Genomic DNA, 130,892 nt, shown 5'->3' with positions numbered 1-130,892 from the left:
TTTCTCACTAAATAGATGACTTGTGTATGTGTGAAGGTTATGTTGAATCGTATGTTAGGATTGTAGACACACTGCCATTAAGGTGATGTTTTTTCCTGGGAAGTCCATGGTTATTTCAGCAGAAATACAACAGTATGGCTTTGTAGTGTTTGTGCTTGACTTGTCTGTCAACAGACTACATCTGTCTCCTGTTCATAATATGGGATTTACCATGAAGAAGAGGATCAGACAACAGCAATGATGGACTGTTGAGAAGCTGAAGTCTCGTATCAGGCAAGAACAGACAGGAACTGCACATACAAACCTGCAACAATGTGTATCCTCTGTTCCAAAAGACTGAGAAATCTAACGAAGCAAGAGTGATGTAACTCAGTGGTAAAAAATAATTCTATCTCAACATTTTGAAGTGGGTTGCAGGAATCAAATGTTTTTGTTTGGTCAGATAAATGACCAATGACATTTTACAGTGCCTCAAATATCTAAAAATGGTATTCTTGTAAAAATACATTTTAAACAGCCACTTCTTTTGTTTTCTGTGACTAGCAGTTTATCATAAGTTTGCATTTGCAAGGATTGATTATATGTTCAGTGTTTGAACCTGTGTTACAGTCAAAGCTGTTAACTGGCATTATAAAAGCATTCAAACCTAGGTGCATTTGTTAAGTTTACACCGCTGCAACTTCTCAAATTCTCAATTCTCAAAAGGAAAAGAGTTGAACCTCCTTTTTGAGGCAGGCCTCTGTTCCAGAAGGTTCTTGTTTGTGTGTTACCAGTTTCGAATTCTAATGGTCCAACAATGTAGGCCTTCAGTTCTAGGCCTGCATTAACCTGAATTAGCCATGGAAACATAAACAAGGCCTAGATTCCACCTGAGAAAAACAGGACCCATTTCCTGCTGTACCCTCCTCTTCTTAATTTATTAATAACTGTGAATTATTCAAGTACTCAGTGTGTGTGTGTGTGTGTGTGTGTGTGTGTGTGTGAGAACCACAGAGAAGCCAGCAGCTGGTGCTCATGTGAGGGTAACAAGATCTGTTCAGGCTTCTGTCCCACTGTCCTTCATGTGATATCTCAGTGACAAAATTTGTCCAAAGCACATTCAGACAAACATCCAGACATTGTAGTAGGCGTGTAAACAAAACGATGAGCCCCAGTTTCTACAGGCTCTATTAATACAAATGTGTCCATTCCAAAACACAGAGAGACTACTGAATTATCTTTGTAAATGGCAGTTGTTTGGGTTGAAACCTCTGAGGGTTGTCAGACAGAGTAAGACTAGCCGTTAACTAAACCTAATATTGAATCTCCATTAGATACATGTTCAGTCCCACATTCTGTCCAGGAAAACAAATTGGATCTAATAATAGACTTGTACTGACCCCCCCCAAACCCATAAATTTGCCCAAGGATCATACCATATGTAACTCCAAGACCTAGCTGGAGCCATACCTCCAAAACCACCCCCATGACTGTACATTATCAGGACCACTAGCCCCATATCCAGGCCTCACCGTAAGCTTTTGTGCCACAGGTCGAAACATGGGACAGCATGCAGCCGTACGTACTTCTGTCCACCAGAGGAGCACTCCAGACAGCCATAGACTGTCTCTCGGCGCTGGTGACCCATGCCACAGAGGACACAGGGACCTTTGGGGATGTTATGATTGAGTAGGTTGACCCTAGTGTGTTTGTCCTCCCGTAGGTAAGAGGTGGACAGGTCAGTCATGCTGGCAGCTTTCTCATAGTAATCCGTCACATCGTCCATGTACATGTCCGAGTGCGTGAGCTCCTCAAAGGTTCGGTCATCTGCAGAGGGGAGAAAAGTCAGTCAATATCAACATCACGGTCATTCGATCTGACACCTGTTGAGACAGTGAGAGCATTAGTGAGGTCAGTTACTGATGTTGGATGATTAGTTTTAGCCCAAAAGCAACACTCAAACTGGATTGTGCTCCATCACTAGCTTTATACCGCTCTAGCAAACACTTGGCATTGAGTATAGTGACCTTTGGCTCATGTACAGCTACTTTAGAGTTTCATATTGTTTTATGGTCTTCTGGAGATTACACAAGCCATATTAGCATTTGTGGCCACAATGGGTGCACAGTAAATGTGCTGAATTCATTTATTATAATGGGTTTTTACAAACTGTTTGACATGTACTGAACAATAACTTCATAACTGCTATGTACAGGATAGTACTTTTTAGTAGCACACTATTATGGCTAAGGTACCCTCTATTAAACCACTATGAGGGGACTCTGTTGTGTCACCTGCTCTGAAGGGGTTCCCATAAATGATCCCTGATAGGAACCTTCTCAGTCTGCCCACAGAAAACCTTCCAATGAATCCTCCAAGCTGCTCACGGATCTGTTCTCTCTCAAATCCTCCTATTGACTCTGGTGCAACACATATGTCTGATCAGAGAAGGAGAAAGAAGTGATGAGGTCAGTTTGAAGGACACACAGGGCCTTATGTGAACATGTCTGCTAACTGTTTGTTAATTTACAGTGTACCTTTTTATTTTTATAAGGTAATTCAAGGTTTAAGTTAAGTTTAAGGTTAAGCTTAAGACACAAGAGAAAACAAAATATAAAATGTGTATTAACTCTTGCCCAAACCACATTCTGCTCTGTTATATATTTGCTGCATCTCAGAAACTTTAAATTAATCACCACATTTTTTAAAACTAACATTAGCATATCACTGGACTACCTGCCTATTTCTGTTAAGCTGGCTCTCAGACATCTGCATTGGCTAACACTGGGCTGTGTGATGACCATCCCGAGGCTTCCTGTGCTAAGATGGTTGAGGCATTACCTAACTAGGGATAGAACAGGGCCAACATTTAGGAGCCCCCTTTTTTCAACTTATTTCCAGTTAGAAACACTGGGCATGTTATTTGACCGGGTGTGTATCAATAATAATTATAAATAAAAACAATCTATTTGTCGCTATTTCATTAGTACTCATTCAGACTGGAGAACAACCATAGTAGTTCAAGACTTGAAACACCATCTAAAGAATAAATGATGGGAATGCACTCATTATTGTTGTAATTAGCAATGGTCAGTTTGAGCTACCAGTGATACTTACCTAAACGTCCATCTAGACGCACATAAAGCTCAAATACAGTATAAGCTATGGTGGTGTGAGCTGGAATAACGATAGATTTGTCACGGCCTTTGGGGTTCCTGCCATCGTCGATCTGAAACTGTAGGAGAAATGAATTCAAGAAATGTGCCTTGAAGGATGATACATTTCTGTGAATTCAACACATCTGGTCAACCCTAATTACATTTGGAATTACATTTGGTTGGTTTTCAGAGGACACACTTCTGCACAGTTTAATTCACAAGTATTATTTATATATCTTTACACAGTTATATATTTTTATAATCCTTTTAATCCCCAATTTTATGACAAATTTAGTCATCTCCAATTACATACACTGTCACCAACCTCAGCAGGGTGAAGGCGAACACATACTTGCTTCAAGACCCATAAAGCCAGCCCACCACTCGTCACTGATTCCGAACATTTTAACCCATCGGAAGATAAAGCAAACTGTCCAGATCTGTCACATCAGCTGACAGACACGTGTGCCAGCTAGCACTGTGGACAGTGACGTGGGCAGAGGGGCCATCCTACCCAGGCATTGAGTGGGACCAATCGTGGCCTTGGATTGCTGAGACATCACCATACACATTTTACTTTTATCCCTTGCAGAGAATATATTATCTTATTTTCACACGGAAATCAGCGGAACATGCCATTTGGTCAATAGTGTCCAAACCTTTGAACACATATGTGTCTGTGATTACCCTCATGGTAGTGCCCCTCATGCCAGCGTGGACTGTAAGAGAACATTGTCGTGTGGTGCGGATACTCTCCATGACGACACACAGCACTGTCCGACCACTGTCCTTAGACTGTCGAATCAGGCAGTGGTCCAGGTCCACTTTCCTAGATCAGTAGAATATATAAACACCAATCAGTCATGACATTAAAAGTACCTTGCTTCTGTATCCATTTGACATTTTATTAGCCACCTGTTACCCTGTTACAGGACGAATCACAGACAGGAAGTGTTTAACTATGGTAGTATTCCCTTGCTTTGTAAGAATCGATTATCTTTACATGCTAATTGTACACTTAAATGTGTGGAAAAATGAGATATTTAGCTCTATGCTGTAGTAGTTTTTACATTGCTTCAATTAAAATCCTCAACAAATCATTCAAACTTAGGACCAAAATGTTCTAATTGTATAGATAGACAGGTGTGAATATTAATGTCATTGTAAAAATCATTCATTCATTCATTATCTATAACCACTTATCCATTTCAGGGTCGCGGTGGGTCCAGAGCCTACCCGGAATCATTGGGGGCGCCAGTCCTTAGAAGGGTGAGACTCACTTACACATTCACTCACACCTATGGACACTTTTGAGTCGCCAATCCACCTACCAACAAGTGTTTTTGTACTGTGGGAGAAAACTGGAGCACTCAGTGGAAACCCACACTGACCCCAAGTCCACGGAGCTGTGTAAAAGCGACACTTCCTGCTGCGCCACAGTACCGCCCATTTGTAAAAGTAATTCTTGGAATTATGTTTTTTTCTACAATACCATTCTTTAGCATATGAGGCTGTACCTTGAGTTCAACTCCCTCAGTAAGGTAGGAACTTCCACCTCGTGTTTGGTCACAATCCCAAACGATGCTTTGACTGCCACTGAGTCAGAGCCGCTGATGTTCACACCCACTTCATGAATTAGATGGTTACCCAGGCGTCCGTTTAAAGACACGTCAGACTTGTCCTCGTAGTTGAGAAGCTGGTAGGAGGACACTCCTAATAACCACAGACAGACTGAGTTACATGTCACACAATCTATTCATGCTTTGGCATCCTTGGCCAATGCTGTATCACACAATGACTTAGCACATCATAATTATGACTTACTATGTCATACTATCACACGGTAACAAGAAGGTTTCCTTGTAATGAATTAAGGTCTAATAATAATGAATTAATATCTTATAATATTGAGAAAGCATAGATTTTCATTGATGATTCATAATTATGAGACAGCATCTCAGTGAGTAAATCACTGGGGCCTTAAAGGGGACATATTTCAACCCTTCTCCACAAGCTTCTTTTTCTATTGAGTCCTGATGAAATATCTCTGATAGGCTTTGGTTACAGTGCCACAAGGATCTAAGAACAAAGCACCATTTTCTGCTGCCTCAAAAGCCTTGTTTAGAACGTCCGTTTTCAGCAACTTTTGCTTTAAATGAGAATGAGCCACAGCTCAGTTCAGCACGAGAGCCTAGGTGTGAGGAGCAAGGAGCAGAAGCTCAGTTTTATAGCCATTTTCACTCTGTTCTCTTTCCTATACGTTCTAATTTTTTGTCATTTTTAAACAGTACTCTTTTTTTGTTTCCTGTGTCTGTTTCGCTCTGTTTAACCACATAAACAAACGTAGGTCCAGTGCTGTCATTGGACTTTGATGAAAAGGCAGGACACTTCTGAATGTTCTTGACTCTACATAACAACCAGCACAAAATCAGAACCACTTGTTTCACTGTTTGGAAACTTCAGTGCATTCAAAAATTGATATTTTCATTTCCTGTGTTCCTTTTTAATTATATGACAAGCATGCTTTTATGTGTTTTATATTATTCCAGTTAGATAAATTCATCAAATAAACACAATCCTTGCACTAGCATTTGCGGAAAAAAGCCTATTTCCTACAGGGAATGTGATCACATCTCATTTGACCAGGTGTCCAAACTTATCATGTAACTCTGTCATATTCTTACCTGCAGTAATCTCCTTTTCTCCCACTAGAATATCTTTCAGCGAGAAAGGTGTTGAGGCATATTTGGTCTTTTTCCAGAAGTGTCTTCTCCTCTTCCTTGTCACTAGACTGAGTGGCTGGTAACGATCAGCTTCACTGAGGCTTGGGACAGGGATCAGACGCCCAGTGTCTCCCACCTGCTTCACAAAGTTCTTAGTGGCAGCTGCAAACATGGTAGACGTTGATGCTTAGATCCGTGTGGTCAGTTAGGTCAGTCAAAGTAACGGTTTACGCATAACCTTTCTGGCTGGGGAGGACCTTCTCCTGGACAGCATGTTGGACCTGAATGAGAGCAGGGAGCATGCTGATGCTGTTCAGACTCCATTAATAATGGAGAAGGAACTGTAAGCTGATAAGGGTGTCTTCTGTCAACTGTGTTCTCTCCTGCCTGCCTTGTCAACTTTAGATGGCCTGATACCAAAGAACATACGGTGTTTTTTGTCTAGAATGAAAGCTTTTAACAGGGAGTTCATCCCCTTTTGTTGTAACAACATTATCTACTGTCCATAAACATCTTTATACTAGATTTGGAGCATTGTTGTGAAGATCTGATTGAAACTAGAACATCAGTGAACTCAGGTATGTTGGATCAACAGTTGGGACACCACTGTAACTCCTCCCAAAGGTTTCAGAAGGTATACACCTTTAGCCAGCACGTGTATTATGGATGCCAATATTAGGTTCACGTGCAGCTGCTCCAGAAGGTCACAAATGTTCCCAATGTGTGCATCATAAAGTGGCTGAATTCACAACTGACCATAGTTCAGGTCACAAGTATCAGCTTGCAATTTGCTGGACTTGCTGTATCATGATGGACTGGACCCCAATCAATGTAATCTATGACTGTACGCATGACTGTAAAAAGAGTGTTGCTAATTAACCTTTTAACATTTATATTTCAGTTTTTACATCTAGAAACAGGAGCAACTTAAATAATGTTTATTAGTGCTGGAAAATGTCAAAGCATTCATCAGAAAATCCTCTGGCTGTAAACAAATTAAGTAATAATGCACATGTCTAACACATCTTCTACCAGAATATCATCTGTCACATCTGGTCTTCTGATTGTGTGTATGGTTTGTTAAACTTAAGCCTACAGCCTGTTGAACTGGCATGTTCTGCAACTACGGAAACGTGTAATATTATTCCCAGGACTAGCCAGCAGGTCTCCCTAGTGTTTTTGAAGATCCGTGTCTGAAGCATTGACATTTACTTCACTGAAACTAAAGGAAAATAGCTGTTAACTAGGGCACTAGTGTGTGATTGCTATGTAAAGTCAAAAAGTTATTTCAGGTCATGTCATATATCCAGGGAAAGGGTGACTCTTAATAACCATGCACACCCTGGTAGACCACCACAGCTGTCCATCCAGATAAACACACTTCAAGATTTAACTTTGAGAGACTGGAGGAAATAGTAAGTCCACAGGCATTTATGTCCATTCATTCAATATAAACAGGATCTGAAAGGATATGTTGTTACTGAAGAAATTGACTGAAAGGGAGAACATATCCATATCAATCAAAGAAGTCTTTTTGTTGACACAAGCATGTTTAAAGCTCTTATTGTTTGAGAGACATACTTTCCTTTACATGGAATTTTTCAGCTTTTTTCCCTACTAATTTAGGCCACTGCCTTTTACCTGCTGTACTGAGCCACTGACCCACTGCTGAAGGGTGGACCAAATAAAACAGCACTGCATTCTTAAGACAGCAAAGATACTGTATTTATGGAATAAGTCACTCACACATGACCTCATGTGGCTCTCTCTGTAATTTCACTATTGGGCGGAGAGAGTGAAGCCAGATTCTGTTTGAGGAACATTTTGTGAAACATCTAAACTTGAAAAAGAGCTCTCACACAGCTCTGTCTGTATTGCTGTTAGAAAACAAGCAAATGGCTCAGCGTTTACACTGGTTAACACTGGGTCATTGTGGCCTTGGTCTGGAACGTCCCTGAGCTCAGAGCGTTACTGGGCAATTATGACGATAAGAACAGTAAATAAGTACCTTTAATTTGAAATTGGAAAAAACTGCCTAATTTAGTACAGTGAACAACTGTAGGAAAGAGAGGAAATGAGCAAGAGCGAAACTCTGTGTTTCTTCCAGAGGAGTTCTTCAGCAGCTGAGATCTAGAGAGATACAGTCTATGCCCTTTGGAAACTTTTAAAGCATGCCATATGGACACCCAGTCCAATCTAAACAGTTGTAAAGAAGAGTATAATCATGCTTTTTCCTACTGCCGTCCAGAAGCCATGCTGAAAATAACTACAGACAAAGTCAAACTGCCTTACACCTCAGTCTCAGCACTGTCAGAAAAAAATACTGTCTAGGTACATTATTGTTAACTTAATGTAACTGTACATTTAAGTCCGGTTGTTTTTTCTGAATGTACATTACACTCCCTTCTCCAGAAGGAGATCTTTCATTTTATTTCATTTTTCATTTTAAACTTTCATTATAGAACTGGGCCTGCATGGCGGCGCAGCAGGTAGTGTCGCAGTCACACAGCTCCAGGAACCTGGAGGTTGTGGGTTCGATTCCCGCTCCGGGTGACTGTCTGTGAGGAGTGTGGTGTGTTCTCCCTGTGTCTGTGTGGGTTTCCTCTGGGTGACTGTCTGTGGGGAGTGTGGTGTGTTCTCTCTGTGTCTGTGTGGGTTTCCTCTGGGTGACTGTCTGTGGGGAGTGTGGTGTGTTCTCCCTGTGTCTGCGTGGGTTTCCTCTGTGTGTGTTGGTAGGCGACTCAAAATTGTCATAGGTGTGAGTGTGTGAGTGAATGTGTGTGTGTGTCGCCCTGTGAAAGACTGGCGCCCCCGGGTGTGTTCCAGACTTGCGCCCAGTGATTCTGGGTAGGCTCCATATCCACCGCTAACCTGAACTGGATAAGCGGTTACAGACAATGAACGAATTAATATAGTACAATTACGTTCCCAAAAAAAAAGTATGAAAAATGTAAGCTTGAGGGTACCACAACAGTGACCGTTTTTCTGAGCGTGGTTAAGTACTCTCTGAATCTTCAACACTTCTTATTAAATACGTCCAGTACCAGCTTAGGAAAGCCCAAACTAAAATTAACCTCTTCTGACCTCTTAAAATGATCCCCGGATGCCTTCTAACAAACCTAACAAACAGGACATGCATTCATGCATTCATGTTGAAGACCCCTACTAAGCGTACATGACCTACATCCCTGTTTGTATCATTACAAAGCAGAGCAGTGATGTTTCAAATGATACACATTGGTTCAGCTTGCCCTGCCCTGTACTTTACTCAGAAAGCAGAGCAACGCTGAAGCACTTCTTATAATTTTAATGTGAATGGGTGGGGCTAAATTGCTGTGGAATGAATAGGTAATATATGTAAATAGGTTGGTGACATATAAAAATAGAGTATTGGAGCATAGTTTCCATATATGTACTGGAGAGTAGGGATTCCACACCATCCTACTGTGGACCCTTGTAGCTCGCCCCAAGTAATGTAGGGCTATAAAGGTTAGAAAAATGGTAGTTAGGTAATGAATAGGGTCATTAGATGATGCAGCTCTGGTATTGCACCCATAGACTCTCCCAACATTTAAAGTAAGTTCCCTCTAATGTGAAGCCTCAGCCCAAAGGAACATCACAGCTGCTTTTCTCTTCATGTTCTTTTATAAACTTCTTCATTCTGTTAGAATCCTCATCTCCAGAGGCAGGGTGATAAATCTACATCAGTTGTCACCTCTCACACAGCTGTTTTCAGCATCTCTAGGTATTGAGAGAATTTAAGTCTAACACTAAACAACAAAACAGGCAATTACCCCATGGAGGAAACTCTAGGAAATGAGTTCCAGTTTACTAAAGTCTTCATCATACATTCAGTCTTGGAGGTAGGCAGCAGAATCTGAAGACTCTGTTTGGAATCTTCTGAGGTATATTTAAGGCAAGGTTTATGTTTAGAAGGCCTACATTAAAGATAAATAATATTACGCTTCAAAAAACATCTTCATAATGCAATATGTCATTCAGAGTTGTTCAGAATTGTTTGCAGTGGTCGTAAGATCTGAAATGTCTGTCTGAAGTTTAATGCATTTAATAGCAATTTCTTTTTTATTTGATGATTTTGGATTGTAACAACACAAAAACGTTTGTGCTTTTAAAATACTTACAAATATTTTACTACACTCCACATTAATCATGAAAAATCAGTTCTGGACAAAAAATAAAATGACTATTTATGGAAACCCCAGGTGATGGGTATATGGGACTTTTAGCCAGTGAGGATTACATTACATTGCTGGAGAAAAACATTGAAACTTTGGTACTGAACTGTTTTTTGTCACTTGTTCATGCCATTTCCCACCCGTATTAACTTATTGGTCTAAAAGTAATTGACTATAAGCAGACTAGAATCTCCATGAACTATTTTGTGTTCAGCTGTCTGCAGTGAAAGACAGAGGTTTCTCCAGATGCTTTTTTCCCCTCAGATTCTATTTTAGCTTTAGCTCTGTGATGTGATGAGAGGCCTGAAAGTGGGCGGACCGCGCCTTGCACAGTCTGTAACGGGAGCGCGCGCCTGTGGCGGAGGCTGGTTGAGGGCTGGAGTGTTCTCCGTGTAGAGGAGTGCGTGCTGGATGTTAAAGTGCCTCACTCCGGTGAATAGAGACCGGTAGCCGGTGCCCGGTGACCCCTCAGTCCATCTCCTCATCTCTCTCCGCAGGAGAGACCACCGCGGAGAAAATGACCCGGACGTTCAGGATAAGCGCGTGCGTGTGTCTGGCGCTCGCCTTGGCTCAGATGTCGCTCGTGAGCGCTCAGGATGCTGCTAAGACAGGTGAGTGACTAACGGTCCCCACCGACCTACAAACCTGAGGTAAAAAAAAGAACGCGGTTTATTTACACGCGGACAGGACAAAGTGGACTTAAATTCGACAGGTAAATGATGGTCAATGAGGTCACACCTGAATTACGTCACAGCTCTGAGCTCAGGTGTCAGTTTCTTAAGAATAAAACACCGTTTTCTGTGGATTTTATTAAAAGTGTTAGCTTGGCTTTCAGTCGACACAGGGCTGTGTTGAGGCAATAGCTGTCCTCAGTACAGAATACAACTTAAGGCTAACTGTTTACGATATTCGTAAAGTATGGAATTATTAAGTTTCAAGTTTGTCATTTATGGATTAATTTAAAAAGATCTGTGTGTGTTTTTAAACCTTAACTGAGTTGTATTTGCTTATTCGAGACAGTTTGGAAGTGTTACTGTTGCTATATTCACACCTGATATTGCCTTAATTTTCAAAAATGTTCAGATCCTTACAGATTTCTACAGGGCTTAGATTTCTCTATAAAAGCTATGTTTATTGTTATTTTTCTGTATTTACAGTTATGATATTTGGCATAATTTCACACATATTCATACATATATAATGTTATGGCACTTTGGATCTTACGGTTCTAATCCTTTTTCAGATCTAGGCAAATGCAGACTTGGACTTGTTTAGTTGTTAGGCCTCTAACATGGTGTACAAACCAAGGCTGGGAATTAAACCCTGTCTTCATTGTAAAACAACAGTGTACCATCCGTGGTGGACAGCCAAGTCCCCAGTGAATGAACACCTAAATGTAATTCAGTCACAGAAGGAGTCATTCAAAGTGTTCTCATATTAAATGTTTCATTACTGTTCCTCACAGTTGTGGTGATAAATGAAGAATTCTTACATTTTCACCAACACATTGCACACTGCCTGATAGGACTAAATGTTTTGGAGAACATTTCTAATTGCTATTTGTCTGGCCAATATTGTGATTGACATTTGGGTTTCTATAAACAAAGCTCCAGGCCTGTTTTTATAAACTGAGAAGACCTAGAAGATCTTGCTTTATTTTTGAATGCTGATTGCAGACTACCACACTGTCATTTAGCTGTGGTAGTTGCCATTTTCACAGCAGATTGTTTGTTTGCCTGTGATTGGTCGAACTCAGTTAAAGACGTTAAACATCCTCATTCTAAAGTTGTTAAGATATTATTTATGAAATTGTAGGATAGAATTAAAATGCCTCTTGTGACTTGAAAATTGCTCTTTCAAATTGTGATTTCAATATAAAAATGTCATGTTTTGAGGTATAAAGCAAAAGTAACCTTAAAAGAAAACTTTTCTTTTCCCCACATAATATCAGCATTACTCCACCCCTATCAAAAGGTGGGAACTTAAACTTTTTAATTAATACCAATATGTTTTTATATAAAACAGCCGATTTCCCTTGCCTGCAGGGTTAATTTCTCCTACAATGGTCAGTTGTACCCAGCTGGACACTTATAAACACTGTAGGCGTCAATTCAACATTGAGGTTTTTGATGTGTATACATTTCCCAAAATTAAATTTTGTGTTTTATTTTCCAGTTTATGGAGGTGGGTCACATTTAAGGGAAGTGACATAATGAAATCCCATTTGCTTAGAAAAGCCCAGGCACCTTTGCTGCTTTGTTAATGTTCTAAATCAAGTCTGTGGCTTCTTGAGTTTACCTTAGGCACACACATCCCTTTCAGAAATGTTGTGAAGCGCTACCACATAGAATGCAAACCAGCATGATCTGAATATAGCACTACACTGGAGGAACAGCAATTCATTTATTTATAGAAACCATTATGATTTGAAGTGTTTTATGGAGTGGATTATGCAAAGGTAAATATTTCTTTGAAAAGGCTAAATGTGGAGTGTTTTCCAAATGCCTCTCAGAAGAAAGTGTTTTTTACTCAAACCTGGCCTACAGCTTCAGCAAAGCTATTTGAGAGAGAGCGTCTATGGGAATGAGAGGTTTCACTTCACTGTTTAATGATGTGAGGGTTTCATGGTGACTGCCGTGAGCCACCAATTTTGGTCAGCATGCTTTCCAACAGACCATGTGGAGGCACGCCCTATCATATGGTATACTGTGTGAATTTTTGTTAAAGTCACTTATTTGCATTATCACATCAACCCACTGAATATTGTAAAATGCCAGAGAGTCATAACTAACAGGTCTTTTCAGCCAATCACAGTGTAGTTCTGATTGTTGAACAGGGTCTGTGCTTAAATCTAGTAATGTGCTGGAATGAAGTACTCAATCCATGATTGCTGTGGTGTGAAATTAGTGATGACCTCAGAGCATCACGAGCAACCTCCCTCAGTAATTACACCTGACGGAAAATACGTCACAATCAACACATGGGCCAGCTTGTTAAGTTTAATGTTGGGTAGGAAATTGTCATTCACAGACTTGGGCTCAGTAAACTGGGTCTAAACTGAGCTGTGTTGAAAGATACAATGAAGCAGTAAAACAACTAGTTAGTGCCATATACCAAAAGTCACATTCTCTGAGTATTCTGGAAAACTATTTAATGTATACTCCAGAATGCTGAGGATATTTATGTTAAGCTTCAGACGGAGGGTGTGTCCTCACTTTTTGACAGAAATAAAAAATGCCCGCAAAGCAGAAGTTAAGCCGAACGTATAATAGAGGGCTCTGTGGTTTCCCTAAAATAACGTCTGTGCTCTCCCACTAAATTGGTACTTGCATTTTTTATTTTTTTTTTGCCCTGAAAAAATGTCTTTTTTTGATGTGCTGTAGGCCAGCTTCAGCAGGTGCTTTTTGAAATATGTTTTATTAAGACATTTGTCTGAATGTTTATTCTACTTATTCTAATATTTATTATAACTGTGTGCAGCATTCAGAGACCACAATGTAGTTCAATTTCCATATTAAGTACACATTATGGAGTTTCCTGGAGATATATCCGGGAAGATGAAATATTTTACATGACGAGTGACGTGGTGCTGCAAGTATGTCACTGCCACACAGCAGGAAGGTCCTGGGGTATTGGGTTCAATCCTCCTCTCAGGTCATTGCCTGTGAGGAGTTTGTTGTGTTCTCACAGTGTCTACGTGGGTTTCTTCCAGGTTCACCACTTAAAGGCAACTTCTGTAATTGTGAGGAAACTGCACTCTTGTTTGTTTACATTCAGAAGCTCTGCATCTTTTAAGGTGGAATCTTATGTTTGAGAGAAACAAATGACTGTTGTTTGTAGGTGGCTGAAGATTCATTTGTCTGTAAGTTTTTATTCACTGTTTGAATTACCTCAGGGCGGCACGGTGGCGTAGCAGGTAGTGTCGCAGTCACACAGCCCAAGGGGCCTGGAGGTTGTGAGTTCGATTCCGCTCCGGGTGACTGTCAAGAGTTGGTGTGTTCTCCCTGTGTCTGCGTGGGTTTCCTCCGGGTGCTCCGGTTTCCTCCCACAGTCTAAAAAAAACACACGTTGGTAGGTGGATTGGCAACTCAAAAGTGACTGTAGGTGTGAGTGAATGTGTGAGTGTGTGTGTTGCCCTGTGAAGGACTGACGCCCCCTCCAGGGTGTATTCCCGCCTTGCGCCCAATGATTCCAGGTAGGCTCTGGACCCACCGTGACCCTGAATTGGATAAGGGTTACAGATAATGGATGGATGGATGAATTACCTCAATAACTCATCTGTTACTCCAGGGCTTTGTAGCCCTTTTGGTCTGTGTTTCTTTCATGCAGTTAGATCTCTCCTGCGTAGTCAGTTTACTGCAAAATAAGTTAATATTACCCACGTTTGGAGCAGAAATAGAGTAGTATTCTCTTCTCGGTTCATGCTTTTCAGTGTTTGGAGGTCCATATGTTGTCTAAAAACATTCAGATGCCATTTCTTTGCCATAAGCAGAGAGAAAAATCCAAGCATACTGGACCAAGACCTTTGTGTTTTTTTTACCCATTTACAGACACTGGGGCTTCATAAATATCTTAGACAAGTTTCGAACCCACAAGAGCAGCATATTGTGAGCAGCAGATACAAGTTGATTGGCTGTATGAAATTTCCCAACACGAGTGTTTAAGTGTATGATGCCCTGTGATGGACCTACATGGGTAAAAGTTTAATTATAAATAACAATAATTTTAGTTTAAATAATGGCCTGAAAATAGAAGACAGTGGAATGGTGCTGAAACAAACACTTTTTTTTATAAGTGTGTTTCAAGTCAAATTAAAACATACATTTCAGATCAAAATAATTTCCTGTGGTACTCAACCATATGCTACAGATGTGCCAACTTGAGAATTGGTTGAAAATGATGGAGTGTGTTGTAAGAACTTCAGTCCTGTTTCATGTGAGGTCTCTACAGATTTGACCTTACTGTTGGCAGCACTGGACATTTCAAGCAGACAGAGTGGGTGGGAAATAGTGGCTTAAGGCCTGCTCTGTTCTTTAAGCAAACCTAGAGTGGCTTTAGATGTTACCACCCAGTCATTAAATTCACCAGCACATTTAGAACAGCTCTAACATGTGCTACGAAAAATCATCTCCATTAAACCCTACCTTGTAATGTTTGCCAAGAGCCCCCCTGAGATGTACAGTTGTACAGTTCCATGTATCTATAATCCAACAACAAACGTGTCTGATGCTCCTTATTATTTGATGACATCAAACCCCTCCCATGAGCATCTGCTGAGACAAGCATGGCATATAATAACCCCAACTTACTCTGTGATCTGTCGACTGAGTGTGCTGGAGCGTCAGTCTGTGTTATCATCGTCTGGCCATGAGCCTTGAAATCACAGTCAAACACAGCTTGCATGTTTAAAAAGAGAGATGGAGAATGCCAGGCTGTCATCTTTGTCTGTTTGTGTGCACTTCTTTTTATGAAACCATGAATTATATGTTTCTGTCATCAGTATGTTTGTGGTTAGAGTGCCATAATCTGTGAACAAAAGGCCAAAGACTCGCTTTCACACACACACACACACACTGACTTTAGTATGCTTAAGAGGATTGCAAGCTCCTAGCATGATATTATTGGTTTCTTATTATTAAGCCGTGACCTTATATCTTTCATTTAGACTTCCTCTGTTGCGTATAACACATATGAATTATATGCCAAAGAGTGCTAAGTATAATGATTGATAAGGTAGTGTAATTTTCGTATAATACTCCTTTAAATATTTCAGCATGAAAAAATTTCAGACCCTTTGAATACATTTAAGAGGCTTTATTAACTTTGAAACAATAATTCTTGCAGCTAGCCATTGTTTTTTTAATGAGAGAGCTACTTTGAGGCTTGAAGTGGGTTTTTCTTTCTTTTTTTGGCAAGTCTCAGAGGGAAGATACTGTACAAAGGCAGATCATCACCCTGATTAAAAAAAAAATGTTATCCTCATCTAAAGCTTTCAGCTTTATGTTATGTAAGGTAAAAATCCACAATTACAAGGCATTGAAAACTTTTTTCCTCACAGTCACATTTAGAATTTTTATAAGTAAGATGCCATGACTGGGCAGAGCTCTTTAGTAATTCTTTGGGTGTTTGCTGTCTTGGAAAGAGTCAGTTAAATGGCATGTAGTTTCAAGTTTTTATCACAGTGATAAATCATTTTGGGCGGCACAGTGGCACAGCAGGTAGAGTCGCAGTCACACAGCTCCAGGGACCTGGAGGTTGTGGGTTTGATTCCCGCTCTGAGTGACTGTCTGTGAGGAGTGTGGTGTGTTCTCCCTGTGTCTGCGTGGGTTTCCTCCAGGTGACTGTCTGTGAGGAGTGTGGTGTGTTCTCCCTGTGTCTGCGTGGGTTTCCTCCGGGTGACTGTCTGTGAGGAGTGTGGTGTGTTCTCCCTGTGTCTGCGTGGGTTTCCTCCGGGTGACTGTCTGTGAGGGGTTGGTGTCTTCTCCCTGTGTCTGCATGGGTTTCCTCCGGGTGCTCCGGTTTCCTCCCACAGTCTAAAAACACACGTAGGTGGATTGGCAACTCAAAAAGTGTGTGTGTGTGTGTGTGTGTGTTGCCCTGTGAAGGTCTGGCGCCCCCTCCAGGGTGTATTCCCGCCTTGCGCCCAATGATTCCAGGTAGGCTCTGGACCCACCGCGACCCTGAATTGGATAAGCGCTTACAGATAATGAATGAATTAATGAATAATAAACCATTGTTCTCCCACTAACAACTCACAGATAAATAGACAGATAGTTATATGTATGTTTTATATGTTTAACGTGATGTCTTTTTTTTTTTTTACTTTTTTTTCTTTAGATATTATGGAAAAAAATTCAGTGTAATACACATGTAGCACAAATTAATGTTTGAATTAATTTGCTTCTTAACAGATGAATTATGAATCTGGATGTTTTTTAAAAAAAAAACTAATACTCAGGAACTCAATTGATTGACAAGAGGAGAAATGAAATGTAATATAAGGAGTAAAAATATAATTTTATTACTACTCACGTACAAACTCTTATTTAGTATAGTAAAGAAGTTCAGACCCTAAATTGGATAAGCGGTTACAGATAATGGATAAAGAAGTTCAGTTATGTAAGTGTTTTCCACCCCTTGATGAATGGCCAGAACACAGTGACAGGTCCAATTTTATTTTATAACAAGAACCCAGCTTGTAGGAGTTGGTGTGTTCTCCCAGTGTCCGCGTGAGTTTCCTCCGGGTGCTCCGGTTTCCTCCCACAGTCCAAAAAAAACACACGTTGGTAGGTGGATTGGCGACTCAAAAAGTGTCCGTAAGTGTGAGTGTGTGAGTGAATGTGTGAGTATATGTGTGTTGCCCTGTGAAGGACTGGCGCCCCCTCCAGGGTGTATTCCCGCCTTGCGCCCAATGATTCCAGGTAGGCTCTGGACCCACCGCGACCCTGAACTGGATAAGCGCTTACAGATAATGAATGAATGAATGATGAAATAGATGGGCTTTAAGATTTTGGGGTCTTCATTTTTATTTACTTAACTACATGAAGCCATGAGAGTGCTTTTACCTGTTAAGACATCATCCTTGGAATTGTTTAGTGCTTTTTTCTTCTTGGCTTTCTTCATTTACACATGTTGTTAATCAAGGTGGCTACCATCTACACTATGAATAAATGTTAATGTGAAAAAAAAGTGCTGCAGATTTTGATAGCCTTTTGACTTGTCTGTATCATTGATGTTCTCTAATTACAGAAAAATTACAGAAAAGTTTTTTTTTTGTGAAATAACATCAATATCGTAGTGATGGTGATATGCAACCCTATAAGCTATAGACTGGTTAAATGGCTCTTGCCTGCCCTCTATAGGCGAGTTCATTTTAGGACAGAGACCGTGTTTTTCAGAATTGGGCTGATGTTTGATGTGCTGCTCTATAGGGAGGATGGTGTCCTAATTGGGCCGAAGCCTTGTTGTGGTTCTCTGTAGAGAAGATGATCTTTTGATTGGGTTGAAGCCTTGATGTGGTTCTCTATAGGGAGTGCAGTGTCCTGAATTGCGGTGCTCAGAGTGGCAGTACGGCTGGCTCAGCAGCTGCAGACGTTAATTACAGGGTCCAGCAGATGATTTGGGAGCTGATTTAAAGATGGAAGGATAAGGAACATAAAGAGCAAACAACCTCTGATTATTTTCGCCCTGTCTAGCACTCAGGTAGTCATAATCAAGCTAAAGAGATTGGACAGGTACCAGTGTAAATCATACACCTCGATTTAGAACACTTCAAAAAGCAAATTATAGCCGATGCTCTCGAAATGAGCAAATGCCTTTTGCGATTCAGGACCTATGATCTATGTCCCATGTTATTTAAAAACACTGTCCTACTTTAACCCTTTTATTTAGGGCTGAGAGGTAAATCATTTTTATATAGAAATCACAAGAGCAAGAGCTCACCATTAGTAACCAGACACTGTGCTGTAACATCAACCACAAATAAATGTAGTTAGAAATGTAGTTATAAACATTTATTTACATATTTTGCATATTTAAAAATGTGAAATTATTTCATAATCTTTCTATGTTCCATTTCTATGTGCCTTTCTTTTATATTTGTTTCCATATGAATTCCCACTAAAGTCAAAACGGTTTAAAAAGTCACACTGGAAGTTACAAGGACAAGACAGTGAGTAAACAGTATTGCTGGAGATAATTTCAGGTTTTTTACAGTAAGGAACACAATAATTCATCACTGTAATAGATAGTGTGAAATGACTACAGTCTAGTGTCTATGCTTATAAAGCATTTTCTGTATATTTTCACAATTCAGGGCCATTGGTGGATTACACAGGACATTTTTCTAACTTCCACATATAAAAAATGTTCAAATAGTGACTGAATTACAGCACATCATATTGGACATGTAATTTAAGGGTTTAGTCCATTTTCATGTATCTCAAACATGGTGAAAATGTTGAACATGTTTACTTTCTATCATTCCCAGCTGTATGTGGACTAAATTACGTAGTAACCTGAAATTCAGACGGTTTTGTAATCATCTGTCATTCCTGTCCAAGTTTCTCTGAGCCTCATGGAAGATGGCCTTCATCATCATATTCTAAAATAGTTTTCCTTTGAGCAGCAGCATGTGTAAGAAATGAGATTACCAGTTCCACTGAAAGAGGATATTTACCTAATCCCTGGTTACAGGACACCTCTTTGTACCTTAATCCTCAGCGTAACCACTAAGTAGAGAGGAAGCTGCAGACGAGGCAGTAGGTGAGTTAGTGTCTGTGATGGCTGACTGCCCGCTTGTGGTTAGTTCATGGTGTCAGGCTCCAGGTTTGATCCCACAGGGTTCGGTCAGACAACTGGTGTGGACGTTCATTGAGTTTAAAAGATTTTGATTCTGTCCCGAACATATATATTTTTTGTTTTTGAATATAGAGAAAGAAAGAGATAAAAAGAGAGAGTTTAATAGTTTAAGATACTGCTGATGCATACTGAAAAAAGTCAAGTCAAAAAAGCTGATGCATACTGAAACAAGTCAGGTATTTTTCTATAAACGGCAGCGTTCATAGGATAGCTAATGCTAACTGGCTTACTCTGCTCTAAATCCATCCATTATCTGTAACCGCTTATCCAATTTAGGGTCGCGGGGGGTCCAGAGCCTACCTGGAATCATCGGGCTGGATCAATCCCCTGGAGGGGACGCCAGTCCTTCACAGGGCAACATACAGACACACACACATTCACACCTACAGACACTTTCGAGTCGCCAATCCACCTACGTGTGTTTTTGGACTGTGGGAGGAAACCGGAGCATCCGGAGGAAACCCACGCGGACATGGGGAGAACACACCAACTCCTCACAGACAGTCACCCGGAGCTGGAATCGAACCCACAACCTCCAGGCCCCTGGAGCTGTGTGACTGCGACACTACCTGCTGCGCCACCGTGCCGCCCTGCTCTAAATCCAATTTTTGAAAGGAATAATAGTTTCGGAATGACATGAGCACTGCATGTTCCACAAGGTTGTAATTCACTTTAAGTTCTTGTCAAGTGACTGACTGATTAAAGATGGCCATTTGTTACTAAATACTCTGTTTTTTGTTTAAATAATTACAGTTGAAAAACTGAACAGGTTATTAAACATGAAGTACAGGAGGATATAAATGAGTGAGATATATATATACATACTGATGACATAACAGCTATATCTACTGATAAACTACAGATACAGTGTCAGCAACATTTATTACTGAAGGAATTCATTTGTCCTACTTCATTTTTTTAAATATATAGATCTAGAAATGATTTGAAGATTTCTGTATGTGCTCACAGCTCGTGTCATAACTTTTTTGAGCCTCAGAGAACATTGCTACATCAAAGAAAACTCTTTAAACACTTTAAAAACCCATGTCACCTACATAAACCTTTATAACTATGTATTCCAACTGTTAGTTGCCATAAATGTTGCTTTAGTTGGTTTTACACCTGTAAGTGTTATAACAGGGGCCACCTTTTGCATGAAAGCTTTTTAAAATGTTTGCTTAGAGTCATGTCATGTGGCATTAAGGGTTATGTAGATGTCATGTGGCCTCGTGAACTGTGACAGCAAAAACTCTAATGAAATGTCTAGGGTTAGGGTTATTTTTTAATATTTATGTATCTCTAATTCTCTCATTTTCTTCTCAAAATAAAAAGACAAAACCAGCTGTAAGGAAGGAGACGTGACGTATTTAGACAATGACATCTGGAAGCCAGAGCCTTGCAGGCTGTGTGTGTGTGACAAAGGCAAAGTGTTCTGTGAGGAGATTCGTTGTGAGGACCTGAAAGGGTGTGAGCAGCTCCATATCCCAGAAGGAGAGTGCTGTCCGGTGTGTGAGAAATTCGCCAGTGCTCAGGGACGCATCGGTGAGTGATACACCACATTGTCCTCTAGAGGGCTACATTGCGTTTAGTTTTAAATGCCATCGTCAAACACCATGCATGACCTGACCCAAAATCCTCTTTTAACACGGGAACTGAGTTGTCAGAGCCATGAGTTAACACTTGAATCTGCAAAGGCAGTTCTTCAATCTCATGCAAAAGTCAGACAACACCTTCATGTTTTTTTTTTTTTGTTGTTGTTGTTTTTGTTTTATACAAAAATAATTTTATTTATATACTGATTGCAAACCATGAAGATAGCAGTACTGGAGTGAGCTAAGTATTAGTGATTAAAGCCAAGCTCAGTATCAGACTCAATCAGACTATATTATTGTAATATAATTTTTGATTTGCAAATACACTACAAAGACAAGATATTTAATGTTCAAATGGATATACTTTGGGTTTTTTTTTGCAAATATTCACTCATTTTGAATTTGAGTCCTGCAACACGTTCCAAAAGGGGCAACATAAGACTGGGAAAGTTGAGGAATGCTCAAAAAACACCTGTTTGGAACATTCCACAGGTGAACAGGTTCATTGGAAACAGGTAAGTGTCATGATTGGGTGTAAAGGGAACATTTCCAAAGGGCTCAGTTGTTCACAACCAAGGATGGGGCGAGGTTCACCACTTTGTGAACAGCTGCGTGAGCAAATCATCCAACAATTTAAGAACAACTTTTCTCAATGTACAATTGCAAGGAATTTATGGATTTCATCATCAGTCCATAATATCATCAAAAGATTCAGAGAATCTGGAGAAATCTCTGCAAGTAAGCGGCAAGGCTGAAAACCAACACTGAATGCCCGTGACCTTCGATCCCTCAGGTGGCACTGCATTAAAAACCGACATCATTCTGTAACGGATATTACCACATAGGCTCAGGAACACTTCAGAAAACCATTAAAGAGGAACAGGACTGTCTGGATTGTTATTGCAAAGTTCAAAATCCAGCATGTCTGATGGTATGGGGGTGTGTTAGTGCCCATGGCATGTATAACTTGCACATCTGTGAAGGCAGCATTAATGCTGAAAGGTACATACAGGTTTTGGAGCAACATACACTGCCATCCAAGCAATGTCTTTTTCAGGGATGTCTCTGCTTATTTCAGCAAGACAATGCCAAGCCATATTCTGCCTGTGTTACAACAGCAAGGCTTCGTAGTAAAAGAGAGTGGGTACTAGACTGGCCTGCCTGCAGTCCACACCCGTCTCCTATTGAAAATGTGAAGCATCATGAAGCGCAAAATACAACAGAGAACCTGGACTGTTGAGTAACTGAAGTTGTACATCAAACAAGAATGGGAAAGAAATCCACCTACAAAGCTACAACAATTAGTGTCCTCAGTTCCCAAACACTTATTGAGTGTTGTTAAAAGGAAAGGTGATGTAACACAGTGGTAAACATGCCCGTCACAACTTTTTTGGAATGTGTCACAGGCCTCAAATTCAAAATGTGTGAAAATTTGCAAAAAACACTAAAGTGTATCTGTTTGAACATTAAATGTCTTGTCTTTATGTATTCAATTGAATATAGATTGAAAAGGATTTGCAAATCATCGTATCTGTTTATATTTTTGTTTTACACAACGTCCCCACTTCATTGGAATTGGGGTTGTATTTGGCTAATAAACTTTGATTTAGTTAATGGCCCATAAAGTTGTGTGCAAAAAAGATTTAAATAAAAAATGGAGCCTGAAGCCATCCAATGTGTAAATCCTGCGAGCTGGTGTGTCCTACTAATAAACCAGGCTTCTTCCTAATTTCACCTTCAAGAAGCACACAGCAGAACAACCCAGATGGTCAAGAGAGTCTTCAGCATAATCTTGCAGGCTCATAATGTCAAGATGTCTTCTGACAGTACAAAGGTTGAGAGAACTTTTTAACCAAGAGTAGAACTTGATTTCCTCAGGTCTCACAAAGATGGTGGCTTGAAGAACTGTTTTTCTGATTGTGGACTACAAGATCTTGCAAACCTGTTAGGAATTGCATGTCATTTTCAAACAGAAAAACTAACAATTCATTAATAAATAATCAATGGCGGTTGAACTAAAAAAAGAAGGAATCTTGACCTCTGCACATCACTGTATGCAGTTATCGTTTATAAGCTATGTTTAAACCTGTTTTATTATGTTTTGTTTTCCAGAGATAATAGGCTTCAAGGTATGTTAATGTCTGATCTCATCATGCTGTATGTTAATATCTACACTTCATAATATTATTAAATCTTGTTAAGTAAATATTTGTTTTTGGAAATTTATTTTAAGGGGCAAAAAGGAGAACCAGGGGATATTCCATATGTGAGTATATGATAACAAATAATGTTAAATGTAGATACAAAGCCTATTTGCTGTAGTCTTACAAAATATCTTGTCAATGTTTTTCAGATTGTAGGAGTACCTGGTCGACCTGGACCAATGGTGGGAACATTTCATACTCTTTTCCCATCTTACCAATTTCATGTTGAATTTGTCTTGTTTGTTCATTTTCAGTAATTATCTGAACAGTGATGAACATTTATTTGTTTCAGTTGATTGTTGTTTGTAGCTAATATTTTGTCAGTTTTTCTGGTACAAATTTACTCATCCGTGCTTTATCAAACAGGGTCCTCCAGGGGTTGACGGACGCCCAGGGTATCAAGGAAGTAAAGGAAGAAAAGTATGTCCTGATATAATTATTTTCTCGTATATGTGGACATACAAGAGCCATCAATGTAAATGGGCTAATAGGATAAATTATGAATGCTGCAACATTTTTAAAAAACATTCTCCAGTTTTGACCCTATAAACTATCTTGTAAACTAGACATGCAAGCTGGAGCGCATCTGCCCATGCTTAAATGCTTACACTATGGCAGAGTGTGTGATTGTCACCCTCTTTAAATGGGCTTTTAAACAATTATGTTAGCAACAAAAGATGTAAAGGAACTAATGCAAACTAACAAAAATAACACCAAAGTGTAAAGCTCCAGTTCTATTTAGGGAGAAGTATATGTTTTCTATGTTATATAGATGCACTAGGTAGATGCTGGTGAAGCAGACAGCTGCTGCTTCAGTGAATAAAATTATAAATTGTCATCACCTTGTGAAAATCCTTAGATTTTTATGTTCATGCTCATGTAAATCCCATGGTGATAATAATGTTTTTGAATTACTCATAATAATAATTACTGATGATGATGGATTTGTTAACTCTTAGAGCTTCTACAAAACAAACATTTACTGTTTTTTAAATTTTCTATAAAATAAAATTGTCTTTGCCTTCAGAAAAACACCTTTCATATTAAACAATAGTACATTTACAAGATAAAGAAACATATAATTAACTGTCAATATAAATCAGTTTAATAGGAGTTTTGCTTTGGAGTATTTCTAATTGCAATGTTACACTTATCCTTCCTCCTATTAAGGGTGTGGCAGGTCCTATAGGTTTTGATGGGGAACCAGGTGTGCCAGGTTTGCCAGGTGAATCAGGTCCTCCAGGGCAGCCTTCATTACCAGGGGTAAGTGATTTACCTCTTTATGATTGGTGATTTGTTAATTATTATTATTATAATTATTATTATTATTATTGTTCATGCTCAAGGATACATCAGGCATTCATTAGACATTAAATACATTAAACAAGAGGTGATGAGTTTACATTAATTCATTCATCATCTATTCCACTTTCTGGAATTTATATATTGTATATTGAATAGTACAATGTCCTGTTCGAGATGTTTGGGATCGGCAAGAGGCATTGCTACCAGTTGTTTGGTGCTCTCTCAGTTGAAATGGAAACAATAATACATTTAGGAAGAATTTAAGTGGCATTATAAAGAGATTAAAGACATACAGGAAGGTTGTCTCTTTTTGCTATTGCATTTAAATGGTATTTGTTCAAATATTGTTTTTTTTTTTTACAGAGTCAGTTTTCCAACCAAATGGCTTCAGGATTCCATGATGGAAAGTTGGGGATGGCAGGATTAGTCTCAGGGCCACCGGTAAGGCCAGTGAGCACATTATTAATAAAGAGTGTTGTATTTATTTAAGCCAGAATGATACTATTAGTAATAGATCTTTAGTTTGTGGCATAAACAGCAAAACAAACCTAAAAACATCCTTGCTGTCCAATCAAAAACTTCTACTATATCCATTTGTGTAAACTATTAATTAATTACACCTTTTGCCGCAGATTTATTGATTTCAAGTCTATTAGATGATATTGTGGTGATTTTTTCCTAGAACTGAAAACCTCAGGAATATGATTCTTATTTATTGGTTAATTTGAAAATTATTCTTAAACAGGGTGAACCCGGACAAAGAGGTCATCCAGGACCATCCGGTCCCCCAGTAAGTCCAACATGTTCCACTGATTTATATCTCTCAAGTTATACTGCAGGTTTCCAGAGTCCCAAAATTCTTTTCTCTGTGTCCCACAGGGTCCCAATGGAGCACAAGGAGCCCCAGGAGACCCTGGTGATCCTGGACCCATGGTAAGGTGTTAAGGTAGCAGATGTTTAGCACAAATGCTATACAGTTTTAATACCATTTCAAACCTTAATTTAAATTAAATAAACAGATGTGCAAGGAAATATTTATAGGATGGTTTTGTAGATAAAAGAAAGTTAATGTAGTAAGTAACTTATTTTTCTCAACAGGGTTCCTTTGGTCCAAGGGGCCCAGACGGTCCACCAGGAAAGGCTGGTGCAGATGTGAGTACGACACACATTATTTTTTTTTCACATCAGTCCAATGGCAACAAATCTCATCTCTCACTGTGCAGAGATTTTCAGTACAGACACATTCTTCTATTTGTCCAAAAAAATTACAAATACCCAAAAGTGTTTAATGGTATGCATAGCGCAATGCCAGTCCTTAATTGTTACTACAACTGTGACTATTAGAGCTAGGCCTTCGATTGATTCCACTACCATTTCCTAAATGTAACAGAAGCATCAGAAGTAAAAAATATTTGATCTTTGGGTTCAGGTTTTTGAGAAAGTTTTGATACTTTGATAAAATATAATCTATAGCTCATAATAACACTGACATGAATGCCTGATTTTTGTGCCAGGGTGAACCTGGTGCTCCTGGAAAGATTGGAGAAATTGGATTTCCAGGCTCTGCTGTAAGTTTATCTCTTTATTCTGAGTTTGTGTGAAAGCTCAGTACTCACCCTAACAGTATGATTTTTGGTTTTAAGGGGCCCAGAGGATTTCCAGGATTGCCAGGTCAACCGGGAATTAAAGGCCAGAGGGTGAGCTGGAGGTTCTCTTAACTCTTATTAAGTCTGATTTTCTAAATGTCTGTAGTTGCATTATATCAATAAAGCAACCAGTGGAACATGGACATTTAATGCAGTTTCAATATTTCTGGAGTAAACTTTTCTCTGTTTAAAATGAGTCATTACCTTTGCAAATACAGCTTCAAAGCAAAAGCAATTGTTTCAATTCAGAACATGTTAAACAAGAGCTTTTCTGCTTTCAGAAATCGAACACTGATGAACCCGTTTATTTTTTCAGGGACACCAAGGTGCACTGGGCTCAAAAGGAGAACCAGGAGCTTCTGGGTCAAAGGTCAGATCCACTGCACATTCTTAATACTGTAGTGTTACATACAGCAGATGCTGAGGCGGACACCCTGTTTCCCAATTCACTGGCTATTTCATAGGTGAAAAGTTCAATCGTTTAACTATACTTAATATGCTAACAAGTGTTGTGTGGAGACTGACTGAGAGCTAAATCTCAGCTTCAGCCTAGAAGTTGGTAACCACAGGGAGTGGAAAACAACACAATTGTAGATAAAATGCATTGTCTGTAAACATTTCATCCTGATCAATGTTGCGGTGGGACCAGTGCCTACTTGGCATTAATAATTGAAAGGAGTTAGATCAAATATAAGTGTAACCTATACACTATTTAGCCAAGAGTATTTACTCACCCATCCAAATAACTTAATTCAAGTGTTCCCATCACTTCTATGGCCACAGGTGTATAAAACCAAGCACCTAGGTTGCAGACTACTTCTACAAACGTATGTGAAAGAATGGGATGCTCTGAGGAGCTCAGTGAATTCCAGTGTGGTACTGTAATAGGATGCCACCTGTGCAAGTCCAGTCATGAAATTTCCTCACAACTAAATATGCCACATTCAACTGTCAGTGGTGTTATAATAAAGTGGAAGCCACTTGGGACAACAGCCACTCAGTGATGCTTCTCTGTCTGGTGATCCAATGGAAAAGTCTGGGTTTGCCGGTTGCCAGGAGAACCATACTTATCTGACTGCATGGCTAAGTATAAAGTTTGGTGGATGGCGTTGTTTTTCAGGAGTCTGCCCCTTAGTTCCAGTGAAAGGAACTTTTAATGCTTCAGCATACTAAGAGATTTAGGACAATTTTATGCTCCCAACTTGGTGGGAACAGTTTGGGGATGGCCCCTTCCTGTTCCAGCATGACTGTGCACCAGTGCACAAAGCAAGGTTCGTAAAGACATGGATGAGAACTTAAAGAAATTGACAGAGTCCTGACTTCAACCCAACAGAACACCTTTGGGATGAATTAGAGCAGAGACTGCGAGTCGGGCCTTATCTCGTCCAACATCAGTGTCTGATTCACAAACGTGCTTCTGGAAGAAAGGTCAAACATTCTCATAAACACACTCCTAAACTTTGTGGAAGGCTCTCCCAGAAGAGTTTAAGCTGTTATAGCTGACATATTAAACCCTATGGATTAAGAATGCAGTGTCACTCAATTTCATATGCCTGCGAATTTCAAGGCAGACGAGCGAATACTTTCGGCAATATATTGTAGAACACAATGCTCTCAAACTAACACAAATGACAACTAAAACCTACTGGGTCCACTTAAAAACAGAGAGAAAGAGTTAGAGAGAGACAACAGATGCGTCCTAGGAAGGCTAATGACAACTGCTGTTCTCCCCTTCTTCATTTGCCTTTACACACAAACACACACACACACACACAGCTCTGCACAAGCCACTTTGGCAAGGGACACCACTATACTTGTTTTAATGCACAGGATGCTGTATCATTATATACTCTTATTGTTGTAAGCCGTTGATGTTTTATTAAAGAATCTGTGAACTGCGTGTTGAAGTGTGCCTGTTTAATTTCAGGGGAGATCAGGTGTCCCAGGTACAATGGGGCCTGTTGGTGAACGGGTACGTAAAATAATATGATTTTGAATATTACAAATAATCCTAAATATAGAAATTGACATAAAAGGCTGTAATAATTGTAATACTGTTTTACTTTTACAGGGTCCAATTGGAATGCCTGGAGAGAGGGGACGCATTGGCCCCACAGGACATGTGGTAAGATAACATAGACTTTTATGTGTAGTATATTGCACTGTTAAATTGTTCATACATTCAAGATTTAATGTGTTCCCTGTAGGGAAAACGTGGTATTTCTGGAAATGTTGGAAAGCCAGGTCCATTGGTATGTAAACTGATTCCTTTGTTCTACCTCTTACATCGAATAGAAACACTTCTAAAAGACATACAACAGCGATCTGTCATACTCATTGGTTATTTTGTGTTTCTCAAAGGGCCCTATAGGAATCCCTGGAGCTTCAGGTTTTCCAGGTGGCCCAGGAGCAAAGGTAAGCATGATCAAAAAAGCAACAACCTTTGTACGGTAATGTGTATGTTTGTTTAAATGTGGCATTGTTTGCTGTTTTTATACAGGGTGAAGCAGGACCCACAGGCCCTCGAGGCACAGGTGGGCAGCAGGGTCCCAGAGGGGAAGCAGGGCGTCCAGGCTTACCTGGAGCTCAAGGAAACCAGGTCTTTATTGATTATACCATAGTGCAATTATATAACATTTATAAGGGTATTGTAACATATTCATGAATGTAATATATATATATATATATATATTTCATTTCCAGGGACCAGCAGGTACAGATGGTACTCCTGGATCCAAAGGCCCAGCAGTACGTCCTGACGTCTCAAGTCCAAATGTGATCTAGTTATGTTCTGCTTATTGCCCCTGTCAATACTACATATATGATGTCTGATGTCTTGTTGTAGGGGGTGCCTGGTGTGCAAGGTGCTGTCGGACTGATCGGTCAGCCTGGCCCACCTGGACCACAGGGAACTACTGGACCTGTTGGGATTAAAGGCCAATTGGTAAGGACACACGCTTTAAGGATAAGCAGAGTTAAGGCCCTTGTAGTTTTATTTATTTATTTATTTATTTATTTATTTATTTATCCATCCATCCATCTATCCATCCATCCTGCTCATAGGGTGACCTGGGATCTCCTGGTTTCAAAGGAGAGGCTGGACTTAAAGGAGAAGCTGTGAGTTGGAAACACGTTTCATTTTAAGCTTTTCTTAAAGGAAATTTCACAAAGCCATGAAAACCCATGATAGTTGCTGTTTTATAAAGCTTCACTCTGTCACAGGGACTACATGGGGCTCAAGGAGAGATGGGTCCAATGGGAGAGGAAGGGAAACGGGGCCCAAGAGGAGATCCAGGAGCTTTAGGACCACCTGGACCTGCTGGAGAGAGAGTAAGAACAAGAATTTACTAATAATTTCCATTAAGAACGTTAATAGTTAACAGCACTGTATATCATTGCCAAATATAGTTAGTTGCTGTCTGCAGTATGTTGTATATATTAAATCTGTTATATGGAATATATCTCAGTGTTAACAGGTGTCTGTTTTAAATGTGCATTTATTATTTCATGTTCTCAGGGTGCTCCTGGTAATCGGGGCTTCCCAGGTGCTGATGGGTTACCTGGACCTAAGGTAGGCAAACTTCTGGTTATTTGTAATACATTGACTTTCACTACACTGTAGTTCATGTAGTGTAATCACATAACTTAATGTAACCACATCATGGTGTCCTCTGTTGCATCTCACTGGCCTTCTACTGTAATATTACCAGGGCGCTCAAGGTGAACGAGGCTTTCCAGGCTCTTCAGGGATTAAAGGTGCTGCTGGAGATCCAGGTCGTCCCGGAGAAGCAGGCATTCCAGGCGCAAGGGTAATGTTTAATTTGGAGAGAAAAAAAAATCATAAATTGTTGGCTGTAGCTTTCTAGCCTTCAAACCACAGCACTGATTGGCCAAATTCCTACTTGAGCTATTTGGCATTGTGATTAATGTAGTATTATACCATGCTATATGTAATTAGATCTAATAAAGTTCAAGACAGACTTATGCCAAAAAGCTAAACATAACTCTATATCACAGTTCATGTGGCTCTATTATACAAATAATTCCTACCTCTACCTCCACTTACCCCTCCAATGCTGATTGGATTGGTTCTTCAGGTTTGCAATGTTATGAGAACTGTGTTTGATTTTACCTGTTTGAAACTGTGCAGGTACAAATGGAAATGCTCAGCCATGAGTTTGACTTATTTTGTGCATGATACATCTTCCAGCATAAAAAAAAAACATGCTAACAAGAACATGCTAACAAGGAAAAAAAAATTACGCTCACATGAGGAGGGCTTTAAAGGACTCGTTTCTCTTTCTTGCTGCTTCTTAAGGGTCTGACTGGTGTTCTTGGACTCCAAGGACCAGAAGGGAAAATTGGACCTCAGGTAAGTCATTACATCAAGATGAATAAACTCATAAATTAATTGGTAATTATCTGGTCCAAAGACTCAATTATAAATGTGGTAATTTAAAAAAGAAATCACTTTTAACGACAGAATGGAAGGTATGACGTGCATAGATAATGGCTAGGACTGAGTGATGATAAGATGTGAATGTATTATAATACAATTCTCTATTCAGTCACATTTACAAGCATATGCCGTCAGCATTAGAGAGTTCCAGCATGATTCTAATAGACATTGCTTTGATAAGATATGGCTATAATGACTCTTTCTAATTGCACTCTGTTTGTAATGAACTGTTCTGTGCAGGGAGCCCCAGGAGATGATGGCCTTCCTGGTCCTGCTGGGTCCACTGGAATTAGAGGCCTAGTGGGATCTATGGGTCTGCCTGGTCCAAAAGGCTTCAGTGTAATCCGCCTTTACAAACTTGTTTGATGTTGGAGATGGGTTGATTAATTATTTTCAGTACACAGCACTTTATAGTTTTTTTATTGTGATATATACTTCATATACTACTTTGGCTTGAAAATGCAAGATTTTAGTAATGATAAAATCTTATGATTTAGTAAATCTTAAGTAGCTCTCCCATGTATCCATCTATTAATTGACATGTACGGTTTAATATTGACATTTAGGGTGATCCAGGAAAACCTGGGGAGGTTGGATCCTCAGGAGTTCCAGGACAGAGAGTGAGTATTGTGTATTATCGTTAATCGATGCGTTAGTGTATTTATCTTCAGGAGAGGAATAGAAAAGAGTGGAAATTAAGTTGATGCAAACTCTAACTTTCCCAGGGAGCCAATGGGAAAGATGGAGAGGAGGGGCCTGCAGGAGCTGCTGGACCACCGGTGAGTGTGTTATGAAGATTCATAAAAGGTTTTTCCAATGGATCTTTATATATTACCTGTTATGTTCATTTTATTTCCAGGGTGTAGCAGGGAAGAGAGGAGAGCAGGGTCCTCCTGGTCTGACAGGATTTCAGGTGTGTAAAATATATGAAGGACTTTGAATCACATTATGCTTGAAAATAAAGTTTATGTGATAAACATGGGCCTAAAAATATGTTTCCAGCATTTAAACACTATCATGATACTCAAAGCTAAACTGCCTTGTGAGTGCATCCTTACATGCTGTAAATTGCAAACACATACAGATTTGAATTATGTGGGGCGGCACGGTGGCACAACAGGTAGTGTTGCAGTCACACAGCTCCAGGATCCTGGGGTTGTGGGTTCAAGTCCCACTCTGGGTGACTGTCTGTAAGGAGTTTGGTGTGTTCTTCCCGTGTGTTTCCTCCGGGTGCTCCAGTTTCCTCCCACAGTCCAAAAACACACATTGGTAGGTGGATTGGATACTGTAAAGTGTCAGTAGATGTCAGTGTGTGTCGCCCTGTGAAGGACTGGCACCCCCTCCAGGGTGTGTTCCTCCCTTGCGCCCATTGACTCCAGGTAGGCTCCGGACCCACCGCGACCCTGAACTGGATAAGGGTTACAGACAATGAATGAATGCTATTATGTAAAATTGCTTTAAAAACAACTACAAATTTGGACACTGGTATCTTGACAGAATTGGCAGATAAAAATAATATACCATATGCATAAGAGTAATTCTACTGTATTTGTAGTTATAATATAATGTCTTCTCAACTATGAATTATATGAAGGTAGATCTGTTTCAGTAATTGTAATCATACACAGGATAAGACGTAAAATATTGTATGCCAATTCATTACAGCTTCACATAGGGCCCACCCTACTCTCTTCCTACCTGCCACCACAAAATTCCTGTAGGATTTAAATCCTACAGCTACCCACTAAGGTTGCTGTGGCCATTTTTGATCCAATCAGCGACCAGCTACATCTAGCAACATTCAATGAAATAGTATCCTGCTCCAAACTACTAGGGTTGTAGGTCACGATCTAATCACTTAACACATGGACAGAATTTCATATGCTATAAATATATATTTTTTAATTATTCCATGCTTTTACATCGATAGCTGTCATACTTTGAAGTAGTTATTACAGTTCAGACTAATTAAAATTAATCTGGGCTGTATTTCAGGGATTGCCAGGACCTGCAGGCCCACCTGGAGAGTCAGGAAAGCCAGGTGATGAGGTGAGTGTGTGTTTTCTTGTATGTTTTTTGTTTGTGCTAGGGATGGTAAATGTAAAAGGTAATTTTTTTTGTTTTGTACGTTTCAGGGAGTCCATGGTGAAGCAGGTCCTGCTGGTCAGCTTGGGCCAAGAGTAAGTTTACAGCAAACTAGACTGATCAGATTATTATTGTGTATTATACAAATTATTCATTATATATAGTAATATATGAATAATTCTAACTCACTCTTGTCCACATAGGGTGAGCGTGGTACCCCAGGAGAAAGAGGAGAGCCAGGGCCTAATGGTTTAACTGGACCAAAGGGAAGTCAGGGAACACCTGGCACTGATGGACCTAAGGTCAGTTGTGTAGTTACAAAGTTACTGTAATCAAAAAAAAAAGTACATTGTATTTTATGGTACAACAAACTCTTGTGCAATTGCACTGTTTGTGCAGTTCATTGGAGTTAGTTTGAACACTACATTTGGAACGCTGGTGTGCACAAAACAAGCAGACCTTGGTCTTGGCCTATTTTTAAACCGGTTCATCTGTGGTTTGGTTCAAGTATGAGCACAATTCAATGCTAAGCTATCTAAACAAGCCAAACTCTATACAAGATGCAACACTAAATGTGCCTTGAGTGAACAGAGTACTATATAAACAGCAATGTACCTACTTTCTGGTGCTGTTTCTCCTTAATCCATTTTACCAACTCTTGCAGTGTTTCCAACTGGTAACACATAGCGATAGTTATGCACAACCCTGATCAGTGCATTTAGCCCAGCGTGGTTCATTGTTCTGATGACTGGCTCACAAAATATACATCATAAGCCACTTTTAATTTTCTTGTTTGGGCTGAACAAAGGAATTCCGTCCACGTTAGTGTCTTTGTTCATAAACTATTGTGTGTGCTTTATTTCTACTTTGACATTTTTATTCATTATTTTGTCCTTTGTAGCAGAATCCTTAAACATATTATCATTAAACAGTAATAACATCAAAGGACTGTGTGTGGTCTGTCCTCTAACTGTGTGGTCGTCTATGTCCTTTAGGGAAGTCCAGGACCATCAGGGGCTTTGGGAGAGCCAGGTCCTCCTGGCCTCCAAGGAATGCCAGGAGAACGAGGGATCCCAGGACCTGCAGGACCTAAAGGAGAACGGGTATTTGTGCCAAGATAGTTTGATGATGGCGTGTACAAATTTTGAGGCTAGAAGCAAATACGTAGTGGAAAGACATTTTTATAAAAATATAAAGCATATATTTATAAAAATTGAAGTTCATAAAATAAGAGATTAGTAGATTTTACGAATATCAATGTTCTCAGTTTAAATGTTTATTTAGTGCTACATTTTAATTATTTAGAATATTTATTTATTTTTAACTTGTCACTCTTGTATTTAAGCATAACGTCTTCTTTCTTTAAGGGTTCAACTGGTGAAAAAGGAGCAGAGGGAACCGCTGGCAATGATGGGGCTCGTGTGAGTAATATGAATACATCGTTCTAATGCAATACAGGGTATAGAACAATATTACAAAGACAATACAAATCTGAAACAACTCTGTTTATGCTGTAGGGTCTTCCTGGACCTATTGGACCCACTGGCCCAGCTGGACCAGCTGGAGAAAAGGCAACAACACTTTTTTAACTCATTTTGTCTTGCATCATTAGAGTACTATATGTTAATATCCATTTCGTTTTGTTTATTGTTTTGATCTGACTTGTTTTTTATTTCAGGGAGAAGCAGGTCCTCGAGGTCCTTCTGGACCACGGGGAGCCAGAGCAACTGCTGTAAGTGTGCTTTTTATACAGACAGCATGAACCTTAATTTATAGGACAATATAAGCTCACACAGCAAAATAATAATAAAAAAATGCTGCACACATAAGTATCTAATATTTGTTTATTCATCCTTTAGTGAAGATATATCTGTTCGTTCTCTGTTCCAGTCCTGTGTATATAATTTGTCCATAAATTAGGTGTATATTTGTCAGAATTTCACCTTTTATTTCAAATATATTCATTATAATTATATTCATACACCCTGCAGCCATATTAGAATATGTCTGTGTGTCAGTGCTTTCCTACTCAGACAAGAAGCTCAGAAGAATAGTCAGTAAAGCAATACTAGATAAGCAAAATGCATGTGATTGATTTTTCCCCCACAAAGCTCATGCTGATATCGCTATGTTATTTTAAGTTTGTATTGTCCCTGTGTATTTTAGGGTTCTCCTGGTGAGCCTGGTCCTACTGGTGCTGTTGGTTTTGCTGGGCCTCCTGTGAGTATGTTCATTCATGTTAAACATGAACATGAAAAGGTTGTATGCCATGTTTAGTGACAAAAACTCATCAAAATACTCATTGTATTTGTTGTTTCTTTTGTCAGGGTCCTGATGGTCAGCCAGGTGTGAAAGGTGAGACTGGGGAGCCAGGTGCAAAGGGTGAAGCAGGGTCTCCAGGCCCTCGGGGAATGTCTGGAAAACCTGGACCTCAGGTCAGTCAAGAAATCTGAAAGATACATATAAAATTTCAATTACAATTTACCTGGTGAATTTAGCACATTACGAAAAATGCAAAAAAAAATGTAGCAAGAACAAAATAGAATCAAGAACAAAGTTTTTTTCTGGATTGCTTAGTGGGCCAGCTACGAGAGACATTTGCCATTTGAGCCTGGCAAAATTAAGTTGTTAAACTGTGTACATGTGAAGAGGGAATCTGATCAGTGTATGGGGCCATGTACAGGGGTTGGACAATGAAACTGACCCTAACACCTGTCATTTTAGTGTGGGAGGTTTCTTGGCTAAATTGGACCAGCCTGGTGGCCAATCTTCATTAATTGCACATTGCTCCAGTAAGAGCAGAGTGTGAAGGTTCAATTAGCAGGGTAAAATATTGCAATGCACACAACGTGTGACATACCAGAGTCCAAAAGAGGACAAATTGTTGGTGCACGTCTTGCTGGCACATCTGTGACCGAGACAGCAAGTCTTTGTGATGTATCAAGAGCCACGGTATCCAGGGTAATGTCAGCATACCACCAAGAAGGACGAAACACATCCAACAGGATTAACTGTGGACGCAAGAGGAAGCTGTCTGAAAGGGATGTTCGGGTGCTGACCCGGATTGTATCCAAACAACATAAAACCACGGCTGCCCAAATCACCGCAGAATTAAATGTGCATCTCAACTCTCCTGTTTCCACCAGAACTGTCCGTCGGGAGCTCCACAGGATCAATACACACGGCCGGGCTGCTGTAGACAAACCTTTGGTCACTCATGCCAATGCCAAACGTTGGTTTCAATGGTGCAAGGGGCGCAAATCTTGGGCTGTGGACAATGTGAAACATGTATTGTTCTCTGATGAGTCCACCTTTACTGTTTTCCCCACATCTGGGAGAGTTACGGTGTGGAGAAGCCCCAAAGAAGCGTACCACCCAGACTGTTGCATGCCCAGAGTGAAGCATGGGGGTGGATCAGTGATGGTTTGGGCTGCCATATCATGGCATTCCCTTGGCCCAATACTTGTGCTAGATGGGTGCATCACTGCCAAGGACTACCGAACCATTCTGGAGGACCATGTGCATCCAATGGTTCAAACATTGTGTCCTGAAGGCGGTGCCGTGTGTCAGAATGACAATGCACCAATACACACAGCAAGACTGGTGAAAGACTGGTTTGATGAACTTGAAAGTGAAGTTGAACATCTCCCATGGCCTGCACAGTCACCAGATCTAAATATTATTGAGACACTTTGGGGTGTTTTGGAGGAGCGAATCAGGAAACGCTTTCCTCCACCAGCATCACGTAGAGACCTGGCCACTATCCTGCAAGAAGAATGGCTTAAAATCCCTCTGACCACTGTGCAGGACTTGTGTATGTCATTCCCAAGACGAATTGACGCTGTATTGGACGCAAAAGGAGGCCCTACACCATACTAATAAATTATTGTGATCTAAAACCAGGTGTTTCAATTTCATTGTCCAACCCCTGTACTTTGATGCTCTAGTGCAGAGATTTTCTAATCATGGAGCAAGCAGAGTGTCCCACCGGCATAGCTCACTGAATGGACATAACTAATTTTAATCACGCCAGAGTATTACACAGGCTACTTATACTGTGTGTGGACATCACATTTATAAAAGTTGTGACAATCAGTTCAGCTCCACATTACTCCCACATTTTGTTTTGTTTTTTTCAGTGCTATATTCACTGTGGTTATTGTGTTAATTCATAATTTAAGAGTATGATCTGTTTTAAAGATGATGGTATGTTTTAAATAATTCATTGTAATGATATTTAGAAATAAAGTAATTGGTGATTATATGTAGAATTTCAGTGACAAGAAAGAGCTGTACTCACACTGATACATTTTTGGAAACATGTCTACCGAATATTGACCCTAATGTTTGAGTCATGAAGGAGTTGTCTGTTTGACCTCATTCTTTTCATTGATTGCTCTAATTGAGTTTAAAAAACAGTCGAATGGAACTTTCCTGTGGCATTTTTGCAGCGTTTATGTCCATTCTGTGTTGAAAAAAAAATATACTGAATGAATCTGAATGACAGTGTTTCACAGCAGAAAACTTAGAGCACAATACATTGTGGTTTACCCTTAAATTATTATATATTTGTGTCCATTTTTTGTCACATGGAATGTTCCATAAAACAAAATAGATGGCACATTTGATGCAATGTATCAAATAAAAGAGCAGTTATCCTTCGGTCTAAATTACTCTCAAGGACGTCCGATAAAAAGGATGTATATTTTGTGATATATCAAAAATTTTAGACCCACAGAAATACCAGAGATGCATGTTTTAAGCTCAGCTAATAAAAATAAAATGACAAAACATGGGTTATTAATATGGGTGCAGATACTCTTATGACACACATAATGAGAAGATCAAATCTTTGGTGGACCACCAAGAATGATGACATAGGACTAATATTCTGGTTTAGAAGTTTTTCTATTTGAATTACACCGTATTTAAATAGTACAGATATACAATTTTAGATAAAACTTAAATTAAAACATTTATGTTGCTGTTGTTGTTGTTTTCCTGTAGGGTGCAGTTGGTGTAGCTGGACTGAAAGGAGGCAGAGGAACTCAGGGGGCTGCTGTAAGTCTCACCACGATCCTTCCTGAGGATAAACTAAGAAATGATATTCCCTCAGTCTCAGTCTGTGCTGTTTCTCCTTGTGTCATCAGGGCTCCAGTGGTTTCCCAGGATCTCCAGGAGGAGTGGGCCCACCAGGCCCTGCTGTGAGTACTCTCCCAAAAGAGCTTTCTCCTACAGCCTATAATCTATCTCAAAAATAACTGAAATGGAGAGCTGGAAGGGTTTTGACTAAATATTTTCAAATTTCTTTGTTCTTTAAATAAACTTTTTAAAAGAAAGAATCGGATGGTATTTAGGCTACAATTAATACTTTATGTTTTCGACAGGGTCCTGTTGGAGAGCCTGGCCCCCAAGGTACCCCAGGAACAGAGGGCCCACCTGGCCTGAGAGGAGATATAGGTGGACCTGGACGTCAAGGTGAGCGTGGAAACCCTGGACCTGCTGGAAACCCTGGAGATAAAGGAGATTCTGGAGAAGATGGACCATCGGTAAATTTAAATGAACAGTGTTAATTCCCAAGAGATTTTACTGTAAGAAAAAAACAGAAGACAACAATTATATATTGCATTCTCATACCAAGCTGTTAAGGACTGTGGTTTGGAACATGAAATGACTTACATAGCCTTTACTGCTGCTGAAGATGCTGAAAGTAGCGATAAATATAACAGAGCTTCAGAGACTGAGGGGTTGTTTCATGATGTGGGTATTTGTCCAAAATTTGTCCAAAATTTGAGACAAAAAAGACCTTAGAAATTCATTTCTAAACTATTCTTCCTGCACCAAAAGTAACATGGTAAAAGTGTTAATTTTTACTACTGTTAACAAGTACATTTGTTTAATTTTTAGTGGGCTTTCTTAACAGTAATTACTTTGGTTTATTTCCCTGTTAATTTTCTCAGGGTCCTGATGGTCCTCCAGGACCTGCAGGAACATCAGGGCAGAGAGGGCTGGTTGGTTTACCTGGATTGAGAGGAGAGCGTGGAATGGTGGGCCTCCCCGGACCTGCTGTAAGTATGAACAATAAGAATTAAAATTCATTTAGTGCATCACTTGACGGATAATTAATATTAGGTATTCTGAGTCTGTGCTTGACTCGCCTGAAGTCAGAGTACATCCTTCCCTCTTGAACTGCCACATATAGTGATTAGCTTGATGATTATGCAGATGATTATAAGCATTTGAAGCTCATTAGTGGAGTTTCAAGACATGCATGCAAGGCACAGACCTTAAAGCCCCTGTTTAGTCATGGTAATACTTTTTGCCCGACCATGATCCCTGTTGTTTTTTTTCTTCTGTTGGATCATAGCTGGGTGTGTGGGTGTGTGTGTGTGTGTGTGTGTGTGTGTGTGTGGTGGGGGGACTACATTTGGCGTAGGTGAAGTCTGCCACAGAACTAGTCAGTGTTAGCTATATGTTTACATCTCTGATCTTGATAAGGCTCTATGGGGACTGGATGAGTTGATCAGGGGACAGTGGTAATGAAACATTTTACACATCTCCTCAGTGATAGAACTCATGCAGTCAGACTGAATTAAAATGACTACAGGAAGTTTCCTTCAATTCACTGCAAATATCTTTACAATTAACAAACATGTTTTATTCTTACAAAGTAGTGGACAATAGCTTTAAAACTGAAAGCATGTCCAGAATGAGGTTTGTTGTTCATTTTCACTGAAATCAAATTAAAAACATGAACTCGTCTGATTACAGCAGACATTTCTACTGTCTTTTGGACCATTTGAGTTGAGCTTGGGCCTGGTAATTTTTGCATTGAATTGATATGAAGCTGTCTCTTTGTAAAAAAGTTTTCAGGTTACATTTTTTGATACAGAAGCGGACAGTGTTAAGCGACACTTTTCTGAACTACTCCAAAGCCTTTGTGTCTATATTTATCACAGTGGCCTGACATTTCATGCGCTGCTATCTGAAGGTTTGAAGGTCACGCATTCAACAATGCTTCCTTGCTTTGCCTTACACACACACTGAGAATTTTCCAGATAACATACATGCTTTCAAAAACATTATGTATTTTTGTGGCCCTAAATTCAGATTATTTACTGCTGGTAGTAGATAATCCAGTAGATATTTTTTTTGATCTCGAGCTGTGTATGGGATTGTATGTAAATCAACTTTGGGTATTAGATGACAGTGTATATATATATATTATGTCTTTTATTATTTACCTGCTTACAGAGGAATGGTTTATAATGGTGTAAGTAATTTGTATATTCTGTAATTACTTCCCTATAATTTTGCCCCTGTCCTCACTTTATGGAGTGTGTTGTAGGCTATACATTCTATATTTTTTATGTTTAAGTCATCGAATCAGGCAGGTCAGTGGAAACATTGGGAATTTTGTCTTATTTTTATCATTTCTTAAATCAGTTTTATCAATTATGATTTATCATGCAGGGTGCCCCTGGAAAGCCAGGAACTACAGGTTTGCAGGGAGCTAAGGGCGCTACAGGCCCTGTTGGCCTGCCAGGATCAACCGGACCTAGAGGAGACCCTGGCCCAGAGGTATGATATATTCTGCTGTAGTGGTGTCCTCCTCATGCTGCTCTGTGAATCACTGGTTGCCGTAGGACAAATTATTCACACTGGCTTCATATATCAGTCTTCATATGTTAAGGTTCTCTCTTCAGTCTCTTCATTGCCACTGTTTTTGTCGTGCTATTTTTGAATGCTGTTTTGTTCCTCTGTCTGTGCTGCACGAGTTTGGAGCTTAGTGTTCTATTTTTGTTTCTGCTTCATTTCCGTGTCGCTTGTTTTTCACAGTCCTGCTTTGGTTATACTTATTCTTAAGGACTTCAATAAAAGAAACCACTTCATGCTTGTATCCTGCCTCCTTGCATGACTCATGTGACATGTGTTGAGTTTGTGTTTGTCCTTGTTTTGAAAGGGTCTTGCAGGACCAGATGGAATTTCTGGTGCTGATGGTATCATTGGAGAAAGAGTAAGTAAAAAATAAAATGTACATCTTAATGAAATGCAACTTTAACTTTCTGTGTGGTACATTCTATGTGTGAAAAGTCAGACAAGGATAAAGGTGATTTGCTGAGATTTTTTATTTTTGTCAGGGGGACAGGGGAAATGCAGGTCCTGAGGGTGTGGCAGGACAACAAGGTTCTCCTGGATCACCAGGACCAGTAGGAACACCAGGAGGACCAGGACTAAGAGGGGAACAGGTATATTACATGATTTGTACACCATTTGTAATTTTCCTTATCCATTCTTATGGATTTATGTCCTAATGATTTTTGCCATTACAGGGAGCAAGGGGTCCACCTGGACCAGCTGGACAGCCAGGAACCAGAGGCAAAAAGGTGCTACAAAATAAATCGTAATAATCACTTGACTTTTGATGTTTTGCATGTTCTTGGTTTAAAACATCGTCTGATTGACCTTAGGGACCTCAAGGACCTTTGGGAGAAAAAGGCGACATAGGAGATTCTGGTGAAAGAGGTCAGAAAGGTCACCGTGGCTTTACTGGACTGCAAGGCCTTCCAGGAGCAGCTGTGAGTATGATAATGTTGTACAGTACATCATCTTTTATACTGTAATCTCACACATTAAATCTGATGCTTACTGATGATCTCAACCTTCTCCAAAGGGTGCTACTGGAGATGCAGGTGCAAGAGGAATCACTGGACCCAGTGGACAAAGAGTAAGAGCAAGATATAGATAAAAGACTTTACCAAATATGACAATATGGTAATGATAACAGCATTTGAATGGCTGCGTGCAGGCTTTAACCTCTCAACGTTGCCGTTCCTTTATGCTGAAGAAGAAACCAAGTTAATATGAAGCTATGTTAGCACTATATGGAATGTACTGTAATATAAATTATAAAGTGAACTCATTGCTGAGTTATTCGTTAAGTCTTCATTTAAACTCAGTTTTATCCTCAGTGTTTTAGATTGTATTCAGATGCTGTGAAAGGACTAATGAGTCTAACTCATACATTATCTTTAGGGACTTCCAGGGCCTGTTGGACCTCATGGTAAAGAAGGTAACATGGGTGTTCCTGGACCAATTGGACCCCCTGGATCTCGAGGCATTCCTGGAGACATCGGACCAGAGGTGATTACTGGGCTTGTTTTAATCACCAAAGTTGTTTAAAAAAAAAAAGCTTGGTTTGGTTAACAGGTATATCAGTGAGACACACTGGAAAAAGCAACTGGATCAGAGTGAACCTTAGATGTCTATGCATCTCTTTTATACATGAGATTTATCAGCTATTTATTCATTCATATATTCATTATTTGTAAGCGTGTATCCATTTCAGGGTCGCGGTGTGTCCAGAGCCTACATGGAATCATTGGGCGCAAGTCCTTCACAGGGCAACACAGACACACACACACACACACACATTCACTCACATACTCACACCTACGGACACTTTTAAGTCGCCAATCCACCTACCAACGTGTGTTTTTGGACTGTGGGAGGAAACCGGAGCACCCGGAGAAACCCACGCAGACACAGGGAGAACACACCACACTCCTCACAGACAGTGACCCAGAGGAAACCCACGCGGACACAGGGAGAACACACCACACTCCTCACAGACAGTGACCCAGAGGAAACCCATGCAGACACGGGGAGAACACACCACACTCCTCACAGACAGTGACCCAGAGGAAACCCATGCGGACACGGGGAGAACACACCACACTCCTCACAGACAGTGACCCAGAGGAAACCCACGCGGACACAGGGAGAACACACCACACTCCTCACAGACAGTGACCCAGAGGAAACCCATGCAGACACGGGGAGAACACACCACACTCCTCACAGACAGTGACCCAGAGGAAACCTACGCAGACACGGGGAGAACACACCACACTCCTCACAGACAGTGACCCGGAGGAAACACAGGGAGAACATACCACACTCCTTACAGACAGTGACCCAGAGGAAACCCACGCGGACACAGGGAGAACACACCACACTCCTCACAGACAGTGACCCAGAGGAAACCCATGCAGACATGGGGAGAACACACCACACTCCTCACAGACAGTGACCCAGAGGAAACCCACGCAGACACGGGGAGAACACACCACACTCCTCACAGACAGTGACCCGGAGGAAACACAGGGAGAACACACCACACTCCTTACAGACAGTCACCCGGAGGAAACCCACGCAGACACAGGGAGAACACACCACACTCCTCACAGACAGTGACCCGGAGGAAACCCACGCAGACACAGGGAGAACACACCACACTCCTCACAGACAGTGACCCGGAGGAAACCCACGCAGACACAGGGAGAACACACCACACTCCTCACAGACAGTCACCCGGAAGAAACCCACGCAGACACAGGGAGAACACACCACACTCCTCACAGACAGTCACCCGGAGGAAACCCACGCAGACACAGGGAGAACACACCACACTCCTCACAGACAGTGACCCGGAGGAAACCCACGCAGACACAGGGAGAACACACCACACTCCTCACAGACAGTGACCCAGAGGAAACCCATGCAGACACGGGGAGAACACACCACACTCCTCACAGACAGTGACCCAGAGGAAACCCACGCAGACACGGGGAGAACACACCACACTCCTCACAGACAGTGACCCGGAGGAAACCCACGCAGACACAGGGAGAACACACCACACTCCTTACAGACAGTCACCCGGAGGAAACCCACGCAGACACAGGGAGAACACACCACACTCCTCACAGACAGTGACCCGGAGGAAACCCACGCAGACACAGGGAGAACACACCACACTCCTCACAGACAGTGACCCGGAGGAAACCCACGCAGACACAGGGAGAACACACCACACTCCTCACAGACAGTCACCCGGAGGAAACCCACGCAGACACAGGGAGAACACACCACACTCCTCACAGACAGTCACCCGGAGGAAACCCACGCAGACACAGGGAGAACACACCACACTCCTCACAGACAGTCACCCGGAGGAAACCCACGCAGACACAGGGAGAACACACCACACTCCTCACAGACAGTGACCCGGAGGAAACCCACGCAGACACAGGAAGAACACACCACACTCCTCACAGACAGTCACCCGGAGCGGGAATTGAACTCACAACCTCCAGGCCCCTGGAGCTGTGTGTATGAGAGTGCTGGGTACCTCACAGTACATTAGTTGCATTAGCCTTGCCACTCCAGTGCAGTAATAAACATGCTCTTTCCACACCACACTTCACTTGGGTGATCGACCATATTTGGGTTAAAGGGAAAGGCTAAACTATTGCTTTAAGAATTATTTCTGTTCCATTTAGGGCCCTAAAGGAGAGCCTGGCCCTCCAGGTCCTCCTGGTTCCCCCGGCCCCCCCACAGCTGCTGTGGATGACCTTTTCGGCACCACGCTCGACTATGATGGGGATATTGAACCTGAAGCTCCACCCCCACCAGAGTTTAATGAGGATGAAGCAAGGCCCAATAACAGTTCAGCTTTGATTGAGATGGACAGTGGATTGCACGCCTCTTTGAAGTCTCTGGGCAGTCAGCTGGACAACATGCGCAGCCCTGATGGCAGCCGTCTGTACCCAGCACGCACTTGTCAGGACCTGAAACAGTGTTACCCTCTGAAGAAAAGCGGTGAGGAGCAGGACAAAGAAAGATATAAAGACGTGTTAATACCTTAAACCGCATGCGATTTATTCATTTTAAAACATATCCAGCAACTGCTATGAATTATTCAGTAACCACTGCAAATGTAATATGCATCTTAATATAAAGACATGCTTTAATGTAGTTCTGAATTTATAGCTGAAGCACATATGCCCCTCAGCCTTACTCTGAATGTGTCACAGGTGAGTACTGGGTGGACCCTAATGAGGGCAGTCCCAACGACGCCATCCAGGTGTACTGCAACATGGAGAGTGGTGAGACGTGTATCTCTGCCCACCCATCCAGCATCCCCCGCAAGAACTGGTGGACTTCACGCTCTTCCATGCCCAAACCTGTGTGGTACGGAACCACCATAAACCGAGGAGCGAGGGTCAGTGCATGTGAATTAAATAACTCTTACCGTACACTGACTGTGTTATCATAAAGTGATATTAAAATATGTGTATATACAAAACTTCCAAGGGACCGTTCCCTGGGGTAACTTTAAATTTAAAGCCTGTGATAATTTTGTCAAAATATCACATGGATCAAACAATACAGCACTTTACCCCGCTCCTTTTCAGCACCTGTTGAGAACAAGCCTTTTTTAATTTGTCTAAATTTCTCCACTGTTCTATTTTTGTTGTTTATTTGGCCATGTTGAATCAGTTCTTTTGTTTCTCTGCACTCGTTCCTGCTTCCAGCTGATTATTTCACATTGTCTTCTTCAGTTCACCTATGGCAGCAAAGAGGCTTTACCCAACACAGTGTCAGTCCAGCTGCGGTTCCTGCGCTTCCACTGTAAAGAAGCAGTTCAGACCCTCACTTACCACTGCAAGAACAGCGTGGCCTACAAGGACGAGGCGAACAGCAATCTGAAGAAGGCTGCTGTGTTATTGTCATCAGATGGTGCCGAAATTAAAGCACATGGCAGTGATGGCCTGAAGTACACCGTCAGTGAGGACAGCTGCTCGGTAAGAGGCCGTCTGAATTAAGCACCCTTAAAAAACCTAGTTCACCGCAGTAACACTGACTCGACTTCAGCTTCTCTCTGAACATAGTGTAAATAGCTTATTTAATTACTGTTTATTTATGGCATCCTTGAGTCACAAAGGCCCAGCCCATTTCTTTATTACCCTACCTCTATAAACGGTTCAAATGGATGACAGGTAGACGTCCTCCTCCGTACCTTGCTCTGAATGTGTTTTCTGTATTTGTGTCCCTCAGAAATCCAACGGTGAGTGGGGTAAGACAGTGTTTGAGTACCGCACACAGAAGCTGTCCAGACTACCCATAGTGGACATGGCCCCGGTGGACGTGGGCAAAGCTGATCAGGAGTTTGGCATCGACATAGGCCCTGTGTGTTTCTCATGAAGCTGCAAAGACGCTGCCTGAGCTTTCTGTAACGCAAAGGAAGAATGAAACACCAGCCGCAGACTTCAGTTCTGTAACACAGTATTTATTGTTCAAGTCCGTTCCCAAGTGCCTTGACCAGCATGATGAGCCACAGCAGTATTTCCCCCTCCTCCTCTTCTTCTTCTTCTTCTTTATTAAGGAATTCCACTAGCCTGGGGTCAAGGAATAAATGAGAGACTGTGTGGACTTTTTAATTTATGTCTTGTGTCTCATGATCCAGCTGCCCCTTGCACTGCTGTGCGATGATGTATCATTTTTTAAACTGAAAATGTACAGATGAGTGAAGTGTTTTCACGTCAGGGCTGTTGTTACCCTCTCTTTTGATGTGTTGGTTTTATCTTCACTGTCCAAAGAAAACTTGTATCACCTTATTTTCCACATCATTTCAATACATCAGCTGCTCTTTATATTGTGTGACTATAAGAAAAAAACAGCTTTATGAGCTTGTGTTAAAGATTTAAAGCACGTTTTTGCATTCTCCTGTGAAGTTACCATTCTGGAACTATTATTTGTTTTATATTCGTGCAGTGATCATATTTCAGTGTAAGCTGAGGTGCTTTATAAAGGTGCTACAGAGATTTACTTACGAATAAATGAGAGAATATGACATATTACCATTGCATTACTGTACAGACGTGACGTTTTAGAGCTGGAAAGGACCACCCCCCTCCCCGTGCTTTTTTTTTGTTGAATTGGAAAACTCTACGTGAAAATTCAGAGCACTGTGTACATTTAATGTGTGCTACCTCTGATGTCGATAAAGGACCATGCCCTAATTTATAGCTGAACATTAGTAGGATTTTTTACTTTCTGACCATTCGGCGTCTCATTAAAGACTTGATTGTATGAAATTGTGATGTAATGGTTTGTTTATATATGCATGCTTATTATTCTCTCCATGACTAAAGGTTTCAGAGTATTGCTTTCAAATATTAAAGAGAGCTTGAACACACGGCAGATCAAATACTAACAATTTATTTATTATTGAAGTTGTTGAATGATCTCAGGGAAAAATGTCTGAAACAGAACCAAGTTCAGTGATTTTCCTTTATTTACCAAACGTAATACTGAGCACATCGTAACGTAAATAAAGGCTATGTGGCATAAATACATTATTCACAGAAATGTAAGTGGTGATAATGGAGATGTAGTTTGTGTGTCTACGAGCCACTGTAGAAAATACAAACATTTCTTAAGAAAGAAAAAGAGAAATCCATCTGAAAAATGACATGCTCAACTTAGCAATTACATCAACTGCAGCCCTTCTCTTGTCCTTAGTGTCTCAGTGTCCACGGCCCTCTAACCTCTAACGCTGGAGGTGTGTGTACACGGTGGATGTATGCTAGCAGTGTTTTCAGGAGGATTCTAAAGAATTTCCAATCAAAGTAATCTTCAGTAAAACTTCTCTGTAAAATTTCTCTGTACTGATTGTGTACCATATAAAAATAGAAACATCCTGCACCACCTCCATGGCTTTGTTCACTTTCACACTTTGTACATCCACAGATAAGGTCTTTGACATCAGCATCGACTGTCCACTTGCTCCAGGGAGAAAACTGTGCCCTCCAGAGTCAGACCCATTTTGAACCCCTCCTAATAGGAAACAGACAATTAGAGAAGTGAACCAGATTCATTAAGAACACGATGTGGAATCACAAATGAATAAAAATATTCATGAACAATTTATCTCAAATATTAATATGAATTATTCAGTAAGTGCTATGAAGTTGGAAATTCACTGTTATTAACTTTTGCCCACCACTGACCCCTACCGCCGCATATTCCCAACTCTTTTCCCAGATTCAAATGCAAATTTGAGAATGCTAATTAAGTGGGGTATTTACAATTGCATTTCCCATGTGAGTGCACATTATTAAAGATGTAATTCAAATGCAAAACATGCATTTGCAATTTGCATTTTTGTACACAATGGCTGCCAAAAACCCAATAACAGAGTGTTCCCAAGTGATGCTGTGCTCTTAGCAGAGGTTCTATCATCTGGAGATCTCTGTTTCGAACCCTGATGATCCTTGAGACCCCAGTCCAAAAGAGGACAATTGGCCTCGCTCTTTCTGTGTGGGTAGGATAGTCCCCTCCCACATCATACAAGTGCAGTGCTAGTGCCAGGGCGAGTGTCTTCTGGCTGACGTGGCAGATCTGGGCAGCTGGAGCTGTCCAGTGGTGCTGTGTTAGTGGAAGTCTCAGAAGAAGCATGTGTTTGCCTTCACCTCCACAGGTTGGTGGCACTGTGTGCGATTCGTGGAGTCCTAGCTATCAGGGTTGAATTGGTGAAGACTAATATTTGGGGACAAAATAGTAATTTGAGAAAAAATTGGAATGTAATAAAAAAGCAGTAACCGTCTCCCACACTTTTAATTTATTTATTTATTTTACATCAAAGGTTTGAAAGTAAAGCATCTATATCCAGAGATATTTTGAGTAACAGTAATTTTCAACTTATACATCTGGACATAGATGGTTTAATTTCATGCTACACTTTGACATAAAAATATGAGTAAATTCAAAATCATTTTTTGATTGTAATTGCATTTGTGCAGCAGGTAGTGTTGTAGTCCAACAGCTCCAGGGACCTGGAGATTGTGGGTTCGATTCCCGCTCCGGGTGACTGTCTGTGAGGAGTGTGGTGCGTTCTCCCTGTGTCTGCGTGGGTTTCCTCCGGGTGACTGTCTGTGAGGAGTGTGGTGCGTTCTCCCTGTGTCTGCGTGGGTTTCCTCCGGGTGACTGTCTGTGAGGAGTGTGGTGCGTTCTCCCTGTGTCTGCGTGGGTTTCCTCCGGGTGACTGTCTGTGAGGAGTGTGGTGCGTTCTCCCTGTGTCTGCGTGGGTTTCCTCCGGGTGACTGTCTGTGAGGAGTGTGGTGCGTTCTCCCTGTGTCTGCGTGGGTTTCCTCCGGGTGACTGTCTGTGAGGAGTGTGGTGCGTTCTCCCTGTGTCTGCGTGGGTTTCCTCCGGGTGACTGTCTGTGAGGAGTGTGGTGCGTTCTCCCTGTGTCTGCGTGGGTTTCCTCCGGGTGACTGTCTGTGAGGAGTGTGGTGCGTTCTCCCTGTGTCTGCGTGGGTTTCCTCCGGGTGACTGTCTGTGAGGAGTGTGGTGTGTTCTCCCCGTGTCTGCGTGGGTTTCCTCCCACAGTCCAAAAACACACGTTGGTAGGTGGCTTGGCGACTCAAAAGTGTCCGTAGGTGTGAGTGTGTGAGTGAATGTGTGTGTTGCCCTGTGAGGGGCTGGCGCCCCTTCCGGGGTGTGTTCCCGCCTTGCGCCCAATGATTCTGGGTAGACTCTGGACCCACCGCGACGCTGAACGGGATGGGCGGTAATAGATAATGAATGAATGAATGAATTGCATTTGTGAGAGTCCGGTCAATGCAGCCAGTCACCAGCAGGGGACCTGGCTGGTGCAGGGGAAGAGCTGGAGGATCTGGGTCTCAGGACTCAAATTCCCAGAATCCTCAGCAACAATCAGCACCAACCAGCTTCAGCTGTGCAATGCTGCATATAAAGACTGGCTCAAACACATGTCAATGTCGCACAGTTTTGAAGGAGCGAAAGGTAATGGTTGGAATAGCATAAGAGAAAACAAGCATACACACAAAAAAAAAATATATATATATATATAAAGCGAAGATAATACAGAAAAGAGAAAGCTAAAAGAGAAAAGGCTGAAAAGAGAATATAAAGGTGTTGACAAGGGAATTGATTTAAAGGCAATTAAAAGATACAAGCTCTGTTCATAGCTATTTCAGTTAAATTAGAGGTTATTTGTTTCAGAGCACGGCAACTTGGCGTCTCCTTTGTTTGCCGTTCGCGGGCTTGTTAAACCAATTTAAGGCACAAAAAAAAAAAAAAAAAATTTAATATATATATATTTTTTAGTTTAATAAATAAAGTAGATACAAGCTCTCTCTTTTCTCCCCTGCCCTAACCACCTATAAGATTCACACACAAGGCAATACATATATAACATATGCACTTGGGTCCATCACACACCCACCATAACAGCACTGACATTTCCACTGTCAAAGAGACATCACTGTCATTGAAACACTGTGTAGGGCACCGGAATAGAATTTTGGATTTTGCCATGCTTTTCCGGCAGAGCTGGGGCGCAACAGTGAGGGAAAACAATCACAAATTGTACAGTTACTAAATGTGTCTGAATCAAACAAAGACAATGATAAAAAGTATTGTTTGTATATAACTTTGGCAGCCATTGTACACAGAAATCATTCATTCATTCATTATCTGTAACGCTTATCCAGTTCAGGGTCGCGGTGGGTCCAGAGCCTACCTGGAATCATTGGGCGCAAGGCGGGAATACACCCTGGAGGGGGCGCCAGTCCTTCACAGGGCAACACACACACTCACACACTCACACCTACGGACACTTTTGAGTCACCAGTCCACCTACCAACATGTGTTTTTGGACTGTGGGAGGAAACCTGAGCACCCGGAGGAAACACACGTAGACACAGGGAGAACACACCACACTCCTCACAGACAGTCACCCGGAGCGGGACTTGAGCCCACAACCTCCAGGTCCCTGGAGCTGTGACTGAGACACTACCTGCTGCACCACCGTGCCGCCCACACAGAAATCAAACAAAACAAAAAACACATTTTTATATTGGAATTATGCCTTATATAATGCAATTGTAAATTAACCATATAATTAGCACGGTCAAATTTGAGAAAATCCAGGACATTTCTGCTATACTTTACTGTCCTAATAAAGCATGTCTGAATGTCCTACATGCTCTGGACACTCAGATGAATCATAATGCGTTAAAGTCTGTGAAAAAATGGTTCCTCATGAAAAAGTATCCATGCCAAAATAAATAAACAAAAACAGAAAAAAGATCCAATGGATTAAAGACACATCCAGTCATTTTCTCATGCGATGGCTGTTTGTGAGATGGCCGCCCTGTATTAGGGACCCAGCCTGTGGAGCATAAACTTGTTCATTCAGGAACGGAAAACGCAATTTCACTTTTCATGTAATGTGACTTGCACTTTACAGGAAAATGGTAAAACAATCAAATATATTTTTCATTAAAATTTGCTAATATTTGAGAGTAAAATGACAAACTGCTCTGTAAAATATATTCCAAATACCAAACATCCATCACATTAAAACTAGGAAAACATGGCAAACGGGAACGGAAACAAACGCATAAGGCGTGAGATGAGGGAAAAACAAATGTACAAACAGTTTACCGACCACCTCTGCCGCTGTGAGGAAACAAGGAGAGAGAGAGAGAGAGTGAGGGAGAGAGAGCAAAGTAATGTAATGATTTATCTGTTCGCTTCCTAATGCTGCCTATAAATGCCACCTTCTAGAAGCTAACAGGTTTAAGTCTGGTTTTAGCACGGTTTAGTGACCTCTGAAGCAGAACTTCACTGAGTCCATTAATAATTCTTTATTAGGAGGAGATTAAGAAAGCAAGTGGGAAACATCAGGGCGGATCCAGCGAAGCCACCGCCGTCTGTGAGGTCTCTTTGATCTATTAATACCAGCTGTCAATCTGCTGCTGTTGACAAAATATTTGAAGGCTGTTCGTGATTAACGCAACTGGCATTAATTCTCGCTCACGTCTAAATTTGGAATTCTGTCATAATCTCACTTCAAAGTGCCAGGGCTGCATACGTTAAAACTCATCTACAAAACACACACTTTGCTGCAGAGATTTGATGAAAAGAGTTGAATGAGGAAGTGGAGAGTGAGAATGAGACACTGGTGGAAATGACTGGCTTGTAGTAATGGGAATTTCTGCTCACTATTATCATTAATGATGGTTGCTCTAGTGTGTTTTGTCTTTTAATACACGGCTTTTCTGGACAGGCTTTACACCAGATGGTGCAACATTTCTATGAGAATTTAGAGCATATAGCCATGAGAGAGTTAGTGAGGTCAGTTGCTGGTGTTGGATTATTAGCTCTGCATAAATAAACATCACTCTGACCCATTCTTCAGTGCAGAGAGCTCCACTGATCCACAGCCCAATGCTGGAAGGCTTTATACCTTCCAAGCACGGTGACCTTTGACCTTTGGCCTAATGTGCAGCTGCTCCAGACTGTCCAATCCAATTTCATTTCATGTTTTTCTGTGGAGTTTGTGTCCACAAGGTGCACCTGGAAGTAGCTGAACTGACTCATTTTAATGGATGCCCACAATTTTTGGGCATAAATTAAAGCTAATAATCATGATTGAGTAATTCGGTTTGTGCATGAATGGCAAAATGAGCAGAATGTGAAGAGGCACCTGCATCTCATCCAGTTTGGACTGGATATCTGGAGTGTAGTCAGCAAGGCCACAGATGAATGGGTCAAAGGGCACAGCTCCAAACAGATCTATACCTGTAAAGAGGACAAGACCAAGACGACATTATTATTATGGTCATTTAAAGAGTCTAAGATGCAAATTAAGCTTAAACTAACCAACTGAAGTCGTTTATTACTTAAAAGAAGACCCACCCTGAATGGGATCATGTAGAAACTCTACAGAGAATCACCATTGAAAAGATGCCTGAGGCTTTCTTAATTGTTGGCTGCATCTTTAATGCTCCTTTATAACAGTGTGAGCTCATTCCTTTCACATGAGTTTATCATCGTTTTTTGAGCTGGTTAAATGACCAGAATGATCCGTTTTTTGTTGTTCCTCCTCAAGTTTCTGCTCAATGTTCTCCCAATAAGTCATCTCCAGTTCCACCCACCAGTGAGCGTCCCCCTGATTGCTAACATGCCCAACATCCTCAGGAGGTTGAGTGTCAGCGTGCTTCCCCATGACAAGCGAGGCCAAACCACCGCTTTTTCCAGAACTGCACCCATTAGGAGCTTCGCAGGAGCAGATGTTTTAGAGGCAATGTGAAAGTCATTATGCTTTGGTGGAAAATTATGGCAAAACAAGACTTCTGAGTTTCAACTGGTGCAATGTGACGATTGTATTTAATAAGATCAGGAACATTAAGTCCTTACCTCTGTCTTTAGGAGACAGTGAGGGGTGGGTTAGGGTCCCGTTACCGTTGAGTATTCTCGACAGTGAAGATGCAGGTGTAAATGGGACCATGTCAAATACGTCGGTAGAGGATGATCTTGCTGGGATGCTACCAGCCTAACAACACACCAATAACATCAGAAGTTAGTGAAATCTAACTTTTTTTCACATATTTTCACAAATATAGAAAGCTAATCTCACCTGGGAATAAATCATTATATTCATTTAAAGCTAGATAAACCTTTTTTTTTTTAATTAATTGTTACATATTTCTCTTGTTAGCCAACTTTCTTCCAATCGCACTATGAGGCCAAGCTGGGAATGTGAAGGCTTCCTTCCCTTGAGGTATGTGAAGTACCACTGCAACTTTTTAAACTGACGCTGCAATCTTTTCAAGCCGGCCACAAAGACAACATCATTTCACAGCTCAGCACGCTTGGAGGAGTAGACTAACTGCCCAGCTCTGTTCAGCTAGCTAACAGATGTCAGTGCAGGCTTCTTCATTACCATGTTTGATTAATCATACGTTTAAAGTAAAAGACAGAGCTGAAAAACTCTTTACGCGAGGTCGAGGAACGCTGGAGTCGCTGGCTGGCTGAAAGTGGGCGGGTTTAGTAGGAGGTGGGGTGAGCAGGCCTTCTGATTGGTTGGATTCAGGTGAACTGGCAGGTGTTAGTGAGACAGAGGAAATGTCTAGAGAGCAAAGTGAGGTGATGTCATCAGCAGAGCAGAAGAGTGCAGAGGGTCTTTGCAGCAAGTGCCCTTCACTGGAGGAGTTTACATACAACAGCTGAGAAACGGAGAGGAGAGGGGGCGGAGAGAAAAGAGAAACAAAGACAGACCGAGTAAGAGAAAGGCAGAGAGATAAGTGAGTGGAGAAGGGAGAGAGAAAGGGCGGAGAGAAAGAGAAGGGTGGGGAAAAAAGGAGCAGAGAGGGGTGGGGAAAAAAGGAGCAGAGTGAAAGAGGGGGAAAAAGAAAAAAGAAAAAGACAAACAAAAAGGGGGCAGAGAAAAAGGAGAGACAGCAAAAGAATAAAAAGGATTAAGATATTATAAAAATCATTTTAGAAGGCAGAAAGACTTAAATTAAACATATATAACTATTTTTTATTTATAACGTCTGCTTCATTCCGTCAATGAGAATGAGCTGAATGATGTCAGTCACGTACTGGGGACCCCTGGGCGCTGATCAGCTGATCCTCCAGGTCCTGAAGCTGTTTCTTAAGTTTCGAATTCTCCATTTCCAAGTCTTGTATCTGAAATAATAACAAATTCGTAAAGGAAACTCTTCATTTAATCATCAACATCTCAACTGTAACTCATACCATAACTGTGAAGACAGAAGACGAATTCAAGTGCACACAAACGTACTGTCTGTGTATCATCAATGACATGCTTTCTGCTTCTGTCCAGTGAGATTCTGATATTCTGTCATCTACCACAATGCTGCCTTTATATTGGACTGAGACTTCTATCAGATTGCGTGTATGTGAACTCTTTCTGAGTGCAGTGTCAATATGTTTGAGTCTATTTCTTACATCATTCTTTCATTCATTATCTGTAAGCGCTTATCCAGTTCAGGGTCGCGGTGGGTCCAGAGCCTACCTGGAATCACTGGGCGCAAGGCGGGAATACACCCTGGAGGGGGCACCAGTCCTTCACAGGGCAACACAGACACATTTACTCACACACTCACACCTACGGACACTTTTGAGTCACCAATCCACCTACCAACGTGTGTTTTTGGACTGTGGGAGGAAACTCACGCGGACACGGGGAGAACACACCACACTCCTCCCAGGCAGTCACCCGGAGGAAACCCACGCGGACACGGGCTGAACACACCACACTCCTCACAGACAGTCACCCGGAGGAAACCCACGCAGACACAGGGAGAACACACCACACTCCTCACAGACAGTCACCCAGAGGAAACCCACGCAGACACAGGGAGAACACACCACATTCCTCACAGACAGTCACCCGGAGGAAACCCACACAGGGAGAACACACCACACTCCTCACAGACAGTCACCCGGAGCGGGCCTCGAACCCACAACCTCTAGGTCCCTGGAGCTGTGTGACTGCGACACTACCTGCTGCGCCACCGTGCCGCCCTATTTCTTACATCAGAGTATCAATAAATTGTGACAAAAGTGTGGTTTAAAGTCAAGTTGAAACCTAACTACACTTGACTAATCATCAGTCTTAAAGTGTTAAAACTGTCTTGTGGTTCTCCTACTACTCCACGAAACACTGCACAACATGTAACCGCAACGTCATCTTTAAACCTGGAGTCCCACACAAAATAAGTACAGATTTCAGAAGTGTAAATAGCTTTTGATTGCGCTGGCTGGACAAGAATGTTTCTACCTTCACAGCAAGCTTCCGATTGATCACCCAATTTGAAAATCCAAAATTGTTTTTCCTCTCTTCCTTCAGTAGACTAGGGACAGTGTGCACCAGACCACGTGGTAGTGAGTATGCGGAGAGTGTTCACAGAGAATGGAGCTTTAAAATCTGTGCAGTCCTTCATTTAAGATCATTTACATTTTTAATACTACTAATAGTGGAGCACTTCTTTGACGAGGACAGTGAGAAACAACAAATAACACGTCTAGACTCATCTCAAGACTTTGATGGCTCTCTTGTGTATGAGCTAATAAGGCCGGCAGACATAAAAGAAATGAGCAGCCAACTGTGCAACTAGCTGCTCTGTACTTTCTCCAGTTTTATACAAAGCCCTTTGTAAACCTTTATATTCATTGTTTCGGTTCCAATATATTCTAGTTTGTAACACACAGCCAAAACAACTGAAAATGTTGCTGTCCAACTACTTCTGAACTGCATTGTAGACTCACATGCACAAATTTTGCTATTTTTTGTACTGTGTAATACAAATAGCACAGAAAAGCTGTTTTTCCTTCAAAAATCAACAGAACATGTCATTTGACAAGTGTGTCCAAAACTTTATATACACCTGCTTGTGACAAAGAGAAGCTATCTTACCCGTTTCTGTAAGTTGCCGATCTGTTTTCTCGTCTCCACGTCTTTTCCTCCAGACTCCAGGAACTTTTTGTAGGCAAGGTCAAATGCCTGACCAATGGCCACAGTAATCTCTTCTGCCTGGACACAGCCATTCACCCAGCAGTCAGAAATCAATGGACTTTATAAGATACAAGAGTCATAATACACTGCTCAGATGCTTGTTACCAGTTTTTACCTGTAGAAATAAGCATGACTAATTGTCTGTAAACTGTTTAAATAAACACCCATACATTTCCCTTGTTTTCAAAGATGTATGGGATCTAATAAGAATAAATGTTTCTGTTTTTATTTCTGTTTTTGCTTTGTTCTGTTTCTGTTTTTATTCATTTTCTGCATGTGAATAATATACATTTCATTTGTTTTGAATGGAAAAAAGGAGGCCCATCCAAGTTCTTTTGGATTCACTGGAGATCACACCAGCAATCTCCTGATGATATGGCCAATGCTTAGAATCCCTTCACTTGTATATTACAGCACTGTTTTTTTTTATCTTGCTCATGGCAACTGAGAGCACTGCATAGTTACAGGTACCCAGGTAGACGATGAGTACTATGATCTAAAAAATAAAGAGGTCTACCACTAATTGATTCAAAATCACTACATCAGCTCAGACTTTAACACTTTCATTCATTCATTCATTCATTCATTATCTGTACCCGCTTAGCTAGTTCAGGGTCACTCCTCACAGACAGTCACCCGGAGGAAACCCACGCAGACACAGGGAGAACACACCACACACCTCACAGACAGTCACCCGGAGGAAACCCACACAGACACAGGGAGAACACACCACACACCTCACAGACAGTCACCCGGAGGAAACCCACGCAGACACAGGGAGAACACACCACACACCTCACAGACAGTCACCCGGAGGAAACCCACACAGACACAGGGAGAACACACCACACTCCTCACAGACAGTCACCCGGAGGAAACCCACGCAGACACAGGGAGAACACACCACACTCCTCACAGACAGTCACCTGGAGGAAACCCACACAGACACAGGGAGAACACACCACACTCCTCACAGACAGTCACCTGGAGGAAACCCACACAGACACAGGGAGAACACACCACACTCCTCAAAGACAGTCACCCGGAGGAAACCCACGCAGACACAGGGAGAACACACCACACTCCTCACAGACAGTCACCCGGAGCGGGACTCGAACCCACAACCTCCAGGTCCCTGGAGCTGTGTGAGTGCGACACTACCTGCTGCCGCTGGACTTACACACTTCTCGCTGTCAAACACATAGCACAGGTGCCTCTTGGTCTCAGGCTCAGTGCAGATGTAGGTGAAGATTCTTTTGTCTGTTTTATCATCAGCGCAGAAGGACATCCGGTGCAGCTGGCAGTTGTGCTGTATGTCCTACAGTGACAGAAAACAAAACTTCAACACTATTGCTTATACTGGTGTTATAACAGCAGAATTTTAACTTTGATATTCATACCAAGCATAGCATCAGAATGCTCAGTGAAATACAAAACTATGACAAAATATATATATAAACATTATTTTCATTAGTTAAACATTTATTTGCTACCCAATTCTTAGTCATCATTTATTATATCTACTACTCAGGTCTATCCTAATCACATAGTGTTACTAATGTGGGAGGGCAAAGGCTAGAACAGGCTTTCTCAGAGTCATCACGTGACACCCACCAAAGCTACTTTTCTTACTAATAATAGAACATCATCAGCGAGCTGAACATGTTTGTAGGAGAGCACTAACTGCCCCATTGTTAAACATCATGTTGAAGAATAAAGGGAAAAACCAGAAAATTTTGCCTTTTTTTAATATTTACAGCACACTGCAGAAGAGCTGCACTAGTGTTTGTCATTATTAATATGAGGATAATAAAGTATATTGTCATTTAAATATTACCTTTGTTTTGGGATCCAATACTTTAACCCCATATATGGATATCTGAAGTTCAACTTTGGGGATTTTCTGGCCTTCCGATTTTTTGATATGCCTTTGAAACTGGGGAAAGAAGAAATTATATTATGTGTGTTTTGTCAAACAAGAAGTCAATAACACCCCACAATGTCAGAATCCACGGCCAGAGGAGAGATGGGTTCTATACTGACAGCCACTAGAGGGCAATGGAAGGTCAAATGGCCGCAGCAAAAGTTTTTACTGTCAATATCCACCAAGCTCCTTCTGTGTTTTTTTTTTTTTTTATTCTAAAACTGCACTGTTGAAGTTTTTCTATATTTCTGTGTGAATGGAGAACCTTTTTTTTGTTTGTTTACAAAAATATCCAGCTACGTGTGGAAAATGTTTAATGTTTTCTGAACCGTGAAACCCTGAGTCTGTGACACAAGGTCCATTATAATGTAATCTCAGATCTATAGAACTACTTTCTGCTTCTAATGGATCATGACATTTAGGACCCCCCCCCCCCCCCATTTTAACTGTGAACAATGTGAGCGAATAAAGCCTTTAAATCAAGAATAGAGTACCACAACTTTTCCCTCGTTTCTAAATTCACACTTCTAGTTTTATGTATTGGCAGCAGCACAAACGGGGACAGAACTTCAGGAAAGTAAAGTTGTCTTTTAAAATATCAATATGCAGATTGACATTTAATTAGCATGGAAGCTATGGCTTCCGTCCCATAAACACGCATGAGTAAATGAGGAATGCGTAAGCACATTTTTACAGTCCATAATTTTAGTAAATAATGTGCGTGTGCATGTTCATAATCTCTCTCTCTCTCACACACACATACACACAAACCTTCAACTTCCTTACGGCAACACGAACAACATCTGTTCCTTTCGGTTGGTCAACTTCTGTGATTCCTAAAAACTGCAAAATAACACACAAAAAAAGTGACTACACTAGCAAACCAATGAGAATTAAAAATGGGGTTAAATTAGGACGGTGAGTATGTGTGTGTGGGTGTGTGTGTGTGTGTTTGTTGACAGGAGTGAAGTACAAATGAAATATGGTTGCTCTGGTCTTTAAAACTCCCTGAAACTTTACAGCTGTTCTCTGGCTCATTACATCCATCTTCGCAGCAAACACACAACAAACACAAATCTATACACTTCAAACACTCTGACCTGTTTGATCTGATTACAAAAGAAATTAATCTATAAATGCTCATTCCAACAAGCACTAGTTTTATAGAATCTGATTTTATCCGTTTCTTTATATAAAGTGTCGAACCACTTGATGGAATAAGCCTTTATAGATGTAACACAGGCTTACAGCCATTTTCATGAAAGGCTTATATAGGGCTCATGTAGCTTCAGGAATGAAGAGCTTTATTATGGTTGATTCTAATGATTCAGAATCAATGTAGTTGCATAGCAAAATTCAGAGCAACCCTTCCCTACGCATTTTTACACCCTAAAGTACTGAAGAGTATTATTAATACAGCACTGCCTTCACAGACAGTATACTGTACAGTGTGTTCACACAGCAGTACAGTAGGGTGATGGACTGCTTTAATGTGTATGTCTGTATTTTCTGCTGTACAGTACAATTACCCCAGGCTCGCACCACTGACTCTAGACTCTAGATTGAATCTCTAAGGTTGGTGTATTACAGTGTGATGTGTATTAAAGTTTCATCAGTCTGAAAGTGATGTTGAGCAGAGAATGAGCTGCACAGTCTCCGTAGAAAACCCATAGCATAGAGAATGAGTACTGTACCTTAGCACTGTACGCGACATGATGTTTCACCAAGGCCTCAGGGTTGTGCATGCTCGGTTTATCTGTAAAATGAATGAATATCTTTAGACTCGCTGGTCGTTTTACAAAGAAATCATGCAATCATCATTTTGAATTTCCTTCCACACTGTGCCTTCTGTGAATAATTTGAACTGATGTTTGGTGTGCAACAAATGTGAGACCATTTTCACAAAAAATATCACCAGGATTCGATCTACCATGTATTCGATCTACACAGTTCTAGCAAATGTCAGCTAACAGAACACATTTTGGTAGCTAGCATTCTCCTGCATGTGTGTGTGTTCAAAACATTTTGTTGGCAGCAGTTAAAAAGTAGTGCCTAGCTTCACATGACTGAGAGGAAGCATGTCGTCGCTGTCCAATTAAAAACATGTATCTCGCAAAATAGTAACTTTACAGGAGAAGAAACTTTTAATGGAAGTAATTTTGGAGCATTTCTATTGGTTCATTCTTCTTGACATTTTCACACAGTGTGGAGGACTGCTGCTGTGTTCAAATGATGTAGTAAACTAAAAATTTGTAAAAAAGGAGATATATGTTTTTAAGTGGACAACGACTAACGGCTAACCTTTAATTTCCCAGCATGGTAGCATTGTGTTTAGAGAAGACAGAACTTGTAGAAATTTCAAAAGGAAACATGGCTGGGGTGAATATTGGGTAAACAATGCTATTTAGAGACATTCAGAGAAAAGACACTATCATGTCAGCATTACTATGACCATTTTAACCCGAATACTGGGAGGGAATTAGAAAACACATTGGTACGCATGACTTTACAGTCAAGATTTCGTCATACTCTGCTAACATAAGCAGGAGTTAAGGCCTGGGGAGACATTTTCAACTTCCTTTGCTGTGTGGCTGATTTTCATTAAAGGTCATGTATACAAGTTTCCTATTTCCCTCTCATCTGTCCTTGAAGTTACAAACCCGTTTATACAAATAACTCACTGAAAAGAAACCCAAACTCGAAGTGAGTGCACACATTATCTGGTTAGGTGACCTTTCTTTTGCTTTAGAGTTCAGTCTGTTGCAAAATATGTATCAAATGCAATAATTCATAAAGGAAAACTGAGAATTAAGGCCAGTAAAGCACTTATTAACTAAACCAAGTTTTGTCTTACAGAACATTAAAAAAAAATCAATTACAGCCAGATGGCATGTTTTAATACTGGGTTCAGCATGAGCCCTGTACGCTTTATACTCTGCGGCATTCCAGGTTCCAATCCCTTTCTACCATAACCAGCGTAAATCTTTCAGTAATTTGTGATAAGGTAGATCTTCTGTGGAATCCAACCAGATGGTTAGCCTTCACTAAATGAATGAGACTTTGGCACATATCACAAGTTCACTTGTTGTCCTTCCTCAGACCAATTTTGGTAGGTACTAACCACTGCATAACCTGCTGAGTTATAGAAGCTCTAGCCAAAACATTATGACCAACAAAACATGGCTCTGATACTTAGGCCTGCCAATTTTACTTGCTTGTTCACTTGCTGATTAAGATAACCCACCCTTTCTATTAGAGCGGAACGATATGGGGAAATTCAAATCAATATAGCAGCTGTAATTCATACTGCAACTACAATTAAAATGTAATCTTAAAAGCCAGGTTTTGTTGTTGTTGTTATTATTTTGCATGGAAGGACAGAACGTCTATGTTTTCTGGCTTGAGGACTGGATGGTAAGCTGCAAGTTAGTCATAGTTGTGATGTCACAGTCCATGGATATATGGTGGGTTCCCCCAGCTCTGTGTTATTGGTAAAGCTCATAGTGTTAATAACTTGCCCTCTTTATAAAAATAATGAATCTTTCAGCTCTTCTTTCTATGCTACTCTGGTCCCTCTATTAATGTGTTGAACACCATCTTTGAAAAATGAGAAAGAGGGTCTCCCTCACAACAGTCAGCAGCATGACCTGATACCATTTATACCTTTGTCAGCAGAGAGGGAGAGAGAGAGAGGGCGAGAGAGAGCTCTATCAACACGGTCCAAAACAACCTCTTTATAAAATGAGGTTCTCAGGCAAAGAGCATGGTGTTTATTTGACTCCTCCATCAAAGAGCCAAGACAAACTCATCCATACACCCTTCAGCTGTCGCATACCCTTCGTAATAGTGAACATCCATCCTCACGCCTCTCACTTAAATTAACGCACAAGAAACTGACATCACTGCTGAGATGGCTGCAGTGAAAATCAAGCCTTTAACAATAAGACTTTACTCTGGAGCTGATTATGTGAAGATTTCACACATAACATTTATTTATTCATTCATCTTCTATAATTATTTCATATCGATCATTATCACAGTGGGTCTGGAGCCTGCTCTTAACCACTGGGATTAAAGCAGGAACACACGCTGGACAGGGCACCACACACACACACATACCTGTCGACACTTTCACACAACCAATCATCTACCAACATGTATTTTCAGACTGTGGGAGGAAAATGGAGAACCTGAAGGAAAACAACACAGACAGAGGGAGAACTAACCAAACTGCTCGCAGTGACTTGAGGAAAGGACCCTGAGACCTTGGAGCTAAGAGGCAGACACATTAAACGTTGTGAAAAAACAGCCCCCATGCTAAAAATTAGGAATTAAAACATACAAATATTAATCATTCTTACATTCAGTATAATAATTTAATTCACCTACATATTTTCTGTGGCTTAGATGCCTTATTTCAATAGGGAAAATATTAATACAGTCAGAGTGATATTCGGATTTATATGTATTTATTATTTAAGTAGAATCACAAAGCGTAAATGAGCATGTAAAATCAACCTATTGTTGTATTAAGAAATGAAATCAGGCATAAGACAAAGTCTGTGGGACAAGTTTTGGAAGTACGCAAAAGTTCATTTCGAATGTCTTTGCGTTCCTAAACAATGTATGTACCACAGGGGGAAGGGTATATTTTTAGCACTAGCCTTTGTGATGCCGTGAGAAAGGTTACAGCACTACTGGGTGCCTCTCCCTCTCTTTTCAAAAGGGTCGGAGAGTAAAAGGTCAGGCTGTTTTGTCCAGTCTCACTGTATGTGGAGGGAGCTCACGAATCCTGCCTAATCATTCCACAAAACGCTTCCTGAGGAACAGGTCTCCCTCTCTGGGTGGGTAGAATGCCCCACATTCCTCTCTACAAATCAGCATCATGACAGTCAGTGCAGATGTCTGTAAGCTGGCAAGACAGATCTGGATGGTTCTGCTTGAAGCATGTTGAGCTGTCCAGTGCCATTGTTTTATGAGCAGTTAGAAAAGAGGTGGAGGTCAGTTTCACAAGTCTCAAAGGAAGCCTGAGCTTGTCTTAGCCTTTCAGCTTTGTTGAATGGTGTGAAGTCCAAGCTACTGGGTGGAATGTTAAAAACGGGCCTTTCACTACTGTAATTATCTAGAGCTGCAGTTGTCTTCTGTACTGATCTCTCAGACTAAACCAAATAATGCCAACATATGATGTTTGGACATTTTCCCTCAGATACAGGGCCCATTTGGAAAGGTTTCACATTTGATTTCCACATAAAGCTCTAGATCCCGCAGTTCCACTGTCTAGTTTTCCACATGAGCAGTTTTAATCTACATCACCATTACCAACCGAACACATTTAAAAGAGAGAGACGCAGCTGATGTGTTTCACTGCGCAAGTTTCACTAATCCAATAAGAGAGGAATTTCTGCCTGATGTCATTAATTAAACTCCAGAGATACAGAACTTAAACGTTTCTGAAGTGCAGTCAAACTGTACTGGTGAAGATGGAAGAAGTGGTGGAAATCAGCCCACATTAAATAAAGATTGGATATATTCATATCAGCCAGTCAATCTCAATGTGCACTTAGTTTGATCGTGTCCTATTTAAATAATGTGTATCAGCCTTTTTCCCCACATGAAAATAATTAATTCCAAATATCTGTCCACACTCACTGATGATCACTCGGAAACGGGACTGAGAATTGTTTCAATAAAATGAAATGAATAAAATAAAACAGGCTGTCGCTATTCAAACCCCTCCACCGTAGACAATTTGAAGTATCCATCCACCACTCCAACTAAAGGTAGATTACGAGGATCTGTTCTCTGGGGAAAAAGTAGATCTCAAACCATAAAAATGTGAACACCCCTGATACAGGGAATTCTTTTCATTTCTAGTAAAACTGTTCATTAATATTTCTTCAAGATCAAATAAATACAAAATAATCCCATCCACTAGTGGAATGTGGAAGAGGTAAGTAAAAAATGATCAAAAAATACATTAAAATCTATATTTTTATGGTAAGTACTAACTCTAAATATTCAGCACAACTTTTACACTGGAGCTATAGTTTCACTTTTAAGCCCAAGTCTCAAAATGCCTCACAAGCCAGTGGAGGTAGTAAAAGTGAGTGTGTGTGAGAGAGAGAGAGAGAGAGAGAGAGAGAAAGAAAGAGAGAGACAGAGAGACAGACAGACAACGTGCATGGACTTAACAAAGCTTTCTGCCAACCAGCAAATCCCAACAGGATCCATGAAATATTCAAACCCACCTACAGGAGCGGCTGCGGATGGAGATAAACTCCACCAAATGTGGGCTGTGACCAAACAGGCAGGTCTGGAGGCCGTCCTGTCACCAGCATTAATAAAACATCAGCCTGCGAGACAGGCTTTCTGCAGGAAGCAGGTTCATCACCAGAAGAAACCAGGGCAACTGAGATTCCAGACACTAACCCACCATATTTATCGCCTTTAATTGGTCTGAGGGTTTGGAGAGAATCTAAAAAAGGGGCAGGAGTTGGGGCTTTGAAAGGGACCCTGTTGAATCATGCAGTTGAATCTGCTCAAATCAGCCATTGGGAGGTAATGCCAGGTGAGAAATGTTCCCAATCAAAACACATCAGCGTGACACATCTCTACAGTTATTAGTGAGATATGTAGTTTTTTTTATTCTACAACAATGTGAAACCTAATTTTAATGTCCAGCATTATCCAGAGACCTAACCTATTCTTTTGTACATTGTACTACCTTTGGGTTCTGTGCCCTTTGAAACTTTGTATATTATAATTCACAGCTGTAGGTCTACACTGAGGTTTTGGTGAATAAATTGATTCCTGCTTTATTGAATGAGTGACACAGTGGTGTAAAAGTTAATGTCACTGCCCCAGATCCAGGGTCTCAGAGTCCTGGGTTTGAACCTACCTAAGACTACAGTCTGTGCTGTGTTCTCCCTGTGTCTGTGTGGGTGTCTTCCATGTGTTCTGGTTTCCTCTCACAATCAAATAAGACATCACTAGCTGTGTTAAGGGTGGCACGGTGGCGCAGCAGGGAGTGTCGCAGTCACACAGCTCCAGGGGCCTGGAGGTTGTAGGTTCTATTCCTGCTCCGGGTGACTGTCTGTGAGGAGTGTGGTGTGTTCTCCCCGTGTCCGTGTGGGTTTCCACTGGGTGCTCGGGTTTCCTTCCACGGTCCAAAAAACACACGTTGGTAGGTGGATTGGCGACTCAAAAGTGTCCATAGGTGTGAATGTGTGTGTGTGTGTTGCCCTGTGAAAGCCTGGCGCCCCCTCCAGGGTGTATTCTCGCCTTGCTACCAATGATTCCAGGTAGGCTCTGGACCCACCGCGACCCTGAACTGGATAAGGGTTACAGATAATGAATGAATGAATGAATGTGTTAAATGTTTCACAGGTGTGGGTTCTTTGAGCTACTGAGTGTGTGAAATTGTCCAAAACTGCGAGTGTGTGAGTGACTTTGTGGGTGCATGACATTCTCCACAGATGTGAGTGCCTGGGTTAGTGCACGATGGACTGGCGCCTTGTCCAGGGTGTGTTCTGGTGGATTATAAACATGTTCATTGGTTTTCACAGAAAGCACCTTTTATTTCACAGAACACATTAGGCTTCCGGTGAAGGCCTAGAGGGACCCCACTGTTATTAGCCGCATGGAGTTCTGAGAATTCAGTTCCATTTAAATGTTAACAGCTACTCTGCAAATCTGTCAATGGATATGCAAAATCAACAAGGTGGCACCTCTCCAGGACACTGCCAGAGCTGTAAAGTGAGGGATTAACAACAGTTTGGAGTGATCAATCAAACAGTGAACTATTGGCAGCTGACAGAGCAGTGCTGTCTGTTCTCATACCCTTCCTCCTGTTGAAGGCTCTGTTCATCTTGAAGAGGGAAGGAGGACCAGTCTGATCTGAGGAGGATCCACCTGACAGAGAGGAAAAAAGACAGAGAGAAATATTGTTGGGGAGTTGATGATATCAATGTGCAGCTTGTAAACTACACTGTGTTTTGTGAAAAAAATATTTATATCAAACATTTTTCACAAATACAAAATAGTCTGAGAAGATTATGGATAGATGGATGTTTAAAGAGGAAGATAACAACATATATTTTGACAAAGTAAATGTATTGTGGGTTGGACTGTGGTGCAACAGGTCGTGTTGATGTCAGACAGCTTCTGGGTTCTGGCTAACGTACGAAACTCTAAATGTATTATATTCATTACAATTATTGTCATTAATTTCTTCATAAACTGTATCATTGTGAGCCAACTAACAAAGTGCCATTACATTTTATCGTTTAATCGTATCATTGTATAGTGCCATTACATCTTGCTTCTCATCGTTTTATGATTTAGAATAGTAAGTAAACACTGGAATGGAATTTCTCACTGCTGACATCCAGTTGTTCACTTTACATGGTATGGTTGGAAACCAAAACACTGTGAAAAGCTTCTTCATTGAAAAGCAGACCTCATGCCCAGGACCTATTTTAATTTGTTTGGTGGCTTATGAAGAACAGAAAGATATTTAACCTATTCATTGTAGTTCATTCATTCATTCATTATCTGTAACCCTTATCCAGTTCAGGGTCGCGGTGGGTCCAGAGCCTACCTGGAATCATTGGGCGCAAGACAGGAATACACCCTGGGCGCTAGTCCTTCACAGGACAACACAGACACATTCACTCACACCTACGGACACTTTTGAGTCACCAATCCACCTACCAACGTGTGTTTTTGGACTGTGGGAGGAAACCGGAGCAACTGGAGGAAACCCACACCGACACGGGGAGAACACACTCCTCACAGACAGTCACCCGGAGCGGGGATCGAACCCACTACCTCCAGGTCCCTGGAGCTGTGTGACTGCGACACTACCTGCTGCGCCACCCTTCACTGTAGTTTATAAAATCAATTATTAAATCAAACCAACCGACTTCTACAGAACTTCTTTTAGAAATGACTGGTCAATGCCCAGTTCACTGCCCTCAGTTTTAAAGTTAGTTTAAAAATATTATTATTGACAAAGCCAAGAGATGTATGCTTGATTGTCACGCCTTCGTCCTGTCAGTCTGTTGTCCCCGCCATGTGCTTTATTTGCACATGGCTATGTTTTGTTTATGTTCTAGTCTCCGCCTTTGTCCCGCCTCCTCGTCTGTCATCTGTTAACCCGTCCTCCTCGTTATCTGTCCAGGTGTTTCTCATTTGTGTCTGTATTTAAGCCGTCTTGTGTCACGTCCTGTTTGTTGTACATTTCACCTTTGTTCAGTCGCGTTGGTTCTCATTTCACATTTATCCTATGTCTAGTCGGTCGTGTTTCTGGGTCTGTCCGTCTGTCTCCAGTTTCTCCGTGTTTGTTTTCTTAGTCGTTGTTTCATGTCGCAGTTTCCTTTCCTATCGTTATTTTGTGAACTCTTTAGTCTGTCAGTCCGGTTTGCCCTGTTTAGTTTCCCTTGTTTAATTTAGCCTGCCTTGTTTCCCTGTATGTTTTCGTTCTTTGTTTTGTTATCTCCCTTTATTAAAAAACTGTGTTTTAGCGAGTGCGTCCACCCTCCTTCTATCCGCCCCTCGCTCCTGACAGAATGTACGACCATTACTTGGACGCAGCTAGCACAGAAAACTCGTTTAACAGGGCTGTGGAATGGAGTAGCCGGCTCCGACAGATACATGCCACAGTGGCTCAGCGCCTTCGGGAGGAGTCGATTCATGAGTCGAGTGATTGCTCCAGCGCGAGTCGACGGAGCCGACGGAAAAAGCGGGCTGGAGTCTCCCCCTCGCTGGAGGATTACCCCCTCAGGTCCGGGGAAATTTTTGGGGGGGCGTTAAGGGTAGGGGCTGTTAGCCTCACCTCCGTAGCTCTGAGGTCGGAGGCTAACAGGGGCGCACCTCGAGGGGATCTAATGGGTGCGCCTGTGAAACCCCCTAAACCCTTTACAGCTCCAGCGCGAGCCCGGCGAGCAGCACAAACCCCTGTCCTCGAGAGCGCGGCGCGCGCCTCTCCTGTCTCCGTGGACGTCGTCGTACGTTCTCCAGTCTCCGTGGACGACGTCGCAGGCCCCCCTGCCTCCGTGGACGACGTCGCAGGTTCCCCTGCCTCCGTGGACGACGTCGCAGGTTCCCCTGCCTCCGTGGACGACGTCGCAGGTTCCCCTGCCTCCGTGGACGACGTCGCAGGTTCCCCTGTCCCCGTGACTACGGCGGCACCCGCCGCTCCTGTCCCCGTGACTACGGCGGCACCCGCCGCTCCTGTCCCCGTGACTGTGGCTACGGCCTCTCCTGTCCCCGTGACTGTGGCTACGGCCTCTCCTGTCCATGTCCGTAGGTCGGCCCGAAGGACTTCAGGGCCGATCCCCAGAACTGTGCCCAGGCTGGTTCCTCAGACTGCCCCACAGACATTAGCCAGTCCTGGGCACCCCCCTGTTATATTGGTTCCCTTGTCTGTCCCTGTCTTGGTTCCTGTCTCTGTCCTTATCCCTGTGCCCATGTCAGCCTTTGTCTCTGTCCCTGTCCCGGTCACTGTGTTTGTGTCAGTCCCTGTAAATGTTCTTGTACCTGTTCCCCTGCCAAGTCCAGTCCAGTCCCCTGTCAGCCCTGTCCAGTCTCTGTCTCAAACCCCTGTCCAGTCCCCGTTCCAACCCTCTGTCCTGTCTCATGTCCAGTCCCCAGTTAGTCATGTCCAGTCTCCGTATCCGTCTAGTGTCATGTCACCTGTCCTGTCTTCTGTCCAGTCTAATGTTCCTATCCTGTCCCCTGTCTCGTCACCAGTCTCTGCTCCCGTCTATTCCCAGCACCCAGTCCTGTCATCAGTCCCGTCTCCATTCCAGTCCCCTGTTCTGTCACCTGTCCATGTCCAGTCTTCTGTCCCCAAACGGGTCCAGTCTCCGTATCCGTCCCACGTTCAGTCCCCTGTCTTGTCTCCAGTCCAGTCTCCCGTCAAGTCTCATGTGTCCACTCCCGTCATGTCCAGTTCGCTCCAGTCTTTTGTTACCTCCCTTTGTCAGTCACCTGTCATGTCCCATGTCCCGTCTCGTATATTCGGTTCTGTTGTGTCCCCAGCTCCAGTTTCTGTTCCCGTATTGTCCTGAGTCCTGTCACCCGTTGGTTTGTTGTCCTGTCTTGTTTTCCGTGCCCTCTCCAGTGCCAGCTCCTGGGGGGTTTAGGAGTACGCGCCCGGGAGTTGCGCGTTCTTGGGGGGGGCATCTGTCACGCCTTCGTCCTGTCAGTCTGTTGTCCCCGCCATGTGCTTTATTTGCACATGGCTATGTTTTGTTTATGTTCTAGTCTCCGCCTTTGTCCCGCCTCCTCGTCTGTCATCTGTTAACCCGTCCTCCTCGTTATCTGTCCAGGTGTTTCTCATTTGTGTCTGTATTTAAGCCGTCTTGTGTCACGTCCTGTTTGTCGTACATTTCACCTTTGTTCAGTCGCGTTGGTTCTCATTTCACATTTATCCTATGTCTAGTCGGTCGTGTTTCTGGGTCTGTCCGTCTGTCTCCAGTTTCTCCGTGTTTGTTTTCTTAGTCGTTGTTTCATGTCGCAGTTTCCTTTCCTATCGTTATTTTGTGAACTCTTTAGTCTGTCAGTCCGGTTTGCCCTGTTTAGTTTCCCTTGTTTAATTTAGCCTGCCTTGTTTCCCTGTATGTTTTCGTTCTTTGTTTTGTTATCTCCCTTTATTAAAAAACTGTGTTTTAGCGAGTTCGTCCGCCCTCCTTCTATCCGCCCCTCGCTCCTGACATTGATGTTGATGTCATGTTCCTTGTTTGTTCTTAACAGTTTTTCTGTGGTTTTTATGCTGTTCATATTGATATCAGAATTATATCATACAGACTGAAATTTATAAAAAGATTGTGATATAAATTTTGACCATATCGTCCAGCCCTAATCTGAACGTATAATAAAACAAAGCCAGTGCTTTAATGTAAGCTAAATATATATTAAAGTAATTATAAACATCTATGACTAACAGGCGTATAACTGCATAACTCATATAAGAGGTTCAAGAAAAGCTATTAGTGAGCCAGTCACAACTAGGTACGGGCCCTAGTGTGACTGCTCTGTCTGCACTGCCAGTGGTTACACCACTGAACGGAAAATGAAAGCTCCTTTAATGTGACTTGGCATAGATCTTCATCAAGGTGGGCTTAAGTGTGTAAGGCAGATCCTGATCAGAGCGTTTCTAGAAATCAAGATTGAGACGTCAGGATAAATGACGGTGAATAAATGCCATGAAGCAATCTTCCATCACCAACTGCTATTATCTGTAACAGCAGTGCACTTACATCGGACGTCCCAATAACGCACAGCAGACACACAGCTCACTGGCTGCCTGCCACTCCTAACACAATGCCTCTTTGTTTTTAGGCAGCTTTCAGCTTTTCAGTCAGGCACCACATTGCAAAGTCGGAAAAGCAGTAAACAATCGGCACCGATGCTGCCTGCCTGGAGCACTTTCTATGAACGGCATGTTTGACGCTAAGCTTCCGGAGAGTTCTGCCTGCTTCTGTATAGGCCGTGGTGAAGAGGGTGACAGCAGCAGGCAGTGAGCGGCGTTTGTTGTAAGTGCTGCCAGCTGGGCCACGTGCCTGCGACACAGCAGGAGGAAGACGGCTCTTCTTCTTGTCACAGCTCAATAAAGTCGAAGCCATGGGCTTTTCTGACTGAAGAGGAAAAGAAAACCTCGCTCTCTGGGCTGCTGAAGCACGCCTCAGAACATTTCATCTTACAGCGTTACTACAGTCTGTCAGCCAGACAGGCAGCGGGGAAGCTCAGAAGCCATGATTGAGAGGAAGAGGAGGGAAATGACAACGTCTGTTTAAAAAGGAAAATTTTAAGCCATTTTTTATTATTTTATTATTGAGCGAGGTTTCATGGATGTGGTTATTTCATTATTGAACATGGCTTTAGGGAAGGGAAAATGCTGTAATTCTGCAGTGCTTCAAACCACTAAGAACATGATTAAAAAGCCATTTAATTTCCACAGTTCTCATGGTGAACTCTGCAATCCAATAAAAACAACATTACAATAGATTTAATTTATATACTTCACATGCACCCACTTAGACGGACCCCTATGGTGGAGACTTTATGAGCATTATCACGAACGCAGGGGACATTTCAGGTCCAGAGGTACAGCCTGCACGAACAGATCAGCTTAATCTTAATAAGGTCAGCGAGTTAGGATTTATTACACTAGACTTAACATAAGTCACCCACCGCTTATAATGGCATGTACATTCTAACTTGTAGTGGCGGTGCTGCAGAAGTAAAAGGGCAAGCTTTAATATGCCCTTTTGAAAGTTTAGAGACTCAAAAGTCACGGCAAGACATAGTCATGGGCAGAAACTTCAACACAGTATCAAAAGCTAAAGCCTTGTTGATTTGTGGGGTCCGTAACTCAGCATTATAGCCATTTTTACTTGTTTTCTTTCTTCTAAGATCTCGCTTTCAATCATTCATTGTCAGTTGAGGGTCGTGGTGGGTCCGGAGACTACCCGGAACACACCCTGGGGGTGGCGCCAGTCCTTCACAGGGCGACACAAACACTCACACATTCACTCACACACTCACACCTATGGACACTTGAGTTGCCAGTCCATCTACCAACGTGTGTTTTTGGACTGTGGGAGAAAACTGGAGCACCCGGAGGAAACCCACGCAGACAGGGGGAGAACACACCAAACTCCTCACCGTCACCTGGAGCAGGATTTGAACCCACAACCTCCAGGTCCCTGGAGATGTGCGACTGTGACACTACCTGCTACCAGTTCTCATTTCCACTATATTAAGCTTAAAAATGTTATTTCTCTGCACTCATAATGTTAGCTTTGCTTTGTTTAACCTTGTCTTTGTGCACTCACATAAATGCGGGTCCAGTGCTGTGATTAGAGAGACTCAGACGAGGACGTGGGACAACTCTAATGTGCCTAGACTGCTCGTATCACCCTATGTTTTCTAAATTAGCCAGCCCACAATAGACTGCCTGGGTTGTTTTTTTTTGTTGTTGTTTTTTTATTTCACACTGTGTGGGTTGGTAGGAGCTCAAAGTCCCCAAATTAATTTGATTTTCTATAATGTTTCTTTATAAAAAATTCATAGTGAACAGTGAACTTGAGATTGAAAGTGTTCTTAGCAGTGACCCCTGGGGAACCCCGCTTTTTCTCTTTGCTTTAACACACCTGGCTTAGAGCATGATGAGCTGATAATTATCTGATGAGCTGTAAACAAGCATGTTAGAGCTCAGAAAATACACAAATGTCAACAGCGTGAGATAAGCATCTGGTACGACAGCAAGCCTCCCTGAAACTGAGGCTCAATTGAGAACTGTGATCTGGGAACAAAAGATATGGCTCACAAACAAGCTCAGACAGAATTGCATTACAAAGACTGCAACAAGGCCCAAGCTCATGTAGACAGTGTTATTCTGTTACATAGTCACAAATGCTTCAGTCCCCTGCAAATGATATGTATTATTAACAAGCTGGAGTCAACATCTGGGTTGAAGCTGACAAGTCTAGCTGTCACACTTGTTGTGACAGATCTCCCTAGGTCTCATTAATATCTTACAAACAACCTGCTGCTACTCCACTATGTACAAACACTCTACTGGCAGTGTCTGCCTACACAGTCTGCTTTTCACTGTCACATTCTTTGACGCCATTTCAAATATTTACAGGCACAACCATGCAGCACATTTTATTTTGGCTGTTTATGTTCAACAATCATTATCACTACATGCGCAAAAGTATGTGGAAAAGGTTTGAGTGCTCAATTAACATTTCTTCTGAAAGTAAAGTTAGTAATTATTCCCTCTGATCGTACCCCTCTGGGACATTTAGACCAGACAACAGTCATTTAAGGATGTTTGTATTCAGCAATGAGAGCAGGTCAGGTACTAAAGCTCAATTATTACATTTGGAATACAAATGCCATTCCAACTCATCCCCAGAGGTACTGGATTGTGCACTGGGTGTCTCCATCACTCCAGAAAATGCACTTCCATTGCTCCAAAGCCCAATGCTGGGGGTGCTTTATTCACCTAAGAATACCCCATGTGAGAGGGGGTTTTATTTGCATTGCTTTTCTAAGTAAAGTATACAAGCTGTGCGTGCACCGTTAAACACCCACAGTGGGTGAAACTTAGGGTTAGGGCTGAATCTAAAGCCTCTACAATGTGTAAAGCAAAGTGAACTTAATGAACAATCAAACCTCGTCCACAGGAGCAGGAGAGAAGAAGTAAAAAGCACTAAAGGGTAAAATGTTGGGCCGGAGTGACAGGCCAACAAAAGAGATATCAAAAGTCTACATAATTCAGAGGAAATCAATGTCTTCACTGCCGGAGAATAACAGTTATTGACAAGGCTCCGGCACCCTCACTCCATTTGACTCCATTAAAATGTACTTTCTCTTAAGTGCCTCAGCAAAGGAATTACAGAGAGCCTTTCAGCACAGGTCAGAGATACTCTTATCAATGAGAGCTGCTGGGCACACAGAGGTACTCCTATATTTAAATAGAGCGGGGTGTTGCGAGGGAAAGCATGGAATAGCATGTAATGGACATTTAATTTTGTTCCAACTGCTAAAGACACCTCGGTGGCTGTGGAGAAAAAAAAATAATTCAGAGAACGCTCTTGAGAAAGTCATTTAAAGTTGAGGTGGAAAATGAAGGGCTGAGAAGGAAGTGGTGACTTCAGAAACCAATCGTGTTTAAATCATCCTTCATGACAGGAAACAGATCAAATCAGACTCTGCGGCAGAAATTTAAAAGGCCTGAGGAGTTTGTGTGGTACTCCATGATGATCAAAGAGTGCCCGAACACATACTCCTGCATGCGCACAAAATCACACACACACTACCTGCCTTAGGTCAAGGTGCCCTGACCAGTGATGAATGATGCTCGCCAAATCTTTAGACCTTTTAATAGAACATTTTTATCAGACTCTGCTTCTCCCAGCCTTTTAATGCAGCATATACATTCTGCTCTTGTCCATTGTCCATGGATGACTAAACCACTCTCAGCCACGATAACACAAACGTCCATTTCCAATTTAATGCGCTTCACCAGATGCCTAGGGACCATTCTTACTAGAAACATGATGAAATTAATGAATATACATGGAATGTATATTTCAGGCTACTAATTCTTGCCTGTGTTTCCAAAAAAAAAACCGAATACTCATTTTCAAATATAATTTTTGAATTTTATAACTTGCCATGATTTTAAACATGTTTGTTGATTTTTGATCATTTCAACCATTCGTTCATTCATTATCTGTAAGCGCTTATCCATTTCAGGGTCACGGTGGGTCCAGAGCAGACACTTTTTTTGAGTCGCCAATCCACCTACCAACGTGTGTTTTTGGACTGTGGGAGGAAACCGGAGCACCCGGAGGAAACCCACGCGGACACAGGGAGAACACACCAACTCCTCACAGACAGTCACCCGGAGCGGGAATCGAACTCACAACCACCAGGTCCCTGGAGCTGTGTTACTGCGACACTACCTGCTGCGCCACCGTGCCGCCCTCATTTCAACCAATGTTTAGAAAAATGTTTCCAGGAAAATGTTTCATCCATTTATTGATTTTTATGATGTACGTCCCAAAGATGCGGTGAGGTAGATGCGCACTAATGTACTGTCAGATAAGGAGACATAAGTTTGACCGGACTTCTGCTCACCACACATTCTTTCAAGGCCAAGGGTTGACTCACAAAAGCATAGTGAGGAGTATGGTGAGTTAATGGGGAGTTTTCATCAATTATCACCTGGGTGTGACATGATGTTATAAGAAACAAAGCTAACCTCATGTCCATCACTGAGTAATTCCCATTCTATTCTGGTTTCATGATCAAAAATTAAATAACCCATACATTTGTTCTAGAGTTCAGTCTAAAGTACCAACAGAAGTTAACGCTAGTGCTCAAAAACCTCCTCAAACAAACACCTGAATATTCAGATTATTCTGATCAACCTTAAAAAGGTGCATTTCAATGGCCCTCATATGCTCTGCATCACCTTTCGCTCCATCTTTAATGTTGTGGAGCACAGGGTAAGCAATGACTTGTGCAATGTCCCCCAATACCCACTGTACCGGCTGCAGAACTGTGAAAATAGAAAACAGCCATGAGTTATGTATGCAATCATGATGGATAGCTTATTAAAAAAACTGACAGCAGCGGGCTCCTGGTGAACCAGGGCTGAAATAAGTCAAACAAAAGGCCACAGAGCGAGCTTTTTGGAGAAGGTAGGGACTGTCATTTATGACTTATTATGCCCACTGCACTTACACACTCCTACAGACAGATGCACACACAATCAAAGCACAACCTCACACTTGCTGCTGTCTGTAAACAACAGAGCTTAATTTCATTCATCAAATCACTCTGGCAATACCCTCTTGACACCAAAGAGCTCTGCATCCCCTGCAGTTTAACAAAAGCCTACAGGATTCCCATTCATTCCTATAGCTTCCTGTGCTGTGCTACTCCACAACTGAGCCATGTGCCTTCTTAACTACTTAAATGTATCCAGATGCAATTATATACAACTGATTTCATGACAATGTAATGATTATCTTTGCATTCGGCTTAGGCTCCGTATGCTTATTTTGTTTTCATTTTTGTCAAAAAAGCAAAAGCCATTTTGTGAGAAAAGCAGTAAATATTCACCACATTCAAATCACAAATTATCTCTTCTCATACTTACAAACAACTGCTATATGAACTGGAACTTTAACATCTGTACTCCTTACCAGCGGATCTAGACATGTTCTCAATAACCTAAGCTGAGAAATAATTCACAGACTGTTACAATCTTGTAGCAATTGGAAAACGGAAATGGAAATGGGCAGGAATCCACTGCAAACCTTTTTCCAGACCTTGAATGTATAAAACTGAGCTTTCCTATGTTCAATGGATAACCGCATAGAGTTGTTGAAATCTGTGTTAAAAGTAAGTGTAAAACAAAGTGTCTGTGAAATCCACCTCTAGCCACAGCCAAAGGGAAAAGTCTCAAAATATCGACTCACAGCACACTGTTTTTTTAAGTGAAAGAAGGAATCTCTGATTCTGGTTAATGTTCTGTATATAACACTAACTTCTTTTATAGGAGTCTTCTATTCTACAATAAATGGTGCAGCAGTCACATACTCTGTAGTGCGTATTACATTAATGTGAATGGGTGAATTATTGGTGTTTAATCAAAGCATTCATAATTATAACGTTTATCATATATTTCCAATGTAAAAAATGCCCCAAATTTGGCACAACATACATTTGATTAAAGAGAAGGAGGAAAGAGTGTTCCCCCAGGAAAAAACCTGGCCACGTCCACCCCTAGTTAACACTAAACACCCTCTCAGCTGGTCTTGTTGGATGCAACAGCTGAAAGGTCTGTTAGGCTGTGAGCGGGTAAAAGCAGCAGCTGGTGATGTATAAACAAGTAGCATCATTTCATTCGATCCCGGCCTTCTTCCAAATATTTAAGTAATATAAATTCTTCTGCTTCGCAGATACGAGGGAACAGAGGTAAGGTGATGATGCGCTCCATGATGCACATAATCTCATTATATGGACAGTTAGGAAAACCAATTAGGACACAACCAAGCATGGAAAATAATGAGCATGGAATATGCAGATGTTTTAATCCAGCAGAAGCACAGGCTGCAGTTTATCTATCTGCAAAGTTTTAATGACAGAAGTACCTGGCCAAACAGCAGTTAAAGCCAGCTTTAACATCATACCCGGAGTGAATGTTTAGTAAAGTGGCAAACTAATGTTTGGAGGCAGATTAATGTTAAGAGTTATTTTACTTGGCTTTTCCAAATATGACTGCAATAATCAGACTTAAACGTAGGAATAACTATACTATGGAAAGCAAGAAACTAGATACATGTGATCTACAAAACCATAGCAACATGCACACAATATTAGGAAGGAAAGACTTTGCAAAAGCACAAGAAAAAAAACACAGAAACATGAAAAACACAGGGGGAATGATGCTAGAGGTTGGGAGAGAAATCAATAAATATCGGCAGTTTTCTCAAACTTTTACATTTCCAAATTTAAATTCACCAACCGGTAATTTCTCTAAAACCATTTCAATTTCATACGACAAACAGTCAAAGGCAAACAGTGAATCTAAATACGATTTAATTCCGATATCAATATGAACAATTAAAAAGCCACAGGAAATCTGCCAATAACTGAAAGCAACATGACATCACCTCTTGGCTTTGTCAATATTAATATTTTTAAACTACCTTTTGTAGTTTAAATTGTGTGCAATGAACTGATGGCAGCGCCCAGTAATCATCATTAGTCAGTGACAGATGCTGTGAATAATATATATATTGAAATATTGAAAATGTTTATAAAATTCATATAATTGTTTTTTAAACATTTTATATTGTGATATATATTGATATTGAATTATTGTCCAGCCCTAGCCTATGGTAAACATAACTCTATCCAAATCCTGAGTACTCCTGCTCAAATGTAAGGTTTTGTTGATGTTCTATGTGAAAATATGCTAACACAACCTCTGCAGAGAATTACGTTAAATGTTGAGACATATGGTAAGACATATTTATGCAAGCTGTATAAAGCACAATATCTGAGTTTAAGGGTACAGGGTAGGCTACATTTAAGGGGTATTTTTGCTATATGTTACATTAAGCACACAGAAGAAGTGAGTTTTCTGTAGATGACGTGTTGACTTGAAACCCAACAAAACTTGTGATTTGACCACATGGCCCCAATGTTTTGTGCAACTGCATCAATGGCCACTGAATCCGACCTGGGAATACTCTGTTACTGTCAGAAAGCAATCAATAATATATATATATATATTTTTTTTTTTTTTTGCTTTGAATGATGTCATGGATTCCCTCCATTTTCTTACTTTACAAACGGACAGCTGTCCTATGACAACATAAACGGGTGACAATACTGATGAACAGTGGAGAGGTGGCTTCAAATTTCCATGCTTTTCTAAGCATTTATGTACGGTCACTGACTGACAGGATCTGTCTCCATGGTTTTATGCTGACAGTATACAAAGTCAAATGAAATACTGTCAGATTCTGTCTTCACTGGAAGCAGAAGAGAGTGCAGACTTGGCTTGTATTGAAGTAGACACATAATTGAAGTCAAGTATAGTGACTAGTCGCTAATGAATCAGTCATAGAGACATAATGAAGTGAGCACTCTGCTCTGTATGAATCTGACTAAAGAATAAAGCCCTTTTAAAGTCCAGTGTATCACCCAGCGAGCGGCGAGTGACATGCCAGTGTTCGTGTGGGTCTCGTGGGCAGAGTCGGGCTCTCGTTTTGTCTTCCTTCGCGAAGACAAAGTGCTCAAGAATAATGAAGCAGGTTCATAAATCTTGAGTGGTGACGGCAAGCACCCGTTTAGAGCTTAAATCCGTTTTAATAATTTCCCCCTAATCTTCGCGCCTGTTTCTGCATGATAAGGACCTTCCCCTTGTGGAAAGCTGCGGCTGCCCAAGTCACTTAAAACGTGCCCATATTTTACTGTCAGCCATTGATTTCTGAGTGTGTTTCCTCCTGCATCGTCCACAAGAGGCTGGATCTCTCTCTCTCTCTCCACCAGCTCAAGGACAATCCAAACAAATGTGTGCCATTGGGTTTTTCACCTCTTTTAGATAGGAACGAAAGGACTAGAGGTAGCAGCAACTTTTCCCAGAATTCAGCAGGTTACATCAAGGGCAGCTGAGCTTAAAAACCCTAGCAGGGCAATGAGATGCATGCATTTAAACAACCAAAGCAAACTTCCGAGCATAAGTTTTAATGAGGCCTTCAGAGAGAAACAAGCCTAGTACTGTAACAGGCTTCAGCTCTGAGCTCAATTGTATCTTGGTGATCCACACTGCTGGAGAAGCTAATAAAAAGCATCAGTAGTCTGATCAGTCTCAGGAGTCAGGGGATAAGGGATCAGTGAGGTGTGATAGTGTCTCTAACACAGATGGGGACTTAATATAGCAGACTGAAGCTAATCTCACCCGCCATCTAAATTGAATTCATTTAGAAAGGCACAATGCCACTTATACTGATGTTTTTTTTGAGGTCTCTACATTTCCAGAAGCAACCCAGCCGAGCACTGCTGGAGCACCTCAAACACACAGCTGTTTGATGAGCTAAGTAAATAAATAAACATGACTTTTGAGATATTGTTTCCAACAGGCAGAAAAAGACTGAGATGTGCTTCTAAATCAGAGCCTCTCTGGTGCAACTCCATCAATTCATCCTTACAGCGTCATATTTTGGGTCATCTTTGAAGTTTCATATCACAAGCTAAACAAGGAGAACATCAAAAATACCGGAACGGTGCGTTTCAACTCACAGCCATCTCCTTGAAATGTTAACGCAGTAGAGCTGGAGCCCAGAAGCGATTGCAACACTGTCAGAGAACATATACAGTAAAGCCTCAAAAAGACTCATCACCAAATTGCCCCCTAGAAGCAAGGGTCTTTAGCTAAATGTGTTTTTTTGTAATATCTCTACTCACACAGTTTGATGTCAGAATACTAGATGAGCTCTTTTGCCTCCTTAATTTCCATATTTGTGCATTTATATAAAAACTATGCCCATTTTCCTCTACGCTGCTCAAAAGCCTTAAGACGATGTGTAATCAAACGAGTAAATGGCTTGTGAAAGTGATCCATCTAGAGATATTAAGGCATTAGTCAGAGGATGTTGCAGTACTTTAGCATGCAGGGGCCAAAAGGCTCTGGGTAGTTCACCCACTGCATGAGCAGAATCAACAACACTACTAAGGCAATGGTGGGATTTTGTAATTCACCATGATAAATAATGAAAAAGCCATTAAAATGAGCTCGTCTGCCAGAAAAGCTTCACGAAAAGTTATCGAGCAACAACACTCCATTCCCTTTCGGATCATCTTGGTTATGTAAATGACCTTAAACAAGAAGATAAGTCTGCTGCTACTTGGCTGTAAGTATGTCTGCTACTTCTGAGAAGTGTCATTATGGATTATATATATATATGTTAGAAAAAAAACTTATGCTCTTGAACTTCAAAGTTTGCTTCATATCCTCCACAAAGACGCTTTCTCTGCAATGCACTCTAAAGTGCGGTACTACCCAAAGCCTGAATTCCATCCATATTTTATAGGACGTAATGTTAAATTTAAAATGGACAGTGCAGTCTCACCACCCCTGTCTGTATCCCTCCATCATGCCTTAATGCTAAATGGGTTCATTCAGGGGTTTAATAGGACAGAAATTACAGCCATCCATCTTGGTCTGTGCACCTTTTCAAACCAGCAAGAGCCTCGGTGTGAACGTCATTCCCGCTTGAATCTCCATGTGTCAGGCACCTTTCTAATCATACTCGCCTGTGTAATGTTGATTTGTCCTGTGTATCTTCAGGGTCAAAAACATAAATAATACTGCGGATTGTCACCATTTGGTAGTCTCTGACTGTTTGGTTGAGCCAGGGCATTTCCCTTCTATTCTTCCATTTATGGGTAGACAACAAAGCTGGGCTTTGAAGTCGATGCCAAATGGAGCCGCTTTTGCGCAACAAAAGAAGCCATCTCCGGCAAACAGCGAACCTAGAGCGCTTTAAAGCACACACGGGCGTACGCAAACACAGGAACACACACACATAAACCAGCCTCATTTTTATTTAATCATGGCCTATAATAACTCAAAAGCCTGAAACGCTGGTGTGTTGAATCAAGCAAGGGAGTACGCCAACACTGATTTACTATATTATGAGTCCTCTTGTGGGTCTTGTCCAGTAAATGTGCAAGGGGTGGACAAAAAGGCTGAGCATCTGCTGACAATACAGCTGCCTTCTACACATAGCACACCGTTACTAACTATGCAGGATTAGTAACCGTGCATCAGTACAGACAATGCTGGCTCAGAAAAACAAGCCGCAGGGCCTCTATGGGTGGTTGTGAATGGTCTTGCTAAGCTAAGGATGCTGGCACTGTTGTTGATGGCCTCTTTTCTGTAGCATTGGGCAGGAAACCGAGGATAAGGCTCCCTTCTGCAAAAGCTAATACATTGCACACTCTGTCACCTGAACTAAAGAGGCTGAGGAAAGAAAACAAGCTGAATGTGTTGTTGAATAGCGTCCATTTCCAGATCATTCTGTCCTGGGCTGCATTGTCTGTGTACAAACAGAACCTTTTCTTGAATTTGGGAATTTTGTGTCTTACTGAAAAAGTGAGACGTGTGTCCCCAATACAGCAGACTGTCTACCTGTGTTCAGTGTTATCTACAAGTTTCTATGATTCCATAATTGCTGTGCCATGAGAAAAACTGACTGATCACTCATTCTCAACGTTTTAAATTGATACTCTCATGACTAGGAGCAGCTCAAAAGGCCAGTAACGCAGAAGCAGATCATTCAGATTTAAATAAAAGTTGCAATTAAAAACACTGCAACATCTGTATATGGTTTAACTGGCCTGCAAACAGCAAAAATAAACTCACAGTGTAATAGTCTGTTTATGGCACAAACAGACAACGGAAAGCACAAAAAACGTTTAGTGCCTTTACCACGTATCCCATCAGGAGCTGATAGTTACATAATGTGTCACAATGCACCATTTACAACAGCTTAATTTGTACAAGTCCAAACCTTCTTGGCTGATGTTACCCCACTATCCAAATGAATGATGGTCCAGGGGAGCTTTCCAAGCCAGAGAAGATCTCATAATGCAAAGGTGAAAGATGTGCATCATGCATCATATATCAGTTTCTTGGGAATATACAAGCAGCCATTTATTTCCATAATGACTCCTTTTATGATGGATGCACTTTAATGTTCTATACTCTCAGTCCTTCATCTGATTCTGTGATATCGCATTTGTTGACCACTTTGTCTTCCACTTTGTCTTCTTCCATTAGATATTCACTGTACGCATGACAGCAGCCCCCCTTTTAATCGAATAAAAATGATGATACTCTGGTTGAAAATTCATTGTTCATAAACTTGCTGCACAAACCTTAATAAACAAACACTGTACTGTGTATTGGGGTTGCTTGCATTTAACTGCATCTTTTTTGCTTAGTGCTCTGATACATATCGCCTCTCGTCAAAAACTAGCATCTGAGTGTTAAATCCTCAGCACATGAAACAAAAGACTGTTTGGTTCATTCTACAATACAGAACTACTGGAACTTCAGTTACATTTGATTGGTTACCTGCTCTGCATGTGAATCCACTAGTTTTTAATCTTTCTCACAGGAAGCTGTTTTTTAATTAATGTCTCCATTTATGGAGCACCATACCATCTCTGGGCAGAAAATAACCCACTGGCATGTTGTCTTCGAAATGTATTTAAGAGTTTTAGATGAAAAATATCTTGATTTTTTACAGAGTGCCACACTACTTTTTTTCACATGAGCATGTTTTTTTTATTGTAATACTGTTTACTTTAGTTAAAGGACACCTTCCCCTTCTTTTTAGCTTACAGCTAACGACCGCATATCTTTTTTTACATTTTTTTATAATGACCATAAAATATAATTGTTTTGTTTTCAATTTCTGAAAATGATTTGGCAAAAATACACACCAGACCCTGAGGCATTAGTCTGAAATTAGGCTTGTGTGAGGGAGATAAAAACATTTTTTAAATTAATTTAAGAACTTTAACATATTGTAATCTAACTAAATTCACACATTAAAGGAAGCTAGTGTTTTTAAACTGTGATAAAACATAAACGCTAGGCTATATATTCTATATTTGTTCTGATATAGCTTCAAGTAAAGGTGAAGGGAATATCATTCATAAGTCATCATTCAAGGCTCTAGACTTTTGAATTGACCTCTGGTGAGTTGAGAATAGACAAGTTTCAAAAACAATAACAAGGCCCCTCTTTAATGCAGCTGATGCAGGTAGTTTTGATAGAAACTGGGAGGCAAACAACATCCCAATGGCTGAGGCAATGACTTCTTGGGCAGATGTTTTAAGAGTAAACAAAGAATAAATTCAGCTTTACTTTAAATATTTTAAACAAATTCACTGGCACTATAACACATTTACACAATGCCTTCAGCATCCATACAACCACAAAATCTCCTACCTGCACCTCCACCACTCACAGATACAGTAACAGCAGCATAAATCGATGCTCGGTGACCAATATTAACCTTGAGATGCTTAATTCTATTTTCTCCTCAGTCATTTCTGGTTATAGCGACTGCTGTTTCAGCTGTTATTCGTCTATCCATATTTTATATTAACAGCACCTAGGAACAATAACGAAATTAAGTTCCAGGTCAAATTTTTCATCATCAAACAAAACACAGACTGTCCTACGTTTCAGAAAAACCCAACCCAGCAGATTCATATCAGAGCAAAAGTTAAAGGCCAGTTTTTATGTATTAACTGTCAGTCAAGACAGGGAATAAACATTCATTTTTAATAACCAAGGAAAACACAGTCAGTCCATTGATCTGATAGCACCAACAGCTTCTTTGTTAGACCTGCCATTTTTAACTCCATTTCCTTTGTTTTCTTGATATTTCTACATCCTTTCAGACCCATAAGGTACAATGGTCTTCTCGCAGTGGAAGTATATACACTAACAGTTTGAAATATCCGAAAGGTTTGGTGGTCTATCAGGTCTAACACGATTGTATGCAGTCTTTGACTTTCTCTTTTTTTATTGAAGAGGTATCATCTTATCAAAATATCTAAGAAATATCTCCTGAAAAAAAAAACCTTATAATTGTATCATTTTAGACTTTCACACAGTAGTTTATAGAAATATAGGACATTCTGTTATCCCATTAAAATATGTGTATAGCTTGGCTGTCCAATCAAAAACAGGCATCTCCATTTTTGTCCATTTTTAGTTTACTACATCATTTGAACACAGCAGCTGTCCTTTACATTTTTTCCTTCTCCTGTAAAGGTGCTATTGCGGAGATACATGTTTTTTTCATTGGACAGCAACTATAAATATAATGTATACTGGATATAATAATATATACAGCTCCACACATATGTGTACACTATTTATGGGACATGTTACATTGCACACATGCCGTTTTAGGTCGTTCAGACGTGTCTCACCTTAGATACCTATTTAAAAACCTGAGAGAGTTTCAAAGCGGAGCAGACATATTTTTTTTTTTGAATGATGCTGAGAACAGGATCATACGCCCCTGTTAATCTTAGCTTCATTCCGTCATTCTCTATCCCCACAACACTCTTCCTGTTTACTCCCTGGAGAGGAAGTTGTGCAAAGAATGCACGCCGTAGGGGAACTGGGTGCGAGTGAGTGTAGAATGAAGACCCTTCCTGAGAGGGGACTATTATTTGATTTGGAACAAGGCCAAAGAGGCACTCCCTGAAAGCCCTAGGGTGGATTACTTGGCTGGCTTTTTATCCTCCACAGTACACATGTCAAGTGCTGGTCCTGAGGGCCACGAAACCTTCTTCCTTTCATCTCCAGTTCCACAAGAAGCACTCTGCGGTTTTTAGGACACTTTGTGCGAACCGGCACTATCTGGAAGCTCTCTGCTAAGAGCTGCACGAAGACCTCCACTGTTTCACTGTTTTATTCTTGAGGAAGAAGGGCTCAGATATATCTTTCTCTTAAGCATCTACCAATTAATTTACAAACCTTTAGAAACCCATGTCTAACCCTGGCTCCCATCTAACAAACGCATTTTAGTATCCAGTTCCCCAGACTTGAGAAATGAATGAATACCCTTGAGGTTGTCTGGATTGGTCTAATCATCAATTTTCTGCTCCTACTTTTTTTTTTTTTTTCCATTGAAGCCACAAGCTCTATCTAACTATCGGGTCCGGAGAGGTGCTGCTGGTGTTTGAAAGCATGCAAATGCATTTATCTCTGCATCCGAGTGGCACACAGTACATTGCCACCATGTTAATGTGGCTTCAAAGGACGCCTGAAGTCACCGCCAGTTCAGTCAGAGTGGAAATGACCTCATTTGCAAAAATGAAGGTGCCACACTGGTATCATTGAAGACAGAGCAGAAAGGACACACACTTCTTCAACAAAGCAAGAAATGCAACAGTATGCCGTCATTAAATCAGTTTTCCCACACAGACCTTTCTGAAGCATCAATATAAAAAACAAGAAATGTGTTTTTTTTTATTATTATTGCCATTAAACATTTATTAATGTCATTACATTTAACCCATCCATAGCATAGAACTGGCAACTTTCCAGCCTTAACCACAGCTGAAGCCCTTTTTGTTGTCATTTATAAACCTGTTTTTTTTTATCTCCTTCTAATATACAGTACCAGTCAAAAGTTTGGATACATCTTCTCTTAGTCTTTGGTGAAGCCGGGAACTGTGTACCAGCCCCTACCTCTGCACAACCCAAGTTATGGTCCCAAACGTTCCAGGTGACGATCTCATGAAGCTGACCGAGAGAACGCTGAGAGTGAGCAAAGCTGTCATCAAAGCAAAAGGTGGCTACTTTGAAGAATCTAAAGTATAAAACCTATTCTGGTTTGTTTAACACTTTTTAGTTTACTACATAATCACATATGTGTCCCTTCATAGTTTTAATCTCTTCCATATTCATTTACAATGTAGAAAATAATGTTTTTTATTCGTTTTTTATTAAACATCAGCTATCCTTTACAACGTGATGTCTGCAAGTCTGAGTATAGTCTCCTTTTTTGTTCCATTATGAGCTGCCAATATTGCATTGTACAAAAACCAATCAGGTCCACTATGACTTCAAACAGCACAAAGAGCACACTCTTATGGTCCAATCAAAACATCATATTTCCACTTTGTCCATCTGGAAAACTGCGGTTGCTCTTGCTATTGTATAAAAATCTGAAATGGCTGATCAAAGAACGCCAGTTCATTTTTAAATTAGGCATGTTCCCTTCTCCTTAAAAATACACAGGCATGTGATCCGACCGTGAGTATAGGTTGTGTTTTGGATGATGGTGTGCTTGTCAGCAACAAAGGAAGCTGTTGTGCTGATCAACAGCAAAACCAGCACTGACCAGCATTAATTCCATTGGAATAAATGCTGATCTACGCCGTTTTGCTCAGCGGGACAGAATCCCCAACTCTGTGTTAACATAGGTTATGTTTAATCATATTTACCCTGAATCAGATAAAGCTTTATCCAATGATTAAATGCTGGATAATCTTAATAAATTACTAAAAAAACGAATATAAGACTGGCCTGACATTATATTGTGTAATGTCATGCATCAGTTTTGCACGTGAAAACACTTCTGCCTCATTCCAGTCTTGGGTAACCTTGACTGTGAATAAAAATCAGTGCACAGTTCTGTAGAAAACACAGGCCTGATGTGAAGCAGCACTGGGCTGAGATTGCACAAGAAGAAACTCAGGCAGAAACAGGAAAATCTCTCAGAATCTTTGATTAATTCCTGGGAATTAAAAGAAGGACTATAGTGGAGCATGGGTGTTCACAATAATACGTAATGCCACATTCTCTCTCTCTCTCTCTCTCTCTCTCTCAATATGCAAAGGGTTCAGTGCATAACTGAATGGCATTTGATAGCACTAATTAAATGTGCCCCTGCAGGAAAAAAGAAACTCTCTCTCTCTAACTCTTTCGCTCCCTCTCGCAGACTGTGCATCCCGGGGGAGGAGAATCTATGCAACAGATCACAAAGGAACACTGTCTAATTACTCCACTCCTCTAAATCAACTTGAAAGTTAAATCTTTTTTGTAGTTAATCATGCCTCTCACTTACCAGGCTTTTTTCTTACAAAATGAACAAGTCTGATAACACTCGATGCAGATCATTTAAACACTATACTGCAGCACATTTAAACACAAGCGTTGCTAATTTTCTTCAACCGAACAAGAAGCCAAGCAGAAAAAGACAGCAGCTCTGAATTGCGCTTTTCACATTTCTGAAAGAAGCTGCTGTTATAAAGGTAGTGATTCATAAGCATGCGACTAAATTAGTGGTTAAGCTATTCTGAACCCTGATGATGCCTCAGCCTTTGGAGTCTTAAAGAGTACAGCTTGCCTCAATCTCTGGGTGGGTAAGACAGCGTCGCCTCTCCCTGTCCCACAGGCACAGTGCTGGCCAGCGCGGGTGTCTGTTGAAGTGGCAGATCTGGGCAGCTGCCATTCTCCTCCAGTTTGTTGAAAATTAGTGGCAGTTCAAATAGAGGCAGTGGCTGGTTTCCCATATCTCTGAGGAAGCATGTGCTCGCCTTCAGCCTCCCAGGCTGATGGCACTTAGTCTGATTGGGGAGTGCCAGCTTTCAGGGTGGAACTGGTGACAAATAATGATTAGGGAGAAAACTGGGATTAAATTAAAACCAAATAGTTGTTCAATTGAATTCAAATGAAATAAAATAAAATTTAAATAAAATAAAATGTTCTGTTGTCATATGATTCACAGAGTTATAAGCCTCTTGTACAATATATTTAAAAAAAACACATCCAACTGAGGATAAAGTTGTTTTCATTAAATAACCTTTAAAGTTTATAACAAAAAGAATAAGTCTTTCTTCTGAGGCCTGGCCTTTTTATTACATTATTTCATTCCACATGACCAAGACTTTGCCTATGAAAAGAAACACTGACCCTGACTATAGGATCTCATTAGTGCTGGGAATTAAAACAAAGTGTCAGATCTACTCAGTGAACTGGAAAGAGGTTATTTTCTAAATGGCAAATACCTACTGCAAAAGCCTAAACCTGAAGTGGAGAACACCAGCTCAGAGAAGCAAACCGTGAACACTGATTACTCTATGCTTCACTTAGACATTCTAATTATCTGAATAAGTCATCACCGCATATAGAGAAATCAATACGGACATGGCACGCGTCAGAAAAGATAAGGAACATGGCTGTAAACATTATTTATTCCCGATCAATAAGGACTGTAATATAATCGGGTGGTAAAATGCAACACTGAAGATCATGGGATTTGTATGCCGAGCATCACCTGAGTACAAGCCCACTGTGCCTTACAGAGAAAAAAGCGGAATTTCACAATCAGCTTAAAAAACAGTCTGGTTTTCCCCCAAAACACAATGCAAAAATACATTTTTTACAAAATATATTGTTGATTTAGTGAGGAAACCATCCCCCAACGCATCTTTTAAAAAAGGTGTGTTTAAGCAGAGAAACAAACAAACATTTTGTAACATAAACCTCAAAATAGTTGGATATAAAAAGCAGACCTTCAATAAACATCCACAGCCCAAGAATCGCCAGTAAAAAAAAACAGTCCAAGGTCACGTTTACAGGAAAAATGGGAGTAGCAGAAGTAAACAGTCCACAGAACAGCCCAGAGTAACAGAGAAAAACCAAACAACACAGAACTACGATGGGAGAAAACACCACAAGCCTTTAGTACCCCAGAAGGCCACCTCCTGTGTCCGAAACTACATTCGAACTGACCACGTTTAATAATTTCTCACCTGAAACTTCACCTGTGAGAAATGTTCACTTTTACTGAGGCTTGCAAACTCTTTGGAATGAATAGAATGCAGCAGATAAATAGTAACTATAACAGTCAATATTTAACAAGAACATACTGTGTCCAAGATGTGAAGCACTAAATAGCACACCTGGTGGAGTCACTAATAATGAGTTAAATATGAGTGAGTGTGTAAGAGCATGAGTGATTTAAATTTCAGTTCCTTAAAAGTACTTCTCATGTACAAATGGCTATAAAACAAAAAATGGGTGTTTCTCCATGTCACAATAACTCCAAAACTGACCCAAATGGGAATGTGAAACTTCTAACTGAACTTGGTTGAACTTCACCATACATAAGCTTTTTAAAGTTCTTGTCCCTTTTTTGACCACATAACAGAGTGACAGACGGCAAAATGCTGCCGAAACCCTTCTATTAAATAATTGGTTTGTTTTTCTAAATATGTCTCTAAAGCAGAAATGGTGGGCTATTACTTTAGAAAGAGCAGCTGATTGACCAGGATGAAAAGAAAGACAGGCCTCTCTTCAGGTGACTCATACAGACGGTTGTTGATATCTATTCTATTCACAAACACAGCAAAGTCCAATTTGAAAGCAAGGGTGACAGGAGGAACTGTAGAAAAAAGCCAGGCATGGATGGATTAGCCATTTCCGAATGCATCACCAGCTGCTCGTCAGATTTTGGCTTTGCAAACTCAGAGTGCCTTTTGACTTTGAGAGTATGTTGAAAGCATGCTGAAAGGACAATGAGAAACACACAACATTTGTGCATACTGAACCAGGCTTATGGAAATGTCTTCAGCAAGAACATCAAGATTAGTGAGCATCCTGTACACGAAAGAAAGAAATTCTAGGTTCTATGGTACATGTCGTGGTACATAGCATGAATCACAATGTTTGCGGTTGGGGATGGTTGTAATCAATTTAGGCTCATGGGATAAATCACAAGCCAGTTAGCTTTTTTGAAAAAAAACAAAAAACAAATGTGTATAAAAAACATTAAATAAAAATAGCTAATACCATTGATAAAATGTTATACATTTTACGTATACATTTTATAACATTTAGCAGACACTCTTTACCAGAGTGCATTACAATACAAAGCATGTTACAGAGATTTTCATGCTAACTTTCATGTTAGGAGTCTTGCCCGAGGGCTCTAATTGGTGTAGCATGGTGTGTTTACCCAGATGGAGAACTGAATCCTGGTCTGCTGTGTTATCAATACACTACACCAACCAGTTTCCATACACTGGTTGTTGCTAGCTATTTGTAATTGGTCAAAATCTTACAATGTGTTTAAAGGCATTAACAGGGACTCTGTCCTGAATTTTCTGTAGGAACAGCCCCTACTCTCTTGGGAAGGATTAGTTTGCATTCAGCCTTCTGAGAATTAGCGAGTGTACGTACTGACGTTGGATGAATAGTTCTGGATTGCAGATTCCACTCCAACTCGTCCCAGCGGTTTTGGGCATATTTCCAAAATTTCAGAGATTACAGTTCCACTTCAAGACAGTCCTGTGTTCCCTCCTTTTTTACATCTCTAGCAAACACATGGCTTTGGGTTAAGCTGCAGCTGCTCCAGATTGTTCCAGATTTTGTCAATATAGAATATACTAGCTATGTCCATTGATTGATTTTCTGTCATGTTCTGACACAAGGCAGGAACACACCCTGGACAGGGCACCACACACTCACCCAGTGACTCACACACTCACACATGTGGACACTTTTCCACAGTCTACCAGTGTATCTACCTAAGTGTTTTCAGACTGTGGGAGGAAACCCATGTTTCAGACACCTGAACACACCAAACTCCTCACAGACATTGACCCGAAGCAGGGATTGCTCCCAGAAACTTAGGCCCCCAGAGCTGTCTCTCAGTGACACTACTTGTAGTGGCACTATGCTACCCTTATTCTCCCTGTGTTCAAATAAATGCTTGTGTCAGCCATAGGTCTTTCCTAAGGTAGATGTAGACATAATTAAAAGCAGGGTTTTGGACACAACCGGACAGAGCATACTCATAATAGGTGTAATTTATCACAACTCCATTACATAGTGTCAATTTGCACACCTCTAATCAACTGCCTTAAAGTTTTCATAGAACTGACACAAACAAACACCACATGACAGGCTGCTCCTCTGGAGATGAAACTTAGCGAAGGATTTGGATGCTTCCTGGAGACAGTGAGCCTCACAGGGAGAAATGTTAGACCGCATTTGTCAGAGAGCTTGGCTGAGAACGAGCTCCACATTCATTTGCATGTAAAGTGCAAAACAAGAAGCTAAAAAGCGAGAAAAAAGAGCGAGCACACCAGCAGCAAGTAAGAGCCTTCAGCTTCCATTGAAATGGCACCATTCAGAGAAAGAGAAGTGTGAAGCTACCAGTCAAGGTTACTCATTAACAAGTCTGGAAGTGAAACTTACAAATGCAAGGAGCGAAAAGACTTCTTTAAGTCTTAGGGCAAAAAAAGAGTGAAGTTAGTAACCCTGAATAAACTCAGTTACTCATTAAAAAAAGCGTTTCCTGAGCCATACAAAGTTCTAATGTCCAATATTAATAGTATACAAAACCTAATGTACAAAGCGGTCATAGTCAGTTAAGCATAAGTACTTCAACAGATATTAAAGGCACATTCCCACAGCATACAGAATCCTGGATGAGCGCTTATGGAAACCGCAGCTCTCCTAATTACAAGCCTCCAACTGCTTCTTCGGTGAGGTTTCTCACAAAGCACGGCTCTATTTCTGTCTCTGGCTCTCATCCTCCATGCAAAATAACAATGAGAAGTAGATTCAATAATAGCACATGATGGCCACAGAGGAGTTTACCTACTCGCACAGTGAGCCGTCTCTGTACATTCAATTCACAATGTAACAGGAAACTCTTTGAACTTTCCTCCTTCATCAGTAACTGCAGGGAGTCTTGAGAAGCTGCCACTGACCATGACACTCCCCAAAGGGTCGAAAACATGAATCACACCCACGGGGTCAAACTTTAAAGCCCTGCCTCAAGCCGTCAAGTCGCTTTCATTTGGATGAATCACAAAAGTCTACAGGTGTGCGTGAGAATCGATGGGTGGATTCTGAAGTTGAACAGCGTCACTCAAACACTTTTAAATTCTCTGAGAGTCTCCTACATCCAAACTCCTTTGAATCAAGCTGCTTTTTGTTCAAACATCACTATGGCACTTATATGTACAGTGGTAGAACAGAGCAGGCTTTAATCCACTCTCAGACCACCCTGGTTTTACTGTTCAATATCAAATCCACTCAGTCTACTTTATGTATCTCTTCCACTGACCACACAGGAGCACTTTGTAATTCTACAGAGTCATATTTACATTATAAATATAGTCCATCTGTTGCTCTGCTTACTTTGTTTGCCCATTTCTCCCTGCTCCTCTATGGTCAGGACTCCCACAGAGCAGATATAATTTGGGTGGTGGATCATTCTCAGCGATGCAGTTACACTGACATGGTGGTGGTGTTTTAGTGTGTGTTGTGCTGGTATGCGTGGATCAGACACAGCAGGGATGCTGAAGTTTTTAAACACCTCACTGTCACTGCTGGACTGAGAATAGTCCACCAACCAGAAATACCAAGCCTACAGCGTCCTGTGGGTAGCAACCACTGACCACTGATGAGGACGACCAACACAAACTGTTTGTGTGTTTAATGATGGTGTGTCTAATACAGTGGACAGTGAGTGGACACACTGCACAGTTGTATCTGATTTACTCCAGCCAGAGCACACACCATCACCATATCTATGTCACTACAAACATATTATAAGGTCACTCAACTACTTTGTGGTCTACTTTGGGAAGATAGTGAGGATATCGTAGGGTGTGTGAAGGTGTCCTGAAATATAACGGAAGCCGCAGTAAGGGGTGCACTTTTTTTATACTGCATTTAGTTGTTATAGCTGCTGTGTCATTTTTATAGCAATTCTTGAGAAATATGTGTTCAATTACTGAGAAAACTTGCAGATGACAAATGGCATGTCTCACATTTTAACTGTATATAATATTTACCCTATGTTAGGCTTTGTCCTGCTCTCTTAGCTTAAAACAAGAAAAGGTAGGCTACATTTCTATCAGCATCAGCTTCTGCATCACTATCAGCAAAAAGTGGCAGTGTGCCATCTGTAATGTACTGCAGATCTACTGTATGTGGCAAAGAGCTCTTAGGGCTTTGAGACTACCTCATAATTTCATGGGGGTCTTGTTATGTCAGGACAGACCCCCATAGACTCCTGTAATTAACATGTTCACATCGCCGTCGTAATGCATCATATGCAAATGTATCTATGTGTACGGTATGCTTGGGTGCATGCAAATCAATGGTTGGTAATTATGCATGTACAACCACCTAAATTAACAAGGGGAAGTGTTTGATTAGCTGCCCTACTGTTTTGGTGAACATGATAATAAGCAACCACCGTGTTGAATGGATTGGATTAATTTCTTCTTATTCGTCTGATCTTTGTTTACACTGGGCTTCTGTAAACAGAAAAAGTCCCAATGTCTTTGAAGAAGGAACAAGGCTGCACTGCCAACTTCAGTATAAGGGCATTAAGCTAGTCTAAGAATGTCTGAAATCTAATTCTGCCATTCTTCGATTGCCCTAGTCAAGGGCACCCTCACAAGGAGAGACATGTGGTCAGCAACATAAGCAAAAACAGACCCAATGTCTCGACCACAGCTGGGGCTGGAGACTCCAATCTGGGTCACAGCATTAGGTTACGATACAATGAAAAACTTGCTGAAGGAAGCATAGTTTTGGAGAGAGAAGTAAAAAAAGCAAAAGAACCTTTGAGAAAACCCAAGGATACTATAAGCAGTGGGTGGGATTATAAAGACTGCATAGCACCCACTTTAATTGCAGACTACAGAACAAGGTTTCCATTTTTTCACTGGTCTGGAATGGCCAGCTAGTGGAAGGAAAAATTCCTATACATTTTTCAATTAGCTTTATGTCAAAAGAAATCAGGCATTGTATCTAAAAATAATGATTAATCTTCTGTAAATATTTATTGTTTGTCAAAATAATGCCTATTTTAAATGACATTGTTGATGTTTAAATAAATCATTTTTAATATTTGACTTTCTTTTTCACAAAAAAACTAAAAAACATCTAAGAAATTTTCTAATTATGAAAATGATTTATTTAGAACCATAACTAGTAATTATTTATTCCACATTTTTAGTATATTTTACTTTTAATTTTAACTCATTATTTCAACATAACAACATGATGAAGAATAATTTGGAGATACAAAAACAATATAAAAGCTGAGAGGATCATTGTTGTTATTATAAAAATAAATGGCAAGAGCTGCCATTTTAATTCTAACCTACATTTTCACAAACAATGTGTTAACAACTTTAAAATGGTTAGGTTTAGCTACTATAACAGAGGTTAAACAAACAGGCAACTAACATGCAATCATTAAAACACAACGATGGGAATGTGTTAGTGTGTGTTCTGCTTGTTTGAGTGGATCAGACACAGCAGTGCTGCTGGAGTTTTTAAAAAACTCTCCACTTGCATAGACACCTACCTTGTTAGTCCACCTTGTAGATGTAAATTCAGAGACAGTAGCTCATCTGTAGCCTCACAGTTTGTTTTGATTGTCCTCTAGTCCATCATCATTGGTCATAGGACATTGTCCGCTTGATGTTCAGCAGTGACACAGAGGTCTTTACAAACTCCAGCAGCACAGCTGTGTCTGATCCACTCATACTAGCTCAACAATCACTAAAACACCACCACGTCAGTGTCACTGTAGCTCTGAGAATGATTTACCAGCCAAATCATAGCTGATCTGTGCTGGTCCTGTGAGGGTGCTGAAGACTGAAGAACAGACTAAAAACCAAAGTATGTAGTACAGCTGATAAACAAGTCCGTAATTGTAGAACTGCACAGTGCCTGTATATGGTCAGTGGAGCTAAAATAAGTGCAGAAGAACAGAAGCCACTAAGATATTTTTGCTGATAACTGTATGTCCACAAATCAACTGTAATGTTAAAGTTTGCAAAATTGTATTGCAATTCTCCTCTCTCTAGGTATCTCTCCTCCATATCTATGCGTTCATTTCCCTCTCTCTCTCTCTCCCTCTCTGTAGTTCTGTCGTTTTCTAGGACTTTTCCCTGTCCGAAATCTGGTTTAATCGCCACTAATACGAGACAATAGCATCGGAGATTTGTTTCTGAATATAACCGTTAGACAAGAGCACTTTAATATGGACTCGCACTTCTTAATAGTAATAAAAAATAATTATATATTGCAGAAAATTAAAGAGAAAAGAAAACAAAGGTAAAGAATGTGAATGAAAAATGTTTTTCTTTGCAATATCATTTAATTTCTTACAACTATTAAACATTCGCACAACAGTGGATAAAGTAAAAGTCCCAGCTCTGTAAACACGGTCCGAGCTCAGCACAAAAACCAGAACCAAACACCAACAAGAGACGAAACACGGCTCTGTTTGCCGTTCCCAACCCCACTCTAACTCTTCAGACTGAACACTAAAGGGAAGGTCGGAGAGGAACTCACAGGAGCGGGTGTTTTCCCGTCGTATTCCCGAGTTAAACAGCAGTCTCCGGGACTCATGAGCGGCTTGGTGCCGTTACTCCGACTGGGCTTCACGCGCTACTCCAGCGGCTTAAAAAGTTTCGTGACGTCAAGAGAGCGTTTGAAACGGCGCTTTCTACTGGAATGTACTGTTCGCGCCTCTCTTAAAGAGACAGAGCTCCCTTTCTCCATAATATTACTTTCATATGTCGCCTAAAGTGAACCAGTAAAGGAGTAACTGTGTCCAAAATTAAGTTTTTGCTTTAAAATCGTGATTTGTTGTATTACTATAAGCAAAAACTCAAATGTCGAATGTGCTGTATAATAACAAAAAATGTTTGCCTCGTGTAAAAGCCCTGTAGTCATTAAATGAGTAAGGAACTTCAGGCTTAAACATTTTTTTAAATTGTTATAAGGTAAATAGAAAAATGGATGGCACTATTTCACCTCGTTCTTCAATTATTAGGAGCCTACAGGACTGCCACTAAGCATGTGTAACTGTAGTGAATCTTCTCAGTGCTGCAGTGTAGATAACATGGTAGTGGTGTATGAGTGGATGGAGTTTTATTTTAGGGCCACGGTATTGAAAATACTACTACTAATAACAATATGATTTGATATGAACATGAATATGATATGAACAATATGAGAATTCTGAGAATGATCTCGGAATAAATCTCAGAATAATGTCGGAACAGTTCTGAGAATTATCTCGGAATAATTTGGAGGAAAAAAGGTCAGAATAATTCTGAGAATGAAGTCAGATTACTTAGAGAAACACTGTTTTGGGTTATTATTTAGTGTCAGAGTCACACAGCTCCAGGGACCTGGAGGTTGTGGGTTCGAGTCCCGCTCCAGATGACTGTGAGGAGTTTGGTGTGTTCTCTCTGTGTCTGTGTGGGTTTCCTCCGGGTGACTGTCTATGAGGAGTTTGGTGTGTTCTCCCTGTGTCTGTGTGGGTTTCCTCCGGGTGACTGTCTGTGAGGAGTTTGGTGTGTTCTCTCTGTGTCTGTGTGGGTTTCCTCCGGGTGACTGTCTGTGAGGAGTTTGGTGTGTTCTCCCTGTGTCTGCGTGGGTTTCCTCCGGGTGACTGTCTGTGAGGAGTTTGGTGTGTTCTCTCTGTGTCTGTGTGGGTTTCCTCCGGGTGACTGTCTGTGAGGAGTTTGGTGTGTTCTCCCTGTGTCTGCGTGGGTTTCCTCCGGGTGACTGTCTGTGAGGAGCTGGTGTGTTCTCTCTGTGTCTGTGTGGGTTTCCTCCGGGTGACTGTCTGTGAGGAGCTGGTGTGTTCTCTCTGTGTCTGTGTGGGTTTCCTCCGGGTGACTGTCTGTGAGGAGTTTGGTGTGTTCTCCCTGTGTCTGCGTGGGTTTCTTCCGGGTGACTGTCTGTGAGGAGTTTGGTGTGTTCTCTCTGTGTCTGCGTGGGTTTCCTCCGGGTGACTGTCTGTGAGGAGTTTGGTGTGTTTTCCCTGTGTCTGCGTGGGTTTCCTCCGGGTGACTGTCTGTGAGGAGTGTGGTGTGTTCTCCCTGTGTCTGCGTGGGTTTCCTCCGGGTGACTGTCTATGAGGAGTTTGGTGTGTTCTCCCTGTGTCTGCGTGGGTTTCCTCCCACGGTCCAAAAGCACACGTTGGTAGGTGGCGACTCAAAAGTGTCTGTAGGTGTGAATGTGTGTTGCCCTGTGAAGGACTGGCGCCCCCTCCGGGGTGTATTCCCGCCTTGCACCCAATGATTCCAAGTAGGCTCTGGACCCACAGAGACCCTAAATTGGATAAGCGGTTACAGATGATGAATGTAGACAGACAGACTCACAGTCTGTGCGTCACAGAGTGAGTTGTGAAAAAAGCAGTCAGTTAAGTGAACAGAATTATTTATTAAATGCATCCACACAACATAACGACTAACCCTGACAGTGCAGCCCCGGACTGTGATGCATATGGCTTTACTTTATGCGAGTTCCACACGCTCTGGATCAATAATTTTCGTGATCATTAATTGTATCGTGTGAAACTACATGCCCTCTTCTGAATAAACGGTTTCTTGCAACGATTCAGGGTAGAAATACAGATCCCAATCTGGTTCTGATGTGGCAGAGTGTTTACTCCTGAAAGCTATACCATTCAGCAATACACTGCATTCCTCAGCTACGCTGTGGTTGTGTCAGCCCCATTATACGTGTAGTAAATTATTAAGACATTATTCTCAGAATTATTCCGAGATTAATTTCAGAATTCTGTTATTATTAATATTACAGCTTCAAAATGATCAGAATGTGTGACTGTTTTTTGTTTGTTTGTTTGTTTGTTTGTTTTTGGATTTTTTTCCCTAAATACACGTGTCTGAAAACTTCCACAGGCTTTTCCATATCGTTTTCCCTCATAAGGAGGATGTTGGAAAGGCTCAGTGCATCTGAAATTTAGTGTAACAAATCAGACTGCTGCAGGTCAGCAGAAGCTGCTTAGCCCAGTTTCTGAAGGAAATGCAATGCATGTGTTTACATGCCATTACCACATACATACAAATGAGAATGCATCATCTGTTTCTGAGACTCACATCTTTGCAAAAAGCTATATTTGGTCCCAAAATTGCTAATAATGAAAAGCAACCTTCAAAGGAAACACAGACCATATTTAATAATTCTTTTTCATTCACTCATTCATTTTCTGTAACTGCTACATCCTTTACACTACTGCAGTGTGTTCTACGTGAAACCTTTGGATGTAAGGCAGGAAAACACCATGGACAGTGCGCCAGTCCATCAAAAGGCATCACACACTCATGCATTCATTGTGGTAAAGAATGATTAATTTCCTTATCAAAACATTAAAAAAGTGTTAACAAATATTTTATTCCATTATCATGATATAACAAACCTTTTAGCACTATAGCAAATCATTCATTCATTCATTCATTAATTCATTATCTGTAAGCGCTTATCCAGTTCAGGGTCGCGGTGGGTCCAGAGCCTACCTGGAATCATTGGGCGCAAGGCGGGAATACACCCTGAAGGGGGCGCCAGTCCTTCACAGGGCAACACAGACACACTCACATTCACTCACACCTACGGACACTTTTTGAGTCGCCAATCCACCTACCAACGTGTGTTTTTGGACTGTGGGAGGAAACCGGAGCACCCAGAGGAAACCCACGCGGACACGGGGAGAACACACCACCTCCTCACAGACAGTCATCCGGAGCGGGAATCGAACTCACAAACTCCAGGTCCCTGGAGCTGTGTGACTGCGACACTCCCTGCTGCGCCACCGTGCCGCCCTATAGCAAATCATGTATTTCATTATCATGACATAAATGATTTATTGAGATTAAAATTAATTTTAATTCAAAAATTTTCATGCAGATTTATTTGTGGCAACCCATGTTTGCAAACTGCACTCTCTTTGATAGATTAAGGATGTACTGCGAAACACCCCTTTATCTCTTGGCTGAGCTGCCCCTCTGCCCCTGTTGTAGATGCATAAATACACAGTCGGTAATCTATTAAGTTAGACCAAATATCATCAATCTCATCATCCAAAATTTAGGACAGGAATGCCTTCATGGCACACAGAGACAAGCAGCTCAGAGCCATAAAATAAGATGTGATACAAAGAGATGCACTGCTCCCTGTCATGGGACGCTGTATCTTCCAAACTTTTTTTCATTGTGTTATATTGTTGTGCGGGGACTAAGGGACTTTTAAAGTTATGGGAATATAACGCCCAAAAAATTGGGTTTGCAAGTAGAAATACAAAGAGACGGCAGGAAATCAGAAAAAAAAGTCCTCATGATTTGTTATGAGAAGCAACGTGGTGCCAAAGGAAGTGTCACTGTGTATGGTGTGTTCTCCCTGTGTGCATGTGGGTTTCCTCCAGGTGCTCCAGTTTCCTCCCACGATGGGGCAACACACACTCACACATTCACTCACACACTCACACCTATGGACAGTTGGACAGTTTTTGGACTGTGGTAACAGCAAACTCCTCACAGATAGTCACCCGGAGCAGGGCTCGAACCCACAACCTCCAGGTCCCTGGATCTGTGTGACAGTGACACTACCTGCTGCGCCCCCTTTAATAGCTGGCATCTGATATTCACATATGGGAGCTCCACTTTCTCGGGCCTGTGATTTGCTCAGGCTAATCAGCATCTGATAAGACAATTAGTCTGAGATGCTGCTCACCTGTGTTTTTGTAATGTATAATCTCTGTGCGTCTGCACATGTTCGTTTGGAGCATCAACAGCTTCCCGTCTGAGATATAGTGCTTAATCAATGGTGTGTGCCACGCCAACACAATCCACAATCTGGACCCCATTTGCTAGCCATGATTTGTTTGCAATCACTTTAATAAGCAGCCCCCAGATGAGAAGGATTTGTTTATTGTGGTAAAATGGCACAAATATGTTCGGAGCACCCCCAGCCAGCTGGATTATGATGCATCTCTTATTATCAGCTCACATGCTAATCTGGTTCTTTTTTTAACCGTTTTCTGGCATGCTGAAAAATGTATTTAAGACTTCAAAACATGCTGCTGGAATCTAAGAAAAGCTCATGAGAAATAAAAATGATATGACTTTCAGTTCTATAATCTATGTAGGTATATACAATATCTGTCCAAAACCTTATAGGCACCTTTTATACTTTATTACGGAATACCCATAGTGTGCCCAGAGTGGACAGACATACTACATCTCCACAGAAGAGCATGAAATGAAATGGGAAGCTACTGGAGCAGCCACACACATGCCAAAGGTGACTATGCCAAATGCCCAGCATAAACTTTAGCAAAGGGGGACAAATTAAATATTGATACTCTAGATTTCAGAGGAAGTTTTGGATGAATGAATTTCCACATTGTTTGGGACAATTTATTGAATGCAATGATAATAAATAATAATAATAATATATTATTATTATTATTATTATTATTATTATTATTCATTCATTCATTCATTATCTGTAACCCTTATCCTGTTCAGGGTCGCGGTGGATCCAGAGCCTACCTGGAATCATTGGGCGCAAGGCGGGAATACACCCTGGAGTGGGCGCCAGTCCTTCACAGGCCAACACAGACACACACACACCCACTCACACACACACTCACACCTACGGACACTTTTGAGTCGCCGATCCACCTACCAACGTGTGTTTTTGGACTGTGGGAGGAAACCGGAGCACCCAGAGGAAACCCACACAGACACAGGGAGAACACACCAACGCCTCACAGACAGTCACCCGGAGGAAACCCATGCAGACACAGGGAGAACACACCACACTCCTCACAGACAGTCACCCGGAGCGTGAAACAAACCCACAACCTCCAGGTCCCTGGAGCTGTGTGAGTGCGACACTACCTGCTGCGCCACCGTTCCCCCCTATTATTATTATTATTATTATTATTATTATTATTATTATAATAAAAGGAAATTCAGACAACAGTGACCATAGACTGTTAAACAGCTGAAATCTTGTATCAAGTTAAAACAGGTAAAAATCCACTGCAAATGTAAAACAAGGACTGGTGCCCCCTCCAGGGTGTGTTCCTGCCTTGTGCCCAGTGATTCCGTGATACCCACCGTGACCCTGAACTGGATATGTGGCTACAGATAATGAATGAATGAATGAATGAATAAACCAATGAGCTGTTATTGCTGCCCGGAGTTTTTTTTAATTATTAATATTATTTTTTTATTGAGATAATTAAAAATAGAATTTTTTTCCAGTCCATTTCACTGTTTTGTTGTATCCTGGCAGGTGTGTGGCTCCACATTTCAAAGCCCTTTTAATTAAAAAACATCTAAGGCTGGTTCATGGTCAGGGAGTTCTCATTCTGAATCACTAATCAAAGAGATGAGGGGCTCAGCTTTTAGAAAAACCAATGAAACGAATGAAAGAAAACAGTAACACGCTTCAGTTCACCCACTTTACTAATATGAAAAAGATGAATTTGCATATTAATAACATGAAATACAACTAATAAGCTGATTATATATATATATATATATATATATATATATATATATATATATATATATATATATATTAAGATTAACATTAAGCTGTTCAGTAAAGTTGTATTAGCCACAGTTTGAAAAGGAAATGTAGTTGACTTCACATGTCTTGGAGGAAGTGTGCACTGCATCATCACTCTCTCCCAGGTTTTTGGCCTTGTGTGGATAGGGGCTAATGTCAGCTAATGTGTGGAAATGGTGACACATTGGCTGCTGTCTTTAAGGTGGATTGGGATGTCCATCAAAACTGGCCCTTCTAGACATCCTAGATGGGTGTAGACTTGTCGAATCCTTTTACTAATAATTAGAGCTTTTTGTCGATTGCTTTTTGTTGATTGCTATTCTTTTTTGTCAATTTCAAAGAGCACTAGCTATGTTTTGGTATTTTTGAGCCTAGGCTCATCCTACAGTTACAGAGTGCAATTCATTTTTACAGCAATGTCCTAAAATCATAGAAGTTACATAGTGCAGTTTCTGCAGTGCTGGGCCCGAGGCTCTGTTCTCCCTGTTACAGATCAGTGAAGCATCACAATTGTTTTGAAGCCGTAGTTTTAAGATAAAAAGGCTACTTAGTGTTCTTTTAAAGAGATAATAAAACATATTTACCCTGGCTGTCATTGTGTAGAATGCCTCTTATATAAGATGTCGCAGTCACACAGCTCCAGGGGCCTGGAGGTTGTGGGTTCGATTCCAGCTCCGGGTGACTGTCTGTGAGGAGTTTGGTGTGTTCTCCCTGTGTCTGCGTGGGTTTCCTCCGGTAGACTGTCTGTGAGGAGTTTGGTGTGTTCTCCCTGTGTCCGTGTGGGTTTCCTCAGGGTGACTGTCTGTGAGGAGTGTGGTGTGTTCTCCCTGTGTCTGCGTGGGTTTCCTCCGGGTGACTGTCTATGAGGAGTTGGTGTGTTCTCCCTGTGCCGGTGTGGGTTTCCTCCGGGTGACTGTCTGTGAGGAGTGTGGTGTGTTCTCCCTGTGTCTGCATGGGTTTCCTCCGGGTGACTGTCTGTGAGGAGTTGGTGTGTTCTCCCTGTGTCTGTGTGGGTTTCCTCCGGGAGACTGTGTGTGAGGAGTGTGGTGTGTTCTCCCTGTGTCTGCGTGGGTTTCCTCCGGGTGACTGTCTATGAGGAGTTGGTGTGTTCTCCCTGTGCCGGTGTGGGTTTCCTCCGGGTGACTGTCTGTGAGGAGTGTGGTGTGTTCTCCCTGTGTCTGCATGGGTTTCCTCCGGGTGACTGTCTGTGAGGAGTTGGTGTGTTCTCCCTGTGTCTGTGTGGGTTTCCTCCGGGAGACTGTGTGTGAGGAGTTTGGTGTGTTCTTCCCGTGTGCGCGTGGGTTTCCTCCGGGTGCTCCGGTTTCCTCGCACAGTCCAAAAACACACATTGGTAGGTGGATTGGCGACTCAAAAGTGTGTGTGTGTGTGTTGCCCTGTGAAGGACTGGCGCCCCCTCCAGGGTGTATTCCCACCTTGCGCCCATTGATTCCAGGTAGGCTCTGGACCCACCGCGACCCTGAACTGGATAAGTGCTTACAGATAATGAATGAATGAACATGCTGCACTTATACACAGGCATTCATCCATCTAGATTATTCCTTACATGTTACATCCATGGATGCATTTAGACATCATTGTTGTACGTGGTGAGGCAAGATCCTTATTGTACATAGTGTAAATACATTAAAACAGTTAACAGGACTGTACATGACATTATTCACACTCAGCTCCACACTGTGAATAGATCAAGAGTGACAGCAGAAAATGGAGGGACAGTGGGTGGTGGTGAGTGGTGATGAGGGGGAATTTTAAGCGGGTTCAGGGAGAGTCCAGTTCTTAATGCAAACTTTGGACCCCAAACATGTCTTGATTGTCTACATTTGGCTTTTTTTTGCTGAATCATTCATAAATCTTACAGATTGTTTAAACATGTTTTTGCTGTTTCAGTAACATCTGGAATCGTCAGCATCTGGAGCTGGGAATAATAGACACATGTGAAATTTGTATTTTGTTACCTCGAGCCAACTGCTTGACCCAAAAGCCACAGAGAAGGTCCTTGGTGGGATGTCACAGTCAATGTGCTCTCTGTGAGAGAGAGAGAGAGAGAGAGAGAGAGAGAGAGAGAGAGAGAGAGAACAGAGTACAGAGTGTCGGAGGCTTGCATCACACAGCCGTGCTAATGATGCTATTTAAACTCTGAGGACCATCATTATCTGCCTCCTCTTCTTGCTCTCCCATCTCTTTCTGTATTTTTTTCTGTCTCTCTCACACACACTAACTGTTTGTGTGTGTGTGTGTGTCTCTCTCTCTCCTTCTCTGTCTCTCTCTCTCTCTTTCCCATTCTTTCTCTCTCTGTTGGCCTACAGGGAAGCAGTTATAGATTTGCATGAGGCTCTGGGGCCACAGCAGCGGCACTCAACATAAGCAACAGGGACCTAAAGCATTATCAGCAATCAGTCAGTCTGCAGCTGAGTGGCAAGGCCACAAGTAAAGCGCATCTTTCAGAGGAGTCCTGGGACGGAGAGAGACTCTGACCCACAGCAGTGTTTTCCACATTAAAGCCATAGTACAGAAAACGCTAACACACACATTGTCCCTCATCCCCAGAAGCAGTCTCTCAGCTTAGACATAATTTCTGTCCAAAGTTTACTTCAGTTTTTTTGCTGTGTAAAGTTTAAGAAGCTGTATGTTTAATGCTGCTAACTTTGTATGCTAATTCATACTCAAAAACAGCAACACAAACTAGCCAGTTCCACCTTAAGTGATTTGAAACAGCAAAATAAGTAACATTCATTCATTCATTCATTATCTGTAAGCGCTTATCCAGTTCAGGGTCGCGGTGGGTCCGGAGCCTACCCGGAATCACTGGGCGCAAGGCAGGAATACACCCTGGAGGGGGTGCCAGTTCTTCACAGGGCAACACACACACACACACACACACACACACACACACACTCACACCTACAGACACTTTTGACCTACTAACGTGTGTTTTTGGACTGTGCGAGGAAACTGGAGCACACAGAGAAACCCACGTGGAAATAAGTCAATATTTTATCAGGAGCAGGAATAAAGTATTTACCTCATCTCTGTTCATGATTTTCCATGAGCAGAGATGGAGAAAGCATCCCATTGTGGGCAGAGTCCCTTTGTTTTTGTTTTTAACTGTTTTACTGACATTAGACCAACCCCCCTCCCCACTTTGAGGGCTATTAGGACAGAGCTTCATCACTGCTGAGAATGCAGGGGCTTTATTCCCCTCGTGTGGTGACCTTACACAGCAAATTCACCAGTGTTAAATCAACACTATTAGAGTTAAATCAACACTATTAGTGTAATAATGTAACACTATTAGTGTAAAGTTAACACTAACAGTGTTGATTTAACACTGGAGAATTTGCTGTGTAGGCTCCTGAGTGGCAGTGGGAACAAGCTGCATGAGTCTGCCTCTTGCTATTATGGAAGTCATGAGTTTAGTGAGGAATGATTATTGTTTGGTGAGCCCACTGCTCTGGGAGGGCTGTGCATCTGTATATCTCTTGTATATCCCCGTATATATCCCCACTAATACCACATTGAGGCATCTTTGATTTGTGTTCCCTGCTGCTATAGAAATATGTGTAAATAGTTTCGTACACCAGAAGTGCTTAAGTGTCTCCATCCCTCTGTGTACTGTATTATTATGAAGTGAGCAGTCTGATGCAGTATGTGTGAATCTCCTGAGAGTCAGTAGATGCTGTTATTGACCCTGACTGCCTTCTCTAGGTGGGCTGATGTTGTGTTGTGCTGCAGTGGAACATTGTTGCTCATGCTCAGAGTAAGAGGTCTCCAGGGATGCTGCAGATTTGCTCACGATCAATCAACCAATCATCTCTCACCTTCCCCGAACAGCTCAGTCAATAAACACATCGATCCAGGCTCCTGGGACAGAAGTGCTTAGACATACATGTCTGGTGTGTGGGCATATGAGTGTGTGCGTGCGTGCGTGTTTGTGGGGTGTAGTACAGACGGGTTTTGGCCGGTCAAGCCCAAAATGAAACAAAGTATAGCAAAAAGTGGTATTCTACAGGCATCTATTCAAAACAGCCTTCTTTATATTGCGTGCTCTGGTGTCCTCCCACATTCTAAATCACATACTGGTAGATGAATTCACAGTCCATCGTCATGTGGCGTGGGTGAATGACAGGGTGAGTGTGTGATGCCCTGCATGTGATGGACTGGCGCCCTGTCTTGGGGGAGTTGTGGCCTCTCTACCTCATAGCTGATGTGCAGTGAGTGTACGTTTGGTGGATTGGCTGCTGTTGCATCATCCAGGTGGATGCTAATCTTAGTTGGTTGTTGAGGTGACTTCTTAATTTTCTAAAGAAGGCAAAATTAAAATAAATAAATAAATAAAATAATAAAGTAAAATAAAAAATAAAGAATGTAAAGTGCTTTGAGAGTCTATAAAAATGCTATAGGTAAGTAATTATTGGTTTTATTAGGCATTACTATTAATAGTAGTCATTTTCCCCGCTCAAACCATCTTTTAGTCAAATGTTCTATGCATTATTGCCCTCATATCTCCCATAATTCCTCTGTCCATATTTTGTTTTCAATAGAATTTAAAGCATTAAAATACTAAACATATTTAATATTTCCACATGTCAAGGGTATTTTTGACCCGTTGGTGTGTGTTTAAGTGCATATGTGTTTTTATATTTGTATGTCTCTATGTATGTATGTATGTATGTATGTATGTATGTATGCGTGTGTGTGTGTGTGTGTGTGTAAGACAGGTTTCCTGCAGCATTATGTCTATGGTGGATTAAAAGTCTCAGTAAATCAACAGAACACTGCATGCTTCGTTCTTAAATCACATTTATATCCTCTCTACAGCACCCCCACCACCTTCCACAAACACACACACACACACACACACACACACACACACCGGGAATGGAATCCACTTAGAGTGAGAGTAAGGGACAGTGGCCTGCAGTGTAGCTGCACTCAAAGTCTGTGTTGAAACTCAAAGAGAACATTAAACCCAGAAGCCATATCAGACACACTATTAAACACAGCTTTTTACATAACATTATGATACATCTATGTAACCCCAAAACATGTATTTATGAATGTAACTGTATTTGTATAAATTGCAGACCGTGAGACACAGATTGGGATGTATTCATTTGTAAACAGTGAAACATATTTGTGACTTAATTTGTGTGTTTAATTTGTGGATTAACATTTACGCATTTCTTAAGTATTTTGAGACTAATCTCTCTCCACAGAGGGAAAGAGAGACAGAAAGATTATTGTCTTGGTAATGATACTCCGAGATACTCAGGGTCATTCCAAAGATTGGGACAATTCCTGTAGTACTAATGAAATTGAGCAAGAAATACACAGACTGCATTAAAGTAGTTGCAGATGGTTGTAAGACAGTTGAGCAACTTGTGTGTTCTGCATCTGCCTCCCAACTGCACACCTTCTATATTATAATTCAACATTTTTTATGTTAAATACGGCACAGTGGCGCAGCAGGTAGTGTCGCACACACAGGGGCCTGGAGGTTGTGGGTTCGATTCCCGCTCCGGGTGACTGTCTGTGAGGAGTGTGGTGTGTTCTCCCTGTGTTTGCGTGGGTTTCCTCCGGGTGACTGTCTGTGAGGAGTGTGGTGTGTTCTCTCTGTGTCCGCGTGGGTTTCCTCAGGGTGCTCCGGTTTCCTCCCACAGTCCAAAAACACACGTTGGTAGGTGTAGTATAGTATCCTACTAATCTTATTTATCAAATGATTTTCAAATACATACATAATGCATACATTTAGGTCACAGATTATTGTATAATTGTGTATTCAAATGACAAAGTACCTTCTCTTTAGAAGATGTATTAACATTCACAAAATCAACAAACAAACAGTTCTCTGTTTGACCAGGGATTCTGAGAACAAATTTGCAACAGTCCTTGAACATGGAGAAAAAAAATACTCTGGGAAACACCGTGTTGCATAAAATATTCCTGCACTGATTAGATCAACGATGAACTAGAACAGCTACGGAAATCAATGGTGAAAATGTGTCTAATGTGGAGCTGCTTTGAAATCAGTGCCAGCTTTACATGTAGGTTCTGGCCTGAGCTTTGACATATGGTCCATTTATTCACCTCTCAACATTCACAGACATCACAGACATTACCACTGAATGACACGCATGACTACAGTGACTCACAGCAATGCAGCTAAACTCACAGTGTTACACACGGCACTACAACATGTTTGTAGAGACTACTTACAGGGACTCAGTTAATATAAACCTGGAGTGGGTGACTTTGTAGAACCTAGTCAGTGTAAGTATGTGTTTTTTACCTCTAGCTTTCTTTCCAAAGCCACTGAGTACATGTGCAGACTGCAGAACACACATGTAGGCTGGTCATGAAGCAGGTAGACAGGCAGGTTGGCCATCTGTTCATTTCATTTGGTCCAAATTAAATGATTGGACAGGCTGTTTACAGTCCTGCAGCTGCCACAGATGTACATTTTTTTGTTATTATTAAATCATTTGTTTTATTGACTGCTCTCAGGATATAAACATGTATTTCACAACAAACTATGCTTTGAAAAGATCTACAGCTTTAAGGTAAACTTCATTAAGGACGCGGAAATAATAACTGCGTTTGAGCAACTATATACACGTAAATTCAAATCCACAAATGTATTGGAATACTCACATTTAAAACAAAACCAACAATAGTAATAATTTAAATTCACAAATGTGGAAAAAGTAATGTATAGAAAAAATGTTTGACTGTGTAGAATTTGTAAACCAAATGTCGTGAAAGTATGAATCAGTACCTCTCTGAAATGGCTTACAATGTGCCAGAGCAAACATTTTTGAGGTTCCAAATGTAACAGTGGGAGACAGTGGGAAAAAATCCACACATTCACCTTCCCTGCTGCTTCTGTGAATCTCTTTTTGCAGTTGTGGATCTTTTGACCCTGTTTTGACGGCCAATTGATTGACCAATAGGAAAGCTTTAGCTGGACCAATCAGATTACGAGGTTTAATCACTCAACTTGTGCACGCTGTTGGTAAACGCCTCCAATTCTCCTTATGGCGCTTCCAGCCAGAGTTACAATGGAGAGTCAGGTAAGTAACAATGCTAGTTAATGTTTCTTCTTGCAGAAAAAAATGGAGTTGTTTATATCATGTATTTTTCCTTGTGAATTTTTGACATTATTTTTTTGCTTAAATTCAATCCGTCAATCAACTTTACACACACACACACAAAGCTTTTGATATGCAGATGGGGGCTTTAAAAATATCATGAACTCATTGAAGAAATAATTAGGGCATTGCAAAGCCTATTTTAAGAACATAAACACTGAACCTGTGAAGTACTGCTCTATTTATAATCATAAGCATGCTCTTAATATTTTACAATCACCAGACAGTCACTACACAGAGATATTAATCAGCATTGTTTCCCATGCGAACGCATGCAAATTAATCTGGGAAGAACCTTGAGTGGTTCACAGTTCTGATATATAACTGTATATTCCACAGGAAGATTGTGAAGACCCAAAAGCTCTTCCACAGAGATCCTGGAGGTGGCCATAATGTTGAGAGAGTGTCCTGAAGGACACAGACTGAGAAATGAGCGCAGGATCAAATCACATCACTCCACTCTATGCTTCACTGACCTTCCATCTGAACTAGATATAACTACACACCAGAAAACTGAACCACTGTTTATACCAGTGTAGGACAGGGAATGAGAGACAGAGAAATGATAAGCCTGCAACACACCGCTTTAATCAGTGATAGAAAGGATAAACGAGAGGGAGAAAGAGTGAGAGTTTCAACTTTTGCCCCCTGCCTTACTCCTGTGTGTTGTGGTCATGTGACTGAACTCACAGGTGTCCCTTGTTTTCCTTACATTTATAAACCCTGGGTCTGGCTCAGGTTTTTTTTCAGTGTGTAAAATGATTGGTTGTTGTCCTTGTGTTCCGTTGTAAATTGCTGTTCCATCAGAACATTTTATAGCTCAAAGCCTTCTCTGTAATGGCTCATATGACATAATGGTGATGATTCTCCTAACATTGTTTAGAAGAAAAGAATTAGGGTAGGGTTTTTTGGAACTGGCAAATCTCAGCACAGTTTCTGATTTACTGAGACCTCCAGTAAAACTCATGTGAGATCACTGAAGTTTTTCTGTTCTGAGACAAATTTGAGAAGCATGAGATTTGTTCTAAAGTCGTCTTTGTTTGTTTTCCCATCTAATCTCACTGTTCTCTAAGAGAAACTACAGAAACGATGACATCTCATTTTTGATTTTTCTATCCTCTGGGATGTTTGTGTGTGTGTGGCTAAATGTGGAGGCACAATTCTGTTGTACCGCTGTGCAAAAGCATTAAAAGCACTTTCATATTCATTATACTTTTCTTTACTTTCTGTTTTAGAGCCTTTTGTGAGCATGGATCAGCACAGCAGGGCTGTTGTCATGGCCGTCGACTTATAGAGGGTGCCATTAGCCAGTTGTTTTTAACACAATTGTCTGCTTTTGATCTTTTGTTATATGGATTTATTAGCATGGTATTTTGCAGTAGAGACTGGCACAGTGTTAGGAGCCTTCCCTGACGTTCTGATTATTGATGGATATAGTGGAAGCTTGCTGTCAAATCCTAGTTTTCCTTAAGAAGGGCAGTAGTGTTATCCAGTACACTACACAGGCGCCACTGGCCAAAACCCATTAGCACTAATGCTAATATCTTTCTACGGCTCCTGTAATATCACCACAGTAAACAGCAAATGAGAAAGGTTCATAAAATCGAGCAATTGAAGTTGATAGGGATGGGTAATCCTACTCCTTTCCCCTCATGCCCCCTACGACAGACCAAATTATGCATTCTAGCTACAGTTTAGTTGGACCACTTCTTATTAAAGTGCTCATTTTACTCTCAGTATTTTGCTCTAATGTTGACTGGCGTTATTTTTTCACACTTGTTTAAATGGATGTGGATCATTTTGTAGCCTCATGATGTTAACCTCAGCGCACAGGCGCCATTAGAAGGGCTCGACACTGTGCTCCTTTTTAAAATCTGTAATGACTCTTCTTGGCTTGTGGCTTTATCTGATCATTAGTGGATGGCTCTTGAAGTTCATCACATCATGGACAGATTTTAATATTTGGACAAACTGCAGCATGTTTTCCGAGTCATTAGCCTTTTTGTCTTTCAATAGTGGGAGCCATTATAAATCCTTGTGAAAAGCTGGCATTAGGAGAGTCAGGTCACCCGTCAAACTCTATTAGACGATGTGCAGAACTTCTGGCTTTGAATATACCATTGTCCACAATACAGTGTTATAAAAAAAGCATAATCACCACCAATAACTTTCATCTCGTTTCTCAGAAATCTCCCCTGAACAATCAGTCACGTCCATTATTCCTGTGTTTTCATGCGTACCCTCTTCAGAGCTGTTTTTCCAGCGTTGGTGTGTTAACCTTACAGCATCCATTATCACCCACCCCACAACCAGAGTTGTGCATCAGTTCTCTGTGAATAATTGCTGTTTAATTGCAGTCTTTACAGCGGCGTGCTGTTGGGACGATTGCGGTTGAATGGCGGCCTCTTCGTGCCTGCGCTGGATTTTAGAGCAGGTTTCATCATGACCCTTTCATCAAGCTCCTTGATGAGCTGCTAGTGGCAAGGGCATCAAGGCAGCCTTCCCATGTGAACCTGCTCTCGAGAGGATGATTGGGAAAAGGCTGGCGGACTGCTGGCAGATGTGTTCTGCAGGTCTGTAATCATTTAGCATTGAGCTAGAAGTGTGGCTAACTGTAAGGCAGGAGAAAGGGGGAAGCCAAAGTACACCGCAATCACCGGAATAAGGGATACAGATGCAAATCAGGTGGTATAAAATCTACAAGACCAAGGAGAGCAGGAAAAAAAGGTCTGATTGAGTGTTATTCAGTTCAATGCATCTATGCTACATGGCTAAAAGACATCTGTTCACCTAATGTTCCTTCTGAAGCCAAGGGTGTAAGCAAAGAGTTCCCTTTTTACTGCAGTAACTCTCTAATCTTTTAGGAACATTGCTGTGTTATTTGAATCACTTAAAATGAGTTAAAGTGTATAGTGAAAAAATCAAAAGGTCATATTAATATTATATAAGTTAAAATAGAATATTAATGATATTATATTAAGGTCAAGGGTGGCACGGTGGCGCAGCAGGTTAGTGTCGCACACAGCTCCAGGGGCCTGGAGGTTGTGGGTTCGTTTCCCGCTCCAGGTGACTGTCTGTGAGGAGTTGGTGTGTTCTCCCTGTGTCCGTGTGGGTTTCCTCCGGGTGACTGTCTGTGAGGAGTTGGTGTGTTCTCCCCGTGTCCGCGTGGGTTTCCTCCAGGTGCTCCGGTTTCCTCCCACAGTCCAAAAACACACGTTGGTAGGTGGATTGGTGATTCTAAAGTGTCCGTAGGTGTGAGTGTGTGAGTGAATGTGTGTGTGTGTGTGTGTGTGTCTGTGTTGCCCTGTGATGGACTGGCGCCCCCTCCAGGGTGTTTTCCCGCCTTGCGCCCAATGATTCCAGGTAGACTCTGGACCCACCGTGACCCTGAACTGGATAAGGGTTACAGATAATGAATGAATGAATATTAAGGTCAACGTAAAATTGCTGGACAACCACAAGTCATAGATAAAGTTTTCTGTTAAGGGTTGCAGTTGATCCGGTGCTTACCTGGAATTATTGGATGGAAGAGAAGGGCACACCCTGTATTTATTCTGCACACAGTGTAGTGCTACCCTATGCCTAAAGCACACAGATCTTTTCCAGCTGCTAGAACATATCGGACACAGAAATGTTCCAGATGTGATCTACATGTGTGAAAGGACCTCTCAGAAAATCTCAGTACTTGATTCTGCGTAGTTTGGCTGGCTGTAGTCTGGGGAGGCACAACTGGATAAAATGTGATTTTCTGGGAAGCTATTCATCTAAAATCTGCAGCCTTTATTCCCTATGCTTGTGTACATGTTCATAACTAATAAGCAGAATCCTATTTCAGCTCTCAAAGTAGCAGGTGGTTAAAAGACCCTTAGTACCTGGGGAACCACCCCCGCTAACTCATTTCCACCCCCTGCTGGTATGGAGTATCTGGCAACTAGACCATAGAGTCATCAAAGGGCTCTGGGGTCATTGCAGGTCTCTGGGCTAGGTATATGTGAGGCTGCAGTAAGTGTGTGTGTGTGTGTGTGCGCATGTGTGGGAGTGTTTCTCTCCATCTGATGACAAGTGCGAGGTGCATTCAGAGATGCAATTCCCATTTCACCTCATTATCTCCTAAGCATGAATATTCACCATTTCATTATCTACAGTAGAGTAGGCGCGCAATTCCCGACCCCACGCACAAAGTCCCACACATCCCAGAATGCACCACTTGTGCTGTTTTCACTTGACATTTTGTTTGTAGCTTTGTTTACAGCAACGACAAGCTACAAACACACAAAGGTGAGGCATGTGGTTTTGCTCATTTTGCAACACACACACACACACACACACACACTGCAGCCATGTCCCCACCACTTTCAGAAATAGCTGATTTTATCCCAACATTTTTTTTGAGGGTGCAATCTGAAAATATTTTAAATAACAGCTTGCTGCATGTTGTTGGTGAAATGGATTCCAGTTCCCTTTAGTAGTGTGTAGGCAGGTACCACATCGTCTGGTCTTTGCTGTAGGGGGAGAGTTTGTTAAGAAGCTGCCTGTTGGCCCTTCACTGCAGTGGAACAACTGTAATTTACTGATTAACTGATAATTAATATTCAGGTAATTTGTAATTAATGGAACAATAAGTCTCTGCTAGTGTTGCAATACTGTGCGCATTCTACTGCTCATTTTTGGTTGGAAACATAAAGGTTACAACATGAAAGCATCCAAGGATCATTGTCCTGTTAGATGTTATTTTCCACTGTGTGGATTCAGATGCAGCCAAGAAAGCTCTTCCATTGGTTAGGTCTTCATGTGCTGAACTGAAGGTCATAAATCCACTATGAACTTCACACCCTGAACGGAGTTCACCTCCCTGTTTCAGCCCATGGACATGGTCCCTACTAGCAAAGGAGAGAAACAAACTTGTTAGTAACAAATAACCTTAAAAAAAATAGTGAAAAATATGAGAATGTTAACAAGTTGAAATATGAAAGCCAAGTTTGTGAGGAGAAATATTAAACCACATTATTTTGACACTTTTCATTAGTAAACCTTAATTTTACAATATAAAATGTTTAAAATAAACAGAGTTAACAATTTCTATATTTCTTTATGAAATTAGCAGCACAGTGGTGCAGCAGATAGTGGGTTCAATTCCTGCTCTGGGTGACTGTCTGTGAGGAGTTGGTATGTTCTCCGTGTCTGCGTGGGTTTCCTCTTGGTGCTCCGGTTTCCTCCCACAGTCCAAAAACACACGTTGGTAGCTGGATTGGCGACTCAAAAGTGTCTGTAGGTGTGAGTGAAAGTGTGAGTGTGTGTCTGTGTTGCCCTGTGAAGGACTAGCGCCCCCTCCAGGGTGTATTCCTGCCTTGCGCCCAATGATTCCAAGTAGGCTCTGGACCCACCGCGACCCTGAACTGGATAAGTGCTTATAGATAATGAATGAATGAATGAATGAATTTATGAAATTATAATATCACAAAATATCCCTCATTGAATAAATACAGTCTGACTTCAAACCCTGAAACATGGCGTATTGAAAAGGTGAAACAGTGGCGGTCATCAGTCCGATCTTAAATGAAAGAGTGACGGTTGATTGGGTTTCTGCAGAATTGATCTGGTTGTCTGCCTTATGTAAAGCAGTAGGAGGAAACTAATTAAGCGCTGGATAATAACATGAACCTATGAATGAAACATGAATTATGTATTTTGCTAATGCAGCAGAACATAGAGTGTAATGAACAGGATGTGATCGATTGGTTATGGAGCTGCATGCCATCCTCTTATTGATAATCCTCTGATACACTTCAACTCAATAACCCTATTTCTGCTTTTCCTAAATGCGTACACACACACACGCGCACACAGAAACACACACACACAATGCACACAGAAACACTATATGGCCAAAGGTTTATTTTGTTATACATATATATATTTACAGCCCTGCTGTAGTTTTTTCTGCTGTCCAATCACTTGGAGATGTGAGGTTTGTTGTGTCCAGCAGAGATCATATACGTGTGTGTGTGTGTGTGTGACTCTCTCACCTTATGTCTGGTTTGTGTGTTTGGCCCAGTTGTACACACATATTGCATGTATATATGCTCACATTATGGGGAGTTGTCTTCCTTAAGGGGAAAATCACGTCCCAATAACATAAACTGGTACATTTTAAGGTGAATATGTGATGGGTTTAGAGGAAGGTTAGGATTAGGTTAAGGGTTAGTAGTAATTATTAAATTCATTCATTCATTATCTGTAAGCGCTTATTCAATTCAGGGTCACGGTGGGTCCAGATCCTACCTGGAATCATTGGGCGCAAGGCAGGAATACACCCTGGAGGGGGCGCCAGTCCTTCACAGGGCAACACACACTCACACATTCACTCACACACTCACACCTACGAACACTTTGGAGTCACCAATCCACCTACTAATGTGTGTTTTTGGACTGTGGGAGGAAACCGGAGCACCCGGAGGAAACCCACGCAGACACAGGGAGAACACACCAACTCCTCACAGTAATTATTAAATGTAGGGTACATATATAGAATTATATGAAACATCTAAAACCATGGAGACCAGTCTCTCTCTTTCTCTCTCTCTTTTTGTGTGTGTAACTCAGAAGACTTTGAGGTTTTGTGACTAACACAGGCCAGAAAAAGGCACTTGCTTTGGAAAACATGATTTGCCTCACAAATGCTCTTATCACTCAACATCTGAGGCTCACTGACAGGAGCTGACTCTCTCTGAAAGGATGTTTCCAAGAAAAGCAGAGGGCCAGGAACCATGATGCATTTATAACACACACTCAGAAGACATAAGCCTTTATAACACAAGCCCAGGAGATTGTAGAGTCTCCGGCTTGATGATAATGCACACTATCTACACTCCGCTTACTGCTGCATGCATAATACAATACTCCTTGCTCTCAGAGGAATCACAGAGCTCTTCAATCCCACACACAATACACCAGCTCTTGATCAGAGTATGTGTTTCATTAGCTTAAAGTCTTTTTCATACATCCCCTTAAAGGGGAAATGCAAGTTTCTCTAAAATTCCACTCCAATTTACATATTAAATTCTAATATCGTTTAAGTGTGTAATGCTCCAGTCTAGAGATACTTAGTCTGAATTGTTTACAGTGGTAGTGATAGGAACCAGAGGGGTCCAAACAGCCATCAGAAGCTCCCTCATAAAATCGTCTAATCTGTGAAGACCTTACAAAACAAGCGTTTCACTCCATATCAGAATGGATTAGATAGCATTTTGTCATCAAAGGTTGGGAACAGTGTTTTTATTGCTCCACTCCTTAACTACTGTGCACATGAATAATTGTATTAAATACCATGGGACTAGGGCGGCACGGTGGCGCAGCAGGTAGTGTCACAGTCACACAGCTCCAGGGACCTGGAGGTTGTGGGTTCGATTCCCGCTCTGGGTAACTGTCTGTGAGGAGTTGGTGTGTTCTCCCTGTGTCTGCGTGGGTTTCCTCCGACAGTACACAAACACACGTTGGTAGGTGGATTGGTAACTCAAAAGTGTGAGTGAAGGACTGGCGCCCCCTCCAGGGTGTATTCCTGCCTTGCGCCCAATGATTCCAGGTAGGCTCTGGACCCACCGCGACCCTGAACTGGATAAGCGCTTACAGATAATGAATGAATGATTGGACTAATGGTATTGAATAATCATATCAAATAATATTATGTCATAATTTTGCAACATAAACTCCAAGCTTAAGCCTTACCTGAACCTCAGTAATGCAATATTCAGTGTCAGATCATCCCAGTTGATCCTGACAAGGGTTTTTTAAGGTCAGAATATTTTAAAGCCAACACACACACACACACACATTTGGCCTTTAGAGGACACTGTCCTGTGTACACACCACATATTTATTGAGCACGGCATCTGAGAGCCGCAGCTAAATATATAAGGGATCAGACCTGGATTCGGTTTTGGACCTGGATGGAGTTTTTCCCCCTCGACAGTGTGTGCAGGTGGTTTTAAAAACTGATTTTTGTTTTCTGTGTTTATTGCTGAAGCTAATATCAAAGAACATACAATATAACAATCTGACTGAAAAGAAAAAGTAAGGAGGACTGGTGAAAATGGATCAGCACAGATTTAGCTGAAGACCTGTGTGTAATAAGTTCAACTCAGGTAAATGCAACTTATTTCATCCTGTCACAACCTTAAAAAGAAAATGTGTCAGACGGTGTCCTTTGAGTGACGCAAGAGAGAAACCGAATTTGTGTCTCTGGTATTGAAGCATTTCAGTTTAGTATTTTATAAAAAAAAACATCCCTTGCAATGTACTTTAAGAATGTAAATGTATTGCTTCACTGGCATCACTTCAGAGAACTCTTTCTTTGACAGCTTTTTGGTGCCTGTGAAAGTCTGTCTGTTTACTGAGCAACTGACTGACTGCTGTCCATTGTTGACCCTTGCACAAGCTTTTCCTGAGAAAAGCAGCAGGTGGTGCTCTATGATGTGAAAGTCAGTGAAAACCTATAATAGTGGCCCGGTGGTTAGGGAAACGAGTTTATAACCGGAAGGTTGCCTGTTCGATGACTAAAGTGCCTTTGAGTTAGGCACCTAACCCCCAACTTCTGCCTGGACACTGTGGCTAGGGCGGCCCACCACTTTGGGCATGTGTGCTCACTGCCCCCTAGTGTTCACTAGTGTGTGTAAATGTGTGTTTCACTGCACGGATTGGGTTAAATGCGGAGAAGCAAATTAATCTGTGTGCAAGCACAGTGGCCAATAAAGACATTCTAAAGATTCTTCTTCATTTGCCAAGATGATACCATGCAGCTAATGACTTGTCTGTTTTTGTTTACACTGAAGATCAGGACATACTTAAAACAGGAAAAAATAATAAATTTAAAAAAAAAAGAATTGCGGAAGTGACACGGCAAATCAGAACAAAAACTGAGACTGCAGTCCAAAACTAGAACCATTATATCAGAGCTTCCTGAGCATGCCCAGAGCTCACTACGCTCTACATCCAATGTGACAATCTCTAAGCTCAAGGATGAGTCATCCTAAACCTCTGACCTAAAATACACTTCAGAAAAGATCTAGGATCGAGATGTGTTTCAGACTTTGTTGGGGGGATTTTGACTGACAGCTATTTATATTTATATTTAGAAACAGTTGATTTCCTGCCTACCCTTCAACACAGGGGAAGAGGTGTGTACTTTCCCAGTGAGTGTTCGTCTTGATTCACCACATGAACAGGAAGCCAACTCGCTTCACACAGCACTGAGGGAAGGGGAGAAAAATCAATAGAAGTGCCATCTTGTTCTCTCATCCACTGACTGCCTGTGCCTTTGCTCTTTTCAGTTTGTCTGGGACAGGGGCACTGAAAATGCCTACCAGCCAGGCTACATTTATCACAATAATAGTACTGCCTGCCTCACTGGAGAGCACTGAACTCGGGCATCATTTAATAGTCATTTTATAGAGTCATGTCCATATTAGGACTTCCAGGTTTATGCCAATTTCTCTATGGGGAAAAATGAATGTGATTTTTTTTGTCTGAACCTGATACATTTGGCTTCATACAATTTCCACTGTATCCTCTGAGTCTCTTCAGTGCCACAGTCCAGTGGTGGGGGCTTTTTACCCTTCCAGCCAGTGCTTAGCATTGAGCATGTTGACCATGTGAGGTCAAGCCATATGACTCCAGACCTGGCTTCGTGTATGAAATTCCTGATATGTTCTCAGGCTACTGGAAAGGCTAATGACTTACTTTCTGTAGTCTAACCACTTAAATAGAGCAATAAGAGCGATGGCGTGACACTGTGCCTTGCAGATAAAAGAGTGGAAGGAATTAGCCCTCTCTATTAAAGAGAATGAAGTCTGCTGAGAGGAGCGGGTGAACTCTTTTATAGAGGTCTCTCAGCAGGCCTGCTATTGAAATCACCATGCCTGGTAAAACTCAGCCCATACAAAAGAGGGAAGAGGGGGAACTGTTCCTTCTAAAGCTTTTAAGATGGGCTTATTATGAATTAAAGGAACCGAGCGCGAGCGTGTTAGCTGAGGCAAGTCACACTCCAGCTCATCTGCATTCATAAGAGTAGAATTAATATCAGGTCATTCCTGAAAAAGAAATTGAATTAAGAAAGTAATAGATTACAACTTTGATTTACACAAGATTAATTTGTTACACAGTGAATGGTGGGGGGGCAAGGTGGTGCTGCACATAGTGTCACTGCCACACAGCTATAGGGTCTGGGTTGGGGTTGTGGGTTCAGTCCCTGCCTTGGATCAATGTCCATTTTATCAGCTCCACTGACCATATAGTTGCACTTTGTAGTTCTACAATCACAGACTGCAATCCATCTGTTGCTCTGCTTTTGTTTGTTAACCCTTGTTCACCCTGTTCTTCAATGCTCAGGAGCACCACAGGCAGGGCAGACGAGTGGATCAGACACAGCAGTGCAGCTGGTGTTTTTAAAAACTGTACCCACTCACTTTCCACCAGTTTGTTGGTCCATCTTGTAAATGCAAAGTAAGGGACAGTAGCTCATCTGTTGCTGCACAGTTTCTGTTGGTCTTCGTCTAGTGTTTTATCGGTGGACACAGGATGTTTTTGGTTGGTGGACTATTCTCATTCCAGCAGTCACATTGAGACTCTGCATCCACAAGGTCGACAAACAAGTTAGGTGTATGCAATACAATGAACAGTGTAATGAGGCGGCGCAGTGTTTAAACACTCCAGCAGCACTGCTGTGTCTGATCCACTTGTACCAGGACAACACACAGTAACACGCCACCATCGTACATTGAAGAACAGGGTGAAAGGGGGCTAACATTGTATGCATACCAACAGTCTTTAATTATATGGTAAGTGGAGATGATAAAATGGACAGTGAAACAAGTAGGTCATATTAATATTTCTGAGCTGTGTAAACATCTTTTTTTCAGGAAAGATATATGAAGGTGTGAAATAGCCTTGTGAAAAATGTCCTACATAATCATTATTAAGGCTAGGGATGGATAATAAAGCCAAAATTTATATCACAATATAGTTCTTAATTTTGGCCAATAAGATATAATTCTGACATCGATTTGAACAACATAGACTCCAAAGATAACTTCTAAAAACAAACAAGAAACATGACATTACCATCAAATCTCTTGGCTTTGTCAATATTCATTCATTCATTATCTGTAACCCTTATCCAGTTCAGGGTCACGGTGGGTCCAGAGCCTACCTGGAATCATTGGGCGCAAGGCGGGAATACACCCTGGAGGGGGCGCCAGTCCTTCACAGGGCAACACACACACGGACACTTTTGAGTCGCCGATCCACCTACCAATGTGTGTTTTTGGACTGTGGGAGGAAACCGTAGCACCCGGAGGAAACCCACACAGACACAGGGAGAACACACCAACTCCTCACAGACAGTCACCCGGAGGAAACCCACGCAGACACAGAGAGAACACACCAACTCCTCACAGACAGTCACCCGGAGGAAACCCACGCAAACACAGAGAGAACACACCAACTCCTCACACAGTTACCCGGAGGAAACCCACGCAGACACAGAGAACACACCACACTCCTCACAGACAGTCACCCGGAGGAAACCCACGCAAACACAGGGAGAACACACCACACTCCTCACAGACAGTCACCCGGAGGAAACCCACGCAGACACAGGGAGAACACACCAACTCCTCACACAGTTACCCGGAGGAAACCCACGCAGACACAGAGAACACACCACACTCCTCACAGACAGTCACCCGGAGGAAACCCACGCAGACACAGAGAACACACCACACTCCTCACAGACAGTCACCCGGAGGAAGCCCACGCAGACACAGAGAGAACACACTAAACTCCTCACAGTCAGTCACCTGGAGCGGGACTCGAACCCACAACCTCAAGGCCCCTGGAACTGTGTGACAACGACACCTACCTGCTGCACCACTGACACAACTGACAGCAGTGCCCTGTAATGACCGTCAGTCAGTGACAGATGCTGTAAATAGTGTATATCAAAATGTTGAAAATGGGTTTAAATATCATATCATCGTTACTGAAATTTTATTACATTTTATATTGCAATATATATTGATATTAAATTATTGTCCAGCCCTAATTAAGACCAACATGTTTTGTGTTTATGTATGTACCTATACTAAATTGTGTTGATTTTGCTTGATTAATAAATAATGAACTGTTCCTAGCACCAGCACCTGATCCAGCTGATGCAGAGCTTCATAATGAGCAGCTGAGTTGGATCAGCTGTGTTGGGACGGGGAATAGTCGAAGCTGTGCGTGCCAGTGACTCCTTAGGTCTGGTGTTGAGAACCCCTGCCCTAAACAGATGGTTTCTACCATCTGTTGTGAGAAAGATATTACTTTCTCCTCTCTGTATTTTTTTTTTGCTGTAAGTTTGCATTCTCAGTCCAAAACTCTGCTTATCCAGAGCTTATCCTGAATTTAAGGATCTCAGTAGAATTTGCCTCCTCACTCCTGTTGGTGTGAGTTTCTTCTTTTTCTGCTCTTCTGGTAAAGGTAGGTCAGGCAGGTCCACTATGCTAACGTGCACCAGTAATATGGCTCGTCTGTGTTCTTTGACAGAACTAAACTGCAAGTTGCCAAATGCATTAATGTTGTTACTGATGCTGGATGATAACGGTGATCAAAAATGGTGGCCTTCGGGTTTTGTGTGGCTGCTCCAGAACATCCATTTCTACTGTTGTTTTGTCATTTAGCTCCATTCTATTTTGTAGTTCTGTAACTGAACTGTACAGACAGAGGTTATCCTATAAATGCCCACTTTATCAGTCAATAAATGTAAATAAAAACAACACCATCATCATAGTACCACCAATAATACACACTCCAAAACATTCTCCACAGTGTCACTCCCCCCACTGCAGACCCATTAGTTGTCCGTCCTGTGTGAGATTAATCAGACACAGACACACGCCTCTAATCTGCCAGCCATTATTTTAGAGGACTGGGATGTAAAGGTGCACCTTCTCGTCATACGTTACAAAACAGAATTGAAAAATGACAGAGTGCGGTTTTATAAGATGGAACAGACAGGGCTGAAATGAGATTTTGAAAAGACAGACAAAATGTTCATTACAGGGGTCAAGAAGCGTGTGTCCCCTCTGGAGGAGCACTTCAGCTTGTCTAATAGCTGACCTCCAGCAGACCAGGAGCACAGCACTCAGCAACCTGTGTGGAGAGAATTTAATTTAATATTTCATTGAACTGAGAGAGAAAGAGCAATAGCTTGCGAGCAATTTCAAGCTGATTTGAGATTTATTAGCCCAAACCTCATTTTTTACTCATGACGTGCTTTCGCAAAAATGTTCTCTGTAGCTAAAGGGAATCTAAAATTTCCCTTTAAGAATATGGTATGTGAATATATGAAGTATTAATATTTGCTAGGAGCCACGTATTTGTGAGGGTACCAGTGTTTTAGGGTATACGTAATAATTTATAATGCCTATATGTTCTTAAGAGTGACATTCATGATTGTAAATAAAGAAAAACACTTTTTATAACATTCAGGAGATGTTTAATCACCATTTTCTATAGCACTTGAGGCTGTTTTCATGCTGGGAACCAGTCTGGTGTGTTTACGCAGCCCCAGAGTCTGTAAATGAATGAAAGACATCCTTGGTCCGGTATACTAGACTCTCTCTCTCTCTCTCTCTCTCTCTCTCTCTCTCTCTCTCTCTCTCTCTCTCAGGCTTCTGAAGTAATTTTAGGCAATGGAAAGAACTCCAAACTTTGAAAAGCATGAACCAAAATGCCAACGGTGGCAGCAGGTAGTGTCGCAGTCACACAGCTCCAGGGGCCTGGAGGTTGTGGGTTCGATTCCCGCTCCGGGTGACTGTCTGTGAGGAAGGTGTGGTGTTTTCTCCCTGTGTCTGCGTGTGTTTCCTCCAGGTGCTCCGGTTTCCTCCCACAGTCCAAAAACACACATTGGTAGGTGGATTGGCAACTCAAAAAAAAAGTGTCCATGTGTGTGAGTGAATGTGAGTGTGTGTTGGCCTGTGAAGGACTGGCGCCCCCTCCAGGGTGTATTCCCGCCTTGCGCCCAGTGATTCCAGGTAGGCTCTGGACCCACCGTGACCCTGAAATGGATAAGCGGTTACAGATAATGGATGGATGGATGGAACCAAATTGTTGATGTTCCTCTATTCACGCTCTATAGGTGGGTAATATAGACATATTTTTGCTGTTTCAGAGCACTTAATGTGGAATAGTCTCCAAACTCTGGAGATGGCTAACAGCATTAGCGAAAGTGCTACAAAACTAAATACCTCCAGTTACAAATGGCATTCTGTGGTAATTCATAGAGTGAATAATAACTTACAGACAAGTTAAACTTCATCCACGAACAAACAACAGTCAGTTTTTATCCCCTCAAACACACCGTTCTACCTTAAAAGATGCGTAGCTTCTGAATGTAAACAACCAGACAGAACTGCAATTGCCCACAACTGTAGACGTTTTGTTTAAATAGTGTATCACAACAGTGTATGACTTCATCAGATCAGGTTCAATAACACATTTTAAAAATGTATTAATAAAAAACACTGACGGCCACAATTTTTTGAAGCGTATTATAATGTTTACAATGCTCTAATAGAAAGATGGAATATGTTATAAAACTCTAATAAAGTCACATACACTGGCTCATTTAAAGAAACACTAGGTAAGATTAGGATTTTTGCACTGGGGCTCCACCAGTGTAATTTATTTTTAAAGCACTGTATTAAAATCATGCTCCGGTTTCCTCCCACAGTCCAAAAACACACGTTGGTAGGTGGATTGGCGACTCAAAAAAAAGTGTCCGTAGGTGTGTGTGTGTGAGTGAATGTGTGAGTGTGTGTGTTGCCCTGTGAAGGACTGGTGCCCCCTTCAGGGTGTATTCCCACCTTGCGCCCAATGATTCCAGGTAGGCTCTGGACCCACCGCGACCCTGAATTGGATAAGGGTTACAGATAATGAATGAATGAATGAATGAATGTATTAAAATCAGTGGGGAGGGGTTTGGCTACCTACCCTCTTCCAAAGTTACTTAGTTCGGTTTCTGCAGTACTAAGCCCAAAGTAGAAATGACTGAGGCTGTGTTCTCCAAACTGCAGGTGAATGATGCATCAAAAATAATTTTGAAGCTGTGATTTTAAGGTCAAATAATATGTAATCTTCCTTTAAATGTCATATATTTATCTGTTATTATAAGCTATAAAAATGATGTAGGCTTAAATAAGGCATTACTATGTATTAGGTATGCCATATGAATACAGGAGTCATAAGAAGTGTAACCCATTCCATGCAACATGCAGTTTTTTTTAATAAGGGTTTGAATGATGCATTCCTGTGGTCATATGGCTGGGTCTGCCCTTGTGCTTTAGATGTAGTGCATGTTTGTCTCCATCTAGTGACCAATCACAGCACAGAGATTAGTTTTGTAGAGATCACCTGCAAAGATAAAGCAAAAATGACCCGTTTATCTCCTGTCACACACTCACACACACACACACTAACCTCTTATTACACACCTGCTCCTCCTCTCATCCAGACATTGCTAATTATATAATCACACGGGTGGATGTGTTCAGCATATACTCTGATCAGATGAGGGAAGTCGGCAGGTGTCGGGGGGTCCCCAGCAGCAGTGATGATGGATGGGCTCTGGATAAGATTTTAATGAGCTGTGTTGTGTATAATCCCACTTCACCCAGAAAGAAAGAGAGAGAAGGGACAGAGTCAATGCTGCTCCCCTGTCGTCCTCCACACTTTCAAGGACACCACACCCCATAACATCCCACTTAATGACTTTAATTGACGAGAGAGAATGACAAATACAAACATGGCACAAAATCACCAACCTTCTTATGTCTCATATATCCCTCAGGAGTCATCTGTAGACAGAGGAATCCAGAGAAGTACAACACAGAATCTCAAACTCATTCTGATTTACAGTTGTGAGAGTTTGCATTGCAACAGATTGGGTTTTTCCTGCAATGGTATTAAAGCTTTTAGGTTGTTGGAGGAAATTGCTTTCTCAAATAGCACTGGCAGACCATGAAATGTGCCCCACAGACTTGATCCTATGTTCAGATTCTGCCTTTCCACTTTCAATTACTTTCCAGTGACCTAGGAATTGTTAGTAATTTAAAATGTTGAAAACTTTTAATGAACTCCAGCTTGCAGCAAACAGCATTGAGAACTTTCATTCATTCATTATCTGTAAGCGCTTATCCAGTTCAGGGTCGCGGTGGGTCCAGAGCCTACCTGGAATCATTGGGTGCAAGGTAGGAATACACCCTGGTGGGGGCACCAGTCCTTCACAGGGCAACACACACTCACTCACACCTACGGACACTTTTGAGTCGCCAATCCACCTACCAATGTGTGTTTTTGGACTGTGGGAGGAAACCGGAGCACCCGGAGGAAACCCACGCGGACACAGGAAGAACACACCACACTCCTCACAGACAGTCACCTGGAGCGGGAATCGAACCAACAACCTCCAGGTCCCTGGAGCTGTGTGACTGCGACACTACCTGCTGCGCCACCATGCCGCCCTCATTTCAACCAATGTTTAGAAAAATGAGAACACACCACACTCCTCACAGACAGTCACCCGGAGGAAACCCAAGCAGACACAGGGAGAACACACCACACTCCTCACAGACAGTCACCCAGAGGAAACCCACGCAAACACAGGGAGAACACACCACACTCCTCACAGACAGTCACCCGGAGGAAACCCACGCAGACACAGAGAGAACACACCACACTCCTCACTGACAGTCACCCGGAGGAAACCCACGCAGACACAGGGAGAACACACCACACAGACAGTCACCCGGAGCAGGAATCGAACCCACAACCTCCAGGTCCCTGGAGCTGTGTGACTGCGACACTACCTGCTGCGCCACCATGCCGCCCTCATTTCAACCAATGTTTAGAAAAATGAGAACACACCACACAGACAGTCACCCGGAGGAAACCCAAGCAGACACAGGGAGAACACACCACACAGACAGTCACCCGGAGGAAACCCACGCAAACACAGGGAGAACACACCACACTCCTCACAGACAGTCACCCGGAGGAAACCCACGCAGACACAGAGAGAACACACCACACTCCTCACAGACAGTCACCCGGAGGAAACCCACGCGGACACAGGGAGAACACACCACACTCCTCACAGACAGTCACCCGGAGGAAACCCACGCGGACACAGGGAGAACACACCACACAGACAGTCACCCGGAGCAGGAATCGAACCCACAACCTCCAGGTCCCTGGAGCTGTGACTGCGACACTACCTGCTGCGCCACCGTGCCATGTAAAAGTGTAAAAGAAATTACAACAAGCAAACAACCATTGGCAGTAAATGGCTTGAATTATGGGTATAATTATTTTCTCAGAAAATGTGTCACAGTAGGTTAATTAAATTGTTGTTTGTTAGTTTCGAAGAATCAAAAATATCCATGAAACACATTTCCTTATTGAGAACAAAGGTTTTAAGGAAATAAAAAACAACAACCCACATTACAATCTTTGATAAAAATGCCTCTGAAAATAAGTAAATAAATAAATACATAGCAGCCCATATATGCAGGTTTGATATATGGCTTTTCCTCTGAAATCCAATGTACGAATTCTAAACACTAGAGGGCGACACTGGCATGACACTATGTTAAAAGTTCTCACAGACCTGTTGAGTTTAAATGGATGTTGAAAACTTACTAAATAAATGGTTTATTTTTTACCTTTCCTCTATTGTGCCCGAGGTAAGCTTAAGGTAATATCACTTAGTTTATTAAAAATACATTTGTGTTATAGTCAAGAGGGCTGCTAGCTAGGTGTTTAAGCAGCTTTAAACCAACCGTTGTGTGGTGCACTATGTAATCATAAAATAGCAGCTTCATAAATGTAACATGTCTAGTAAAGCATTAAGCTGCATTATTCCTTATCTAACTGCACTTCATGACCTATGGAGTGCGTCAAGTAGTAGGTATACGGAGACCTGAGATTCAGCCAGTATTATACCTCAGAAGAATGGGGTGGTTTAACAATTTTCTTAAATATTTAAGGAAGAAAAATCTTTCAGAGTTAACGACTTATTGGCCACAAATATTCCAGATATTCTCAGAATAATACAAACGCATCAAAACTGGGCCCCAGTGGATAGAACTGAGAAAACTTAACGTTCCTACCCACATCTGTCTATCAGCCAATCAGAGCTGTAGGGGGCGGGGTTTTTCCTGAAAACGGGTGGGGCTCGTGAAATCATTGAGAAAGTTGTATGTATTGTGGCGTATAACTTAAAAAGATATTTTCTTTAAATGTAGAGCTTCCAGTGGCCCTTTAGTAAAGACAATATGTTTTTAACAGAGCTTTTAAATGGTCTTTTACGGGTAAAAAACAGAGTGAGAGAGAGAGAGAGACAGAGAGCGAGAGAGATATCGATTCTGTTTAAATGGGCGGGCCTGTTCCTGAAAACGGGCGGGAAAAAGAAGACCGCGCGAGAGCCAAAGGTTTGTGTTCATTGGTTTGTGCGCCGTGTTTCACAAAGTACCGCCAGGGTCCGAGTCGGAGAGAAGTGGGCTTCACTGAGTGTGTTCTGAGCGAATTTCAAAGTGTGTCGCATAGTTCGTCCACTTTTTTCCTGCTAAAGCGAATAATTATTCAGCTAAATGATGATATGAAGAGGACATAATCACTCTGAGAGAAGAAGTCACTGCTGGAATTGCCGTTATTGTTATTCCCTTCACGTGAAACGTAAGTCGTCAGTTATATTGGACCTTATTCTGCTTTTCCATTCGTCTTTTACAGAACTGTTCCTATAATGGAGAAGTAATGTGAGTACATTTGAAAGTAGTGTAAAATAAATAAAATATTAGTCTAAACTAAACACTGACAGAGGTGGGTAACTAGTTACATTTACTCATGTGCAGGTACTCCAGTTTTATTGATTTCTCTATTAAAATACCTTTACTGCAGCTCTACGTTTACTTTAAGAAGGTTCATTGAAGTGAATTACTCAGTACACCTTGAACATGTGCAGGCTGGGCTCTAGATAGCCTTAGTGGGTGGGTATATAGACTATTAGTGGAACCCAGGTGGGTTACCTATATCGAATACATGTGGGCAGCCATTTACAGAGATATTGTGTTTTCAGATGGGGCCTATGTTTAACCTATCCTGATCCCAACACTGATTTAACTCTCCCAATGTGGACCCCACGTAAAGGCAGTTTTTTTTTAAATCCCCCAAATGGTGCTTACTTGAGTATGGAGTTCATCTACCACCACTGGGTATTAAAAAGCAATACACATTATAAGTAATTGATTACGTTTACGAGTAAATCCCAGTTCCAGATTGTATTCATTGTGTTTGGGGTTGTATTCCATAAACCATGCTTTCCTCCTTGTTGACTTGAAGTGAGGTCTGAGTTTTAGGAAGTTTAGAGCGAAGTTACGAAATAGAGGCGAACTCCGTCAGCACACGACAGGAGAGCTGGCTCCAAGTCCTCCACTCCATGCTTTACACACTTACACAACATTTGACATTTTCAAGAGTCAAGACACTTGAGAGAAAGATTTGTGACCATAGGGGATATTGCTCTACACTGTGCTGTAACTGCACTCTTATAAACAGTTATTCTTTGTGGGGGGGAGCAGTGGGGTTAATAGAGGCATTGTGGAAACATTTAAATGTTCCTCTGGTTAAAGGTAGAATCATATTCTTTGAATAGTTGCCTGGCTATATGTAGGACCAGTAGAACCAGTGCAATGTTCCTGTGGTTTTATTTAGAACCATTTAAATGTTCCTCTAGTTATAGGTTTATGAAAACCAATTTACATAGTATCATTTAGATGTTCTTTATAAGAAGAACCATTTACATATGGGTTGATTTAAATGTTCCTTTAGTTATACATAGAACCATTTAAATGATGCTTTGGATATATAGACCTAGTTAGTTGTTCTCTTATTAAATACCATTTCAGTGTTCCCCGCTTATACATACATATATTATACATATCCTTATATGTAGAACCATTTACTCTGGTTATACCTAGAACTATTGAATTGTTCCTCTGTTGAACCATTTAAATGTTATTTTGATTATATATAAATAAAACGTATGCAAGGTAAATTAAATCATCTGTAATAATGGAAAAGGTAGTTAAATAAACTTCACATTTATAATCTAGCTTGAGTTTGAATGATAATTTTATTAGTTTAGATTTTAGAAAGATCCAATGTGTCCTACTGCATCCCTTGTTTTCTGATATTTATAGTAAATGCTGTAAAATTGGATGACATATTTATTAACATAAATATGAGTTAGATGGCGGCACGGTGGCGCAGCAGGTTAGTGTCGCAGTCACACAGCTCCAGGGGCCTGGAGGTTGTGGGTTCGATTCCCGCTCCGGGTGACTGTCTGTGAGGAGTGTGGTGTGTTCTCCCTGTGTCTGCGTGGGTTTCCTCCGGGTGCTCCGGTTTCCTCCCACAGTCCAAAAACACGTTGGTAGGTGGATTGGCGACTCAAAAGTGTCCGTGAATGTGTGTGTGTCTGTGTTGCCCTGTGAAGGACTGGCGCCCCCTCCAAAGCTCTGGACCCACCGCGACCCTGAACAGGATAAGTGGGTACAGATAATGAATGAATGAATATGAGTTAAACTAGATGTGAGTTTTACTCACTTTCTATCTTTTACTGAGTTTGAACCATGTGTTTATGTGGATCAATTAATAAACATATTTTAGAGCTATAGGCTAGCCTTAGAGGAGATGTTCTAGTACAATAGCTAATCCCAAACTGTACAGCAAAGCTACTGGACCACCCTTTTAATAATTACTCAAGGTACAGAAGAGCTGTACTTGGAGCAGTGACATGGAAGGATCAATTTTGATTCTCTAAAGTACCTTTACATTACATAGTTAAAAAAAAAAAGACTATTAAAGGTTCATTAGTGGGTCAAAAGTGCATTTATGTTGATCCAGCAGTATATACATCAGCTGTAGCTCTGTGGGTGCCAAGTGGAAAAATTCTGGTTTGGTATACATGGGTGTTTCCCTAACTGACATAAGTTAAATAAACCGTCAGAGTGGCTGACAGGAGCTTCCTGATTTAAGGGCTGGAGAGTGACCAGCCAGGGGCCAGGGCCCAGAGAGAGCGAGAGTGAGAGAGAATTACTGGGACTTTAACTTCCTATAAAGCCCCCTCCTTAGGCTACTCAGGAAGGTCAAGATGTTATCATGTTTCAGCCCTTTGTTTTTCTACCAAGTGTTGTAGTCCTTCCAGTTCACTAGTGCCCAATCATTCAATTTGACACAATCTGTTTCAGTGCAGTCAATCTTTCTTCAACCTAATCATCATTAAAATCTGGCTTACAACTTGCCAGAATGTGGGAGAGAAGTCTTAGGCTTCATTCTCCAGCAGTAATGGATCAATTTGATGGGCCTGCTCTTTGCAACCTTGTTTTGTTTTGTTTTTTTCTTTGGTGATGCACTGACTCGGTGGTGCTTTCTTGTCAGGTTTATACAACCCAGTCAGGACCTTCTTTGCCAGACTGTGTGTGAGTGGAGTGTAGAAGAGATCTCACCGTTGTGTTAGACGAAGCTGAAGTGCAGTAAGAAAAACAAAAAAGTCACCGCCTTTTCAGCTTCCTGGTGTGACCCCGAGCACTCCCAAGGAAATCCCAATATAGATATGGAAAGACTTCCATATCACAGTGTGGCCACTGCTACATCAAAACAATAACAATACAATAACAGAATGGAATCATTACCTGAAACCATTCCCTCATTTCCTGAACTCTTTCTCTCATGAAGGCCTCACCTTTTATGATGCGTGGGCAGCTCCAGTCCTGGTCGACCGTGCCGTCCAGCACAATCTGGTGTTTTTCCTGCTCCAACACAACAGATTGGAATCTATAAACTGTGCTGGACACCTCTGGGAACAGACAAACAGCCCTGTACTAGATTAAAGAGAATTTATTAGAATAATTTAAATGGTTTTATTCATTATTGTCACATAGCTCCTGCGTCCTGGGGTTGTGGATTCAAACTCCGACTAGGGTCACTGTCTGTGAGGAGTCTGGTGTTCTCCCTGTGTATGTGGGGGTTTCCTCTGGGTGCTCCGCTTTCCTCTCACAGTCCAAAAACACACATTGGTAGGTAGATTGGGTATTCAAGAGTATCCATAGCTGTGAGTGAATGTGTGAGTGTGTGGCACCCCGTTAGGGACTGGCACCCTGTCTGGGGTGTGTTCTTGCCTTTTCTGCCCATTGATTCTGGATAGGCTCTGTACCCACTGCGACCATGAACAGGATAAAGCGGTTGTAGAATATAAATGAATACATGATTGCATGATGTAATGGGTAAGATAGAAGAACTCTTGGTTTGCTACAGAACTTTTAAAATATGTTTATGTAATGAACTGCTTTCAGTATGAGAGCTACAGGGTCCTGAAATTTAAAGAAACGTCATATTTTTAATTACCTAACTACAGGTTTAAGCTAGACCAGTAGTTTTCCCACTTAACTGCAGTAAAAGCTTTTTCTCTTTTGGCAAGAGTATATACCTAATTATAAAAGCATTTCTGTCAGAATTTGCTTGCATTCTACCACAAGAACATTAGTGTGGTCAGGTAATGCTGCTGTGTGATTTAATTCTGGATTAGAAATACCACTCAAACTCACTCCAACTGTATTTAATGCGTTTCCACTCCTGAGATCAACGTTTTATAGCTTCACAGCCCAATGCTGGTTGGCTTTACACTTGTTTAGCCCAAAACTGTCACTGGGCTTTGGATGTACAGTTTTATATAACATATATTAGTCTTTGTTTTAGGTCATGACTTGAGT

The 130,892-nt window shown here is 41.5% G+C and overlaps 4 protein-coding genes across 6 annotated transcripts in view; 2 read left to right on the top strand and 2 right to left on the bottom strand.

Annotated features, from left to right (window-relative positions):
• Positions 1–1,507: 1,507 nt before the first annotated feature.
• pjvk (pejvakin) lies at positions 1,508–6,032 on the bottom strand. Of its 2 annotated transcripts, XM_066663168.1 has the most exons (6): positions 5,822–6,032; positions 4,655–4,850; positions 3,825–3,966; positions 3,097–3,214; positions 2,274–2,417; positions 1,508–1,806 (listed from the first exon to the last, which is right to left on the bottom strand). In XM_066663168.1, the coding sequence occupies exons 1-6, from the start codon at positions 6,030–6,032 to the stop codon at positions 1,508–1,510; spliced, it is 1,110 nt and encodes a 369-aa protein (XP_066519265.1). The 2 variants fall into 2 exon arrangements, with proteins under 2 accessions (XP_066519265.1, XP_066519267.1); XM_066663170.1 differs by lacking the exon at positions 2,274–2,417.
• Positions 6,033–10,462: 4,430 nt separating this feature from the next.
• On the top strand, positions 10,463–46,694 carry col5a2b (collagen, type V, alpha 2b). Its single transcript, XM_066664065.1, has 54 exons — positions 10,463–10,667; positions 20,749–20,958; positions 23,121–23,137; positions 23,242–23,274; positions 23,362–23,394; positions 23,579–23,632; positions 24,383–24,475; positions 24,881–24,958; positions 25,263–25,307; positions 25,397–25,450; positions 25,616–25,669; positions 26,032–26,085; positions 26,161–26,214; positions 26,480–26,533; positions 28,091–28,135; positions 28,235–28,288; positions 28,371–28,415; positions 28,525–28,578; positions 28,664–28,762; positions 28,867–28,911; positions 29,009–29,107; positions 29,227–29,280; positions 29,386–29,493; positions 29,681–29,734; positions 29,874–29,972; positions 30,482–30,535; positions 30,863–30,961; positions 31,189–31,242; positions 31,348–31,401; positions 31,482–31,535; positions 32,618–32,671; positions 32,758–32,802; positions 32,911–33,009; positions 33,703–33,810; positions 34,075–34,128; positions 34,225–34,278; positions 34,386–34,439; positions 34,874–34,927; positions 35,035–35,142; positions 37,715–37,768; positions 37,858–37,911; positions 38,095–38,256; positions 38,668–38,775; positions 40,181–40,288; positions 40,671–40,724; positions 40,849–40,956; positions 41,041–41,094; positions 41,179–41,286; positions 41,382–41,435; positions 41,744–41,851; positions 44,053–44,371; positions 44,587–44,774; positions 45,115–45,357; positions 45,611–46,694. The coding sequence occupies exons 1-54, from the start codon at positions 10,574–10,576 to the stop codon at positions 45,755–45,757; spliced, it is 4,497 nt and encodes a 1,498-aa protein (XP_066520162.1). The 5' UTR covers positions 10,463–10,573; the 3' UTR covers positions 45,758–46,694.
• A 171-nt stretch (positions 46,695–46,865) lies between these two features.
• On the bottom strand, positions 46,866–94,943 carry gulp1b (GULP PTB domain containing engulfment adaptor 1b). Of its 2 annotated transcripts, XM_066663166.1 has the most exons (12): positions 94,820–94,943; positions 65,677–65,748; positions 59,532–59,593; positions 58,609–58,680; positions 57,751–57,849; positions 57,094–57,231; positions 55,815–55,931; positions 53,975–54,061; positions 53,368–53,595; positions 52,787–52,922; positions 52,074–52,168; positions 46,866–47,392 (listed from the first exon to the last, which is right to left on the bottom strand). In XM_066663166.1, exons 2-12 carry the CDS (start codon positions 65,702–65,704, stop codon positions 47,321–47,323), a joined length of 1,134 nt encoding a protein of 377 aa, XP_066519263.1. In that variant the 5' UTR covers positions 65,705–65,748; positions 94,820–94,943; the 3' UTR covers positions 46,866–47,320. The 2 variants fall into 2 exon arrangements, with proteins under 2 accessions (XP_066519263.1, XP_066519264.1); XM_066663167.1 differs by lacking the exon at positions 53,368–53,595 and having other exon boundaries at positions 46,871–47,392.
• A 31,663-nt stretch (positions 94,944–126,606) lies between these two features.
• Positions 126,607–130,892, top strand: part of calcrlb (calcitonin receptor-like b) — a 15,220-nt gene continuing 10,934 nt past the window's right edge. The window contains exon 1 of the mRNA XM_066664235.1: positions 126,607–126,801. The gene's annotated coding sequence lies outside the window, so the exon portion shown is untranslated. The remainder of the gene's footprint in view (positions 126,802–130,892) is intronic.

Source organism: Hoplias malabaricus, chromosome 3, assembly GCF_029633855.1.
Source record: "Hoplias malabaricus isolate fHopMal1 chromosome 3, fHopMal1.hap1, whole genome shotgun sequence".
Classification (NCBI taxonomy): Eukaryota; Metazoa; Chordata; class Actinopteri; order Characiformes; family Erythrinidae; genus Hoplias; species Hoplias malabaricus.
The sequence above is the reverse complement of the archived record's forward strand: the minus strand, read 5'-3'. Positions and strand labels throughout refer to the sequence as shown.

Bases quoted from the DNA above. Each gene is read 5' to 3' on its own strand.
- pjvk (XM_066663168.1), bottom strand. From the start codon at position 6,032: ATGTTTGCAGCTGCCACTAAGAACTTTGTGAAGCAGGTGGGAGACACT. The intron at 4,851-5,821 runs GTAAGAATATGA...TGTGGTTATTAG, and splicing joins AGAAAAGGAGATTACTGCAG to GAGTGTCCTCCTACCAGCTT. The intron at 1,807-2,273 runs GTGACACAACAG...TCCCCTCTGCAG, and splicing joins TGGGAACCCCTTCAGAGCAG to ATGACCGAACCTTTGAGGAG.
- col5a2b (XM_066664065.1), top strand. From the start codon at position 10,574: ATGACCCGGACGTTCAGGATAAGCGCGTGCGTGTGTCTGGCGCTCGCC. The intron at 37,912-38,094 runs GTGAGTACTCTC...TGTTTTCGACAG, and splicing joins TGGGCCCACCAGGCCCTGCT to GGTCCTGTTGGAGAGCCTGG. The intron at 40,725-40,848 runs GTAAGTAAAAAA...TATTTTTGTCAG, and splicing joins ATGGTATCATTGGAGAAAGA to GGGGACAGGGGAAATGCAGG.
- gulp1b (XM_066663166.1), bottom strand. From the start codon at position 65,704: ATGAACAGAGCCTTCAACAGGAGGAAGG. The intron at 57,850-58,608 runs GTTTGTGTGTAT...TTCTTTCCCCAG, and splicing joins TTGCCGTAAGGAAGTTGAAG to TTTCAAAGGCATATCAAAAA. The intron at 52,169-52,786 runs GTAAGGACTTAA...TCCTCTTTACAG, and splicing joins ACTGTCTCCTAAAGACAGAG to GTATAGATCTGTTTGGAGCT.